We start from the raw sequence: 144,179 nt of genomic DNA on the forward strand, positions 1-144,179 counted from the left end.
AATAAATCTTAAAAACAAAAAATAAACTAAACCAATGACAAAACCTTGACATCTGACTCCAAACCAGAGGAAAAGCAGGGGAGGATGGCTGGGTGGCATCAGGGAGTTGGGGGCGGAGAGGAAAGGAACATGATGAAGGGCTCCTTTGGGAGCCCTTATTTGGGCTTTGGTGGTAGGTAGGGTAGGAAAACACACATTTGTAGAGAAATGCGAAGTGTGTATATAATCAAAGAAACAGGAAATCTCTGAGTAACATGTGGCTTCAATTTCAAGACTAACCTAGAGAAGACAATGAATAAAAATCGACCTATTTTAATGAAACTTTATTTTGAAATCTCAAAATCTCAGGGGAAAAAAGAGAAGGTTTTATTTCCTAAAAGAAAGTGATCTGGAGACCATCAACTTACTTTTTGCTAGTGAACATCCTTGTTCCCACTCCTTCCTGAGTATAAAAGTCTTATTTTGATGGCTCTTAGCACATCCTTTCTATCTGCTAGATGGGATGGTATCCATTTCATAAATCATTGAAGAAAGTAAGTTTTTCAAAATTTATGCAGTGGAATTTTGTTTTGTAATATAATAAACTGGCAACATAGGAAGTAAAATGGTTCTCTGAGTTCTTCGATTCATGCTAGCAAATTAATGGAACCCAAAAAGGTAGTCCTGGGACCCTCCGGTTGAAAGCCAGTTGGTCAGAAGCACAGGCAACAAGCAGGGCAGTAAAGAAGGACTGAACTCTTAACATGCAGAATCTGACACCATGACTGGGTTGGGATGAATTTCAGAATAGCCAGATGGTACCCTGGTAATCACCTGTTTATGTGGGGAACCCTATCCTTCAATGAAATAGGTACCATGATTTATTTTAAAAATATCAAGAAAACTACATTTAATAGGTTAATAAAAACTATTTTTAATTATACATACTAGAAATTAAAAGTGTTTACTAAATTAGATGCTTTTATATTAGAAATAGTTAAATGTAATTTTTATTAAATTTGGATTATTTACTTCAAATAATTTATAGCCTTCTTTCAACCACCTGTAGAATGTAGGCATTTTATATGTCATGAGTTAGTTTTCTAAAGCACATATTTTAATAACTGAATAGTTGTCCATATTTTGCAAAAGTCAGAATTAGTTTAAAATCATCTGTTTACTGGGAGAAATATCTGGAAAATATTATACCTATTTTTCACATAATATAAAATTAAAATCGACATAGCTGAAGGTTCTTAATTTAGTTTTTCTTTACTAAACTGTGTAGTAAATAGCCTTGTGGTAAATTCTTATATACATCTCTAATGATTTTCTTGGTCTAATTGGTAGAATTACAACTTCAGTGTTAAAGACAAAATATATTTTATACTTTAATAATTATTGTTATATTACATATCAGCTCAATAGTTCCCATTTTCAAGATACCCATGATTTAATAGAGTTCCATAATGACTCATTAAAGTTTATATGGAAAGATAAAAGTCTCAGAATAAAGCAATATAATATTGAAGGAAAAAAATTAGAAGATTGACACTACCTGACTTTTAGACTCATTATGAAGCGATAGTAATTAAGTTAATGTGCTCTTGGCAAAAGAACAAATATATTAATAGAATGGATTTGAGAGCCCAGAAATAGACCAGTACAAACATTGTCAATTGGTCTTTGACACAGGAGTAAAAACAACTCAATAGTGAAAGAATCATCTTTTCAACAAATTGTTCTAAAACACTGAATAGTCACGTGTCAAAAAAATTAATCAAATATAGACCATACAAATGACACAAAGTAATCAAAAATGGATCTAAATGTAAAGCATTAAATTATTAAGAAGATCTAGGTAACCTTGAGCTTGGTGATGATGTTTTAGATACCACATCAACAATACAATCCTTGCAATAAAAATTCGTTAAGTGTGACTTCTTTATAATTGAAAATTATAATTGAAAACTACTGCTTGGTGAAAGACACTGTTGAGGGAATGACAGAAAACCAAACCAAACAAAAACAAAACAAAAACAAAGACACAGATTGGGAGACAACGTTTGCCAAACACAATTCTAAGAAAGAAATTGTATTCAAAAATATACAAAAGCTCTTTAAACCCCAAAATAATAATTTCAATTTTAAAAGAAACTCTAAATAGGCAAAAGATACCTCACCTTAGAAAATGAAGATATATATGTGTGTGTGTGTATATATATATCTTCATCTATACATATACATGTGTGTAAATATATACACCTATATACATATATATAGGCATAAATCCAAAATAATGTAACTACTTTAAAAGTTAGTTTGAGAGTTTCTTAATAAGCTAAAAAGTCTTACAATAAAAATCCAACTATCATATGATCCAAATATTTACCTGATGAGTTAAAATCTTATATACACAAAACAAGCCTTCATACTACTGTCTATAGCATAGTGACCAAAATAATGGAAGCAACCAAGATACTCTTGAACAGGTGAGTGGAAAACACAAGGTACAACCGAGTGGTATAAGAGAAATAAGGACGTGTGCTAGCAGGCCATGAAAAGACATAGAGGAATCTTCACCATGTATGGCTGAGTAAGAGTAGCAGTCTGAAAGAGCTACATACTGTGTCGGTGTATTCTGTGAGAGATCACAGGCTGACAGGGATTTGATAGGGATGAATACACATTGCATAGGGATTTTTCAGGTAGTGAGGCTGTTATAGATAACTCTGCCATGCTGGATACATGACATAATGAATTTATCAAAACCCATAGAGCTGTACAATGGAGAGAATGAACACTAAGGCAAACTCTAAATTTTAGCTAATAATGATGGATCAATACTGGCACTTCAATTGTACCAACCACAATAATGCAAGACTTTGGGAACAGGAAAATCTGTGTGTGAGGGAAGTGCTCAATTTTTCTCTAAGCCTAAAACTGCTCTAAATATAAAGTCTATTCTTTTAAGCAGATTCCTTAATTTCCACATAAGTGGGATCCTTTTTATTATAAGGTATTTTGTCAATGTGAAAATACAGAATAAATTGTTTATGGAAAATAAATTATTAAGATTTTAGGAAAGCATTACTTTGCATTTGTTTTCTGTTTAAATGTGCTTATAAATATATTTTTAAATATTTTTCTTCATCTCATTATGCCATTATGGTATTACCAATAAGAGTAAGAAATTGTTGCAATGCTGCCTTGGAAAATTCCTCATGTGTGTATGTGTGTTCTCTAACACTCTTCTACTTTAAATAAACCTGACACTGAAAAGCATCACTTATTTTAAGCAGAAGTGTAAACCTTTCATCCAAAGTAGATGATAGTCTTTCATTTAATTGATGAGTTGAAACAAAATATTACACACTAATGTTAATGATGGCAATCACTCACATATTTTATGATCCTTAAATACATGTGTTAATTGCATAACAGAAACCACAGTTGTTCAAAGGAAAAACTAAATACAGGGTTACCAGCATTGCCAAAGATATTTCTGACCTGTAGCCTCTTTCTATAATCAAATGACACTATTTCAACATAGAAATAGCAAATATCCACTGACCATCTAATTAAGCTTTATTATATAACTGTCATGGTCGTAAAAATCGGTTGCTATTGCCAAAAATTTACAAGCCATCCAAAAATTTACAAGCCATCAGCTAGCCATTTTATTTCCAATTTGAATAACATAATGTTTCAAAAAAAATACCATGTACACTTTTCCTTCCAGTTTATAATATAGTTAATGACATCGTATTTTCAAGAGTTTCTCTTTTTCTGGAAACCATGGAGAAAGTTAACTAAAGTTCAACCTGTTATAATAGGTATAAATACTAGTATGCCAGTCCTCCATTAAACCCTTATCTAAATTGATGTATCATTGGCAACAACAAATTTTTTTTTAAGATTTTTATTTATTTATTTGTTTGTTTGTTTGTTTGTTTATACACGCACTGGGTACAGTCAGAAGTGCAGGAGGGTGAGAGAATTCACCAGAGCCAGAGCAGGGAGCAGAGCAGGCAGAAGGATCGAAGTACACTGCTGAGGGGAGCAGCAGGCGGCAGGAGAGGTCTGCGCGCCATGTGGGACCCTCCTCTGGTGGCCGGGGAGCAGCCGGGGATGGAACTGGTGCTGCAGAGGCCGCGGACAGCTTCGCAACCCAGCGCTCAACCGCTGCACCACCAGGGAGGCCCAACAACAAATTTTTTTTTGTTTGTTTTTTAAGATTTCTTTATTTATTTTATACAAGTACTGGATACAGTCAGAAGCACAGGAGGGTGAGAGAATTCACCAGAGCCAGAGCAGGGAGCAGAACAGGCAGAAGGACTGAAGTACACTGCTGAGGGGAGCAGCGGGCGGCAGGAGAGGTCTGCGTGCCATGCAGTACCCTCCTCCCGTGGCCGGAGAGCAGCCAGGGATCGAACCGGTGCTGCAGAGGCCGCGGGCAGCTTTGCAACCCAGTGCTCAACCGCAGCGCCACCGGGGAGGCCCAACAACAAATGTTTTTAATGCAATTGTATTTTAATTTAATTTTGAAGACAATTCTATTTGTAATAACTAGTCTCTGGAGAGAACATTATATGATTTTTTTTTCATGGCTCTGAACTATACGATGACCTCTTTAAAATATTCTCGGTATGCTCAATAGACTAAGTTCTACAGAAACAGTTTAATTTCAGAAAACACTCATAAAAATGCCAAGTTTAAGTCTGTGTCAATCTGGATGGAGAATTGTGAGACAAGGACGATAAGTATCTTCAATGATTTCTGAGATAATAAGTCATTCTTGAACTCAAGTTTGGAAATTCTTCCCCTATTTCATATACATCTTAAATCAAATATCTGTGCCTCTGATAGAAGCAAGTATGCTTTACTGCCAAATCCTGTCCCTGGATAGATTCAAATGCAGCAAAGCTAAGATCAAAGGCAACATTTTTGATAACATTTGATAGATCTTGTTTTGTGATTCATTAAACTGAACATTCAGAAAACAGCTGTTCAAGAAAAAGAAACTTCCATTTTGGCAAAGACTGCAGTACCCATATTTTTTTGTTGTTGTTGAGCAAGTTGACAGTTTCGAGATTGCTTATCAAATGAGTCAGCAAATCAGGGAATAAGGCATCTGGAGCCAAAGGGTACAAAGTTTCTACCTAGTATTACCTTTTAAACAGTCACTTCAAAACTGATTTTGAAGACAAAAAAACTATCATGAACAAAATTCAAAAAGAGAGGCAACTTTTATAAGACAGCTTGATTTATAATCAATGGTTATTGACCAGTGCGTCCTTCAGATTTTAATGTATATCTACTAGATGTTTTCCAAATTATATCCTTAAAGATAAGTAGTTTGTTTGCACTGGAAATGGAATGTATCATTTGCTTCCTTTCACTCCCATAGAACTTGTGATAAGGTTAATATGTTATTAAATATGAGCAATTTGATACAATTAGTGTCAAACCTAAACTTTTTATAAGAAAACATTCAAGTACATGAAAATGAATAAAGAAAATGTACAGCCCAAATAGAACAACTCTCAATGTGTAGAAAACAAATCAAAGAACATATTAGGGAATCTGGACAGGTAAAAAAGACATAGCTTCTCCAGGAAGTAGTTGATGAAGTTCAAATATTGTGATATATGTTCTTCTATATAAATTTAGTTAGGACTTGCAGACAAATCTCACTATTGCTTAACTATGCTGAAAGCAGTGAGTATAAAGTTGCAGACCTAGTAGAGGACTGGGAAGGATCAATAAGAACATTCCTACATGGGCACATAAGAATTCAGGGCTCTATGCACTGTTGTCTTTGACAGACTTATGTGACAGACACACACACAAAACTCATATTCTAAACTGTTGCTCATATTCTAAACTGCTCATATTCTAAACTGTTGCTCATATTCTAAACTGATGAAGAACTGATCACTTGAAGGGAAGTAAGATCCAGATGAAGTTAAGGAAAAAAAAGGTTGTAGATGACGTGATACTGAGTCAACTAGAAATCTGGCAACTAGAGGTATTAGTGTTGATTTACAGGTTACAATAGAGTAAAAATGGTAAATATTTAAAAATAAAACAAAACCAACATCTAAGTGTACATCCCCCTTATAAAATTAGCCATTTTTATATATTTCCAAGTAAAATGAAAGTGATTTTAGGTATCTGTAATTATAAGAAAATAGGTATCTTATTATATACATCTTTTGTTAATTTTTAATAAAATTGCAATGTAATCCAAGAACTATTTCTAACATAGTAAAGCATATAAAAGAGGAATGATAATTAGAAGAGTATCTTTTAGTAACCAAACATCAGATGATTACATGTATCATAATTCACTTTAACATTTTTCACAGTGCTAAGATTTCCACATTAAAGAATTCTAATATTACACATTACTAAACTGACATTTTTACTTCAAGAGATTAAAAACTCTGCTTTCCAGCAAGCAAGTGGTTAATGGAAGCACTCTCAAAATTTGAAGCCATTTGCAATATTATTAATTTCACAAATAACAAGAATTGATCCTAGCTGGTATCAGTTTGGGAAGCAAAATAACTAATGTAAGGTCAATATAACTCTTTGGTAAACCGTCTGGTCTCAGGAGGGTATCGATTGATGATATGTGGTGCTAAATTCTGAGCTCAGCACTTACAAGATATTTCTTAAATCTTTCTTACTTTTTTTGAGTCAATAGCCAAAAAAAAAAAAAATCTGTCTTTGGAGTAACTGAAAACTGCTTTAGACTGTCACTGAATGATTTACAGCAATACACTCTGATTACAGTAACAGGATTTTTTTTTTACTATCACTCTGAATCATGAAATGACTGTCAACTGTTGACAAGCAGATAATTGGTATAGTTTGTGCAACTAAAATGACGTCTATATTTTTTAGATCTTCTGAAAAGTTAAAAATATTAATGCCATAAGTCATATTTCAATAGACATTTGATAGCCTCACAAGGATTTCTAAAGTCTAGTCAAGTATTTATTTGCTTCACAGATACATATTGTTTATTAAAAGCAAAATCACACATTCTGGTAGTATTGCCAGAGTAACATAAAACTTATTTGACCAGTGGCTTTGGAATCATTTGACAAGAACATTGTGTATTTAATTATTTTGTCTTCAACATTTAGCTAGCAGTTTGAAAGTATAACTTAAATAAAACCCACTGCATTACCTAAATATTCATGCCCTAGAAAGCTTTCACAGTCCCAAGTGAACACCTGCTTGAATTTTTATAAACATCAGTAGAAAGGACAGGGTGAAATCAGTCTCCAGAGCTAATATAATGTTGCTAGCACAAAAACATAAAATGACAACTGTAGTAATGTACAATTCATTTCAAGATTCTGCAAGCTAGTGCAAACTCCTGAATTTCTACAGGGCAATCCAAAGGAATGACAACCCAATACAGCCAGAAGAAAACTGGACATTGGTAATTCTAACTGATGCAAAACCTGACAAGAAATTATAAGTCAGAAATTAACAAATGCAATGTTCTTTGTATTACACATGTACACAGATACATATATGTGTATAGATATTAAACATCCACTATGTACATACACTATAAACAGCCACATATATTCATGCTTTATATTGGATTAAAATATATGAAAAAATATTATTCCCTTTATTTTGTAATTTAAAGACTTTCAAAATCAACACAATCTGTCAAAATGATATGAAGTAAATAATATCATCTTACATACAGCAATTGAGTTTAAATAAAATATACTCTCTATAAACACATTTTTTCATTAGGGACAGTGATTGATGTACCCTATTTTGAGAAACACCACAAAGCTGAGAAAATGAAGGACATAAAAGAATAAAGAAAAGTATTGACTGTCATTATTGATAAGTGATTCCACATTAATGATTAAAACTTATAGCAAGATTATTGATTACTAACATACAGCAGAGATTGCAATTTTCATTCATTTCATTTATCCATAGATGGATGAAGCATAAGTCGACATACCTATATTCACATACATTCTGTGTAGACACAATTAAAGTAGCAACATACTGCTATATATATATAGAAAATAATATGAATATATTTGGAAATTATTACATGACTCATTAGAGAGAAGCAGTATAGGGAAACTAAATGGTTTACTAAAAACAAGATTTTCAATCTAAATTAAATAGATTATTGAATTCAAACAGTCACTAAAAAGTTTTGTCAAATTATTATTTAATTGGCTGTAATTTTTTATTAAATCTATCTTATTGCTGCTGCTTATAAGAAATGTCCCTAAATATGTGTTGGTCATTTGCACATACTACATTTTTGAAAAAAGAAAAATCATACTCTTTTTATTCTGATTATATAATGAATGTTCTAATTAATAAAATAATTAAAATTTTTTGTTGAATTGCAGATTTTCAAGATAGGACCTAATATATTTCTGCCAGGGCCAATGAATTTTAAATTTTTTGCAGACATTTTATTTATTTTGTTTTACATTCCAAGTTTTTTAAGACAGTAATCATCATATCAGAGGATTAATTCATTTATGAGGTTTTATCTATCTGAGATTAAAAAAAATGTTCAACAAAATATTAGCTTTATAAGCTATTATTAATTTATAAACTATAATAATCCTTTATTCAAAATTCTATAATTTGCAATGTATTTCTAGTACTTGTTTTTTTTTTATTTTTTATCACTTAATTGTATTTTTTAAAACTATTTGAAGAGTGTCATCTGTGTGTCACAAAGAAACACCTAGCACCAAACCAAAATTAAACTTCAGCAGGAGAGCAACACCCAGGCTGTGCAAAACACAGTGCAAAATGATCCGAACATTCTCTGGGAACAACACTGACAGTTCCTTGATGCAAATGTTTTGTTGTTGTGAATACACTGGCAACTCTTTAAGTGCAGGTCAAATTATGTAGAGAAGTAAAAACAAACAAACAAACAAAAACAATAGACCTAGCTTAGGACACAGTATTGGAAACACTAAAAACACTCAGATATATAGTGTTATTTTTCATCATTTAAAAAAAAAATCCAGTTAGAACAATTCTGTCCTTTGCCCATCAAATGATTTGTGATCTACAATGGGCATCTTTCTGGCTTTTGATGAATTATAACTCCTTCTACAGTTAGATAAGCCTCTAACATTTCATCCCTTGCACTTTTAATGTCATAAACTATCTCTCAGTGCCTTTAATGGAAAGATTTTACCAGTGTCATTTCCTATGGGACATCATCTTTCTTGTCAATCACTTTCCTCATTTATGTTGGTGAGGTTGCCTAGATTAAGCTTCTCTGACTGCCCATCTGAACACGCTAGAATGGCAACTCCATCAACATCCCTCTGGATGGCTATTTTTATTAAGATAAAATCAGTTTAGGGCCTCCCTGGTGGTGCAAGGGGTTAAGACATAACCTATGAAGCTATCCACAGCCACTGCAGCACAAGTTTGATTCCCCAGCCAGGGAGCTACCCACATGGTGCAGCAGACCTCTCCTGACTCACCCACTGCTTCCCTCAGCAGTGTATTTCAGTCAATCTGCCTGTTCTGTTCCACACTCTGTCTCTAGTGAATCCTCTCACCTCCTGCACCCCTGGCCTATACCCCAGTTCTTCTCTGCATAAATAAATAAATGTTTAAAAAAAAAAAGATAAAATCAGTTTACAACACTGTATATGATCTAGGGTTTACACTGTTCACATACATGTCACCACACCATGCCCACCAACCAAGCACCCATAATCCTTTACCATAGACCACTGGGCCTCCTTCAAGTCTTTCTCTCTATACCCCTCCCCCTCTGGTTGCTTCAGTGTTATGGTTTTGTTTCTAGAGTTTGTTTTGGCTAGTCTTATTTAGTTCTTTGGTTTCTTCTTTATTAGTCCATATATGAATGAAGAAATCCAGTATTTGTCTTTATGCTTCTGACTTATTCACTTAGTATTATCCCCTCCAGTTCCATCCATATTGTTCCAAATGACAAGAGTTCATCTTTTCAATAGTGTAGGTACTGTTCCATTGTGTATATATGCCACATCTACTTAAGCCACTCATCTACCATTGTACTCTTAGGTTGTACTAGCTTGGCTACTGCAGTGAACACAGGAATGCAAATGTCACTTCAAATTTGTGATTTTATATTCTGTGACTAGCTACCTAGAAGTATAATTGCTGGAGTATATGGTGGACCTATTCTAAATATTTTGAGGAACCTTCATACTGTTTTCCTCAGAGGCTGGACCAGTCTACACTCCCACCAATAGTGTACAAGGCCTACTTTCTCCACTCCCTCACCAACACTCATTTCTATTTTCATGTATTTGTGTGTTTGCTTTTTAATAGTGGCTGTTTTCATAGGTAGGAGATGGGATCTCATTTCCTTGTGCAGCCTGTTTTTAAATATAAGTGAAAAGTATGTTTCGAATTTTGGAAAGATGACATGACCACACTCTGGGATGCTCTTCACTTTATTTGGATAAATCAAACAAGATTTACTTACCTAAAGGATAGACAGAAGGAAGTGAGTCAATCCAAGATAAATTGCTGAATGATCAACAGGATTTTCCTGGACAGATGACCTTGCCAGCTTTCAGATTTCAAAAAGCCTTACTTAGAGGAGATGAGCTCCAGATAATGCCTGAGTGAATCAGACTCACACCTGTCTTTCAATCCTCCCAATTCAAGCACAGCCTCACAATATAAGACTGAAAAAATTCTACAAAAGGGCTATTCTACATATGTTTAGTTTGATAATATTCAATGAGAACTTAAGATTTGTTGGGAAGATATTATAAATATTTACCATCTATACAAACTTTCAAAATAGTAAGATTGATATTAACTTCCTTGTGTGACAACACCTTCATGAGGCTGTGCCTTCATTGTCTAATTTAATGAAGAATATATTGTTCTCAGGTAACAATCCCATCCCATTTTTCATCCTTAGACTTCCTGGACCAAGGCAGCCTAAGTGAAATGTTCTCTTGGACCTAAACCAGCAGAATTAGAACAGGGCTATTTATTAGTCATCATGGACTGTCGACCACAGCAACCATCACATTGGCTTAATAGAAAACTGTTTTTACTCATGTTTCTTTTCCTTTATTCTGGTCACAGCACCGTGAGGTCAGAAACCCAGAAGGCTTCCATCTGCAGGTTCTCCCAGCCTCCAGGGCCTTATGATCTGGCCAACGTACAGAAGCCTAGAGGTGAAGATCATGGGGGAAGTTTTATGAGACAAATTATAAAAGTGGCATCCTACACTCCCCACCTTCATGTTGTTGGCTGAATTCAGTCCTGTAGCGCCAGCCAAATTCAGGAGGACTGGAAACTGATTTTTCATAAAGAAAAGAATGGGACAGGTGACTTGATAAACATACAGAAGTTCTCAGGCCAATTCTTCCATTTGATCTATGCTAAGGGCCTTAGGATGCCTTCAGGGCCTATGCTTTAGACCTAATGCATAACATGCACACCCACAAATGAAAAACAAGATGAAGAATAACTTTTAAATTTCCAATATTTTACACTAAATGAAACTTTAAAATTACACAGAAAAACATAAAAACATTAATTGGGAAAATATTCCTACTAAATATAACAGACCAATATCTACTATTTTAAAAAATTCTTAAAACACTAAGATAGGGCTTCTCTGGTGGTGCAAAGGGTTAAGATGCAACCTATGAAGCTATCAGCAGCCACCGCAGCACGAGTTCAATCCCCAGCTCGGGAGCTACCCACATGGCACAGCAGACCTCTCCTGTCTTGCCCACTGCTCCCCTCAGCAGTGTATTTCAGTCAATCTGCCTGTTCTGTTCCCACTCTGTCTCTGGTGAATCCTCTCACCCCCCCAAACCTCTGGCCCGTACCCCAGTTCTTGTATGCATAAATAAATAAATCTTTAAAAAACACTAAGATAAATATTAACCTTTTTAAATGTGTTAGGAACTTTCACAAATGTTATATAGGTATTGTCTTATTTACTTTAAACTAAAATCTTAATGATTATTAAGCACATATTATTGATGAGGATACCCACATTTAAAGAGGCTAAAGTAATTTTCCTAAGATGACAGGGATCATAAGTTGATAAGCATATAATATTATAAGGAAAAAAAATAAATTCAAATATAGCAACAAAAAGTGAAGGAGAAGCAAATGAACCAAAAGACATATTGCCTAGAATTGCATTTAAGCTGTTGCAGAAGGTTAAGTAGCAAGAGAGGAGAATAAAAGCAGGGAAGGTTACGATTACCAATTTATGCGACAAGGTTTTGCTCTTAATAAAGGACCTCAGAAGGTGTTGTGGGAAAAGGACAGAAACAAAAATAAATGCGCATGTGAGTACACACAGGCACACACATACACACATGTGTGTGGTGTTCAGAGTAATGATCTCCGAGAGATGTCAGAAACCTAGAATTCTGGAAACTGCAGACAGGAATTAAGATTGCAGATAAAGCTGAAGTTGCTGCTTATTATGTGTAATTTTGTGTCAATTTGGCTATACCAAGTACCCAGATATTTGGGTAGAGATGAAACAGCATTCTAGATGTGCTTGCTGTGAAGGTATTTTTAAAATGAGATTAACCTTTAATCCAGTAAACTGTGAGTACAGCCGAATACCCCACATCACATACTCCACATCACATACCCTACACCCACATAGGTGGGTTTCAGCCAATCAGTGGAAGGCCTTCAGAAAGGACTCCAGTCACCTCAGAAGGGGAATTCTGCACAAAGACAATTCAGAGAGAGATGTGTGCACACGTCCCATTTATTCTGTTTCTGGAGAAACAGGACTGATGCTTTGATCAGTGCGTTAAAATAATATCATCTTGAACTGCCTGTTATTAGTGGAAGTATTTGAAAAGTGAAAGGAGTAAAGTCAAAAGATGTGAGAACAGAGAACACCACAGTGATATGAAACGGGAAGGACACAACCCACCCTGCTGACTTTGAAAACAGGGTGAATCACGGATGCCTCCCGCTTCTAGAAACTGGACAAGACAAAGACATATGACCCTAAAGGGCCTCCAGAAAAGAACAGAAACACGCAGCACCTTGATTTTTTTAATTCAGAAAGACCTGTAGGACTTCTGACCTACAGAATTGCAAGCTAGTTGTGCTGTTTAAAGATACTAAGTTTGTGGTCACATTATGGCAGCAAATGGAAAACATATGCACTTTTTCTATTGGACAAAATCTAAGATATATTGCCACATTGGAAATATCCTCACTTAGAAAGTGACCTATCATCAGTTCTGAAATAACTTGAGATATAGCTTGAAGGCATTTCAATAATATTATTTGTATTTCCAAAAGTCAGGTATTCCTCTGTATGTACTAGTTACTTCAAAAATAAGAGGTCATAGAGGATGAAAAGAAGATGAAATTAGCAGAAATTCTATTACTGAAACAAAATGAATCAGCCAGATAATCATGAAGTAGTAATAGGTGGAAATTATAAGTTAAATCTTCATATTTAATGCGATTTTGCTTAAAGGGTCAGATTATAGTTCCCATCTTCTTGATAGAAGCTAAAGAGATATGGATTGCCAATTAGAAATACTATCAAATGTGAAATTTCTGCAAGATAATATTTGCATTAGACATGTTAATTTTTTACTATTATAGGGTAGTTAGAAATATGGAATGTCTTCCGTGATTTTATCCATCTCTTTACTACCCAACATTTGATTGTATGTGGTGGGAAAGAATACAATTTATAGGTGCATTATGCCAAGAAGCATCATCTTCTCATGTTTTGGATTAAAGCAGATGCTAGTAATTACATTAGTGATATTAATCCCTGTACATGTAAATTGTTAATCTGATCTATTTATACTGTAATGAGGTAATTATCAAACCCTTATTCAGTGACAATCATCAGGGAGGAAAGACATATAAAGAAGCCATGATCTGTTTTTAAATATCCATAGAAACCATCCCAGAGATATTAATTTCAAGGACTATTTAATTTTTGGAAGCCTCTTAAAGACAATGTGATCAGGAAAAGAGGTGACTATCAACAATTTAAAGCTATATATATCTGCAAAGAGCTGATGAGACTCAGCAACAACAAAGAAAATAATCCAGTCAAAAAATGGGCAGAAGAGCTAAAAAGAAATTTCTCTGAAGAGGAAATGCAAATGGCCAACAGACATATGAAAAAATGTTCAACATCACTTGTAATCAGGGAAATGCAAATCAAAACCACCATGAGATACCATCTCACACCAGTGAGAATGGCACATATTAAAAAAACTAGCAACAACAAATGTTGGCGAGGATGTGGAGAAAAAGGAACTCTTGTGCACTGTTGGTGGGAGTGCAAACTGGTCCAACCACTATGGAGAGCTGTGTGGAGATTTCTGGACCTACTAAACATACAGCTTCCATATGATCCAGCAATTCCACTCCTAGGTATTTACCCAAAGGACACAGAAACATCAATTCCAAAGAACACCTGCACCCCTATGTTTATAGCAGCACTGTTTACAATAGCTAAGCTTTGGAAACAACCCAAATGCCCAAAAATAGATGACTGGATCAAGAAGATGTGGTACATATATACCATGGAATATTACTCAGCATTCAAAAAAGATAAACACATGCAATTTGCAGCAACATGGATGGCGCTGGAAGGGATCATGCTCAGCGAAATAAGCCAAAAAGAAAAAGAAAAATACCGGATGGTCTCACTCATAGCAGGAATCTAGAAAACTTAAATAAGGGACCAGGAAAATGAATATAAGAAAGTGAAAATCAAAATCAACAAAAAACTATGAACCAGACACACTTTTTGGGGGGTGGGGGGCGGGAGGGGAAGGATTGGGGTCAGAATGGGGCGTTTGCAATTGTATGGGGGAATATAAAAATAAAATTTAATATTAAAAAAAAATAAAAAAATAAAAAAAAAGCTATATAGTGACTTCTATAATGCAAAAAATAGAGAGCATGCTGTACAGAAATATTTTTAGATTTTTAATTGGATTTTTTTGTTACATATTCATTGAAACTATCCTTAGCCTTTGCTAGTGTATGCAAAGAAAATAAAAAATAAAGGTGAAAATCCTAGGAATAAATTGTCTTCTGGGATTTTTCTGACCTACATAAAATATATCAAATAACAGTCAAAATGGTAAAAGTTGATACTCAATAAAATATTCATATTTATTAACTTTCACACATTGAGAATTGCTTGACTCGATTATTCCCTTGGAAGTGTCAGTGAAAAAGAAAAAAAAAACTTTTCTTTATCCTTTAGGTTAGGAAGAGAGGTGTTCAAGTTAACCTAATGAAAGGCATATAAAAAAGGAGAGGTTAAGGATACCATTTTATTAATATTTTATGTGCACAGAAGTTCACAGGGGAAAAAATTTAAAAAGGAACCCAGGTAGACTTGGAGTTTACATGCCAATTTTAAAAAGAAAGGGATTTTGGACTTCAAGGAATGACAAATTACAAGAAAGTGACTAGAAAGTGTATGGAGAAATTCATGAAAGTGAAAGGTTATCTTAGTTAGGTCTATTTCTGCAAAGTTATCTTGGTGTAGAGTCCTACTATCCAATAACAAGTGCTCTTCTCTTCCTGAATTAGGGAGGACACATTTATGAAGAGAAATTTATCTCCTGCCTTCAGGCAGATAAGGGAATGGCAGAAAACTTTTCCTGCATCAGCTACTTCTCAGCTATCTTTATTTCAAAGCAATCCTTGCATCAAAATGGCATATTTTGGGGTAGTATATTCTATACCCCTTTACGAGGAACTGCACTTACACCACCTTATGTAACTTAATTTTTTCAGCCATTCTACCAAATAAGTATCATAATTACCCTATGTTTATAGCAGCACTATTTACAATAGCTAAGCTTTGGAAACAGCCCAAATGCCCAAAAATAGATGACTGGATCAAGAAGATGTGGTACATATACACCATGGAATATTACTCAGCATTCAAAAAAGATAAACACATGCAATTTGCAGCAACATGGATGGTGCTGGAAGGGATCATGCTCAGCGAAATAAGCCAAAAAGCAAAAGAAAAATACCGGATGGTCTCACTCATAGCAGGAATCTAGAAAACTTAAATAAGGGACCAGGAAAATGAATAACTATAAGAAAGCGAAAATCAAAATCAACAAAAAACTATGAACCAGAGACATTTTTTTGGGGGGTGGGGGGTGGGAGGGGAGGGATTGGGGTCAGAATGGGGGGGCTGCAATTGTATGGGGAATATAAAAATACAATTTATTATTAAAAAAAAAAGACTGAGTCTCAGAAACATTCCCAATTCATATTGGAATATAAATGATAAAGTTAATATTTGAACTCAGATTTGTCTGGCATGAAATTTTGTGCTCTTTAGTCACACACTTCATTAAGTAGAAATTATGTTTGTGGAAAGAGCTAGAAAATATATTCCAAAAAGAGGAAACACTTGTAAAAAGACTGAGATATAATAGATAACACAGAGAAGAGTAAATCTGGATATAGAGTATAAATCAGAGAAATAAAAAAAAAAAAGATGAAGCTAGAGAAATAACCAGGAGTCAGCTAATGAACTGTTTTAATGAATCTGGACTATATCCAAAGAATTTAAACTGAGAGATGATAAGACAGATTTACACTGATAGCTCACCCTACCGGAATACAGAGAAGAATAGAGTTGGAAAGTTTGGAAGCAGAGAGGCCAGTATAAAGGAGCTGCATATCAAAATTATATGATCCGGTTAAGAGATATTGGTGGTTTAATCTGAGATAATCACATTACAAAAGCAGGAAAAATCCAAATGCAGAAAACTAGCTGGCTCTTGGGAAAGAGGAATATAAGGTATTAACTCAGGAACTTAAAGAAGCATAATGGTAAGTGAGATCATCCATGCAACAAACGTAGAATAAGGAGCAAAGTACATAGAGAGGCATATTAAACATGCATGTATGGTTCATGGAAAAGCTGAGGAGTTAAGAGAAACTTACATAGAAGATTAGCTAGTTATTTAGAAAAACAGGAATTGCTAGAGTGAAAAAAAGTAAGAATTTCTAAAGAACGGCTCAAAAATTATGAAAAGATCAAAATTTACCCAAAGAACTTGCAATATACACTCCAAATACTTAATAACAAATCACAAATAAAAATCAATTAAGGGCCTCCCCGGTGGCGCAGCAGGTCGAATGCTGCACAGTAAAGATGTTTTCTTGGGGCCTCCCCGGTGGCGCAGCGGTTGAGCGCTGGGTTGCGAAGCTGCCCGCGGCCTCTACGGCGCTGGTTCGATCCCCGGCTGCTCCCCGGCTGCTCCCCGGCCACCTGAGGAGGGCCCCACATGGTGTGCAGACCTCTCCTGCCGCCCGCTGCTCCCCTCAGCAGTGTACTTCGGTCCTTCTGCCTGTTCTGCTCCCCGTTCTGGCTCTGGTGAATTCTCTCGCCCTCCCGCGCTTCTGACTGTGCCCAGTGCATGTATAAACAAAAACAAACAAATAAATAAATAAAAACATGCCTCTAAAAAAAAAAAAATAAAGATGTTTTCTTTTGGGCAAGAACATTTTTTTATAATTGCTACTTCTCTCAATTTTTAAGGACACATCAGGGAAGAAAAGTTTAACACTTTCACATACTATCTCCTAGGCTGATGTTAGCTGAATTCTCATGGAAAAATGTCAAGTCAAGAAGACATATTTTGATTTAGGTAATGAGATTTCAAATATATATTTAATACTGTCATATTTAAAACTTATATGGAGGCTATTTTTGTGATTTGTTTGCTACAAGAATTCAGGCGAAGAAAACAAAAATTAAAAGGTTTGGTTATAAAAGTTTTAACATATTTCCTAGTCAAGCCTGCAAAAATATTAGTTGTATTTTGATTTTCTCTAAAAACTGACATATCACCGAGACTACACTGATGTTGACAGGCTAAGTTTATAAATATATTTATGGGAAGAATAAACTAAACAAGGTATTTTACCAGAGACAACCTTGGGGTATTTAGAGTAAATTTCTGCAACGTTTCCAAGAACAGGCCACACTGTGTGGTATGTCCATGAAAAGTGGTAAGTCCCAATGTAACGTCTGCATAAACCTTGCATAGAAAAAGAAAATCCTCTGGAAATAGTAAGAACTTTCTGCAGCATGTTTTCCTATTTGCATTTTACCAAACTATGCTTACCTGACCATACTTTTCAATACATGATGCATCTATTTAAGAGCATACTGATGTTAAGAGAACACAATATCATATCTAAATATTTAGGAAAATAATTCTTGGCTCTGGACTTGACTTCATCTGGTTTTTGCACACTATATTTTGTAGGTAAGGGTGAAGGTTATTCAAAAGAAGTCATTCTAGTTGACCTAGATTTCTTTTCACTTACTTTCAGATAGTAGGTATTAGTATTTCTGATTCTAGGGAGTATGTATTATATTGGATCATAATGTTTCAAACATTCATCAATGATTGGCCATAGTTATTTTCACTCCTTCCTTAAGAGAGCATTCACAAGTACACTTTAGAAAAATGCTAGCTTTAAAAGAAAAAAAAAACAAATTTTCTGAAATTATAGCACAAATTGCTATGTCAAATGATTGTAGATGCAGATGCAGAGTATTCTCTACTCTGAACTTATCCCAACTTTGAAGCAAACTCAGCACCTACACAAATAATTCACCCTCAAAAAAAAAAAAAAATTGCATTAAGAGACATGAAGAAATCTTTTAAAGAATATTATTTGGTAAAAAAAATATTGAAAATGCTCTTTTCTACCCCAAATTATTCATTTCCTAATAGCTACTTCATTTTTCACTTCATTGTAATATAATCTCATGCATTTCCCAATATAACTCCCTGGTTACATTAGTCATATTTTCCTAATTTTATAACACTGAAATTGAGAATAGATAATCATTTAGTTGCTCATGCATGTACACTGTAGTTTGGGTAGAAAACATCTTGGCAAACATCTAACTAGAGAAGCTGAGAAGCACTTCTTAAAGCCATATGTCATTTAAGAGATGGAAACGTGGTTCTAGGAAATGTAGAATGCTTCCCCTCCTCTCTCTATACCTTACCATCCCATAAACAATCTCCTTCATAAAGAAAATTACAACTTAAAAGAAATACAAGGTTCAGATTCTGTTCACAAAGTAGTTGCTAGGGAAATCTACCAACAAAGGAGACAAAGATTAGATCATTAGAGAAAATTTCAGCTCCTTACTGCTGCTACAGGAATAGTACAAATTAACGTAGGCAATGCTTCCTAATCAGGTAAACAAAAAACATAACTGAAGACCTGTTACTTCAGCCCCTTTTACTAAATACATAATGTATGAATTTCACACAAAATTAGGAGGCACATTAAAATATACAACAAACAAAAAAATATAGAGATAGCAAAAGCCTAAGAAGCAGACTCAAATATGCTGAAGATAATGAAATTTTCAGACATGAAGATTTAAACAAGCAAACTAAATGGTAAGATGAGAATTTGTATCCAGAAAAATACAGAGAAATAAAAATATGTAATAAATGGAAAAAAAAGAACTAAAAAAACTAAATGAGAGTACATGTGTAATTATATAAAATCAATTTTAAAATTATCAATGAATAAAATTCTAACAAAATTAACTATTATCTCTGCCAAATGTATAAATTTGAATAATTTACAAACAATATTATAAAGTTAATTAAATACCTATGACTAAACAAGTTAGTTGGACCCATCTTTTTCTATAACTAAGTTAAAAAAAATCAATCTCATACTTCCAAGATTAAACTTTTCTAAATCATGAAACCTGGAATGTACATCCTTTAATTTCTTTTTTTTTCTTTTTTTTAATTATTTATTTATTTATACAAGCACTGGGTACAATCAGAAGCACAGGAGGGTGAGAGAATTCACCAGAGCCAGAGGGGAGAGCAGAGCAGGCAGACTGATGAAGCACACTGCTGAGGGGAGCAGCGGGCAGCAGGAGAGGTCTGCGCGCCATGTGGGACCCTAGCCCTGCGGCCCGGGATCAAACCGGTGCTGCAGAGGCTGCGGACAGCTTTGAAGCCCAGCGCTCAACCGCTGCACCACTAGGGAGGCCCTTCAATTTCTTTCATGTAAGAACTAAGATAATACAAATTGAAAAACAACAAAAATTATATGTGAAATTTAATGCAAAATTTTGATTTCAGCAATGGATAGAAAGAATAGTAGACCATAATCAAATAGATTTTAGTCTTACAATGCAGAAATAACATACATAAAACAACCATCAATATATTCTAATTACAATAAAAATAGACAGCTTTGTCATTAAGAGACAAAAGCACTAGATAGAAATTTTAAATTCATTTTTTAAGCATATATACTAAATAACTGCATAATATGTATTACTAGAGTAGACCTTTTAAAACACCAACACTGATATCACCCAGAATCATGTAATGTCAAAGTAAATTCCCTTAAGATAGGGAAGAAGCCAAGATATAAGCTGTAACTACTATTAATTCTGGACATCTGCCTTCTATAGAAATATCAGAAAGTGAAATAATATTATTTTGATGATGTGTAATTTATTGTCCCTTGAGTCGCACTGTAAAACGATTCATATTCTTTAGGTCTCAATAATTCTCATTATAAAATGAAAAGAAGAAACTCCTTGATAATTTTGTTTGAGGATTAAATTAGCCAACAAATACAACACATTTATAGCAGTATCTGAAAATAGTAAGTAAAATAGAGCACTTTATTTTTATTTTTATTTTTTTATATATTTTTAAAGATTTATTTATTTATTTATTTATACAAGAACTGGGTATAGTCAGAAGCGCGGGAGGGTGAGAGAATTCACCAGAGCCAGAGCAGGGAGCAGAGCAGGCAGAAGTGTTAGGGGGAAGTGATGTCCTGAGTTAATCCCATACAGGATTAACTTTGTGGACCCCACCCCCAATCCAGACTAAAGCCATCAGGACACTGGGAAAGACAAATCCCATCACCACCAAGGGAGGGTGGCTGGGACCTGAGGGTGGAGTTGGGCAGCCAGGTTGGATATAAAAAACCAAACACATGGGCCTTGGGCTCTCTCTGGCTCGCGATCGCTCGCCTCCTGGCTTCACCGCTCCTGGCTGGCGGCCAACTCTGAGAGCGCCATTTTGGGATTCCAGATCGGCGGATCGGGTAGGACGCATTTAAAACTTTGTCTCCCACTTTTCTCCCAGAGCTGTCCATTTCCTCATTTCCCCTTCCCTTTGTAAATAAACCTTTTATTAACCTTTCACGTGTGCCTGCAGTAGAGCATTGATAAGTCCTTTTAAGCGCGCGGGTGAGGACCCACAGTCAGGCACCCCGTTTTGTATAGGGGTTGCTCTACAACAGAAGGACCGAAGTACACTGCTGAGGGGAGCAGCGGGCGGCAGGAGAGGTCTGCGTGCCATGTGGGACCCTCCTCCGGTGGCCGTGGAGCAGCTGGGGATCGAACTGGTGCTGCAGAAGCTGTGGGCAGCTTCGCAACCCAGAGCTCAACCGCTGTGTCACCGGGGAGGCCCAAAATAGAGCACTTTATAGTTATAACTATTATTATATCTAGAAAAACAAGACACTAAGATAAGCCTCCCCCTTTAAAATGGATAAAAAGTTAATAATAACCCAAAATATATTATGATTAAATGTTATATCTTAAATTGCTTTACTCCATGTCAAAAGCAAGAAATGACTGTTATTGAGAGATGATACATGCTCCCTTATAAGAAATGCTTAAAAGTAAATTGCCAGATTTGTTACCAAATAAAAATATCAGTGATAATGACAACGACAAAGGTGATGAAGATAATGATTAATGGCAGCAAAAATAACTGACATGCTGAAAGTGATGAAGATAATGATTAATGGCAGCAAAAATAACTGACATGCTGAAAGCCTATCGGCCATTTTTGTTACACAAGGTTATGCATTCTGATACAAGGTCAGAACAGTCAGGTCAATCAGTTACAGGAGCCCAACCCTACAAGGTGCCTTTCAAATCAATCAAGAGCAGAAAGCTTGATCACCCTGAGAAGGTTATGCATCAGGAGGTATGACCGGGAATGCCTTAGGGGACTTTGACTGTTATATAACAAGGGATCCCAGAAGCTAAGCAGTACCTTGTAGATAAGATTGAAAACATGGCTTGGGGTCTAGGGCTTGATTTCAATCACAATACTGAATCATCAAGCAGATTAAAAGTGCTTGGGGGCAGGGGCAGACTCACAATCCCTGAAACTACAGATGACATAGCACATTTCCTGGTTTCATCCCTCTGTTTTCTTTTTGTCCTCCTTCCCCACACAAATGATGCTATGTGATTATTCTAAGAATTAAAAGGCCAAGATCTTGCACTTTCAGCAGCATCCTGCATTGCACAGCCAGCTCCACAACTCCCATTTCTTTATAAGTGTGATGTTGCTAACACAATAGATGACATAAACCAATATTGACTCAATAAAAAATACAAAAAAAAAAACAAAACCTGAGACCTACTAATGATTTCTTATGTAACTTGCCAATTTTAGTTATTCAATGTTTCCCTTCATGTTCATTTTTATTCAATCCAAGCAAATTTTTTGTCATTTTGTTACAGGGCAGGGAGAGGGGCAGCCCAGTCCCCATAAACCTGCCTGCTCTAAATAGCTTCTGCCATCTGCCACATCAACACAAAACATGAGACTTTAGTGCAAAGGAACTTTAATGCAATTAGTAAACAATACAGGAAAGGCAAAGAATATAGTTTCTAAATCAAGCACCCAAAGTCACCTGTCCCATCATGGGTAAAAGTCCACCCAAACTGGATTGGCCCAGAGCAAGGCCCCAAAGCCTGCCCCAAGTCTAAAGCATCTTCCAGTTTGGACCCACAGAAAAGGATCAGAAACAACCAGACAAGTCCAGAAGGAAAAGAGCAAAATCAAGATCAAGATAAAAGCTGCCACTGTTATTCTCCCCACGGGTCTCTCACCCACATCTGTGTCACCCAGTCCACGACCAAAAAGCAAGCACAGTTTCTTCATGTGTGTCTTGGCTCCATGTGCCTCCTCCAAGTCTCCTTCTGGCTCTCCATCCTGCTTACTTCCTTCCTCCATCCCTTCTCCAGCTTCTTCTCCTCCCTGCTCAGTTCCACCCTCCTTTGGGTGGGGCAGAAAACCTGAAACTTCCCCCTCTCCTGGGGATTACCCTGTTACAATTTTACAATTTTAAACCACCAAGACATGAAGTATAAAAAGAGGAAAAATATAATTATCAGACAATAAATAACCACTTAATTGATATTTGTAGAGAATGAACTGAAAGTATATTATTTCTCAATGTCAAATACTTGGTATGAAGACAGAGCCTTTTATAGAGATGGTCATTAGGACAGATTCATTTGGGACTCACATATTATTTTCTTCATTATAATTACATTTTAAAATAATATTTTCAGTTGCAATGAAAAGAATTACTAGGTCAATTGTAGAGAACATGGTTAAATATTCATGACAGCTACATTCTGATTACTATTTTCAAGATTTCTAAAATATGACTATTTTCCCAATAAATACATACATAAAGAAAGAAAGGAAATGGGTGCTTTATGCAGACCCACTCATAACACAGATGATTCAGTCCCACAAACCACAGTAGCCATATGAACAGTTTCCCACAATTAATTCAAATAAATATTTCTGCAATGTAAAATATTTCTAAGTAGTTAAAATGTCAAATATGATGATGACAACTTTACATACTTCAGACTTTCCGTGAATCATAAAGAAATTTGATTTGATTGCCCAGATTTAAAAAAAAAATTGTTATTTTATGTCTTTTTATCAAAACTAATGCAGAGTACATGTGTTTACAATCTTTATCCAGGTTATAATATTGTAGTGTGTATATATTTACATTTTGTGCTCATGCCTAGATTTAAACTATTATTATTATTTTGCTTTGACGTATATTTATTTTACTTTCATCTGATTTATTGTATGTATTCCTGTAATCACTTTTTGATCATTCAACGAAATATAACATATATATATATATATATATATATATATATATATATATATATAGTCATGGGCCACATCACAAAGTCTGCATCAATGACGGAGCATATCTGAATGTAGTTTTTACACACAGCTGAGGTCTGCAGCCAGCTAAACCATCTAGGTTTGCATAATTACACACTGATTTGCTAATATGATATAACAAAATAAGGATGCATTGTTTCCCATAATTTATCTATGTTTTTAAGTAACACATGATTGTACTGTTATGGATGTGGTGATATGCCAGTGTGAAGAGAACACAGGGTCTTTCGTAGTGCAGTGGTGAGTTAGAAGATCAGAGTGTTTTATGTCCAGTTCTTTTATCCATTTTGAATTCATTTTTGTGCATGGTGAAATGTAGTGGTCTAATTTCATTTTTTTCTATGTGGTGGTCCAGTTTTCCCAGCACCATTTATTGAACAAACTCTGTGTTCCATTGCATAATCTTTGTTCCTTTGTTAAAGATCAATTGTCCATATAAGTATGGTTTTGTTTATGGGCTCTTTGTTCGGTTCCATTGGCCTGTGTGTCTGTTTTTGTTCCAATACCAAACTGTTTTCATTATTATGGCTTTGTAATATAGCTTGAAGTTAGGAAGTGACACCTCCTTTTCCTTTGTTTTCATCAGTAGGGCTTTGGTTAGTCATGGTTTTTTGTGATTCCATATGAATTTCATCAGTATTTGTTCTATTTCTTTGAAGAATGTCATTGAGATTTTTATTGGAATAGCATTGAATCTGTACATTGCTTTTGGTAGGATGGACATTTTAATAATGTTAATTCTTCTGATCCATGAGTGAGCAGGGGATGTCTTTTCATTTCTTTGTGTCTTCTTCTATTTCTTTTAACAGTATTTTATAATTTTCTTTGTATAGGTCTTTCACTTCTTTTGTTAGGTTTATTCCCAAGATTTTGATTTTTTTTTGTTTTAATTATAAAAGGGATGGTTTTCTTGATTTCTTCTTCTTCAGATTGATTGTGTATAGGAAGGCTACTGATTTTGTATCCTGCTATTTTATTGAACTGGTTGATTATTTTGAGTAGTTTTTCTGTGACTTTTGTAGGGTTCTCTATGTATATATTATCGTATTGTCTGCAAATAGTGATAGTTTTACTTCTTTCCCTATCTGGATTCCTTGTATGTCTTTCTCTTTTCCTATTCCCCTGGCTAGGACCTCCAGTTTTATATTGAAGAGCAGTGGTGAGAGAGTACATCCTTGTCTTGTTTGTGATCTTAAAAGTAAGGCCTTCAACTTTTCACCATTGAGAATAATATTGGCAGTGGGTTTGTCGTATATGGCTTTTACTATGTTAAAGTATATTCCTTCTATCCTGAGAATTTCAAGGGCCTTCATCATAAATGGATGTTGGACTTTGTCAAATGTTTTCTGAGCATCTATTGATATGATCATTTTTTTTATTTTTTTCTTTTTGTTGATGTGTTGGATTACACTTACCGATTTTTGTATGTTGAACCATCCTTGTGCCCCTGAGATGAATCCCACTTGATCGTGGTGTATTATCCCTTTGATACATTGTTGGATTCTGTTGGCAAAGCTTTTGTAAAACACTACAAGACAAACATCTCACTAACATCTTTAAAGACTCATCACCCAAAGCAAAGAAAGTCAAGGAAAAGATAAACACTTGGGATTACATCAAACTGAAAAGCTTCTGCACAGCAAAAGAGACATTAACCAAAACAGAGAGACACCCCACTGATTGGGAAAAAATCTTTGCACTTCAGTCAACTGATAAGAGACTGATCACAAAGATATACAAAGAACTCACAAGACTCAACAAAAACAAAATAAATAATACAGTCAAGAAACAGGCAGAAGAACTTAAAAGACATTTCTCCAAAGAGGAAATGAACAAATGGTCAACAGAAATATGAAAAAATGTTCAACATCCCTTATCACCAGGGAAATGCAAATTAAAACCACACTGAGATACCACCATACACCAGTAAGAATGGCACATATCAAAAAAACAAGAAAGAACAAATGTTGGTGAGAATGTGGTGAAAAAGGAACTCTCCTACACTGCTGGTGGGAGTGCAAACTGGTCCAACCACTATGGAAAGCTGTCTGGACATTCTTCAGTCTATTAAAAATGGAGTTACCATATGACCCGGCAATTCTACTCCTAGGGATCTACCCAAAGGACACAAAAACATTGACTCAAAAGAATACCTGTACCCCTGTGTTTACTGCAGCACTATTTACAACAGGTAAAACCTGGAAACAACCCAAATACCCAAAAATAGATGAGTGGATCGAGGAGATGTGGTATATATACACAATATTATTTAGTAATCCAAAAAGATAAACTCATGCCATTCGCAGCAAAGTGGATGGAGATAGAAGAAATAATGCTCAATGAAATAAGCCAGAAAGGAAAAAGAAAAATATCAGATGGTTTCACTTATAGCAGGAATACAGGGGAACCAAATAAGACATCAGTGTAAAAAATAATAACAGTGCAAAACACAACAAAGCAGACAATTATAAATCAGAGACATCCTGTAGGGGAGGAGGAGGGAGAGGGATCAGAGAGAAAGAGGGAGGAGCACAGGGGACTGAGGTGATGGTGAACGGGTGCCTTGGGGAAGGAAACTATGGGGACTACACTTGAGGTGGTGGGAGGAAGCAAATATTGTTTAAAAATAAACAATGATGTGAAAATTTAAAAAAATATATAAAAATAATAAAAAAATAAAAAATGGAGAGACAACATTAAAAAAAAAGATCAGAGTGTTAAGTTAGGGACACAGATTAAAAGCCAATACCTCATATCTAAAGAATTATAATTAATTCACTAAGCAGTGAAGGAGGCTTCCAAAAGCTGAGATTCTTTAATAAGTTTATATAAGCAGACAGGCAGAGTACTGGTATATAGCAGTGCTCAGTAAGTATTAATTGCATACATGAATGATAGGACATTTGAGGCAGTATATAAATTGTTATATAAGCAATGAGAACATAATTTTAGACAACTGATGCTGTAAATACACTTTATTCATCAAGGTCACCATCCATGTTTAGAATTATGAAACTTAATTTCCTGCTGTTAAAAAAATCAGAATTTAATTTCAAGATGTTTATAGAATTTTATGAGATTATTAAAATGCTAAATTTTGCCACTAAGATAAAGGAATTAAAAAGAGTAATGTGTTTACATGCATACCTATTATATTTTATTCTGAAGGCATATTAACAGAAAAGATAATTTATATAAGACAGCATTATTTATACATTGAGTACTGGTTTTCTATATGCAAAAGTAGTTTCAGATATTTAACAAATATTTACTTAGCAACTACTATATTTCATGTACTACAGATACAAAGATATTTTTATTAAACTTCTAAAGAGTAATATTTTAAAAATGCAATACTATGAAAAAAGTTGCTTTCAAAAAAATATGCCCAAAGGGTTAGTTAAGTATCATGGTCAATGTGATTAAATCTGCATGAGTTGGGGAATGTTTTGTTTTGGAGGAGATGAATTAATACCAATTAAAAAGGCATAATATAAATCAATTTTTGTTTGGGCATATTTCAAATGTATTTAGCTATTTAATTTTTTCTGCATTAGTGTATGCTTAAAAGGAAGACCACAGTTTCCCCCAGTAAGTAGTGCACTGAAAATTTACAATATTATGATGTTAATGTTCAATTTAAATTTACATAAAATTAATAAGAACTGGTTCCTAATACACAGATTCTTCAGGAGCACTGTTATTCAATTACTTTAACTTAGAAGGTAATGAGGTATATTTCTATTTGTTCTTAGGTCTGCTTATGTGGAAGAAATCAACAATATAACTGAAAAACTTAAAAAAATTTACACTTAAAAATATTTATGAATAAAATATTTATTAAAAATTATACTACTATTTCATGCACTCTCATTTTAAAATGATAATATCTGTAAAAATTTATAACAAAAATTAACTGACTGACTTTTAAAATCACTTATTCAATCAACAGTAATCATTCATTATGTGAAATACTACCCTGAGAATTATGGGGAAGAGAAGGGTAACAAAGGCATAGTTTTCTCTCAAGAAATGTGCACTAGAAGAAATGTACAACAGTTTTCTATTGTACAACAGAAAACTAGACAGACAATAGATATTGGCAATTCAATACAAACAAACAAAAAAAAAAAAAGAGGGAGGGAATACCTCATTTATTCTACGACATTTCAATACACCGTTTATTCACTGGATCACCTATGACTGACATCCTGCTCCAAAATTTTTGTTTGTGAGATTCTTCCATGTTGTAGCACATTTTATTTCTGATTATTATATAGGATTCACTTATGTCACAATATTACAATATATTAAATCATCAGCTGCCCAAGAAATGATCCGAAATATGGTGATACATTTCAATACTGACAATTTGGTGGACTAGGACTTAGGACTGCAAATCTAATGACTATCTCTGCTCCACAATGGGAGTCTCAGCCCCGACACCAGAAAATGGTGTCACACACGAAACCCTACATGTTCATATCAAATCAAGTGACCTTCATAAAGCTGACCAATAGTCATATATCAATTTTTAAATCTATTGAGATTACTTTGTTTTTTTTATGCCCATAGAATAATAATTTTTGAAGGATTTTTATCCAACCCCAATTTATCCCTCAATAGGGAGTTCTTTTGCCACCCCATTATTGCTGCAATCTCTTATTTTTAGATGTATTTCAGAAGTTTAATTTTTTTGCTTGCATTCATATATTCTTTAGCCTTCTTTTCTTATAACAATGAAAATAAATTTTAAGAAGAGCAGTCTCGGACCTCCCTGGTGGTGCAAAGGGTTAAGACACAACCTATGAAGCTATCCACAGCCACTGCAGCACAAGTTCGATGCCTAGCCAGGGAGCTACCCACATGGTGCAGCAGACCTGCCTGGCTCACCCACTGTTCCCCTCAGCAGTATACTTCAATCTGCCCGTTCTGTGTCCTACTCTGTCTCCAGTGAATCCTCTCACTCCCCACACCTCTGACCTGTAACCCAGTTCTTGGGTTACTGAAATACACTGCTGAGGGGAGCAGCAGGCAAGACAAGAGAGGTCTGCTGCTCCATGTGGGTTATACATATGCATAAATAAATAAATCTTTAAAAAAAAAAGAGCAGTCTCTCCATAATATTTTGAAGTCTCTTGCTCTCTCTCATCGGAAAGGTCACCTGGTGTTCTGTCCAATGCTAGTTTAATGGTGTAACTAGTCTGCTCCTACTGACCTCTTATACTCTCCAGTCTGCTAAATCTTCCTGAACTTATAACAAGCAATTTCATTAGCCCTGAGTCTAAAACGTACTGCTACTAAGACATGATATTTTTACTTTTATAGCTAATCTCATTCTTCAAATTATTTCTCCTCTATTTTTATGCTGATACTCCGAAAGGTGCTCCAATCTTTACCTCTCAATATCAAAAAATAAACTGAATTAAACACAAATTTTGATTGCACAAAATCTTAGTTTCCTAAATAGTATCACTAGGGTATCAGTGGTTTAAAGGCTGAGAAACCAACTTCACTCTTCTAGGGGTACAAAATATGTCACGGGGTTTATATCATGGCAGGATCTCTGAAGGTTGGATGGAGATTGATTTTGAAAAGCATATTTACAGGTAACCTTCTCTAAAAAGGCCTCTCTGGAATTGCTGATTTCCTCACCTCTTCTCAATGGAGAAGGCAGAAAGAATGGCATAACAGCCATACTTACCTTGACTGTAGCCTCCTAAGTGACCTTCCCCCAACCACTCTGTCTTAGCCTGTTATTTAAGAGGGGTTCTGAAGCCCTGTGAGCAAGTTATTTATTTTATGGGTCTCTCCCAGGGTTAAGGAGGTATGCATGGCAGTATTAAATTTCCATTTTTTATCTTATCTTCGAGTCCTGCCAAGAAAAACCCAGAGAAGTACAGAGGCTCTCATTTGTGCACCAACAGTCTCAAACAAAATGTATGGTTTCTGTAAAAGAAACTTCATTTCCTTGAAGTGGTCATTTTTCTATATTGGCAATATAACCTAAGTGACAATTCTGTGATATAATTATTATCTCTCTACTTATGAAAATAATTTACTCATTTCTTCTTGCTAGCTGTTACTAATCTAACACTTGAGAGTAATATACAGCTTTTTCTACTTAGCTTCGTTATATGGAACACTTTAAATAGTTCTTTAATTCTGAATCAACACCTATTTTAGAATTCCTCAACTTTGGGGCCTCCCTGGTGGTGCAAGGGATTAAGTCTCAGCACTATGAAGCTAGTGGCAGCCACTGCAGCATGAGTTCAATCCCCACCCAGGGAGCTGACCCACATGGAGCAGCAGACCTCTCTTGTCTTTCCCGCTGCTCCCCTCCGCAGTGTATTTCAGTAGATCCACCTGTTTTGCTCCCTACTCACTATGTCTCTGGTGAATACTCTCATCCCCCATACCTCTGGCCTACATTCCAGTTCTTGTATACATAAGTAAATAAAAATAAATCTTTAAAAAAAGATTAGTGCAAAGTTAGAAGTCTGGCTTGCAATAGATGTGATCTCAACTGAAATTATACAAATATAGACCATAATGTTGGACTTGAACTTGTAGGTGGTTATCAGAAATATGATTACCAAAAAAATTATTATATAATAATAATATAATAATTATATTATATAATATATAATTATATAATAATTTCTAATTAACTATTATATAGAAAACGTATGATCCCATGTTTTTATTCTTTTTTAAGCTTCTGTTTCCCTTAACAGTAATTACAAACTCTTCTTATTCATAATACTTTTTCCCCATTCAAAATCTATAGTGGTTTCATTTGAACACGACACTTTTAATAGACTCACACAAAGACTAGTATCTTTTCCCAAATTTTCAACTGCCATTGTTTCTCTGAAACTTAAATGAAATATAAGTAATTTTGAGAGTTGAGATTGACAAGACTTAGTATTTTAGATCCTAACTGGGTCCCTCAAATTGAGTAGTTTAGCAAATCTTTGTTGAATTTCATCAAAATATTAAGTTCGGAGCAACATACTTGAAATACAACCACTAATTCACAACTGTCAAATAAAATGGAAATTACTTCCTTTTGGAAAATAAGAAATTATTGTTTGGAGCTAGTGCTTAAAGAGTGGAAAGGACTGAATATATGGGTATAGTAAATGGGTGAGATGTAACAGTATTTGAAGGAAATCGCTCCTTGCTCTTGTAGTACATGCAAAATGTGTAAAGATTTTCTACAGGAAAAGAAAAAAATTAGTTTTAAAAAGCACATATTTACCACATTTGGATCACCTCTAAAATGCTAGACTATTCAATAAGCAATGAGAAACAATTTAAGATTGTGAATAAATGATGATGTAATCCTACGGAATTTTAGGTCAGAGTGGAGAAAGAGTGAAGCTAAGAAAATTGTTAATAGTTACATTAAAACAGTCCACTCAATTATAAGAACTTTTGAAACTAAGTGTTTTCAGTGGCTACTGAATGTAAGGCCCAAGTGCACGATATGAGGTGAACCATTTGGACACAAGGAGAGCATGGCATTAAGAATATAAACTGAAGAGAGAAACTGCCCAGATTAGACTCACCAGGGACCAGGCCCTAAAACATTATTACTTATCTAACAAAACCAAAGTTTACAAGTATTTAAAAAGGGATGACAGCTCCTTGTGAGAGGATTACATCAAGCGATATATGTGATGCTTTAAGCATCGTCCTTGGCACAAAGTTCAGCAAATGTTAGCTATCCTTATTATGACTATGTTCTTTTTAAGATGCTCAAATTCATCTTTGCTTATGCTTTGTTCCATACAAATAGCTCAAATAAATAAATCTTGGAAAGTACTATGTCACTGATGAATTTATTAGGAATCAAGTGACTGTAAAGGTCAGGTGTGAATAAATAGTTGATATGCAAATGATGAATTTGCATACTGAAGTTTAAATGACTGCAAATAATTTTTTTTTTTTAAATGGAAACCTCAGAAAGCTGAATGATTCTGAACAGAAGAGTTTAGGTTACTCAAGCTATTGACTCTATCACTGAGATACAAACAGAAGATAATTTACATCATAAAAAAGCTTTCACTGAAAATAATCATTTTTCTGAACAATTTTTAAATCAATATTATTTGAAAAATCTAAATGTGTTGTTTTTTCTATAGTCATCACACTTCTCTGCTTACTCTCTACATATAAACACTGCACATCTCAAGAGGTGCATGATGATGGATATTTTAGAGAGTGATCACATTTTTAGAATGTTTTTCAACACTGAATAAACAGAAACTTTATTTGTCTCCAGCATTTCTCTCTGAATATATCAGTGAATAGCTTAGTATTCAGGTGAAGCAGTTTCAATTTTGTAGGAAGTATTTACTTGGTTTTGGCACCTTATCTTTATTCTAGATAGTGTCTTTAAAAGTGTCAAAATTAAAGGGAAAGATTATTTCATGGATTATCATTTTTAGAAATAAACATATAAGAAAGTCAATAAGTCCATCTTTCTAATATGTTTCTAATATAGGTTTTGTATATTTCTAAACAATTTTTTTAAATGTGCTGGCTTTTAATTGCTTAAGAAATTGTGTGTCAAATACAGTCCAAAATCAAATACTGAGCAGACATGTAACATGAGAAAATAAATAATTTGCCAGCAACTCATTCTACCTTTTCCTTCGAGTGTACTCTTCACACACTTTAAATTTTGTTTTACATTTTCTTAACTCTATGATGTACTTACTTTTGAGCTTTACTCCCTCAAAGACTGCAACTTTACATGATATATCCAAATTATCTCTTCACAACTGTGTTTTCATTAATAATTATTAACTTTATCCTGTAATGCATTTTTTTCTAGTCATTTCTGAAAGCTGTTATTGTGTTGAAAGGAAATCCTAATTTTTATTTAAAATGAAAATCTCTAGTCAGTCCTATCCTGATATTTATCCCCAATTTAAATTTCAACCCAGCACTTATGCCTTTTAGTAAGTACTACCTTCCCATTTTGCTATATAATTTTTTTTGGCATCATTCTGGATGAGCTAGAAGACAGAAAACTAAAATTTCAGTTGCTGGAAAAGTCAAGACTTCCTTTTTGTTCCATGCATTTGCACACATTTTGGTTCAAGGATCTGATCATGATTTTCTCCCATAGGCTCCAAACTTCTTAAGATTTTCAGTGCAGCACAGGATTTCATGACAGCAGAGACAGAAAAAAGAGAATGTGGAGATTGGTTTTAAAAGCATCTTTCTGTCTGAAAAGTTGCAAACCTATATAGAATCATATACAGTGTTGTAAACCAATGCTACCTCAATTAAATGCATATATAATTAAGAAAAACAAACACTTATTTGCAAATATTTTGCCTGTAACCTCCTAAATGCAAGATCTGAGTTCCAAAGAACCAAAGTCTCGGCCAGATTGTTCGCAGCAGAAGAGATAGGACATACCCATTCCTCTAATGATGATGACACTTCAGGCCAAAAATATTCATATTAAATGTATATTCTTCCCTATACACAAAATATCATTGTCCTCTTTCTCAAGAGAAAAATCTACATTCTCATCTAATAACATCATCACATTCAAAACCCAGATATGGTATTTCTTGATGCAGACAAGTTCTAATTTAAAAGCCACTTTCTTTTGTCATCACCTATTAAATACTTGAAGGGGAGTAACTATAATGAACATCCCTAGAGTAAACAGGAAACAACAGAGTGTCAGCAGCCACTGGTCTGTAACTCTGATTAATTCTCATGGGGCCAACATGGTGGTGGTCCCCACATGAGGTGGGGCACTGTCTTAATTTGGTCCTGATTCTAATCCTTTGGTAAGATCCAAGTTTTGTCCATGTGACACAACTGTGGTCACATAGAACCTGGCTTTCAGTAGTGGCCCAACCCTTGATTAAGTGTTCTGATGTCACCATCTTGACAGTCTTAGTAATTTTACCTTTGAATTTGCACTTGTAAAAAATAAATAATAAAAAAGTGAAGTTTGGGCCTCTCTGGTGGCGCTAGGGGTTAAGTCTCAGCACTATGAAGCTCTCCGCAGTCACTGCAATACGAATTCAATCTCCAGCAAGGGAGCTACCCACATGGTGCAGCAGACCTCTCCTGTCTTGCCTGCTGCTCCCCTCAGCAGTGTCTTTCAGTACATCTGCCTGTTCTGCTCCCCACTCTGTCTCTGGTGAATCCTCTCACTCCCACCTCTGGCCTACACACCAGCTCTTGTGTGCATAAATAAATAAATCTTTAAAAAATATTAAAAAGTGAAGTCTAATTGCACAAAGGAGGATGGATGAAGGGACAGGGGCAGAGGAGAGAGCAAGGGAGCAGGAATCACATGTAAGCCCAGGCTTTGGGCAAGTTAGAGGACAGGAGGGCATTAAGGAGCACTGAGGGGAAATGAGCAATGGTCACCCAGCATATACCTGCCTGCTTGGGTGAGCAGGGCCTCGGGGCTCAGAGGAATGCCCAGGAGGACATGGACTGAGCATTCTGATGATGATGAGGGCACTGGCAGCAAAAGGAACAGCAGTGACAGGAGTGACTATGGCCCTTGGAAAGAGCAGGAGACTCACGTGGGACAGCACCAACCTCGAAGTCAGAGGTGATGGTGCCCAATTTTTTTCCCAGATCATTTGCACAAATATTCTTTGGAACAATACCACTGGCACACACAGTATATGTTGTCAGTACATTATTAAAAAACTAAAACATAGGCTTGAACAAATCAAAACTCAAAACTCAAACTCAGGTGAGGAAAGTTTTGTTTTTTTTTTTTTTTTTTTTTTAAGAAAATGACTGTTGCAATATGGGAAAAACTCTAACCTCAGAACCTGCAAGAAATGTAACATCCAACAGGGAAAACAAAAACAAAAAAAAAGCTTTGTTTTACAGACAGGGTGAGCAGAATGGATTCAATGGATTCAGAGGATTATGACAATTGAACAGAGGGCAATATTGAGATGTTTTACTAAAAAATACACATTTCTGTGATCAAAATGAGCTTTTAATATGTCTGTATGTCTGCATGAATAAGAGCGGGGGTGAATCATGAGTGAGTATCATGTAAAAAGGAGAGAAAAGCAAAAGCGTGACTAAGTTGGGTGGAACACAGCTTGTAAGCAATGGGTAACTATGAGGACTTGGTCTTTGCTATTGATCAAGACAAAATTTGTCTTTAAACACAATTAGGATAAAGAGAGTGAGCCACTCTAAGGTTGAAACCAGCTGATGAAGTTTTCGAGACTGGACTAGACTTCATGTCTCTAGTCTCCATAGATCAGAGTCTGAATATGAACGAGCATATTCTGAATGCGGTGTTATCAAGGGCTGTGGCCAGCAGACTGGGGTGATCTCACAGAAGGCAAAAATGAAGGGAAAATAAACTTAAGAATTCCTGCTATTTTTAATGTTTACATTTACAATTATATTCTATATTACACTCATTATTGTTTTATTTTCATCACTGCTGTGCTACTTCAATAAACTATTTTCTAGTCATTGACTTATTTTTAAGAATCAAACACTGATGTAAGATGATATCAACAGGGTGACAATTTAACAGGCAACAATAATAGCTCATTAATGATGTGATAATGAGGTGGGATGCATGGTGCTAACATGCACTAAAACGAGACGCAATGGCAACATTGTCTTTGTAGCACCTATACAATCTCAAGACCTCTGGTGAGTTCTATAGATCAAATTTAACAAGTAGAAATATTGACTATTCCTGAATTTTGGACATGTTCAAAGCAAAAACAATGCTGTAGTTCGAATTTTCTTTCTACTCTTGACATTACAAGTTACCTCAGGAATAACTTTCAAACCACAAAAACCACATCATAGGCTATGGATTCTGTTTGTTAAACAGTGCTTACAGAAAATTCCTTATAAACCTCTAGTATTCATTGATGTAGAATTAATCAAGGGTTCTGTTTAAATATTTTGGCAGCAAAAAATATCATAAATACTAGTGACTTAACCCTTAATCCAATGTGTTTCAATATTAAAAATGTAAAAGAACAAATGTCTTATGTTTGAAATGGTAGCTGTACCTATAATTAGACTTAACTGGATAATCAAAAAGTCTGTTTCAATCAAGTTTATTTAATTCCTTGGCCTTACTGGTAAACTCTGTGCAGACAGCACAATGACTTCATCTTTCCTGTATGTTTGATTATTTTAAATCATAATTTAGATTCCTATTACAATACCTAATGACTGGAAAATTCAATAGATTTTTTAAATGGATGAAAGGATGATAAAAATATTCCAAAATAAAATAGCTGGATGAACTACTATATCAATAAATTATTTTTATTTCATATTTACTCACCATATGGTTTATTTTCATTAGACATGTATTAATTCCCATGTCAAGAAACATTTCATAAGATATGAGAACTAAACATACAAAAGAAAACAAAATTTAGTGGTGCAAATATTCATTTGCCTATACAAATGTGCTAGAGAGCCTCCCTGTTGGTGCAAAGGATTAAGTCTCAGCACTATGAAGCTATCGGGGACCACTGCAGCACGACTTCAATCCCCAGACAGGGAGCTGACCCACATGGCACAGCAGACCTCTCCTGTCTTGCCTGCTGCTCCCCTCAGCAGTGTATTTCGGTAGATCTGCCTGTTCTACTCCTCACTCTGACTCTGGTGAATCCTCTAACTCCCACCCACCCTGTAACTACACCCCAGCTCTTATATGCATAAAATAAATAAAATAAATCTTTAAAAAAAACTCAAATGTGGTAGAGCAAAAACCCCACCATTTTCAAGTATGAATCTATTGTGGGTCTAACAGATTAATAGTATTGCCTAACAGAAGACCATTGCATTATCAAATGTATTTTAAAATAAGCCATATATTAGGCATATTCATTGTTTCAACTATTATCTTTTAATTAATGAATCCAATCTTTTAATTAATCCAATCTTTTAATGAATCCAATCTTTTATTTTTTATTTAGGTTCATTAACTTGATACAAGTGGCAAATCCTCTGCTTGATACATTTTTCTGCTTTAATATTATTACATATGCATTTTCAAAAGAAACAACTAGTTAAAGCTGTTTGTGTACCTCCCTCCTCTCTTTTAGATATTGGAATATTACATTCAAATAATCAATATCATATTTCATAATCACCTGGTACCTACACTATTTCTGTGATGTTTCATCATCCTATCCCTTCCCATTAGGTTAGCTTTTAAACACAGCCTTAGAAAGTACTTACTTGTTACATTGCAAACAGGAAGAAATAAATCACTTTCACTACTTGTCAAAAAAATTAAGGTAAAATATACAAAAATGGTACAGGCTACCATATTATCAGAATCCTTTTTAAAGACTTATTTTCCACTAGTTCTGGAAATAATAACATTTGAAATAAAAGGAAACAATTTTGACGACTGTAATTCTTACACATATCTGAGGTGGAAAATTAAAAAAAAAAACAAACAAACAAACCAAAACAAAACAAAACAGAAAACCTCAGTGCCAGTACTCAATTGTCTAATTTTAGTGTCTTATGCACTTTATTTAATACTAATAATAACAACAAAAAATGATAACACCCTTCAACCAATCATTGTATTATTTCTCTTCAAAGATAAACACCATTAACGCATAAATGTATGAGTGTTAAAGTAGTGGTCATTTAACCTTTCTGCTAGTCAGTTTATTCCTCTGAAAAATGAGGATTAAATAGAACTTAATCTTAAATTTCTGATAAGCATTAACGTAATCATTTAAAAAGCACAAGATTAGTCAGTATGAATAATAAAAGTGGTTTTTGTCAACATAACTGTGATAGGATTCTGGCTCACCTTCAACTTCATGAATTCATTGCTTCTTTCATAACCCTATATCCAAGAAAGCTTACTACCCTCAACTAATAATATTCACTGTGCATTTGGTGAAATTCTCACTGCTCTCTTTGTCAAAGGCAATAATGAATAACTCACTTATCAAACAATAGTTTATCAACATTCATATCACTTTGTCTAATCCTAATAATGTCACAAATAATATCACAAATCTTATCAGATGCCAAACAATAACTGACTTTGAAAGGCCAACCTCAAACTACCAGAATTCAGATGGCAAAGCCCTCTGCATGTCACAGTGACAACTTTGTCTTTTGGAACAATGCTCACTAAGAATGCATCAGAAAGGCTTTCCTCTTCACTATAGTCAACTCCATTTACTTTAACAACTTCTCTGGTGTTACTTTGGAGAGATCAAAGGCATTGTGAAGTATTAATCAGTTAATCAATCGATTAAAATAAAAATTATCTACATATTTCCACTGAGAAATAATTTCACTAAAGAAAATATTCAGACTTTCAGTACCTTTAAAATTAACTTAAAATAACTTAAAATTTCCTAACTGAATGATTTATGTCACTTTAAATTTTTATTAAAAATCAAGTAAATATTCACTGGGAATATGATCTCCTATTCTTCCTATTTTAGAAATTTTCCTCTACCCTGGATAAAGTTTCAGTATTATATTTCTTTCCTTGTGAAACAGTAACAAATTCCTATCATCCTCTAGATGACAAAATGATAGATAGTGTCCATTTACAGAGTCATAACATAATTGTCTCTGATGTCAAGGATCTTATAATCTCAAATCAGCCTTTCCTTCTTGCTTTAAGTTCTTGTACTTTTAAATATTTTAGAGATTAATTTATCTGCTTCCTGTTCTATCACAATAAATTATCAGATTGAGTCATTTCTCTCTGGATGCACTATGACCTCCACATCTTTAGATGTAAAAAATCAAACTTCAGATGGCAGCAGTCAGAACCTTTACATGGTTTATCATCATTGGAAACCCCCCCTCCAATTTCCCTCAGGACTAATTACAAAAAAATCAAGAGGTTTAGTGACTTTAATTAGTCAGTTATTCAGCATTTTTTCATAATTAAACAGGTCTGTAGCTACTACTCTATCACAAATATAATGAGGAAATAAATTACCTTTAAAAGCTGACCAGATTTAATAAGCAATTTCAATGAAAACTAGATTTATCTTGACTCCAGTAGTCAATGGGAATGACCAGCTCTTCATTTCAGATTTGTGGTATTCAGAGCTTCTCTAAATTGAACATAATCTACTTTAGCTGTAACATAATAATGGATTTTTGACCTGGTGATAAGAGTCTCAGTTGAAGTTTAGCAAAATCTATTGAATTAGTTAATATATTATAAAGAACAATTTTTTATTCAAATAATATATTACCACATTTCAAGAAACTTGATTATCTATATTTGTATGACAAAATATAAATCTAAAAGGAAAAGAGCATTAATAATTAACTACTATTCACAACTTCAGAGAAGAAAATGTTGGTATATAATTAAATTCAGAGATTCACTGACCTCAAATGAAGAGAAAACAATGATTAACTAATTTCTACCTGTCTATACTTTAAAAATGAACACTGACAGCTTTAACCACATGATTTACTCACTATTATTAATGCAAGTAAAATCAATAAAAGTTACCATTCAGGTAAAAACAAAAATTGTGCCCAACTTACATACAGAATTCAATACTTTAACAAGCACTTTCATATGTCTATATTAAAGTTGTGAAGGCTAATTATGAAGAAAATCAACACTGTTATCTTTTTTCTGAAAAAGCATTTTCTCTGACATAAACACTAGTAGTATTGTGAGCTATGTCAGAAGGAAAGATTATTCTTCAGCATGCGATACTAAAATAATTTACTAGTAATACAGGAGCTTAAAACACACTATCACATGTTTGTAGCTTTTGAAACATATTAGAAACCATGTCAGTGCATGGTGGTGCGATCTTACATACTTCAACATACCTGCACTATCTTCTAAGTCTTGGAGAAATGGAATTCACAAAGTTACATCCTAATTCAAGTAGTACTGTTATGAATTAGAGATATGATTTACATTTTAACCACCTCTACTTCACAGAGCAATAAAAGTAATTTAAGAAACATGTGATTTACTCCCTCTCTCAATGCCAAATGAATGTTATTTTTGAATTTCCATCTACTTCCATGTGTAGATATTAAATGTTCCTGCAATTTTCAACTTTTCAAAAGGATTGGAGGCCTGACAAAAATACAGATGTGTGTGTGTGAGAGAGAGAGAGACAGAGACAGAGACAGAGACAGAGAGAGCACATTTATAGGTTTTTTTATTTGTTTCAAGTGTTGTAAACTGAAGTCAGCATGCTGTGGACGGGGGAAGAAGGCAGTTAATTTGTTTTAATTTGTTATTGTACCATTTTTACTGACATACAACATTATACAGGTTTCTGTTATATTGTAATTAGGATTCTAGTTGCAGAGCTGGTTACCAGGGCTTTGAGGATGACCTCGTTTCTCTTTATCTTTCACTCTATCCCTCATGCCCTTTCCTTTTATGTTGTCTTATTTTCAAAAACCGTCACCCATCATGCCAGCTTAAGTCTGACAACTTGTCATGCCCTGATATACTTCAGTAGCTGACTGGTTCCTTTTCATTATTTCTAATCTGTGTGTTCTTAATAGTCAAAGGTTAGGTTTGTTATCCTTAAATGAGGCCTGTTTTTTTTTTAAATTTCGTCCTTAGGTAATAGGTATTGACAGAAAACTTACTTCTTGCCTGAAGTGAAGTGACTGCTGCCTTGGCTATTATCATTTTAGCCACTATCTCACTAAAATAATATTCTTCCTCCCCTTTGCTGCATCCTAATGGCTTACTCTGCTTTCCTAGATTTATTGGGATGTAACTGACATATAACACTGCATTAGTTTTAAATACATAACTATGCATACATCTTGAAATGATTACCAAAATAAGTTTTGTTACCATCCATCAGCTCATAGTTATAAGTTTTTCTTGTGATGAGATCTACTCTCATAGCAAGTTACAAATATACAACTGAGTATCATTAACTGCAGTCACCATGCTGTATATTACATTCCCAGAACTTATTTACCTTATAATAGACATTTGTACCTTTTGACTATTCTGTTCTATTTTGTCAGACAAAGATAAACAAATACTATATGACCTCATGCATATGTAAAATCAAAAAAAATAAAAACTCATAGATACAGAGAACAGATGGATGACTCCCACTTTACAATGGAATTTTGCATTGGCTGAGGAAACACACGAAATGGGTTTCAATCATATTATCCATTGTTTCCAGCTTCCCTGCCTTTTCTCATACAAACCTTTACTTTTTAAACACATTCAGGCCTCCTTGGTGGTACAAGGGGTTAAGTCTCAGCACTATCAAGCTATCAGAAGGCAATGCAACATGAGTTCGATCCCTGGCCAGCGAGCTGACCCACATGCAACAGCAGACCTCTCCTATCTCCCCTCGTACTCCCCTCAGCAGTGTATTTAAGTAAATCTGTCTGTTCTGCACCCCACTCTGTCTCTGGGGAATCCTCTCACCCCCTCTACCTCTGACCTACTTCTGGTCTTATATGCATAAATAAATAAAAATAAATAAATCTTTAAACACTAGAAGGCTTATGATAATCTTTTCCTCATACAACTTGATTCACTATCTCCAGGCACATTTTCTTCATAAAATCTGTCTCTCATTTCAGATGTGCCAAATACAATTATTTCTCTCTCTCTCTCTCTCTCTCTTTACTCTTATTTAATACTCCTGACATTTTGATATTTTCTCTGATATCATCAAAGCCTTTAGCATCAACAAATCTATAACATAAGCAACAAGAAACAATCCAGTTTACAGTAGCTAACTATTTTATTATGGCTCAATTTGGATTTATAATTGTCTAAAAAAATAAAATTCTCTATCTTCTTGTCCATAATACAAGTTACTTTAGGAAGCTACATTAATCATTGCCAACAAATTAGCCAGCATTAGTAATTTATATTTTCATCAAATAATCGACTTACAGGACGAAAACTGTCTTAATGAAATGTGAAGTCATAGATTCACTCACCAAACTGGGAAGTCAAGCAGTTCAGAATGTGGAGCTCAAACAAAATCACCAGGGTGGGTCCTGCCTCCCCAGCCATGCCCTCAGCCCCTTTCCTTGTTGGGAAGATGGGTTTCAGCCACACCATTCTTATTAATGCTTAAGCTCAGGGAAAACCAAACACAACAAAATGCCTCCTTTCTGATTGACTATTACATTAAAAGGCAGACATATGGTTATACTTGGTATTACTTCATGACATGCTTATCTCTAAAAACTTCATGCCCATGAGGCGAGACTTTCAGGATGAGTGCTGGAGAGTTGTGCTTTGCCAATGAAATGGTGTGCTTTTTCCAAAGAAAAGGTGACAATGTTCATGATGATATTGCTTGAAGTATTATGTTCAGAAAAACCTAAGTAGAGAATCCTGTAATAGGGAAGTAGATAAACTCCCTCTGGTAAACAGTGCTACACTCAGTGTATCACCTTTCAGGTGCTAGTAACTATCTATAGCAACTCCACACAGTGGATAACAGTTGAAGAGCAAACTAGTGAAAATAACGCATATCTCTCCAAAATGAGAAAGTTGTCTCCACATGTCTATGAAACTGTTATTAGCAATAGGTGAAGACTTTGTTATGAATCTTTAGTTTCATAGCACCTGACATATCATGTAAATACTCAATAAATCCTTCATAAGTCAATGACATAAATATAAAACATACAGATGGATAGAGATTAAAATTGATGCAAGAAAAACAAGATAATATATATAGAAACCTGGAAACTACCAAAAATAACTATTTTCAAAAGAGAGTTTAAATAATCTTAAAACCTATTGCAAATGAAGTTTTATTTGACTGGAATATATTAATCTGTCATTTTTCTTTGGATTGGTAGTACTCTTCAATATATAAAGTATATACGTGGACTTACTGTGTTGTGTTTCAAATGTCAATAAGAAAAATGAATTCTAAATTTTACTACATTCATTTGATTTAGTGTACTGTAAAAATCTCCACCATCCATTATGCTTTATTCACTAACTGCCTTAATGTAGCAATTAGAAGTCGATTAGAAATGTCCAGGAACAATAATACTTAAAGATCAATTAGGAACCCATGCTGCTAGGAAGATTAAATATTTACTAAAATAACAACAGCCTTGAAACTAATGGTTCAAACTTCATTACTTGAATACATTTTTTGAACTGCTATTTTCTGCCTCACTTCACTGTAATTGCAAAATGTAATAGTAGCAGTAAACGTTTCAGACTAAAGTACATAAAAGGAACAAAGCTTTTAGGTCATAATGACACTTGTTTAGATATTGTACACAGAATCACAAGTCCTTTTTGTACAACTTTATAAAGGTCTGATTGCAAAGAAAACTTGGTAATTATATTATTTAACACTAATTATATATAACGCAATTGTTGGAAAATAAAGCTACTAAGTGTGTTGCTCATTGAGAAAAAAACAAAATTGAAATGTGTTGGACTACACATTTTGCCTTAGTCATTTACATAGTAACAATAAAATGATTATGTGAAAATTAAGTCTCAAGTTTCTAAGGAAGTTGATTCCAAAACAAGTTTTACTTACAAAGTTTGTGCATTATTGCATAGGTTATAAAAAGACATTGAGTAGGATATAGGTAATTTTTAGTTATAACTTCGAGGGTGAGTTTAGTTCACATATATAGCAGAATGTTTCCTGAATATCCCAAGAATAAAACAGCAAAGAAAATCAAGTGAGTAACCAGATTAGACAAAACTGAACTGAAAGGACTTCATGACCAGGAAGGCGGACATCTATATATAAACATATAGCAAAACACACATACTTATGTACATACAATAGACATATGAAGAGATACCATGCTGCATAGATATTTAGGGAGGGATGGATCTTGGAAGGAGACTGTGGTCTTGCTGGGTTTTGGGGGGTGTGTGTGGGTGGGGGTGAAACCTAGTGGAAATATCCAGGAGGAGTCCAAATAAAATGGGTATTATCCTTATTTTCTTCCCTGGTTGCTTCTTTCAGGATGGAGAGGAGAATAAAGGTAATCAGAAGCTGCCCCCATAAAGACCCCACATTTGAAAAGACTGAGTATATTATTAACATAGCAAGATGATATTTTAAATTGAAGTGTTATACATGGTTAGACATTTTCAATAAAAATATTTTATATAAAATGGACAAACATGCTAAGTTGCAATGCCCCAGATTTTTATGTGTGTGTTAATATTCAACTTGATTCACTATTTTATTTTATTTTTTTAAGATTTATTTATTTTATGCATACAAGAGCTGGGGTACAGGCCAGAGATGCGGGGGATGACAGGATTCACCAGAGACAGAGTGGGGAACAGAACAGGAAGAAGGACTGAAGTACACTGCTGAGGGGAGCAGCGTGTGAGACAGAATAGGTCTGCTTCGCCATGTGGGTTTCTCTCTGACTGGCCTGGGATAGAGCTTGTGCTGCAGAGGCTGCAGATTGCGTCACAGTATAGTGCTTAACCCCTTGCACCACCAGGGAGGCCCAGATTCGCTATTTTAAGTATATTTAAAATGCTGTACTTTTCCTTATTAAAATTAATTAATGGTAATTTTGTTTGAGAAAATGACATGCAGTGAGGCTTTATATGTGCAACATGAAGAGGAAAATAATATTTCAGGTCACTGTTTTCTATTAAACAATCAAAAATATGATAAAATAAGACTGCATCAGTAACTGATCCTGAACTTTTTCTAACCTATATTTATGCTGTATATATGTCTATATATATATATATATATATATATATATATAAAACTCTTAAATTTCTTAAAAATATTACTTAACTAGGGGCTCCCTGGTGGCGCAAGGGGTTAAGTCTCAGTGCTCCCAAACTATTGGCAGCCACTGCAGCACAAATTTGATCCCCGACCAGACAGCTGATCCATATGGCGCAGCAGACCTCTCCTGCCTCGCCCACTGCTCCCCTGGGCAGTGTACTTCAGTAGATATCCTTGTTCTGCTCCCTTCTCTGTCCCTGGTTAATCCTCTCACACACACCCCCACACCTCTGGCCTATACCCAAGCTCCTGTATGCATACATTAAAAAAAAAATCTTTAAAAATATTACTAATCGACAATTACATACTAACATGTGTCAGGAATGCCTATCTCTGAAATGAATGCATCTGAGTATTTGTGTGACCAGGTCAACCATTTATAAATTTTATTGGGTTTCATCTTCAGAAAGCCAGCTGGATCATATCTGATAAAACTTGTTGATATCCTAATAGTTACAAAACAATGACCCCCTTAAATCTATGTCATTAATTAATAAACAGTTCTCAGAGAAGTGATAGCCATTTTGAAGACAAAATTAGTATTTCATACTATTATATACCACATAAAATTAGCATAAGAAAATGAGAAGTCAGAAAAGAAATACAAATATTAAAGTAAAAGGGGATATGTATAATATTTTCATAATCTTTCAATAGAGAGATTTTTCTTAGGAAGTCCAAATGCGATGAACAATCTAGACATACATGAACCATGCTCATTTGTAATTGTAAAACATATTCATAGAAATAAATGAAAACAAAAAGAAATAATCCTTGAAAAATATATTTAAAGCCAAATATTTGGGGTTTTTTGCAACTTGTTTTTCAGTATGTCCTGTGAAATATGAAATGCAACCAAATGAGAGATAATATCAATTTTGTGAAGATCCTTTAATGTGTCTATAAAGGCTCCCCCATTCATTCAGTTTCTCGAAGTCCAAAATCAGACAGTCATCCTTTATCCCATCCTGTCTTTACCACCAATACCCAAATGATCCACTCTATTGCCTTTCTATACCTCTGCAAAATCGTCATGGACTTGAACCATTTTCTGATATTTACGTCTCAAACACTTCAGCAGCCTCAAGTGTGATCTAGTGTATTCACTCTCAGAATCCAATCTATTCTCCAGCAGTAACTGCCAGAATGATCTTGTTAAAATGTAAATCAGAGATAGAAAGGAATTAAATTTGGGCAGAAAATATATAACTATGCTAAATACAGTACAGGGAAAGTTTTAATTGAAGAGACATCTGTGTTTAAACACTGTGAATGAGCCTTTATAAGAGAAATAGTTTGAAATGCAAAGAAGAAAATTCGTTACTGCATCTTCAGGTCCCATATATGCTGGAGGATTTTTTCCTTTTCTTCTTCTTCTCAAGCATCTGGATATTAAACCATTCTTGGCAAAGGATGTGAATACGTAGACAAAGAGACAGTATTAAATTCCTTTTTCCCTCTGTTCTTCTCAAGCAGTGAAATGATTTGAATTTCTATAGTAAAAAATATGTTCTAGTCTTGTTACTGTGGTAATAGTGATAGACTATGTAAGAAATAATGATTGAATATATGTACAATTTTGTGATTTTATGCTGAATTTTTAGTCTACAGAACATTTACACACTGTGAAAGATTTTGATTTCAGCTTTTCCCCATCACTTTGATCTAGGCTTCCTCATCTCAATATATATATAACACTACACATCTAGTGGTATCAAAAATTTGTCATTAGCTATTGATAGATCTCTTTCTCATACCATATATCTGAGCCAATTTTAACAGTATAAGCATTTTATTAGTGTGTCAGCTACCACCCAAACCCACACCACTACCACACTCACTTTATTTTGAAATACAATCTCCTACAGGCCTACTGGCATTTATACTCCATACCCCAGACATATTTTCTCATAGCATTTATCATTATGTAGGTAGTATCACGTTATGAAGTCTGGGATAGTATGCTATATGAAAATATACAATAATGAATTACATTACTTATTTTCTTATTTTTTGATCCACCTCTTCCTACTCAATTAAATAGGACTATTCCTGTGGAGAGTGCTCTCACTAAATTCTCCAATAGAGCTGGCACCAAAGTGGGTTTTTAAAATACAATCATGATAGATCATTAGAGAATTATACATTAAAACAATGAGATAACTCTACCTACTTATCAGGATGGTTTAATCTAAAAAACTACTAAAAATATTGTTGTGGAGGATGTGGCTAAACAAAAACTCTCATTCTTGGTTGGTAGTAATGCAAAACAGGATGGCCACCGTTAAAGACAGACTAGCTATTTCTTAGAAAAAAAATATATTTTCACCATATGATCCAGCTATTGTGCCTCTTGGTAGTCACTCAAAAGAGTTGAAAATTATATTTACATTTAAATGCGAGTCTCTGTAAGTATTGTCTATTTTCCCCACAAGAATGGAAGTTCCACAAGGGCAGATATGTGCTGATTTTATCCATTATTGTATCTCTCTCTTACTGTCTCTGGGGCTCTCTCCACAAACATACACACACACAATACACATGTACTCACTGCAAGGCAGGTATTGATTCAGATAGGAAAAGGATTATATAGGGAGTTATAAATATTTTCTATTTAACATGATTTCACAAATTTATGATAGCACACTTCAGGAATTTTCCAAATTTAGTATATTGTCTTTAAAGTTTAATTAAATTATACATAACATTATATAAGTTTCAGCTGCACTATCTAATGATCTGATATTTGAATATACTGTGAGATAATTACCATTATATGTCTAGTTAACATCCAACATCTCACACAGTTACAATTTTTTTTTCTTGTGATCAGAACTTTTAGATCTAGATTTTAGGAATTTTTAAGTATGTCATAGAGTATTATTAATAATCGCACTAGGCTACATATTATATCCCTGAGGCTTATTTATTAACTGGAAGTTTGCTTCCCTTTTAAACATCTTTTGCTGATTTTGCCATTAAGTTTCTATACTTTAAAGAATGTATAGTATCAAAAATAATTATTAGAAAATCTCTAATCAATATATTTATTATTGATCATATTAATATTTTATTGGTAAAATATGTGATAATAAAAGGCAAAAAGCATAGTTTTAAATTTCAGCATCACAACTTTCCCATTAAATATTATGTAGCAAATTTTAGTTTTCTGAATTCCATTTTTTTTTTTTAGATTTATTTATGCATACAAGAACTGGGGAACAGGCCAGAAGTGTGGGGGGTGAAAGTATTCACCAGAGACAGTGGGTTACAAAACAGGTAGACTGACTGAAATATACTGCTGTGGGGAGCAGCGAGCAAGTCAGGAGAGGTCTGCTGTGCCATGTGGGTATCTCCCTGGCTGGGGATCGAACTCATGATGCAGTGGCCGTGGGTAGCTTCACAGATTGCATCTTAACTGCTTGTGCCATCAGGGAGGCCCTGAATCCCCTATTTTTTATTTAAAATAGCTGTGCAGGGCCTCCCTAGTGGCGCAAGGGGTTAAGCACCACACTATGAAGCAATCCGCAGCCTCTGCAGCACAAGTTCAATACCCAGCTGGCCAGGGAGCAACCCACATGGCGCCGCAGACCTCTCCTATCTCACCCGCTGATCCCTTCAGCAATGTATTTCACTCAATCTGCCTGTTCTACTCTCCACTCCATCTCTGGTGAATCCTCTCACCACCCGCATCTCTGGCCTGTACACCAGGTTTTGTATGCATAAATAAATCTTTAAAAAAATTAAAAAATAAAATAAAATAGCTGTGTAAGTTGAGCTTGTTATAAGCTTAAATGGGATAATATTTATTGCTAGTATATATAATATCCAATAATATTAACACAAATCACTATGATCATTATCATACCATTATTGGACATTTAGGTATTACATATTTTTACATATATGAATAATGCAATGGCATCATCATATATACATTTGGACATTTGAATTATGGCTGAAATACAGTTGAAAAGTTTGAAGAAGAGACACTTTTGAAATCTGATTCATGTCTGACAGGTGGTTAGGGGTCAATTCCCATTTGATACTCTGAATTTCCTCTCACATCTCCAAGGCAGGGAGAACCTTTCTGGAAGTCTAGGAGCAACTTTGCCCTCCTGGACCAATTAGGAAGCACTCTCAAGTCCTGTCCTACCTACCTACATCAAGAGAGCCCACCTCCTTAAGGATGGGCAGTGTTTTCATCTGCAAAATGAGAAGAATCGTAGTATATAAGACCACATGGGAATGCTGTGCAAATTCAAGTCAATAGTCTATATAAAGTTTAGCACAGATCCCACTTACAGCAAACATGCAATACAGTTTATCTATTGTCATTTGTTCAATGTTAGATTGAAAACTATCTAACAGGAAATGTAAGCTTGCTACTAATACTGTCCTCCTCTCTACACATATATTTATATATAACAACAATATACAGCCAATATAAATGCATATTAGATAGCATAAGATGAAAATCTATATATAAATCATATATATTTATTATATACATGCAAATATATTAGATATATAATGTATAAAAGGATAAAATATAAAATTTAATATAATTGTTGTATATTACATTTATGTGTATATATAGTGAGAATCTATAAAAGACTAACCAAATCACTTTAACGCTATAGAAACAAAATTAGAATTTTTTTACTATATAACTGAATGAAAATGTAATTGTCTTATAAATTCAGTTTGCATGTGTCAGATCTGAATTATCTAATCTGAATTTGAGTATTTTAATCCGAAATATCTATGAAACTGGATATTCATATTTCTACAGACTGATATTCCAGGCTGAGAATTACTTTAGTTCAAAGCTATTTATGCATAGTTTAAAGATCAGTTAATCCACTATATGCATTTGTTTGATTTTCAGTAGTTTTTTCACTTAAATAGAATATCCCGGAACTCTCAGAAGTTTACTGGATTACTCATAACTCATATTTGTGTGAGAACATGATTTTGACATAGAAGTATAGATTTGAATTAAGTTGCCCAACCAAGGGAAAAAGTTTTTATTCATGGGAGCATATTTATAACAGCTAATTTACACACATTTTGACTGAGGTTCTTTTTGACTATGTGAATTACTCTATATTGTCCTCATGATTTTTACTTAGTGTTAGAGCTGGTAATGGCAAGTTCCTCTGGTTGTAAAACACACTGTTATGTTTTATGGAATAAATTAGGCATTTACATTTAGTAAGGGTCTGAAAAGCTTATATGCATGGAAGGTTACACAATACAGTTTCCATCCTACTAGAAAATATTAAAAAAAATGATAATGTGTAGTGTCTTTTTGATCACCATAAATTAATAGTTTTTAGAGTGAATAGAAAAGACAATGATGATGTTTGCCTAAGACATTACAATATTAATCATGTTAATACAGACATTCTAGAAGTTAAAGAGAAACTAACATTTTATAATTTACAAAGAATCCAAGTTTCTGTGGTTAAACTTATAGTGTATCAAAAGGAAGTAAGGTAGAAAAAGAAAAATGGTATTACAAAATTAAACAAAATATCTCTTTTTAAGTATGGATTCAAAATAGCATATTGTTTAAGGAAAGACTCTCTGGAAGTCATCCCACACACAGCTCCTCTTCTCCCCACCCAATAGGTTCCGAGACATTTATAAGTATATTGGCATATTTTTCCCAAGTCAGAAATAAAACAGAAATAACAATAAAGGCATATTGTAACAATATAAATTATAGTGATTATTAGCATCACTTATTTGTGTTATTTATCAGTACCAGGGACTGTCTAATATCAATTCTCTAATTTAATACTTATGACAATCACAAAATTTTATAATAAACTATTTTACTGTATTGGAAACTTATGCTTGAAGAATTTTAATAATTACTTCAAGTACATTATTAATGTATCTTATACCAGGAATTGAGTGCAGTTGATGAAGGATGAAAACTTTGAGTCATATAAATTTATGCTCTAGAGAAATGGATGATAAATGATGGCTCATGGCCGGCCACCTATACTAGCAGTTTTATGGGCACACAGCCATAACTTTAAAAATCCATATAGAGGAAACTTCATTCTGTGGATGAAAACTTAGTGTGCATTCACAGCCTGAGACTGAAAGGCTTAGCACAAAGAAATCACTTGGCTTCTAGTTGCTCAACAGAGACTCCACAAGTTCCTTGATATGAAAAACACAGAAATCTACAAATCAGACTGGAGAAGCCAGCCTGAGCAGGCTAGACATTCAACAGAAATCCCCAGAAGATGTCTGACAGCAGCAGCTGAGCAGGGAACAACAGTCAATAGAAATAGATACAGGTATTACATGAATCTCATTGGCGGGTAGAACATTGAAACACTAATTAAAAATATACTCACAGATGTGAAACACAAGATCTGGGCCAGCAAATCACGGCTCATGACTAGTTGGTCTACTATTTTATAAATACAGTTCTACTGGAAAATAGCCAAATCTAATCATTTACACATAAATATTAAGTCAGTTTTTTCTCATTTTTAATGTCTTTAAAATATAATCGTTGGGCATCTCCTGGTGGCGCAGCGGTTGAGCACTCAGCTGCAAAGCTGCCCGCATCCTCTGCAGCACCAGTTCAATCCCTGGCTGCCGGCAAGGGTCCCACATGGCACGACAGACCTCTCCTGCTGCACCCACTGCTCCCTTCAGTGGTATATTTCATCAGTCTGCCTGTTCTGTTCCCCACTCTGACTCTGGTGAATTCTCTCACCCTCTTGCACTTCTGACTGTACCCAGTGCTTGTATAAATAAATAAATAAATAAATAAATCATATATATATATATATATATATATATATGTAATTGTCTGCTTAAACAAAAATAAAACTATTAAGAGACAAGTTTTCCATGAAGCTTGTTTTCCAATTTTCAAGTGGACTGAAATATGGTTTTATTTAACTATCATAAATTAATGGTATTCATTAATATCACACTTTGTTTTTGATTTAAAAAATCTATATGATGGAGAGGCCTCCCTGGTGGTGCAGGTGGTTGAGCGCTGCACTGTGAAGCTGTCCACAGCCTCTGCATTGCCGATTTGATCCCCGCCAGCCTCGGAGCAACCCACATGGCAAGCAGACCTCTCCTGTCTTGCCCGCTACTCCCCACAGCAGTGTATTTCATCAGTCTGCCTGTTCTGCTCCCCGCACTGTCTCCGGTGAATCCCCTCACCCTTCCGTGCATCTGGCTTTTGTATACATAAAATAAATCTTCAAAAAAAATCTATATGATGGAATGACAACACATGAAGAAGTAAAATAAAGGTCAATAGCAGTAAAGATAACAGGCCACAGCCAGTGCTGTGTACTCTACTATCTTCAGTAAGGTAAAATGGTATAAAGTTAGTTAATGGACTTCTGTGATAAAGTAAGAATGGATATTTGAAATCCATAATGAAATCTAAATAATACCTTAAAAATTAAAAAGATAATTATAATACAAAATTGGAAATGAATAAAGAAATCACATAGGACAAATATAAAAATAGTAATATGAAAGACTTTGAGACCTACTTAAGCTCAATTCTCAGCATTTTTTTCTATAATAAACTTAGATGTGGCATTCTTTCTGTAACCTACCTAATAAGAAACTTGATTTTCAACACACCATTTTGGAAATTTCTTCCTCATTATTTCTTCAATGATTGGTCTGTCCTATTCAAATTCTTCTTTTGTGCAACAGTAATTACATTTTTGTTAGTCTTTTCATTTCTCTCTCTCTCTCATTGTGTGCATGTGCATGTGTTTGTGCATGTGTGTGTGTGTATGTGTGTGATATTTCCTCTGCATTTTCTATACAGTTGCCTGACTCTATTCTTCATTCTGAATATTTTCGCATTTTATTCTCGGTTATCTGCTATTAAAACTATTGCACTCATAATCTTTAAGTTTTTGTTGTTGTTAGAATCCCTATTTGGTTCTCCTTTATAAATTATGCTGATATTTGTTCTTTTATATCCTTGGATTTATTTATCATAATTATTATATGTTAATGTTCCTGTCTGAAAATTCCTTTTTAAAATAACTCCCATCTCTCTACATTTTGATTTTTATTTTTTTGGTAGACAAGTTTATTTTCTTCTATAATTGTTTGTTTCTTATTGAATTACTGACTTCATTTATACAAAACACAGAATTTGAGGTTCTGGGTGTCATCTTCCTTCAGAGAGGATTTCCTGTGGCAGACAGCTATTCTCTGTATCATAGCAATTCATCTCCCTTTTCCCAGCTGGAGACTAAGATGATGTGAAGCCAAGCTTTAGTCTTTGTTTCTGTGCTATTCATGTTTCCTGCTTCATTCTGACTGGGACCTCTCACAGTGCCAGTTAATAGTGTGGAAAATTTACAAGGTATTCATTTCAAGTGTGTCCTCAAAGTCCCGTGAGCCTATAAAAATCTCTGCTCAGCTTCTCAGCCTACTGTCACTGCTTTTGCTACATGAACCATGAATCACCTCAAAGGGAAAAGTGTCTTCAAACACTCAAGATTTTCACTTGCAATCTGCTCTAATCCAAGATTACAGTGTCCTCACTGCCCCACCATTTTCCCCGCCATAGTAGTGTAATTGGCTTCACAATAAGATATTTACACTTTAAGATTCTTAATAGGCAAAGTTGTTCTGATGCTGAGTAAATATTACCAGAACCAGATCCTTATCAAAGGTCAGACCAATACCAGAATGTGATTTGCTAGTTACCACTCAAATGTTAATGTCTCTCAAAAATCAGAGAAAGTGTCGATTTTCATGGACTGAAGTTTTTAATTTTTAAATGATAAGATAGTTCTAAAAAAAAAAAAAAAAAAAACAGGTCTTCAGAGATCAAGGTAAAAAAAAGTACTCAAGGTCTATTTGTAAAGGGTCTATAGATGAGGATACCCAAAACACAAATATACACTCACAGAATGTAATACCAAAGCCTAACTGGAATTGAAGGACATGTTCTCCAGATATTGAAGAAAAAAATTATGGAAAAATCAATAACTAGAACATTAGCATTCAATAGGCAGTGATTCATAACTAATTCATTTCACCATCTCATCTATATTTCACTGACGTGAACAAATAGAAATGTATGGTTTGTAATAAATAAGTTATGGATATGCCTTATGTTTAATATATGTAACCTTGATTTCATGCAATTTCTTGAAGATCCAATAATGCTGACTTTTATGATTTATAACTTTTTTCTAACTTTTAGTGGTCAAAGGTAATTTAGATAACTTTCAAATGTGTTTTTCTCAATATAACCCAGATACAATAAAGCCATTATTAAATTTTGTGAATTTTCCTTCTAGTTAGGGTCATTGATAAGAAAATTTGTCCACTTAAGACATATTCCTCACGCCTCCCATCACAACAGGATATATCTTATTCCCTTAATGTTTCTGACCTAACACCTAAATAAAGTTATCCACCGCTAAAAAAGTAAGGGTTTATTACAGACTTGCTGTAGAACTGAACCACATGAACAGAGTTTAAGTACACAGCTTATTTTTGTCTTAATATTTCATACAGTGAAGAGGAGGGAGACAATCAGAGCTCAAGGGAGCTCAAGGGAGAGGGAACAAATCAGAGTTAAAGACAGAAACTAAGAGGGCAAGTATTCTAAAAGAAAAGGGAAGACCTAAATCTACCTAAGCTGATAAAAGGTTAAAGTAAACTTGGTTATGTTCTAAAGTTACATAGTTTGACTTTTTAAATTCTATATGGGACTTACTTGTATTCTTTCATTGCTTTTCCTTTAATGGCAGCATGGGTTTATGGTTTGGAACCTTGGGGGAGAAAGAAAGAGTCAATATTCTGTGTTGCTTTTAAGTGAATTATTCAGAAGAATATCTGTCTGGGATGTTATAACAAAACTACTGTACACCCCATGGTTGAAGAAGCAAACACTGATTTCTCACAGTTCTAGATGCCAAGAAGCCCAAGATTAAGGTCCCAGCATATCTAGTGTCTGGTGAGGTCCTGCTTCCTGTTCAGAAGCCATCATCCTCTTTCATGGTGACAGGAGGGGAGGGGAGCTCATTAGGGCCTCTTTGATAAGGGCCAAATCACATTAGTGAAGACTCTGCCTTCATGACCTGATCACCACCCAAAGGCGATATCTTTGAATATCATCATACTGGGGATTAGGTTTCAACATAGGAAATTTGGGGGGAACAAAACCATTCAGTGTCTAGCATTCTGCCCCAGCTCCCCAAAATCCATGTATTTTCCCCATGCAAAATTGCATTCATTCCTCCACAAAGGCCCAAAGTGTTAACTTATCCCAGCACCAGCTCAAAAGTTTAAAACCCAAAGTCTCCCCTAAATCAGATATGGGTGAAACAAAAAGTATGATGCATCCTAAGGCAAACTGCTATGGATCTGTGACTGTGAAACCAAACAAGGTACATGCCTTAAACCATAAAGAGAAACCAGGCATGGAAAGATATTTTGTCCCAAAATAGAGACACAGAGAAGAAAAAAGGAGTGATTAGTTCCCAGGTAAAACTAAAACCTAATGGGGCAAAGGACATTAAGCCTTAAACTCCAGATAATCCTTATGGGCTAGATGCTCTGCCTGGGTCCAACTGGGGAAAGGGTGCTCAGTGACCCATCCTTTGAAATATATAGAGTAGACATCAACCTGGAGTCCCTGCATTCTGTTCATTGATGATTTTGGCACCCTGTGCAACTGCAAAAGCTAGCTACCTGTACAGCTCTGAGGGGAGGCCACCAAGGCCTGGGCCACGCCACACTGGGACCCACTGGAACCACACCTGGGACAGTTGAGGGCTGTGGAGCCAGAGGTGCGACACAGTGTGACAAAAAACATTCAGTCCACAGCAGAGACCATTCTCTTGCTGATAACTTGCTTGAATAAAGGAACAGTCCCCTTTAAATAGACACAGTAAGACCATATGTAATTCATGATTAACTAGGATATCTATAGAAGAATGTCAATCACTTGAAAATGGTATGAACTAGTGTTACAAATTACGTCTCTCTAAGTGAAGTTATGTATTTGTTAGAAAGGATTTATTTGTTTAAAGAATACACACATATATGCAGACACTATGCAGAGCTCCTAATGATCCACTTCATTCTTATTATTTTTAAAGATTTATTTATTTATGCATACAAGGACTGAGATTTAGGCCAGAGGCACGGGGTGGGGGTGAGAGGATTCACCAGAGACAGAATGAGGAGTAGACAGGCAGACTGACTGAAATACACTGCTGAAGGGAGCAGCGGGGAGACAGGAAAGGTCTGCTGTGCCATGTGGGTAGCTCCCTGACCGGGGCTCAAACTTGTGCTGCAGAGGCTGCGGACAGCTTCACAGTGCTGTGCTTAACCCCTTGTGCCACCAGGGAGGTGTGATCTACTTCATTCTTATGAATTTTCAAAATCAATAGTGGTATTTTAGGGACCATGGGAAATAGGCTTTTAGTATAAGTTTTATGCTTATTTGGCTAGGAATTACACTGTATTTACTGTTAGCTCTAGCTACAGGTTTAGGAGGTTAAAATTTGTTCTGCTGGGATTTTTTGTTTTTATTTTGGCTCCACTGTTATCTTGGGCTTGCCTTCAGGTTTGGTCTATATCCTTTACTAAGTCTGTGCCTCTGAGTTGACCCTTTCACCCATTTTTCTTCAGTCTCTCTCTCTCTTTTTATTTTTTTAAATTTTATATATTTGTTACATCATTTTTCATTTTTGCACAATGTATGCATTTTCATCTTGGTTATAGTCCCGACCCTAATCCCACTCCCACTCCCACAGTGTGTCTCTGGTTTATAGTTGCTTGTTGATTTTGATTTTTACTTTATTATAATTAGTCTTTTTCCTGGTCCCTTATTTAGGTTTTCTAAATTCCTGCTATCATGCCCTTGTGGGCATGCCTTTGTGAAGGGGAAGAGAATGCTTTTAGCATTTTTCAAAATGTTTATATTTCCCCTTCCCTGTTGGTAGCAGGAGGGGATTTTTCTCTGATCTTTACTGCGAAAACCTGATGGAATCCCAAGAGGGAAAACTTCAAAAGCTCAGGCAATCCCTGAGACTGGTCTTCCTGAACTTTTATATCTTAAGCTAGTCTATACTAGTCTCTGGAGTTTGCCAATTACCCATTAACTGTTACTACTACCACTGGCTCCAGTGGCTACTTCTGTTTTTGGTAAGGGATAATTCTTTTTTTTTGTTTTTTAGATTTATTTTTATTTATTTATGCATACAAGAGCTGGCGTGTAGGTGAGAAGTGCGGGTGGTGAGGATTCACCAGAGACAGAGTGGGGAGCAGAACAGGAGGATCTACTGTAATACACTGCTGAGGGAACTGGAAGGTCTGCTTTGTCATGTGGGTTAGCTCCCTGGCTGGGGATTGAATTTGAACTCATGTTGCAGTGGCTAGTGATAGCTTGATAATGCTGAGACTTAACCTCTTGTGCCACCAGGGAGGCCCAGTGATAATTCTTTTTTATTGGGCTTTCTTTCCAGGTTTTAGGGCAATAGTTTGCCCTGTGACCTTAATTATCTGATGTATCTAATAGTATTGATGACTACAGTCAGGCAGACAGGAGAGGTCAGTCAGGGAGATGGCAGAGGTCTGCTGTGTCATGTGGGTAGCTTAATGTTTTTTGTTAACAGAAGGAAGGAGAGACAGTTGTTACAATCTTAACATCTGGAAGCTGGAAGCTGAATATTAACTGAGTTGTAGAGCCAATGACACATTAGTGGAAGTGATACAGATTACTCCAAGAAAACATTTTAAGCATCGGCAAACATTTAACAAGTATGTATATTACTCACATTTACCTCATAATTTTTATCAGAAACATGAGTTTAAATCCAAAATTAAATGAAATCAATATAACATCCAAAGATTTGTTTATAAAAATTTTACCTAACTTAGGTAAGTAGATTTTATTCTAACACAAATTTATATGATAGCATTTTACTTAAATATTTAAAATAGGAAAAACTTTTAAATTGCCTTTGTACTTTCAATTTCAGTGGAAAAGGTAGTATATTAAAATTAATGCTATGTTTATAAAATTTCAAAAGAAGTTATATTTATATTCTCTATTATAATCAATTTTAAGAGAAACTTTTTAAAATGCATGAATCATTACGAGAATATATATTTCTAAATATTAAAAATATGATGTCCTTTTTGATGTCCTATATTTTTAGTTTACATATTTAAGAAATGACATATATTCTTTTTTTAAAAGATCTATTCATTTATTTTATACAAGAACTGGGGTACAGGCCAGATGTGTGGGAGGGTGAGAGGATTCACCAGATACAAAGCAGGGAAAAGAACAGGAAGACTGACAAAATATACTGCTGAGGGGAGCAGCGGGTGAGACAGGAGAGGTCTGACACACCATGTGGGACCCTCGCTGGCCGTGATTGAACAGGCACTGCAGAGGCTGTGGACAGCTTCACAGTGTGGCACTCAACTGCCTGCGCCACCAGGGAAGGCCCAAGAAATGACATATATTCATTTTTATCTAGAAGGTTTCTAGTCGTTTTGTTATATTTCTGCCAGTTTTCATAGTATAATTTTATATCAATACTACAGAGCAGATAATCTTAATATTATATGAAAATAAATGGGATTCATAAATTCTGTTATTTTCCCTTTAACACTCAAAACAGACTTATTTCTAGTATCTTTGTAATAAAAATGTTCTACACATAAACCTTTTGGAAATACCTATAAAGCTAATACATATCACAACATCATTCTTTTTCTTTTATTAATCCTTCTACAAATTCTAACAGACTAAAATGAACATCCTGTCTACTCATTAACCCAATGATCTTATGAGAACTTACATCCAGCATAGTGATATGCTTCCTACTGTAGATGATTTTTGCCTGTATATGTTTTCTTAGACATAGAGATGAAAAGTATCCTCTCCCCAAAATATAAGTAAAAATTTCTCAGTTAGCATTTTCTCAGACAATATAACAAAATAAGTGAAACCAGGTTGAAGAACCAATGTTCTACTTATTCTACTTTTTTTTTTATAAAATAGAAACTATACTACCCATTTATATAGTAAATCAACCCATAGGAATTAAGTATGTCTAGGAGATTAAGTTGTCTAGATAGGAGAATTGATTGGACTTGCCATATAAAGTCTTCTTTAGAGTGTTCCCAAACTCAACATTAGGGTATATATTAATATTGTTGATATGATTAGGATACTATGTTAAAGCACATCGAAAATTACAAAGTCATGAAAATAATGGATGCCAACATAATAATCAACTGTTGTGTTGCACTTGCATTTTGTGAATCTGCATTCATTTGATTTTTGAATCGATCTTTAATTAACTACAAAATAATTCACTAGTTCTAGCCATTAATCCTGATGAAATAATGTCTTAACTCCAGGAGCATGGGGATAAATCAATCACCTTCCAATTTAATGACCAGAGGACCAACAACTTTTCAGTTAACAGTGACATTTGCTATACTAGAAATTGTACATGAGATTTATACAACAATTCTTATTCTTAGCACATCCAATGAAAACAGATTATTTTAGAACTAAAATTTTTCCACACTATATACATCAGATTTCAATTTAAATTCATTCTAGACCCATCTATAACTTTTAGATCACTGCTTTTGAGGAGAGGTGATGCAGAAAATCACAGTATTTAAAGAGAAATGTTTTAAGATGACTTTAATTTTAAACTGAAAATCATATATCTTGACAATAGATTCTGGATAGGAAGCTTAGCTCTATAGTGTGGAAATTGTACATTTTTTCTTCTCCTTTTAAGTCAGGATATTTATTTAACTAGCCAATGTAACATGTAGCAAAAATCCTGGCTGCAATTTATTCACAACCATTTGAAGAAGAAGGCTTGATGGATTGATATATTTTGAAATTGTGTACTGAGTTAGAAGAAAACAAATCTGTAAAATATATAAATCTTTTGTCAAGCTTTACAAGTTCAAAACCACTTGAAGCTTTTCTACATCTTGCTGGATGTTTAAATACCTGTGTGATGACATATTGAGGTTAGAGTTCTCGATGAAGCAGTGCTATGTATTTGAAAGCACTTGCATTGATTTTATCACTAGATAGCAGCTATGTGACAATTGATAGATTGTGGGGACCACAGTCCATTAACTCTATATGCTTATACGTTGTCAGCGGACTGTTAAAGTCTCTTTATTTTTTATCTACATGTTTAAAAGTTACTGAAAAAACACACTTTTATTTCACCAATATATGTTATGCTCAATAAATCAATGATATTAATTAACCCAAAGTAGACTTTAATAATATGTATTCAAATTGATTGGTGTGCTTCAGTACTTAATTTTAACCAATAGCATACAACATGTTGATTGCATATAAGAGACAGATGCATTGCTCTTTATTTTCTGTTGAATTTGCAGATCTCAATAAATCATCTTGTTTATTGGCTGTCCTTCTGGACATAGGAGAATTGTTGGTTGATATGCTATTAACAAGTCTCAGAGGCTAAATCCACCTCTTCACCACCCCTTTAAAATGTCAACTAAATCTTTAACACAAAGAAATATTTTTATAATAATATAAAGTTATGAAAGAAATCTAAGGAAACTAAAGGAGCATTCTAAAATTATATTATTAGGAGATTTTGAAAATATTAAGAGTTTTTAAAATGGGACCGCATTTTTTTCTATATCTGAGCCATTAAGTTCTGTGGCCCTTTTGATAATAAATAAACTTGATATAATTAAATCCATGGGATTTAGAGAACAGGTTGTTTAAATTTACATGGTGAAAAGATCTGCACTGAGATTCTAGTACTATTACTTACTAGATGAATTTCTTCATTTTTTCTAATTTTCATGCTATTTGTCAAATAAAAATACTTATAGCTGGGGTCTCCCTGGCGGCTCAAGGGATTAAGTCTCAGCACTATGAAGCTATCCGCAGTCACTGCATCAGGAGTACAATCCCAGGCCAGGGAGCTAACCCAATGGCTCGGCAGACCTCTCCTGTCTCACCCACTGTTCCCTGCAGCAGTGTATTTCAGTCATTCGACCTGTTCTCCTCCCCACTCTGTCTCTGGTGAACCTCCAGCCCCTCTGTCCTGCATAAATAAATAAATCTTTTAAAAATATAAATTTCAGATTTAAAATAAAATCTATTTAAATTATACGTCATGCAATAGTTGAGATATACTTACAGTTTTAAAAAGTACTTTTTAATCTGAAATGCAATTCTAACTGGATGTCCTATATTTTATCTGACAACTTTACTCTAGACCCCATTTTTTTTTCTTCCTCAAAGCTGTCAGGCTTATACATGCCACAAAGTAGTTTTTTTTTTTTTTTTAGAACATTCTTCTCTGTGCCTGAAAAGCTAATTTCTCTGGGTTTTCACATGTAACAAACATTAACATATAAACAATAATTAGGCCTCAAAGTAAACATTTGTGGAAATTCAAAGTACAGTACCAAATAACCATATGCAATTGCTTCAAAAATTAGAAAAGCGGTTTCACTAGTCTGGGACCCCTCCATGGTATCAAACACATAAAAAGGAACACTCGCAAGGAAAAGGAAGTATTGTGTAAGGAAAAAAATCCTTTTGCGACAAGAGTCATTCAATGTAGGCAGAGAATAAGTCAACTGTGGAAGCCTGAATAACAGTCCATCAAATATACCCAGGCCTCGATCTCTGGAAGTAGGGAATGTTACTCTTATGGTAAAAGGGATTTCACAGTTGTGACTGAATTAAAGATATTGAGATGGGGGATTAGCCTGGATTATTCATATAGGTCCATGTAATCACCATGGCCCCAAGAGAGGGGCCAGGAGGGGGCAAAATGACAGAAGAAAGCAATGTGATGAGATGCAGAGATTGGAGAGATGTGATTCAGAGGTGGAGGAAAGGGCAGCAAGTCAAGAACAGGTCATGAGCAATTGATTCTCCCCTCAGAGCCTTCCAAGGAACCAGCCCTACTGACACCTTGATTTTAGCACCATGAACCTTGGCCTCAAGACTGTAAGAGAACAGGTCTGTGTTGATTTAAACGGTTAAATTTGTATCAACCTATTTCAGTGACTACAGGAAATGAAGACACCAGCAAAGTCAAGCACCTGTTTTTTTGTTTTATTTTCCATTACAGCTTTCAAGACAAAGCAGTTCCACAGTTTTTCTGTTGAAAAACAGTATTGTTCAGTCAATTTCAGAGTTTAGAGTTACAAGTTTATCTTATCCAATTAGTAAATTTTCTACTTAAGGTGAATTTGTGTTTATCAGTTTTATCAAAAGGGATCAGGAAGAACAGAAAATTTGCAAGTATTTTCCTACATTCCCAGAGGTGACTTTAATGATGAGGGAATGTCCTTTTGGGAAAAAAAAAAATATGTTTGTCTCATTTGGAGTTCAGTTCACTCCAGTTAAATCTTTTTTTTTTTTTTTAAAGATTTATTTATTTATACAAGCACTGGGTACAGTCAGAAGTGCAGGAGGGTGAGAGAATTTACCAGAGCCAGAGCGGGGAACAGAACAGGCAGATGGACTGAAATACACTGCTGAGGGGAACAGCGGGCAGCAGGAGAGGTCTGCGCGCCATGTGGGACCCTCGCCAGTGGCTGGGGATTGAACTGGCGCTGCAGAGGCTGCGAACAGTATCGCAGCCCAGCGCTCAACCGCTGCACCACCCGGGGAGGCCCTCCAGTTAAGTCTTACTGAATCTACCTTCTGATTACTCTGCGTTCATTTTTTAAATTTTGTGGGACAAGTGGTTTTAACCTTCAACCTGATTTTATGTAACAAGTGTGATTAAATATTTCAAAATCTCTTAAAAAGTAAGCTAAGCCAAAAGCATTAACATTTTTACTTAGCCAATGAAATAGTCATTCATGTTGACTACAGAACATACTTTGAGGAACTCCTTGTAAAATATACAGTTTGTCTATTTCTCTTCAGAAATGAAACACATATAAAAATGCATCTGGTAGCCTCTGTAGTCTGTTGCTAAGAGACAACAAATTATGTAGTTTCTGAATTGGGAAACAAAGAGAATTATTATGTATAAAGCATGTTAGAAAAAGAAGAGTAAAACAAGACAATTGGATTTTTATCAAAGATGAGGACTGCAAACATAACAGCAATGATAAATGCTAGACATAAGAATATGAGCATACTTATGATGACTAATGGGGATAGGGCAGTAACGATAAAACAGGTGATAATCAGAACTGAGAATATTAGAAATCCTTATCTTTTTCAAAATCCAGAGTCATAGGACAGGCTTTGCTTTTTGTTAGGAAGATTATTTACAATGAATCAACGCATTTAAAAAGCACAGTATAACATTGTCAACACACTAATTCTACAGAAATAAATAAAAAATTGGCAACTTTTCCTCCACGTTGGCTCCCAGCACAGCACAGGAAACTCATAAGATAAAAAAATAAAAAATCCCTATTTTGGCTACAAATATTTATATAATTTTAATTTAGTTGTGGGAAGATCATACTAAAACAAAATATAACAAGTACACTACAAATAGGAAGGAAAATAATCATATATGATTTTCCTCTGTAGGTTCCTCTTCCTACAGTTTGGCCCGTAAGTACTGGCTTACCCAAGACTGTCTTATTTCTTCTTTGTATTTTATATACTCTCCAAAGACATCTATTATTAAAAAAAATCAAGAACTGCCATCTCTTTCATCTCACTACATGCTAAACTGTATTTATATATTTAAATACTGGACATCATTTTCCAAATGTTCATGATCACCTCAGACTCAAACTAAAACCATACTTTATCAAGAATTTTTCCTTGTCCTTTATTACTAATTTTGATGAATAAGACTTTTCTTTACTCACCTGTCCAGACTAAGAACTAGAAATCATCCTAGATGCCATCCCTTTTAAATATTTCATCAATTATTAATAATCTATTGTCCCATCTCTATCTCAACTCCATTACTGACAAATTTGTCATCTATATTTAAGGTTATCACAAATCATTCTTGATTAATCTTACTAAGTTATTTTTCTTCACATCATTCTACAGTAATACTGACATTTACTGGCAATGCAAATTCCTTACAAATTCCCCAATGATCACATGATAAAATAGAAATGTTTCAATCAGATATAGGATATAAAAATTCTCATTTAGGAAATACATATGAAATAAAGGAAGGAATCACACAAATAAACAAGGATTAAAAGACTATAAAATGACTTGTGCCATGTGGCAACTATAGGGAGACTATTTTACTTGTACATGTAGGGGAAAAAAAAAAGATCAAAAGTCCTCAAAAAAATTTAGAGCAGTCAGACACACTGGCAGTACATACATCACTGGAAGTTAAGGTCAATGTTGCCCACTGAAAAAGACACACAGAGGGATTTTCAATACAGAAAGTATTTCTGTGAAACAGTCAACCATAAGGCATGGGGGTCAAAATGAGAAGTAACTTGAGCTAATCATAGTCCCTAAAAGAGGAAGGTAAGGACTTGGAAGGGAAACAATATTTAATAGGAGTATATCTAAGAATTCTCTGGAACTGCTGAAACAGTGATCCTGAAATAGGCTGCGGGTCCAGTGGGTGATGTCCAGCCTGCGTGGCCCACTTTCCACTGTTGCTCTAAGAGCTGAACAATTCTGTTTTGCAATTCAGACTTTTCCTTTCTTGCTTTGATAATACAATTCTTGGTAATATAATTCATAAAAATATAACCATGTATTCTGCTTGGTCTGGTTACTTCTATGTACAAGCAACAACAGATCATGCCTACACACAGTTTTTGTGCCTGAGGATTCTGTCACATCTGGAACAATCTCTGTTCTCTGCTCACCCCTCTCTGGCCCTTAACTTGATTGTGCTTATTATAAAAGAGCTTGAGGGAACCTTGTGCCCCTTCACATGTTGACTTCCTCTGTGTTGGCTCCCAGCACAGCACAGGAAACTCAAAAGATATATCTAGAAGATTTTGGGACCAAATATTTGTCTTTTCATAAGAAAGACTTGAGGCCACAACTTCTAACTGTTGTATCCTGTGATAAGGACCCAAAAGGTTCCAAGACTCCACATTCTCCATTATAGGTTATGGGCAAGAGGCAGCAACAGCAGAGCTTTTTCCTCAATCAATTGCAACTTGCAGGCAGCATATGTTTAGCTATTTACATTGCTATTTCAGGATTTTGATTAAAGTGAAAAGAAGCAACAAAAACAAACCTTATAAAATTACCATAATGCTCCCCCTTCATTACAGCCAGCGCATGTGTACTCTGCCTTCTGTGAAGCAGTCAACCAAAGTTAGCCAAATATTTGGCAAGGATAGTTCAATAATGTAAAAATATTAATGTCTCCAAATCAGTCTGTAATCTAGCAAAAATCCCAATATCTTATAGGATTTTTCCAAGAACATGACTGTAAAATTTAAGAGGTCAATATAAAAAAGAAATGAAAAGAATATACTAAAATGGTTAACCTTAAAACATTTTGTTACTTACTATAAAACTATTGTATATAAATTGTGGTGTGATTTATAGATAAAATATAGATCAGAATGGAAACTCCAGAGAGAGAAAACACATAAAATGAGCATTGCTATATAGCATGATAATAATGTAACCCTTTAAAATAATAGTGTAGGAACAATGTCTTAGATATCCAAAGGATATGAAAGTGATAATAAGACCTAAATCAAAATTTAATTCCAGATAAACTAAACAAAATTTCAATTCCAGTAAACTAAAAGCTTAAAACTAAAATCAGGAGAATAAATTATAAAATATCTTCATGATTTCAATTTTATAAATAACAGAACTTCTATAAAAACAAGATAAAAACAACACAAAGCTAAACGTCAATAATTTTGATTGTTCTGAAACTGGTAATTTCCTTTGATAGTGTGAAGATAAAAGCATTATTTGAAAGAAATTTGAAAAGCTTAACAATCAAAGAGTAACATTCAAAATATACAAGAACTGCATATTAGTAAGAGAAAATCAACATTCAGGCAAATGTTATTTGAAGAAAGAAATCGGTGCAGAAAAGGAAGCATGACTGGCAATAGGTTGTCTTATTAGCAATGGGGGAAATGTAAATTTTGAAAACATTAAGATGCAAGTTTTTTTTTTCTTTAGACTTGCAGAAAGTGAGAAATTCATAATTACCAACTGTTGGCATAGATAAGAAGCAAAAAATATATATATGCTTTCTAGTGGGACCATATAATCACAAAAACAATCTGAAAAATATTTTGTATAATCTTATCAAGATGAAAACACACAAGCCCCAAGCACCAGATGCTGATGAAAAAATTTTGCAGAAATTTTTTACAATGCAAGAGGGATGTACAAAAATGTATATAAGCAGTGTTGTTTATAATATCAAATAGCTAGAAATAAATGCTTATTGACCAGAGTATGAATAACTATTAATAGAATATAGTCAAGGGCCTCCCCTGGTGGCACAGTGGTTGAGCGCTGGGCTGCAAAGCTGCCCGCAGCCTCTGCAGTGCCCATTCGATTCCTGGCCGCTGGCAAGGGTCCCATATGGCGAGAGAGACCTCCCCTGCCGCACCCGCTGCTCCCCTCAGCTGTGTATTTCATCAGTCTGTCTGTATTGTTCCCCACTCTGGCTCTGGTGAATTCTCTCACCCTCCCGTGCTTCTGACTATACCCAGTGCTTGTATAAATAAATAAATAAATCTTTGAAAAAATAGAATATAGTCATGCATGGGTGATTATCTATGAGGGACGATGAATACACACCAATTAATGCTGCTAAGCTCAACAAGCAACTATAAACCAGAGACACACTACAGGGGGAGGGGAGGAGGTATTAGGGTCAAAATAAGGGGGTTGGGAATTGTATGGGGACTATAACCAAGATGAAAATGCATACATTGTGCAAAAATGAAAAGTGATGTAAAATATATAAAATGAAATTTAAAAAAGCACAATATAGTGTGAAAAGGTCAATATAAGTGAGTTTTACTTACTACATAAAGATGCCATTTGTAAAACTGAAAAACAGGCACAATCAAAAATATATCATTTAGGAATAAATGCATTAATGATGAAACTATAGAGAAAAGTGCTTTCTGGTGAGCAACTGCATTTAACAAAAGTCAGGAAGAGGAGAAATGTAGGAGTACACAGATTCTTGACTTCTAAATCATAATTTGAGTGGTAACTCAGGATATAAATTTTATAATTTATATTTTACAACACATATATTATGCATATTGCTTTGATGGTTGAAATAATAGAATGTATTTAAATCTTAATACACTTCTATTGTATAATTATTTTTTTAACATTAGAGAATATTAATGTCAGTACTACATAGGATTATCTCAAAAGATTAAAAATCAAGATCATAGGATTATCTCAATAGATACCAGACTAAATTCAATACTCATTTATAATAAAAACAATTAGAAACTCAGGTTTACAGAAACTATAATTCTTGGCCCAGGTATACACACTGATAAATAGATTTGAAAAGTTCTAGAAACTCACTTTCCTTGATCTCCTGTGATAGTATTGCAGTGTTTCATCTTCCCATCCTTTTTACAGTCTTTTCAAAAAAGTTTTTTAAAAAGAGGCCATATGGGTCATTTTTCTTAGGAATATCACTTAGATATTTGATGTAATGGGAAGGTGCATGGATTAAGAGAACACAGAAGAATTTCATTTGTAATGGACAGAGGCGTTATAGTGTCAAAATGGCAAAAAGAGTCAAATTGATCTGAGAAATCTTTTAAGTAAAGAGATTAACTCAGCCCAGAACTTCAAGGTGCTGTACCACAGGAGGACAAGGAGATTTTCACCAGCATTGCCTCAGACTATTTGTTTAAGAAAAGACTAAATGTTTAAGAAAAACTTATTTTGGAATGGGGTCTTTATATGCTCTGAGAGTCCAACAATGAGCTTTGGATTTTCATGCTTAACAACAAATAAACTGATAAAGAGAACTTATACGTTTCTGTAGACAAATACATGACTTTCATGAGACTGTCAAAGGGACTGGCAGTGGGCATTTACCAGGCATATGGCTCCCCAAAATTCCACCATGGATTTCATGTATTGAATTAAGAGAGCAGTTCTTGGCCATCAGTGACAGTACTGAAGGTCATCATCCATACAAACTTTCAAGGTAATGAATTGCTCTTTCAGAGCAATCAAACATTTACTGATATTTCATGATGGTAACACTTTTCAGCTTCAGTGTCTTCATTTTCTTTCCCTTGTCTGTATAACTCTCAACGTAGGAGTTAAGTCATGCAAATAAGACTGATGTAAGATCCACGACAGATTACAAACTGACTTCCTCAACTCCTGTTTCAACATCTTTCTCCATTATTTTATTCTGTAACAGAAGCCAGAAAGCAAAAACCCAAGATGAAGCCTCTCTTTGAAGTTGAGTATATGAGTTCACAGTAGTTTTGGTTAATGAGATGACAAAAAATGCTGGGGATGGCTTTCCCTGAAAAGAGAAAGAGGGAGAGGGTAGGGGAGTTGGGATAGAGAGGGGAGAGGAAGGAGAGACAGGAAGAGGAAGAAAGAAGGAGAGAGAGAGGGAAGCAAATATGAAAAAAAGTAAATAAAGGAAAAGTACCTCACTAGAAAAAAATCATACTGTATTTTATGATTTCAATATCAAAAGATGTAACAGTCACACTGCAATCCTTTCAAGTTTTTTAAAGAAGATACAACTTTTAATATTTTATTATTATTATAATTTTATATATTTTACATCATTTTTCATTTTTGCACAATGTGTGCATTTTCATCTTGGTTATAGTCTCCATGCAATTCCCAACCCCCTTATCTTGACCCTAAACTCTCCTCCCTTCCACCCTCACCCCACATAGTAGTGTGTCTCTGGTTTATAGTTGCTTGTTGATTTTGATTTTTACTTTATTATAATTAGTCTTTTTCCTGGTCCCTTACTTATGTTTTCGAAATTCCTGCTATGAGTGAGACCATCTGGTATTTTTCTTTTTCTTTCTGTCTTATTTCGCTGAGCATGATAAATAGTGGTACAGGAAATTCAAAGGAATTTGTTTAGAGAGCATATACTGGATACAGAAGGTCTCCCAAAAACCATCTTGTCAGGTAAAACAAAATACACCCATTATTTTTTCAGTCACTACTTGTAAATTTTTCTCAGAATTTACTCAGAACTTAACCAACATAGTTCTTGGGACAACAGGAAAATGTCACCATAACTTTTATATTTGCTTTTTTATTTAAATAATAAGTAATCATGTTTATGGCATGGGCACACTACATAAAGAATTATGAAAATTTAAAATTTCCACCAAGTTTAAATAAAATATTAGAATAAACCTTCACAATTAAAAAATAATTTTTACTGAGAATTGTGAATATCATTCACTATTGATGGATATGAGTTAATAATTGTAATTAGAATTATTCTCATATTCTCAATTGAAAGTTCAATGATTACTCATATTTCTGTAGTTGTTTTCCCCTTATTTCCCTGTAGTTGTTTTTACTCAATGCTAACATCAGTAGTTTTTCCTCTTAAAACATCTCATTAACACCTGAGGATACAAAACTGATGTTATAAATATATTTCCTTACCCTCAATTTGCTCTCACAGTAATTTGCCTGCCTATCCCCGGTATTTGCCTGTCTATCCCTGGCATTTCTGGAAATAAGCACGGTCCTACTCTGTGATGCTCAGGAGGAAGCCAGGTCATGTTGTTCTGCGTCACTATCCTTAAGATGGACTTTCGTGTGGCTCCTGGTCTGGGCGAGCACCATTCAGAACAGCGCCTGTGCAGTAGCAGGAGGCTTGGACAGGTCCTCGCAAGGATAGCAGTACTGCCACAGGAGAGGCGGCCTCTGGCACTTAGGCTTGAGGAAATACTGTTCACACTAAGAATCTCAGATGATATTTGCCAGCTACTTCATCCCATGATATCCAAAGACTGTAGAGTGATGTAATCTTGACACAGACCATGGTAAAAATATTTAGACCAGAAAATAAGCATATATATTTCTTTTTGAGGGAGTGTCATTGTTAAATATCTGCCATGATACAATGGATTCAGAGCTCTCTCTCCTCCCACCTCTCTCTCTCTCTCTCTCTCTCTCTCTCTCTCTCTCTCTCTCTCACACACACACACACACACACACACGTTACAATGGCTAAAAGTCAAATGTCAAATTCTTTTAACTTTTCCCACTATCTTTTTGTATTAATAATCCTTATTCTCTTGGGCCTCCCAGGTGGCGCAGCGGTAGAGCGCTGGGTTGCGAAGCTGCCCGCGGCCTCTGTGGCGCCGGTTCAATCCCCGGCTGCTCCCAGGCCACTGGAGGAGGGTCCCACATGGCGCGCAGACCTCTCCTGCCGCCCGCTGCTCCCCTCAGCAGTGTACTTCAGTCCTTCTGCCTGCTCTGCTCCCTGCTCTGGCTCTGGTGAATTCTCTCACCCTCCCGCGCTTCTGACTGTACCCAGTGCATGTATAAACAAAACAAACAAACAAACAAATAAATAAATAAATAAAAACATGCCTCTATTAAAAAAAAAATCTTAAAAAAAAAATAATAATCCTTATTCTCTATAAAACATTCCCTGATATCCCTGACCTCACCAGAGGGTGAAATCATGAAAACACAAGAGCCAAACATTACTTATCTCTCCAGTAAACAATACAATCACTATTCCATTAGGAATATGGAAAGAGTGGTAGCAATAAGATAATGAATTCTTGAGGTCTTATGATAAAATTGAGGCATTTATGCAAATAGAATTGGACTCCCATTTTTGATGTTCGACTGTTCACAGTTGTCAAGTCCATCTCTTCTATTTCTTTCTCTTTCTGTCCCACCTCAGGGCAGGCGGATAAGAATATCTGGATATGCTCTACTTTGATAATGGCAGAAAGCTGAAACCATACAAGTACACCACGTATGTCAGGGGATCATCACTCAGTCTACCTCCTAGGTATTACAATACCCAAAGACAATCTTCTCACTCAAGTTATTGTCTGACTTACCTAGGAAGTTGCCTTGCTCCTGCCAGAGTCTCATTATACAAATGAGAAATGCATAATATTCTCTGAAAAGTGTGTAATACCATCAGTCATGACATCAAAACTGCATTTTAGATGTGTGTGGGGAGGGTCCATCCTGTCTCAATGAGGTGATCAAAAAACCTACAGAGGTCATTTAGCTGAATGACTGTTTTGGTCCAAAAATCAGAAACAGTAGATACCAGAAAATCCCCAGAGAAATACTGACTATACTGGAATTTATTTATTATACTCAGAATTTAACAATCCATGGGAGAAGGATTTGTCTAGTCCGTGGTTTAGTGTCGGTGTATACCTTTCTTTCAATAATGATGTCATTGTTTTAACCTATAACCGAATCCAGTAATTGAAAAAAGATATAATACAAATAACTGGTCCACCATTCACAGCATTGCGAAGCTACAGGTATTCATCAGTCTTCCATTATCTTAAAAAGTGTCTTATCTACAATACACACAAAAATATAAAACTGGGGGCCTCCCTTGTGATGCAAGGGGTTAAGTTACAGCTCTATGAAGCTATCCACAGCCACTGCAGCACGAGTTCGCTCCCTGGCCTGGGAGCTAACCCGCATGGCACAGCAGATCTCTTCTGTCTTGCCCACTGCTCCCCTCAGCAGTATATTTCAGTAGATCCACCTGTTCTTCTCCCCACCCTGTCTATGGTGAATCCTCTCACCCCCAACCTCTGGCCTGTACCCCAGTTCTTTTATGCATAAATAAATAAATCTTTAAAATATATATAAAACCGGGCAGAATAGACTGAGTACAGTATTAGGAACACTGTTGATATTTTAGGCTTATTTAGAATTAGGAAGGACTCTTCTTTGACTGAAAATGGATGAGAAGAAAATGACAAGGACTATATCACAAAAGACACCTTTGAACAAGGACATGAGAAATCTTCAGTAATTCCTAAAGTGAGGTTGGCAGAAAATGGAGGAGTTAGGATTAGCATTTTAAAACTTGTATATATTAAACAAAAATACAATGATGAGAATTCAAACCTGAGAGAAAAAGTATAAGCAACAGTATGTATAGATGTCTAAATATAATGTTGGGCAAGGCAGGCAGACATAAAAATCTGTATGCAATGACTCCAGTGCAGAATTTAAAACAGATTTATAGCCTATGGAACCAGGTCACCCTTGGAGGGCAGCAAAGAGATGTAAAGGTTTAGAAAAGGGGCTCTTCTGGTGTGTTCCAAATGTTTTTTGATCTGTGGGCTGATTAAGGAAATATATTTTCTGATATTCAGATTATGAAAATTTAGTGATCTGCACATTATGCTCTATATAATTTTCTAAATAGATATCAAACTGTTATAAATATTACTTTAAAAATAAAAACACACCTATAGGAAAAGAGTTCTAGCCCATGGTTAAGTTTGGTTAAGGATTGGATATTTATAACAAAGGGATACCCATTTGGAAACTAGAATCATGTGATAAATGACAAAAAAACAATTCTAAGTTGTTTTGGTTGCCAAAATAATACACACACAGGTATACAAGATGAGTATTACCAAAACTAATAGATGAGAAATTGATGAGACATCGAAAGGCTGCAGTGGTGAGTAGATGATGGCTTGGTTAGGCACTATAACAGCTGACAAAATGAACCAAACAGTAATTTATGCAGCAATGCATCTGTGTGAGAACAGGGGATGTCCTCACATCAGATACTTTATGTACTAACTTCTCCTGCAACTTAAAAAAGTTCAGGTAAAAGAGAGTGTGAGATAATTTATAGATAATGATATTGAAAATGCTAATATAAGGAATTAAAGGCTTAATGAGTTGAAATGAAGGATTGTGTGGACACGTTTGAAATCTGATTTTCTCTGTATTTTAGAAGACTGAGAAATTGTAACTGCTCTTTGTTTGGAAAAAAAGTTCAATTAAATCAGTGTCTCCGTGCCCTTTGGGGGAAGTCAGCCATTCACTGTATGGTGCTTGGACTCCATTTCAAAGTGACCCAAAGGTGTTATAAAAGTGGTAATTAGGTTTATCAAACTGATTTGTATAGACTTTTGCCTGAAGCTATTGCCATATTTGTTTCAATAAACTCAGTGATAACAGGCTTAAGTCTTACTTATTTTCTAAGGAAAAGTCTCAACCATAATGCAGCCTGGCATGAAAGAGGCAAATTCTTCAGCTCTTCTCCATCCAAAGTACAGAAATGTGCAATTTTAACTGGTAATACATTGACAGGATACTAGTTGAGCTTCAACGTGGCTCAACTATTTCCCGGACAAAAGCACTCAAGACAAAAAAAGAATGTTGCCTCCTTAGGGGAGGGTGTAGTTAGTAAAATCAGGATGAATCTTGATAGTTCAGTGGCCTAAATGACCATTTCCAGGATCCATGATACTAAATATTAGTAATGCAACTTGAGTGCCTATTCTCAGTTCCCTAAAATATTTCAGTCCTATTTTAAGGTCAATATTGTGTATTTCTGTTGTTGAGGATTCTTTGCATCTCTAACTGAGCATTTTGAAAACAGACTGTGATGTTGTCCCATTGGTGGAGATCCCCACCAATCCTACCCAGCCACCTGCCTTCCATTCCTGGCACAGCAAACACGCCCCCTCCTTCCGGCAGTCACTGGCATGTGATCCAGTTTCTATCTAGGCACTGTGGGGCATCATCATCTTGGTCATGTCCCCTATTCTGCTTTTCCGATCTATGGACTAAAAGATGTATAGCAAACTAATTTACAAATGAGAAGAAAAAAAATGTATGGAAGTGGATATTCAGATCAGATTCAGATTCCAAAGCAAGTTAGTTCAAATATAAAGTAGACAAAAAAGAAATGCCAAAAAATCTTAAAATGTACATAAAAGTGAGGCCTTATTAATTTCTGGTGGGAGTATATTAGTGGCTATTTTTTCATTGAGGTGTAATGGACAAATAACATTAGTTTCAGGTGGACAACAATATTTTTATATATTGCTAAAAGCTCTCTACCATATATGATGCCAACATTTGTTATCATGAATAGTTACAGACCTTTTCCTTGCAATGAGATCTCTGAAGTTTCTACTTATATATATATTTTTAAATTTTGTTATTTAAAGTTGCTAGTCTTGGGCCTCCATGGTGGCACAAGGGTCAAAATCTCAGTGCTATCAAGCTATCACCAGCCACTGAGGCATCAGTTCAATCTCTGGCCAGGAAGGTAACCCACGGGGTGCAGCAGACCTCTCCAGTCTCGCCCACTGCTCCCCTCATAAGTATATTTCAGTAGATCCACCTGTTCTGCTTCCCGCTCTGTCTCTTATAAATTCTTTTACCCACCCCCTGCACCTCTGGTTTACACCCCACTTCTTGTATGCATAAATAAATAAATCTGAAAAATAAAGTTGCTAGTCTCTTAGCAACTTTCAAAGATCCAATATTGCATTATTTAATATAATCACCATAACTAAACTTATTTTATAACTGGAAGTTCATTAATTTTACACCCTCACCCCTGCCTCTGGCAAACACCAATTCATTCTTTGTATCTAAGAACTTATTTTTATTCCACATATTATGAGTTCATATGGCATTTGTCTTTGTCTGACTTATTTGACATAATGCCTTCAAGGTCTATCCATGTTGTCTAACTGGCAAGATAACATTCATTTAAAATAACTGAATAATATCCAATTTTTGTGTTTATGTAATGTGTGTATATATATATATAACATATATGAGAAACACACACATAGATACACATATCACATTATTTTATGCATTCATACACCAATAGTCACTGAGGTTGTTTACATTCATTGGCTATTATAAACAATGCCGCAATGAACATGGGATGGACATGTTTTTGAGTTACAGTTTTAGCTTATTTAGTAAAAAAAGTCTAAGCGTCACAAAGCAGGTATATAAGTCATTGACAAACAATATTGAAAGGGTGCAGGAAAGGTCACTGAACAATGACTTTAGATTATTTTTACACTGAGTTTTCTTCCTGAAGAGTCATAAAAATCTTTTTAACAATTCAGCTTATTTCTTAAAGCTCTATACAATAAATAAACAAAAAATTAGGACATGGAATTTTTTGCAAGAATATAACAGTTCAAATTGCTTTCTGCTTTCAACAAACAACTATGAACCAGAGACACACTATGGGGGGTGGGGGGGGAAAGGAGGAATTGGGGTCAAAATAAGGGGGTTGCAATTGTATGGGGAATATAAAAATAAAATAAAAAAAAAACAAATTGCTTTCTGCTTATATCTTGAACATAAGCTCTTTTCATAACTAGAGTATATGAATATCAAATATTAATTTATTTATTCACCAAAACATCTGACAGCTTTTAGACTAAATGCTAAGATTATTAATATCAGTATAACTTTTTTTTTTTTTTTGTGGGACCCTCGCTGGTGGCCGGGGATTGAACTGGCACTGCAGAGGCTGCGGGCAGCCTAGCAACCCAGCACTCAACCACTGTGCCATCAGGGGAGGCCCTATAGGTATAACTTTTATAACAGTCACACAGATTAATTCTAAGAATATCTCACTTTGTCAAAATAAGGGGGTTGTAATTATATGGGGAATATAAAAACAAAATTAAAAAAATCTCACTTTGTTAACAAATTGCATTCTTTGTTCTTATAACACAATCTGATGTTATTGCTCAATGCAAAACATTTTAAGTGATGTTTTAAGACCCTTGCCTCTTCCACATTTCTGCATCACCAACTCTTAGAACATACTCTCAGATATTGGAGCTATGGCCCACTTAATGGTTCTTTAAATTTAAATTTACTTAAAAGTTTACTTCCTGCAATGCACTAGCTTTACGTCAGGTCCTCCATAGCTGCATGGGGATTATTCCTCAATGGGCAAGTGTACAACTATCTCTCCTTCAGTTTTTCATTCCTAGAAATTGCAAGAAAAATAAGATGGTGAAAATGGATGATCACTCAGGAAATTGTAGAACTCAGGCCTGAAATGTTAACAGTTAGGTGTGAGCCACACATAAAAGAAGATGAATTAGAGTTCTGTATTTTGCGTGTGAGTGTGTTTTATGATAGTGAGGAAAATTAAGACAGTTCAGTGGACAAATAGTATTGCCTCTGTCACAATCATTCCAGAATCACTAAACATTTATTCCACCTTTCTTCAAAGGATAAAATTTACTCATAGACCAGCTCCCAAAGGGAGACATCACAAGAGCTATACAGTCTCTGAGTAAAGCCCAATTAAAGTCCAGTTTAAAGTACACACCTGTTACTTGAACAGTGTCATTAGGAACGTACACAAAAAATTAGAGTGGCTAAAAAAAATCTTAATTTTAAGGTGTTTTTAAATCTATAACTATTATTCAATACCAAGGCTATATATACTATAACAGGAGAGATTACAGAGTAACTTAAAAGGAAATTGATGTTTGTTCTTTTTTTTTTTTTTAAGATTTATTTGTTTATTTATTTATATAAGAACCGGGATACAGGCCACATTTGTGGGAGGGTGAGAGGATTCACCAGAGACAGAGAGGGGAACAGAACAGGCAGACTGACGAAATATACTGCTGAGGGGACCAGCCAGGGAGACAGGAGAAGTCTGCCGCACCATGTGGGACCCTAACCGGCCGGCCGAGATCAAACCAGAGCTGCAGAGGCTGCGGACAGCTTCACAGTGCGGCACTCAACCACCTGCGCCACCAGGGGAGGCCCGATGCTTGTTCTTGATTAAAAATATTAATGAATATTTCTATATAAACATAAACCAAGGCTGACTATTATTTAAAGGGGAAAGGAAGGCCAAATTTATTAATGTGCTCCTTTTCTTCCCATATACTTGTATGCTAGGCTTACAAAAACATTGTTTAAAGATAATACATAAACATAGGGCCTCCCCGGTGGCGCAGCGGTTGAGCGCTGGGTTGCGAAGCTGCCCGAGGCCTCTGCGGCGCCGGTTCGATCCCCGGCTGCTCCCCGGCTACCGGAGGAGGGTCCCACATGGCGCGCAGACCTCTCCTGCCGCCCGCTGCTCCCCTCAGCAGTGTACTTCGGTCCTTCTGCCTGCTCTGCTCCCCGCTCTGGCTCTGGTGAATTCTCTCACCCTCCTGTGCTTCTGACTGTACCCAGTGCATGTATAAACAAAAAACAAACAAACAAACAAATAAATAAAAGCATGCCTCTATAAAAAAAAATAAAAATAAAGATAATACATAAACATAAAGGGAGTGGACCTCCCTGATGGCTCAGGGGTTAAAGACAGTGCTATCAAGCTATCAACAGCCACTTCAGCAGGAGTTTGATCCCTAGCCAGGTAGCTAACCCACATGGTGCAGCAGACCTCTCCTGTCTCACCTACTGCTCCCCTCAGCAGTGTATTTCAATAGATCTGCCTGTTCTGCTCCCCACTCTCTGGTGAATTCTTTCACGCCCCGCACCTCTGGCTTATGCCCTAGTTCTTATATACATAAATAAATAAATCCTTAAAAAATAAAATAAACATAAGGAGAACCTGAGGTGTCTTTTTGCTTAACCAAATTAACTGTTATTTAGTGATAATTTCATCAATCTGTCAGTACTGATGCCTACATTTGTTTCAACTTTTAAAGCCAAAAAATTCAAATTATTTATTAGCATATAATGCCTTTTCCTTGTTAGAATAAATGCATTCTATGATTATGAATGGAAGAAAACAGCACGCCCATAGAAAAATTTAAACTTTTAGAACAGTGATTTTAGGATTAATACAAAAGGTGGAATAAAAACATACATGGAATTGGAATCCTGACAGGAAGGAATACCAAAGGGGAAAAAAACCCACAAAGCCAGGCAACAATGAAAACTGCAAAGATGCCTTCTCTAGATCATAACCCACAGCTGCTCTTGCACATCCTGGAAAATGAACTGTCTTGATTATGGACTTGGCACAAGGAATAATGTTTGTGAGTCACAATTAAGTTATCTTACATGAGCTGATTTCCTCAGCTTCATGACCACTAACACAACATTAAACAGAATACTGTACATTCAATATGTATTTTAAATTTAGAACTGATTAACATTAAATACGAAATACTACTACTATGTTTACTTGATATGGAAATATTCTTCAGGAAATAGGAAAATAAATGAAAAGACAAAGTATGCATTTTAAGGGTATATTTAAATAATTACTAATTTGGTTTTATTTATTCATACTACTTGGTTTTATTTATTCATATTTATGAGAATAAATGCTTTGCATATTACAATGTAAAATGATCATTTGGGAAAAATAATTTTTATGCAAATGTATTTCCTTATTTCTGGCATTATTTTTTTAAATCTTGATGAAAACAATAATTCTTCATTTAAACTATATTTTTTCTACTGGGACAAATTGGAAAATAAAATATATTTGTAAATGGAATTGCTATTTTAAAAAATATTCTTGTCAACTATCAAGACTCAAACTTCCAAAAATAATTTAAACAAATATACCTGTGTATATTCTTTTGGGGAAATATCAACAAAATCATAAGAATATGGGTTCTCATTTAAATAATTATATCTGTTTAAATTTGAAAATACAAGGACCAGAAAATACACTGAACTATATAGTTCTACATTATACTATTTTTTCTTTAAGATTTATTTATTTATACAAGCACTGGGTACAGTCAGAAGCGTGGGAGGGTGAGAGAATTCACCAGAGCCAGAGCAGGGAGCAGAGCAGGCAGAAGGACCGAAGTACACGGCTGAGGGGAGCAGCGGGTGGCAGGAGAGGTCTGTGCGCCATGTGGGACCCTCGCCCGGTGGCCAGGTGGCTGGGGATCCAACCAGTGCTGTAGAGGCTGCAGGCAGCTTCACAACCCAGTGCTCAACTGCTGCGCCACCAGGGAGGCCCTATAGTTCTACATTAATAGAACACTCACAAGCTTGTACCTCTTAAGAAATAATATGGTCTCAAATATAACATGTAATTTAGTACATTACTCTTTTAGATTAAAAAAGGGAGGAAATACCAGTATCAATTTTATACAAAACATGTATTTCTTACTCAAGATATGATTTGGAATGATGAATGTTAGCACATGTTGCTATGTAGTGCTCTATATTTATTGATTATATTTGTTCAGTAATTGGCATATGAAGCATGCATGCTATGTGGTGTGATTTCTAGTTCCTTTTTTCTGTGCTGTCTTGGTTAATATACTGACTCAGGTAACTGATGTTAGCATAAATTTCAGTCTGTGCATATCTATTTTGGCAGCTATTCATGCCCATTTTTCTGGTAGAATGCAAATGAAACAAAAATTAGAAGCCTTTAATTGAAAAATAATTTTTAATATCACATTATCTATTATGAAATTATTTGCACTGAAATATAAAGTACTGAATGAAGACTGTGATATGAAATGCACAGTAAAATATATGAAAACATACTAAACTTTCCCAGATTGTTTCTTCTGGAGACACTAGGAGATTGGGTGGGAATAAAGACAGGCTTCTACATTTTTCTCTAAATAATTTTAGTGGACGTTTGCTGTCTTAGATGGGATGTTATTTAAATACCCAGTTTATAGGTGAACATCAAGTAAAAGGGGAAGTAGGGTTTCACCACAGCTACATAATTCTAACAAAGGCTGGTATCACTTACATAATTCTCTTAACTATTGCCAAGGAGATGTTTCTGATCAAGATGTTATGTCCCACTGAGTGACAGAAAACAGTCAGGGACAATCAAATGTTTATCATATAATGTCAATTGTCTTCTAATACATAGTCTCTCCATTTTTATTTCAGTAATGGAAACTGCCAACTCAAGTTTTAGTGGTACCCATGTTCAGTCAGCAAATTTGAAAGTCAACAGAATCTTGTGACTAAATTTTCTCAAATAAAGTGTGAACAGAAGTGTATAAGCAACTCCTGTGTAATATCTCCAAAATGATGTTACTCACCTCTTACTGTCTTTTTCTGCCAAGCCTACATTGGAAACCAGGTGTGATGGTAGCAAAAGCTCTTGAAAAGATGGGCAAAATCCATACCCCACAAGAACTGTAAAGCAAAAAGCTAAAGAAACCCTATCAAGTCTCCAAAATCATTAAGCAGAGCTCCCAGCCTTGTCACAAGTACACTCTTCCAAACTTAGTACAAATCTACTCCTCTCAGTCTCATTTTCATGCCTCTATGTTTTCTACCTCCTTCCAGGTAGTGGATTCCAGCACTGAAGAAAAATGTAGCAATTATGGCTAACAGAAGAGGTAATATGCTGAAAGAACAAAATCAGAATTGCCCTCTGGAGCAAGGCAGAGGAGAGAAAACTTGTAATTTATAGGAAGATAAATGTTTAGTGGCACCATTATTACAGTTCAAAAGCTAACTGCAAATTTTCAAAGAAAGGCAGTAGACATGACCTCGCTGTTTACTTATAATATGAGGGACTAGAGTTAGTACAACAAAAATACATCATTAAGAAGGAAACAAATTTTTAAATTCACATTTCTTCAGTGATGACTGTATATACTTGAAGTTGTAATAGAAAGATTCATTATAGATGGAACTTCAACTAGCATTCTTTTTTATGAGACACTTTGACAATCTTAAGTAAATCATATTGCTGGTTATATAAAAATCCTAGAATGGTTATAATTCTCTGATCTTCATAACTATACAGTAATTGATAATTTTCAAGATTTAAAATGTGGTTTGAACTACACGAGGAAAAATTAACTTATGTCTTGCCTTTGGCTATACCTGTTACTGAATTCAGTCTCTTTTATCACATAAAGTGAATTTAACTCTCAATTCTTAATTGAAACTTGTACTTAAGTGTTGAGCCTTTTATTTAAAGCTTTTTCATATCATCTACTACAAGTATTGACTTGTAGTAGACTCAAGTCTACTGACTCAAGTCTGTGGCTTCTCTAAAATTCTGCTTCCATGTTTTAGGGACAGAGTATGACTTCAATTTTCTCTTTTGAATTGAGAAATAATTTAGGACAATTTTGAAGAGAAGTCAAGTGCTTGTTTTCTGTGAATCTTGCCATTTTTTTTTTTTTGAGTGTAGCATCATGGATGACATGTTTAATGCTGATGAACAAACTGCATTTAAACCAGAAATGTAAGAAGGGTTTGTAGATTAAAAAAAAAAAAAAAAAAAAAAGAGTAGGTAGAAGCAGGTAAAGCTAATTAATGTGGATCCAGTCCAATATAAAATTGTGGTTTTGACAGTTTTTAAACAAAATGTATGGTTTAGAATTCAAAAACACAAATGACAGAAATGAACGAAGACACTACAACAAACAGCAATCATAATATATGTTTACGAATATCTAATTTTTAAAAATTTTTGAAGTATTTATTTTTCAGATAATATGTAAACCCCCAGAATGAAAGGTATTTCGAACAAAATACAATACCCTTGCTTATAAAAGTTGACTTGATCTTGAGTAGTTTATCATTATCAAAACATTCTATTTATTACAGGCTTCCCTGGTGGTGCAGGGGTTAAAGTCTCAGACCTATCAAGATATCGCCAGCCACTGGTGCATGAGTTCAATCCCTGGCCACAGAGCTGACCCACATGGCACAGCAGACCTCTCCTGTCTCACCCGCTGCTCCCCTCAGCAGTGTATTTCAGGAGATACACCTGATCTGCTCCCCACTCTGTCTTTGGTGAATCCTCTCTCACACACACACCCCCAACTCTGGCCTAAACCACAGTTTTTGTAGGCATAAATAAATCTTAAAATATATGTGTGTGTATTAAGTTTCATAGTGTATTTTATTTTAACATACACATTCCTTATCTTAACATGCCATAATATTACTAAATTACTGTTTCCTCTCCTCAATCTGAAGTGCTGTCCCACTTATCAAACTTCATCAATAAGTAAGGGGATACAAATGGCTGAACTTTACAGTTAACTGGTTGAGTATTTATTTGAATTAAACATTTAAATGTGGCTAATTAAGTCATTAACCTTTACATTAAAAATTCTATTTCATACTGTGTACTACTTCGCAGTCACTTGAGGTTCAGGTGTTACTTAATTAAATCTAAGACAGATATTTTTTCAGAGATTCACTATTAATTCACTTATTAGGAGACCATAACCATTGTAAATAATGCCCACATGTAATTTACTATTATTGTATTATTAAACAATTTCCACTCTCAATAACATACCTGGTTAGTAATTTAACCAAAAAAAAAAAAAATCCTTTTCTACTAATTAGGAGACATAAGACTTTCACACATAAGCAGGATTATAGTCTTTATTACAGTTATACACTTCCATTTATACTTTATGCTCTTTCTCTATGATAAAATATTGATTTTTAAATGAAATTCAAGAAAATTTAATTGAAGTAATGATATTTTATGCAGACAAATATTTATAAATCAGAATTTTTCTTCAATTATAGTAAAATTCTAAATACTACTGTGCTAGCTATAATTATATGGAAATAAAAACTGATCTCTATAAATTTAACAAATAGAAATATAGGAATCATAGCTTTGCTTCTATTAAGTACAAAACGTAAATCTATATCTATCTATTAATTAATTGACTGATCATCTATCTTATCTTTCAAATTTTTAGTTGCTTCTTATAGTAACTTCTCCCATGAGCCTTTATTATGCCCTCAGTCTACCAATCATGAAAGCATTTAGGAGCAGTTTTTGTATGTTTGTTTGTTTTTACCTATATAATTTACACTTTTCCATGTTTCACAAACAATGAAAAATAACTTACATTAAGGAAGAAATTCAGAAGCATTGTCTAAGTTTACCAAATTAATACATTTTGAAAAACATAGTTCCCAGGTAAACTAAGTTGACAATAGAAAAATTCATAACAATAATATTTATTGCTAGAAATATACACAGAAGTCTCCACTCACAAAATATTTTTAATTCTACAACACAATATGCCTAAAATATTTATTTTTAATGAGCACAGTACTTATGAGGCCCAGTTGATGAAGGATATACAAACCATTTCTTTTCGTCATTAATTCTAAGAATTCTGAAAAGGAAAATGCCCAAATATGAAAAGAGCTGTAAAGTTTTTCTGCATCTATTTCTTAAAGCTCACAACCTGATGTAGGAAATGGAAAACTATTCATCACGATATTGGGTTCAAAATGATTTGGATTCCAGATATATAATTATCTATCCCTGATTTGTGCCTTTATTCTTTGAATAATTGCAAAGGTGAGTGTTAAAATCTAGGTTTCACAAACTGAACCTTATGTTAACACAAACTTGGTACTATTAGGAAGATTATTTCTCAGACCCATCATTCACTTCAATGAAAACAAAGTAGAAATTGAACTTCAGGTGACTTGCAAGCATCCTTGGAATGAAATGGTAAAAATCCAAAATAAATTTACTGAATGTTCTGCAATATCTAAATTAGACCAGATAGAAATGGCTAAGGGAAGAGTCAAAAAATTTTGAGCATTCCCATAGAAAACTATTATAATTGGGACATAGAACAATCCAAGAGAAAGTAAATATATTTGTTTTATTTCCATGAATGGGAAATTTTATAGTTTCCTAAACATCTGATCAGATATTATAAGTGAAGACTGTTTCTATGACAAGGAACCACGGCCAATTACCAAAGTATCTCTGAGGTACATAAATGGAATCTGTTCTATTCTATTAAGGTATGGGACTTTATTTATGCATTTATTCATTCACTCATTTATGTTGAGGTGTAACGTAATTTGGTATAATGAGGTGATAGTGTCAGTTTACAACATAATAACTGGATAACTGCATTAATTAAAACTGATCTCAACAAGTCTAGTTACTATCTATCACTGTACAGTTACACTATTTTTATGATGGGAACTTGTAAGATTTACTTTCTTAACTTTCAAATATGCTATATAATATTAAGTATATTCACTGTGCTGTACATTATATTCCTATGATTTATTTATTTTATAAATGGAGGTCTGTACCTTACACCCCTACACTTATTTCACCATCCTTATCATCCCATCCACCTCTGCAACCATCAGTCTGTTCTCTGTGTCTACAAGCATGTTTTTATTTTTCATTTTTTTATCCTTTAAGAAAAACAGCTAGGGCCTCCCCTGGTGGTGCAGTGGTTGAGCGCTGGGCTGAGAAGCTGCCCACAGCCTCTACAGCGCCGATTCGATCCCTGGCCGCAGGTGAGGGTCCCACGTGGCACACAGACCTCTCCTGCCATGCCTGCTGCTCTCCTCAGCAGTGTATTTCATTGGTCTGTCTGTTCTGTTCCCCGCTCTGGCTCTGGTGAATCCTCTCACCCTCCCAGGCTTCTGACTATACCCAGTGCTTGTATAAATAAATAAATAAATAAATAAATCTTTAAAAAAAAAAAAGCTTAATATTTATATATTGACATTATATATAATAAAATGTGTATTTTCTAAAATATATAGCTGCATATATTCTATATACTAGTAATAATTATAAATGTGTATATATATACTTATACATGTGTATACATATATGTATATACACACATACATACACACATATATATTAACCTTCATGGTGATTCTTTTTCTGGCACAGGTTCCATTTCTTAAAATATCTCTTCACATCTAATTTTAAACATGCAGTATGAAATCCTAGGTTTACATATTTCTGAATGAAATAAGAAAATAATGTTCTAAATAAATAATTTGTGTATTTTCATGGCCATGAATCAGGACACTCAACCCCATGTAGTCTACAGAATTTTAACTATTATCATTATTTAGTAAAATTTTGTAATTATCTTCTAAGGCACTTTATATACAGGATCATTAATTTTGACAAAGTAATGTATGTTCTAACAATCTCATTTACATTAATGGTATGGACTCTATTTTTAAATGCTGTAGTTGGCACTTTCAACAATGTATACGTTCTTCATTTTCCATAAATGGAGCTTTATAATATTTGTATAGTCACAGCTCAAGTGATTCGAAACTAATTATTAGAACAAGTATTAGACTCAATAAAGAAAACATTGAGAGTAAAGCCAATTATAATGGAAAGTAATTTGGTCTGTGTAATAAGACTCCCAAATTTTATAATATTTAAGATTGGTATAGGCTATAATATTGATTTATTTCTTGGTCTAATAAGCAAAATAATTTTGTAACAACAATAAAATAGGTGTTGGGAGAAGATTATGCACTGAATGAATTCTACCCACTCATGTGTTATGGATTACACCCCAATTTCCAAAGATGTGCCAAAGAGATCCCAGGCACCAAGGAATACAAATCCCATCATGCCATGCATTTGCCATGGCTCTTGAATTCCTGAAGGGGGATTTCTGGGAACTAAGGATGGAGTTAAGCAGCCATGATTGGTATGAAACCCAAACACATATGGCCCTGCACTCTCTTGGCTTTGCCTGCTTTCAATGTTGCTCTTGGGGGTCCCAGCTCACATACAGTCACTGGTAGGATGCACTGACCAATTAATCTCTTTCTCTCCCTCTTTGGGTTCCCCTTCATTTCCTTTCCTTTTGTGAATAAGGCTTTTATTAATTTTTCTATGTGTGCTTGAAGTTGGATTGTGTTTTAAATTTTTTTCTTTAAAGTGTGCAGGTGAGGACTCACATCCAAGCCACCCCATTTTCTTTCGGGATTCCCCTGTAATACAGACACTAAGCTAAGTCATGGGAATTCCAATATTGAAAAGAAATGGTCAAAAATTTTGACGTTTCTAAAGTACACTTAGGTAAAAAAATATAGCAATACATAAAATATAAGAAGGATCTTGGACATGAAGTTCCCCAGTATTACAGAAGATGAGAAAATAATCTTTTCTGGAACTACTTAGCAAAGTTACCTTTTAACTTAACCTTTAAATGTAAGGTCAATTTCATAACTTAGAGATAAACAAAAAAGGATTATAAAAAAATGTTAAATTGAAGAGCAATGGAACCTAAGATGGTGGAATGTTTTAAAAAAAGGATTTCCATTACTCTGAAGTAGGAATAGGAGAAAATTTTCAAATAAAGGAATGTAAAAGGAAACAAAGCTTCAATGTAAGTGCTTAAAACATGTCAGGTTATCTGAAAGATTAACAGACTATATTAAATAGAAATACATTAAAAGAAATAAGCGAGGGCCTCCTTGGTGGTAGAGGGTTAAAGTCTCAGTACTATCAAATTATCCCCAGCCACTGTAGCATGTGTTCGATCCCTGGCCACGGAGCTTACCCTTATGGCACAGCAGACATCTCCTGTCTCACCCTCTGCTCCCCTCAGCAGTGTATCTCAGTCAGTGCCTGTTTTGCTCCCCACTCTGTCTCTAGGAATCCTCTCACCCCTGTACCTCTGGCCTATAATCTCGTATGCATAAATAAATGAAATAAATATTTAAAAAAGCGATAAACTAATATTGAACATGTATTATTATTTATGATTTTTAATATGCTTAAAATATTTCCTAGAGTTAATGAAACAAAGCGAATCTTTAATGAAAGCTGAAACTAAATGCTACATTGGAAATGAAAACAAGTAAAACACTTGAACATCTGAGAACAATTTAAAGGACCATAGACATGAGCTTAGGCGTATAACCAGTTATGATTAAACTAATAATAGAATAATGGTGGGGTGTATATAAAATCTTTATGTATTTAAAATCTTCATATATAAGTATATGTGTAATCTTACACATATATACAATCTTTATATATAAAATTGTTATATGTTTATATAGAATTGTTGAGGAATTATTTCAAAGCTTGAGGAAATATATAAACCAAAGACTAGACAATTCAGTGTTTCAGATGTATAAACAATCTATGAAGACTATATTGGATCCAATATATAGTAATAAAGTACTACCAGGTCCAAACCAAATCATAGCGAAAACAGGAACCCAGTTAAGGTTTCTGCATGATAAAATGTTCCTTCCTCATCCTTCTAAAAAGAAATCTGCTTCACCCCAAATTGCACTTTATAATAAGCAGACTTAAATGGAATGTAATTTATATTGTACTTTAATATATGTGTTGTATTAGCAGTTGGGATAATCATATCGATTATTCTAGACATTTTAACATTTTAGTTTTCAAAAAATTCTAAATTAAAATGAAATTTAGGGGGCCTCCCCGGTGGCGCAGCGGTTGAGTGCTGGGTTGCGAAGCTGCCCGCTGCCTCTGCGGAGCTGGTGCGATCCCAGGCTGATCTCCAGCCACCAGAGAAAGGTCCCACATGGCCCGCAGACCCCTCCTGCTGCCCGCTGCTCCCCTCAGCAGTGTACTTTGGTCCTTCTACCTGCTCTGCTCCCTGCTCTGGCTCTAGTGAATTCTCTCACTCTCCCGTGCTTCTGACTATACCCAGTGCTTGTATAAATAAATAAAAATAAAAAAATCTTTAAAAAAAATAAAATAAAATATGAGAGACCATATACTTTAAAAAAAAAAAATGAAATTTAGGGCCTCCCTGGTGGCACAAGGGGTTAAGGAGCAACCTATGAAACTGTCCGCAGCCACTGCAGCATGAGTTCAATCCCTGGTTGGCCCAGGGAGCTACCCATATGGTGCAGCAGACCTCTCCTGTCTCACCCACTGCTCCCCTCAGTAGTTATTTTAGTGGATCTTTCTGTTCCGCTTCCCACTCTGTCTCTGGTGAATCCTCTCACCCCCCATACCTCTGGCCTGTACCCCAGTTCTTGTATGCACAAATGAATCTTTTAAAAAAAGGAAATTTAATTTTACTGTAGCATTATAATTAAGCAATATTAAATGTGCATGTTTATAATATTTTGGGAGGTTTCAGAAATTATAATTTGTAAATTATATTACAGACCATTTTCCTACATCAATCAATTTAGATGTAAATTATAACACATTTAAAAACAAAATCAAGGGCCTACCCTGATGGCACAGTGGCTGAGCGCTGGGCTGCAAAGCTGCCCACAGCCTCTGTAACGCCGGTTCGCCAGTTCGATCCCCGGCCACTGGTGAGGGTCCCACATGGCGTGCAGACCTCTCCTGCTGCCTGCTGCTCCCCTCAGCAGTGTATTTCATCAGTCTGTCTGTTCTGCTCCCCGCTCTGACTCTGGTGAATCCTCTCACCCTCCCGCACTTCTGACTGTACCCAGTGCTTGTATAAATAAATAAATAAATAAATATTTAGAAAAATAAATAAAAAATCAAGGGAAATGTATGCAAGACTCACTTTATAATTGAAATAGCTGAAGTTATGGAAAGTTGTATATGGATGTGTATAGGTGTTTATAAAAGAAAGAAGGAAAATAATTACTTGATCAACCAAAATTAGAGAGTAGAAACCTTGAAATTTCCCATTAACACTTGCCCAATTTTAAATACAACGTGTTTTAGGCATGCTGCTTGGAAACCTGTTTGAGATTTTTTTTCTCTATTGGAATAGGTTTTTAATTTTTTCTAACATTTTCTTTATAAAGTTTTCTAATATGATTGTAGAAGATATGAATATATTTCTATCTTCATTTTTTTCTATTCATTCATTGAATGCACTTCAGCCTCTGTTTATAGTCTAAGTACTACTTTACATAGAAAAGATAACATCAAGGAACAAAGTAGAATCTATTGTTTTCTAGGAACAGCATGATGCCCAAATTAACCTTTTTTCACAAATGATGTTGCTCCATATTATGCAATGAAATTGGAAGGAAATTATCTTTGCGCATATTACACATACAAAAAGAGTAAAATGTCTTATTCTATTATTATATTCTTTTTAAGACTGGATCACAAAAGAAAAACATTTTAAGTAATGTTTCTGGATTCACTATTGAAATTGCCAAAATACAATGATTCCATTTGCCTCCTATACATGGTTTATAATGCTGCACCCATATAAAAGTTACCAAAACAAAAATCTAAGATAATTAAAATAAAGAACCTATTTAAGAATTTATATTTTAAGATAATCTCACAAAACATACTAAGCCATGTCAACATAAGCAGAAGAAAATTAGAAAACAGCACAACCTTAAAAATTTTCTAGATTGTGATTATGGGAATAGAATTTAACTCTCGGTTTGTTTATTAAAATAGTATGTGCTGACTGTGCTTAAAGAAGATTCCTGGAAAGCTTATAACACTATTTTGAAGCAGTAAGTTTTCAAGGTTGAATAAGTATAAAAACACCAGAGAAGTCAGTGCTTGGAAGCATTGATTTTTGTGAGAGGAGTTGGTGGATTATGCCATTGAAAATTTAAATTTGGAAACTGATGATGGAAGATCTCAAAGAAATAGCTAAAGGAACAAATATTCAGCATAAGGGAAAAAAAATGATGCTCTTACAATCAAGAAAAAGGAAGGAAAGAAGAACAATTGAAAGTCTGGCAGGAACAGCATGTGATAGATGAGTTCAGGTGTGGCACCCAGGAAAGTTCATTCCTAATATGCATCTTGTTGACTAGTCACTCCCTCAATGAGACTAGGATTTCCCAAATGACCAGTATTGCCCAATGGGAGACTAGAAGTTCTGCAGGGAGAAGAAAAGCAATTAAAGATCAGATATATCAGGAGATCTAAAAACAAAATGCATTAGAAAACTTAGAATAAAATATAAGAAGAGTCCTGGGGTGGGGGATGGGCAAGCACAGTATTAAAAGTAAAAAGAGAGAGAATAACTTTGGCTTGGAGATGAGAAAAACTTTGACATAAGAATAAAAGATTGAATGAGTAAAGATATGCCAAAAATATAGTTAGTTGGAAACAAGGAATTTATGCTCTTTGACATGAATTTTTTGCATACAATGAAAATGATGAGAGGCAGAATTGGCATGGGAACCTAAGGGGAAAGATTTGAAAAGCTTTGAGTGATACAAGTCAACATAGAATTAATTTTAAAATGTTAAATAATAAGGATAAAGATTTGATTAATCCACGGTACATAAAATACCCACATACTTTATATGGCAAAATATAATGATTTTACCATAAGTAGTCTTAGCAATCTAAGAAGGAAAATGTGGTGGGTCAGATCAGGTATGACCATTATTAGCACACGTGATACTCAACAACCTGGGGGACAATTCTGCTACAAATAAACTTTTTCTTCCTATTTTTAGGATGTTGTGTCAGGGGACACCTCAAGTGATGAAACTCATTACTTTGAATTTGTTGAGCTTCTTGAATATATACATCAATACTTTTTTTATTTATAACTTAGGGTGGGGCCTCCCCGGTGGCGCAGTGCAGAGGTTGAGTGCTGGGCTGTGAAGCTGCCCGCAGCCTTTGCAGTGCCGGTTCCATCTCTGGCCGGCCGGCGAGGGTCCCACATGGCATGCAGACCTCTCCTGCCATGCCCGCTGCTCCCCTCAGCAGTGTATTTCATCAGTCTGCCTGTTCTGCTCCCTGCTCTGGCTCTGGTGAATTCTCTCACCCTCCCGCACTTCTGACTGTACCCAGTGCTTGTATAAATAAATAAATAAATAAATAAATAAATAAATATATAACTTGGGGTGACTGTCTTAACTTTCAAACATTTCTTTCCTGCTCCTTTCTCATTTTCCTCTCATTTGGTACTCCCTATTCTGTATTCTGGTGCACTTTAAGGTATCCCTGAGGTTCTGTTCATTTCTCTTTATTTTCTGCTTTCAGACACCATTATTTCTATTAATCTATCGATCTACAAGTTGTCTTCTTGGGAGGGACCATGTTCCCTGCCCAACTTGACCCTGGGAGGGACTGAGCTGCCAAGTGAAGCTATATAACTAGGAAGGGAGGTGGGCTCTGGGGCACACAGGAGGGAGATGTGGAGAGGAAGTGCTTGCTTCTAGTTTGTGGCCTTGCGGAACATGGAGGAGGAGAGCCTGGGAGTAGAAACATGGAGAGACACTTGAAAGAGACTCTTGGGGAGGCTGACAATGGCAGCTGTTATTGTGATGTGTACTTTGATTTTGCTCCTTTTCTCCCAGACTTGCCTGGCTCTTTTGCCCCCATCCTAAGGTTCCCCTGCAGAAGGTGCCTTAGACATGTGGCATCCTTTCAGGCTTCAGAGAACCCACTTTGGGCTAACTGTTTGGCTGGACATTTACCCACAACAGAATGGGCAACTTTGGGTGTTTTACGGGGAAATTATTATCCTATTTTCTCCTTTCTCTTTATGTGAACTAAATTTATTAAAGATCTTTTTCATGAAGTTTCCTTTGTCTTTGGGCATAGAGACTGCCAGACCTCTCTGGAGTATAAGTTTGGGGGCCCTAGGGTACCCCACAGTCTGCCCACTAACACTTAAGTGAATTTGCCACCTTAGTAATTATACATTTCCACTCCAGAGTTTCCATTCATTCTTTACTAAAATATCTAGCTCCATATATTGTCTATTTCATGAGATTTACTATTGTCTATTTCATTATCTTTATGCCATTCTTCATTTCTTCAAGTATGGTTTTCTTTAGTTCTCTGTGCAAAATCACCATCAGTCTTTGTTAAAATTGTTACCAGACCGTTCTCACACAGGCTGTGTTGCCTGCTATTTTTGTGTGTGTATTGATGAAAATTCCCTGCTTCTTTGCATGGCTCATAACTTTTTGTTGAGAACTGAACATTTAATGTATTGTAGATAGTCTAGGTACAAACCTCTCTCAGAGGGTTATTTTTATTGTTGTTTGTGACTTGCTGAAGCTATTTTAGAGAAATCTATTTCCCTTGAACTGTGAAGTCTTTTCGGTCGCTCTTACAGAGGATACAGTTTGGAGTGTGCATAGTTTTCCCAAGATGACAGTGATTTTTATTCTCTCGTGGACTTATTTTCTCCTGATCTCTTAAGCTGCCTGTCTCATCTGGTAGGAGGCTTCACTGATTACTCGTTACTTCCTCTACTGTTTACAATGATGACCTGCGACTTACCTTCCTCTTGAGTCTGATCAAGTTACATTCGGGCAGGGATTTTTTTGAAGTCATTTCTTAGAGGTGTATTGTGAATCCAGGAGATCCCCTGTTCTCTCTAGCAATCTAGGTGGGCCCTGGCTTCCCTTGTTGCTTGTAATTAAGAAAAGCAATCACTTTCAAGTCCATCTATCAAGAGCTTTAACTTCTCCTCATTCTGTTTCAAATAAAGCCAGTGCCTTTGTAAGGCACTTCAGAGCTTTCTTCTGGAGGACACCTCTCCTTGTCAAAGTCTGAGTCTTTCCTCTGGTTGCCAGTGTTACCCCAATGAAAGGGGTAGGAGCATCACAGCACAGGGAACAGGCACCATTTTCCTGCCCTCACTTACAAGCAGCTGCCTTGAGTTACATTTCTCAGCATTCCATGCTGAATGGGGTCAGCTGGGATGGCGTTAGATGGCTATGTATGGGAGGTGGAATGAAGATTTGGAGAGAGATGCGAGGAAGAGACACATATGAAGAAGACACACTTGGAGGATAACTTGGAATAGACACATGGGTGAGAAATACATAGAGAAGTTATTCCTGAGACCATAGTGTTTTGGCAGAGAGGTGGTGGCTGTTATTTTGACCTTGTGGTGGCATATATGGTACATTTTGAAATCTCAGTCTTTCCTTTTCTCCCATCTCTCTGGGCTCTCCCTAAACCTTTTCTAATGGTCCCCCTGCCAGAAGGTGCACTAGGCTTGTGGCAAGCTTTTAGGGCTCAGCTGCCCTCCTTTGGGTTGAGCCTGTTGCTCAGGAGAGGATGGGTCATTTTTGGAGTTTTATTGAGAATATATTATTTGAAATCCTTTCTTCTGTGTCTCTATGCATCCTAATTCTTTTTAAAAAATCTTTCACACCAAGAGTCAGCTTTCTTTGCTTTTGGAAGCATAGATGGCCAAACCCCTTAAGATGAGCACCACTTTATAGTTTATGCATACCCCACAGGCATGCATTTATGCTAAATGTGGTGGTATCTATAGTATTGTGATTTCTTTTCTGAGGGAGCCAAGAAGGGCAAGTGGAGTTTCAGTAGTTTCTATGTGTGTACTTTGGAGAGAAACTCCTCCCGATGGAAAGAGGTAGGGTGAGGGAAAGCTGAAATCCTGCCCCTCCCCGTAAGATGAAGTGAATCGCCATTGAGAACTAATGGAATAGGGGTTCCCATCTTTTGGATCACACCCATTTGCAGTAGAGCTTGTCTGTGTAGCTGAGCTGGGGGAGATGGTCATGGAGGGAGCAGATCATGGATCAAATGTCACATATCTGGCTATCCTTACAGAAATGTCATAGGATTTATTGAATAAATGTTCCTTTATTTGTCTTACACTTTTTGGAAAATTTCCAAAGACTAAATGGTCATTTTTAATACTCTTCACCAGCTTTGCCTGTTTTGTTGGGAAGTGGATCTGTGTGTTATCCAGAAGACTAACAGAGCAGAAGTTGTAGCATCAGGAAAAGCCCTTAAAGCTATTTAGAGCTGTTAAGGGTCAAGTATTCATTCCAGCTCAAATTGGTTAAACCTTAAAGCAACACAGAGAATCCTGGGAGACCTAAAATTATCTTAGTTCATTGACATACACTTGCATAATAAAATCCCTACCAAGGAAGTGCTTAGCTGCCATTTTTCTGAACACAAGATCCACCACTCAGAGGCATGATCTGGTAGTGAAGCTCAATGCACCTGTACAACCAAGATTCCAGACACTCCACCCTCCCCCCACATCCTCCTTCCAAATACCTATAGTCTTATACAAATCCTAACTCCCTCAGGCAGGGAACACAGTGCTTTGGGAGCAATCTCAAATGTTTCCTTATTTGATCAAGTAACATAACACTCCCTGTCATGATCCTCTCAGTTGGCTGGTGGATGGGCTGACACAGACCCAGCAAGGAGTCCTTTATGCTTGGTAACATATGGAGTTTTCAGGCTGCCAGCTGGGAAGGGTACCCCTCACATTTTGGAAATCAAACTAAGCTCTTATTACAATTGAAGAGGTGGAAGATATGTTGTTTTAACAAACAGGATTTCCAGGATCAATGTTGTAAGATTAGAGAAGACTACATACAGTAATGAAGCTTATTTTAGCACCTGTTCAAGTATAACTTTTGTTTCCTATCCCTTTTACACTGAAAAAGACACACACACACACACACACATAGTAGATGAATCAACAGCACTTCCTTTTTAAGTGTACTGAATAAATAAACGTATCTAACTAAAATCTGAGCAGGGTTAATGAACAGTGCTCTAATTTCTAGCATGACTGAACTATAATCCTTTTCTTAAAAAATATGCTGTCCCAAGCAAACTTGTATTTGTATACTCGAACACTGTAGCAGTCTCAACAATTACTAATGACACATAATAGTGTAACTCTGTCATTCATCTCTGCCAATTTCATATTAACAGCAATTGAAGTAGGTCATCTGTCCACTGCTACCAGGGATAAAAACCCATTATACTATGTTACACCTCTAAAAGCCTGCTAGTTTTGAATGGTGACATATTGTTTTATATTTGTAGGTGAATGTGCGAGAGTGTGTTTTGTGTTTTCTACAACTGAAGCATGAAAATGCTCAGTGGTATTTGCATGGTGTTTATTCAAGAACCAACTTTATATATGTGCATCTCGGCTAGTGCTCTGAAACTTACTCAAAAATAATTCCAATTATATTTAGTCTTTTATTCTGAAATCATACCCATGATTGTGCAGCCATCTGCTATGATACATTGACTTCAGTCTATCTACTGAAATGTGATTGAGTTTATTCAGTTGCATACCAGAATGCCTGTTACAGTATATTTACAGTTCATTTATTTCTGTGCTATCACTGGTTGGTGATTGGCAGGTCCATGGCCACATATACAAAAGTAAATCTCAATTCTCTCAAGTTGTCTGCCTCGAGTACATAAAGAATTAGAAAATGCTTGGTATTTGACCTACTTTTTCAATCTAAGTTTGGGGATATTCGTTGTCAAATTCAAAGTTAAACATACAGCCATGTGCACACACTGAAAAAATAATTCTATTCTTACTATATACAAAGTTTCCTTGCCTATTTGAAATAGAAAAAACAAAAACAAACACACACAAGAAATCAACCAGCTTTAGAACATGACAAAATTCCAAAGCTCCATTTAAGAGAAAGGGAGGAATTTGGCTATTCACTCTTTAACACAAACTACCTTAAATTACAACACTCCATATCCAAGCAAATATATTACACTGGAAAAAAATACTAAAATAACTGTATCTAGGTTGATGATATTATCAATAATATTTCCAGTAATAGGTAGATTAGAACAATAAGAAAGTTTAAATGAGTAACATGTTTCCATGCTTGCAATTGTGATGAAAATAATGCTTAACAGATCTCACTTTCCTTACTAATAAGATATAAATAACAATACATATCCTGACTTACAGAATTTTAGTGAAGATGCATATTTAAATAATGCCTATCAACACAATCTGTATACTAATATAGAGATTTTAATGTCTTTTCATTATTATTATAACAATAATCTAGTAATCACACTCTGTGTGATGTGTTATGCCTAGAATTACTCATTTTCAAGGGCATGTTATCACATGGTAGATATTTAAAGAATCATAATCATGTTAATGACTGCTAACACCTTTGAAAGTGACAGCACTGCTTTAAAAGTGGCAAATGAATGAGTATGTTTTCTGACCCAAATTTACAAAGGGAAAAATGGTGTTTCATTTTTATTTACAAGAAAATTTACAGATTCACCTTTGCTTTACAATACCATATAAATTTCAGGGGAACCACCCTATTGACATTGTATATGTCTCACTGCACACATCACCAAAGTTTTGTTATCCTTCACACAATCATGTTCACCCCTGCTACCCATTTCTCCTGCCACCTCTCTTCTTTCCCTTTTCTTCTGGTAACCACCACATTTTTCACTGAATTTAATAATCATTTTTCTTGTATTTTGTTAGTTCTCTTGTTGTGCATATTTATACCCACATATATGTGAAATCATTCAATATTTGTCTTTCTCCTTTTGACTTATTTTCTGTAGCATAATTACTTCAAGGTCCATCCATGTTGTCACAAATGGCAACATTTATTTTGTATATCTGAGTAGTATTCCATTGAGAATATGCCACATTTATCCAGCCATCAAGCAACAAAGATTTAGATTATTTTCTGTCTTTGCTTCTGTGACTAATGCTGCTAGGAACAGAGAAGTGTACATATATATTTTTTTGATTGTTGCTTTCATAGTTTTCAGATAAATACCTAGAAGTGGTATCACATGGTAATTCTATGTTTAGATTTTTAAAACTCTCCACAACACCTTCCACAGAGATTGTACCAATTTATATCCCTACCAACAGTGTAGTTCCTTCAAAATGGAAATTTGAAGTTAGAAGGGACTCCAAGAGAATCCATCCAATCATCTTACTATTAGGTTACTGTGACCAAAGGAAGTAAAGGGGATTTGCTTATGGACATAAACCTGTCAGGAGAAGAAAATAAGTTAGGATGAATCTCCAAATAGTCTTGTCAATTATCTTTTGTATTATGTTATTGTATATTAATGTAGATTATTTTAAGAGCCAAATTAGTTGAACTACTAGTAGTCCTGTTTCTATACTCTATGTTCACAATTTACTTTTCAAGGGAATTTTAGTCCTATTATTTATTCAATCAGATAAAATATCTCCCTCTCAGTAGAAGCTACCATTGTAGAAATGTATAAAGTTTGGTTACTAACATAGTTTAAAAACTTATGACACTTTATACAGATTGAGAGTACAGATATTTAAAGTTGAAAAAAAACTACATAAAATTGATTCTGAACAGGAAATCCATTCTGTTAAGTAGCCTTAGCTAGGTAAATAATTCCCTGATTAGTGGAAACAAGACAACATGTAGGCTTAAGATTGGAAATGGAACTGTTACTTATAGATGGAAGTTATCAGAACAGCCAAACATGACCATTGAACTATATTACTACACCTTGCACTTTGCACTTTGTAGTAGAAAAGACAAGAAAAGGATGATGTGAGATGGAAGGCATCCCCAACAATTTAAGATTAAAAGGATTGAACAAATGTGGTATAGAAATAAAATGGAATACTCTCAGATACAAAAAAAAAATGATGAGCTGTTTTGTCATTTGCTATGTGGATAGAACTGAAGAGGCTTATGCTCAGTGAAGTAAGTCAGAAGGAGAAAGACGAACACCAGATGATTTCCTTCATGAGTAAAACATAGAGAAAGAAAACAAAGGAACAGACAAAACTAAACAAGCTGTAGAAATATGATGATAGAGTTGAGGCTACCAGAGTGGTAGGAGAGGGGTAACAAAAGAGATTATAAATCCAATGACTAAGATGGAGGATTATGGGTAAACTGGGCATAGGTGTGGAGAAGTAACTTACATCTGAAGAGGTATGAACCTGAATCATATCAGTGTTGTAAACTAATATCATCTCAACAGAAGGAATAATAATATAAAAAGGAATGTTACATATTAATTTGCACTGAACTAAAAGACATAAAAGGTTCAAGGTAACTATAGCAATGATGATATTTATAATTTTCACATTTTTCTTAATAATCTAGAAATATACTGATATGACCAATTATTACTAAGTGTATGAGCCTCTACATGGCAAAGATGAAAAGAATAAAGTGTATTCTGTTAGGATTCAAAGCCTAGTGGAGACAGAAACACATAGGTAAATAATCAAAGCTACTAACTAGCATTTAGGCAAGTTCATGAAAAATATGAGTGATGAGTGCTTGTCTCTTGTGGGAGGTAAGGAAATACTAGAGAAAGGATTATTTGTGAGTAGAATTCATTTGAGTTAAGGAAAAGGAGCATTTTTACACAGAATGAATATTATGTATCTAGTGTAAACAGTAAAGTGAGCAATTTGGCTATGACATTCTTTTTTTTTTTGTTTTTTTGTTTTTTTTTCTTTCAGGTAACAGCAATAATGAATTAAGCCAAAATGCTGTCCAACTTTCAGTTCATAATGATTTTTTTAATCAAAAATATATTTCCTGGGCCTCCCCTGGTGGTGCAGCGGTTGAGCACTGGCCTGTGAAGCTGCCTGCAGCCTCTGCAGCGCTGGTTCGATCCCCGGCCACTGGGGAGGGTACCACATGGCACAACAGACCTCTTCTGCCACGCCCGCTACTCCCCTCAGCAGTGTATTCGTCAGTCTGCCTGTTCTGTTCCCCACTCTGGCTCTGGTGAATTCTCTCACCCTCCCGCACTTCTGACTGTACCCAGTGCTTGTATAAATGAATAAATAAATATTTAAAAATATATATATATATATATTTCCTGGTTAAAAAATAAAGTTTTTAACAATAAATGAAAAGCAAAAGCCTTTGTATATATAGACTCAAGTCAAAACTTTTGAAATTATAAGGTTACAAAGATAGATAATATAACTAATAGCACAATGCATAAAAACAACCTCAATTCCTTATAAGACTACTCCCTAAAATTCTATACAAGGTAAATTAATTCCAAAGTGTCTACAGTATGTAGATAATATTTAGGTAAATTTCTGAGTTAATGTATTTTACAGAATTTGGTTCATTAATCCCACTCTTAGAAGTCTAAGTTATTGTTTGTTTAATTTTCATAATTTTCATTGAATTAATTGAAAAATGCTTTATTGATATTCATTTCAGTCTAGTTTATGATTGGCTATGTAGTTTTCTATTGCTAATGAGTGTAGATATCAATCAAGATTTCTAAGAAATGTGTATGCTAAAGCATTTCTTTCCCATTTCCCAATAGTGAAATAAATTCTTAGAGATTTCTACACTAATTCGCTAGCAAAATGTCATATTATTGTAGTGAAGACTTAATATTCAAAACTTAATTATAAAAAAACTGAATATAATAACAATAAATTTTCCTTATGTGTCAAATTTTGTGGTGTGTGAACAGATTCTATGGTAAAGAAACTTTACATTTTGCTTCCTCATTTGCAAAAACTAGATACAATAAAGACCATCCTGAGTACTTGTGCAATCTGCATGCATATACCCATCTATTAATGTAAAATAACTTCCACACAATTTTTCAACTTCTTTAACACATTATATATGTCCTTGTGTTTAAAGGCGCCTTATGGAATCTGGCTTCCTGTTAATCATTGTATTTTTTAGAGTAATGATAGATTTTGTTCTCCTGTTTGAAACTATGCATGACAATTTTTAGTGGTCAAATGTTATTAAATATGCTAGGAATTCAAAATCTCAAACAAATATACTTTCATTAATGCTTAATGTTAGGAATGTCCTTCATTTAAAATTTAAAGTATAAATCAAAGGGTATACTGATAATGCTGAATGTCAGAGCCAAGGTCACATCACCACTATTATTGCTTCATAAATGGAAAATTTAAAATAAAAAAAAAATTTCAACACCATTTATCAGGAAATAAACAATACTAAAAGTTGGTGAAGATGTCAAGTAACAGGACCCTCAACCACAACTTACTCCAAGTGTCATTCATGATGTTCTGTGATACTGATAGCTCTAGTGGTGAGTATCCTTTTAAAATTTCAAAAAAGCCTTCTATCAATTTTCAATTGTTGGCTAATTGGCTAATTTTTATCATTACATGATCATTTCCTGAAGAAAATCCAAACTAAGTCACCACTTATACCTAGTGTACAGATGGCACTTCATTATATATTCTCTGGCACTAAGACTTGCACTTTTATCAGTCTTTGCAGATCAACAATCTTTTGCTAGCTTTATCATTTAAATATCAACTTTATGGCTAATTAATATTTTGAACTTGGTTTAGTCACAATGTCATTTAGTCTTAGCTTCCATCTATAACAGTAACATTGACAACAGGTGGCCATACTTTGAGAATGAACAATAGATCCTTAATAGGAATTTGTCTTTTGAGTAACAAATGCTTCCCAGTGTTTTCTACCTGCTATATGTCACCAAGTACCATGTTTTTCACTTAAATAAAGGAAGCAGTGGGCATATCTGTATTATACAAAATATAATGTCAGATGCATATCTCACATAATTAAATTAACTAATGTGTTCTGTGTACATACATGGCAGGTAGTGGTAGTTGTTGCAAATAAAATAATAATTGTCTCAGATAAATGAGGAACCCTTGCCACCATTTCTACTTTGAACCCGTTATAATGCTAATTTTTTCAGAAAAAAGTGGAGCGGCTTCACATATATTTTTACCAACTCTTTACCCCAAGGAATTTTTATATACCATTCTGCTGGAGCTTGAAAAATATTTCCTTGGGTATATATCTCACTATGTTCAACTAAAGCCAATCTAAAGTTTGCCGGGATAGAAACAGAATCACTGCCCTAAATAAAAGTACAGCTTTAAGTGGAATTTATTTTAAATGCTATTTTAAGTGACATAATGGAAGGGAACACAATCTAGATTACTCTAGGAATTAACTTCTCTTTCATGAAATAATAGAAGCAGATAATAAATAAAATAGAAGAAAAATTAAATAATCATTTCACATAAAAAACATTTACACAGTCACAAACAAGTTAAAGACAACAGTAGAATTTTTACTTTAGATACGTGATTTATAAATTTAACTACAAACAGATCAAAGAAAAATAATATTAATACAGACTAAATCATTCTGACTTTCATGGTAAATCTAAACCTAATGGGATTGGATTAAAATTTAAAGATGATTTATCACAGAGAATAATAACAAAATTGTGATAATTACATCTTTATGACCACCAACTCTATATTTCCAGGACCCCATGTGTCATTACAGTATCTATATAATCCTTTTTTCAAACACAAACTTTAATTTTAAACACATGAACTAGAAGAAGAAAAATATCCAAGACAAGGAAGAATTAATGTCTAAAGAGTTGCCTGGCAAGAAGATAATCAACCTGGATTTTTGATCAACAAAGGAAAGGAAGCCACTGTGTTGACCAAAGGGACTGCAGATCTCTGTAGATGCACAGTCCTGTAAAATTGGTATCATCGTTTTTAGTTTTTAAAAGTCTTTCCAAGGTAAGAAATAAATTGTGGTTCAGATCATTTCTGTCAGAACACTGTTTCAAAAAAATGACTGAATGTTGCATTCTCAGCCCTACCACTGACTCTAAAGTTTGTTACAACAACTGAGTTTGCCCAGTTCTGTCATTTGAATGTTGTCATTATGTTGTGATAGATGGGAAAGAATTTTTTGAAACTGTGTTCCTTTCCCTTTAAGATTTTCCCTCACTCGGAATAGTTTTCTGTTTAGCCTAGATCCAAATATCCAGCGACTTTTGTAAAGATTTGTTGTATTTAGTAATTACAATTTTCTTCTTCTCTCATACTCTTTTAGTATTAGCATCTCAGAGTTTAAATAAAAGTCATTGTTAAAACTAGTAAATACAATGATAGCATAGAGTTCACATTTTGTAGAGTTGACTGCAGAATAAAGTTATCCTTGTGGGTATTATGAGGCACAGTGCAATATAAGCCTATGGCTAAAAAGCATATAATGTAGCCTGGGTAAGCTGCCCTGTGGTTTATGGTACAAACTTTCTAGAGCATTTCTAAACTAGAATTTGATTGCGAAGAATCAAGAATTTATATTGAACATAATCATAAAAAGTAACAGAAAAGAAATACTTTAGCTTCAGAATTTTGGATGTTTTCTTATAATGATATTGTGATGGAAATTTTATAGTATAAAAGCTGAAAATTTATTACCAGTGATATTCAATGTACTTTTTCTGACTTTACTAGTGTCAGTACTAGGAATCAATTACAGTACCCATTTTTGAATCCTAATGCTTCACTATATACTATCTGCAATAGATGCATTTTTGCATAAAATAGTACATGCAAATAAATATACAGATGAAAAAATATCAGAACCTAAGGAGAAACACATTTGATGCAGACTGACTAAGATCTTAAGAAACTTTCCAATAAGATCATTGAAGCTGATAAAAATAATAAAAGCTCAAGGGCAACTACAATGTTGAATTGCTTATAACAAAAGTTTAAAATGAGTATCAGGATTTACCACTTAAAAAGGTGTAAGTAGCTTACAGAAGTGGTATATAAGAAAGAGATGGCACTATCTACTTGTGCAAACAAGTTATGCTATTTGTTAGTGTACAAATAATACAGAGTACAGCACAATCAGCTGTGGCCAAATAAAGACAAAAGGAAAGCTTGGGGGCTGTAGTGGCATTGAGCACAGCATTGAATTTTAACAGGGTTTGTTGAGGTGGGTTGTTTTAGGGCTTTCTATATTTAGTTCCTTTACTTGGGAGTGGGAAACATTTTTTTTTGAAAAACATATAGATATACAGATCAATGTGGCTTTCATTTTTGACAATGTCATTTTCCATTTCCCCAGTCGTCGGTGAGCTAATGAGCTAATAAGAATTATAGAAATATTCATTGCCACAAAAGTGACTATATTAATAAAACAATTAGACTAAATATATATTTAACTTTATATAATTTTGGCATAATCATTGACCTTGTTAGAAATACATCCTATTTTTTCAACATATATGATTTATGCATTTAAGTGGGTAGAACTATGAAAACAAAAAATGCCACTGGATCATTTTAAGGACCTTTTTTATTCGCATCCCTGCCTTTCCAGAATACTGAAAAGGTGATTTCATTTTTTGTCCTTTGCTTGTGTTACAAGTTTGTGTTTTTCTCAGATTTCTGTCTGATAATATGTCCCATGCCCCTAAGTCCAAATTCCACTAATTAAGGACTAGTTCAGGTCCTGCATTATGCTATTCTTTCGGCCTGTATGATTTTTTGTGTGTGTGTGAACTTGCGGTAGAAGTTTCTACAAGTTTTCTTGCTTACATATAGTCTTCTACAGACTTCTAATTTAAGTTCTAGTCAGCACTGTGAACCACCACTGTGAAGAAAGACTGCCTAAGATTTTTAACATGACTTTGACGGTCTTGAAAAGGCCACTCAACCTATTCACTTTTCCTCATGTTCCAATGATTTTTTTAAGGTCTTTGAAAAGTTTACCGTTATCTAGGGAGCAAAGAAATAGCTTTGGTTACCTTTAAAAAGTTATCAGCTAAGATTACAGTGTTCCCACTCATCAATTTGCTTTTCCACGCTGATCTCTGACTTGAAATTTTCAGCTGTCTTGAAGGTCAGGTAACGAAATAGCGCTATTCATTACAGGGCACATCACTCCTGCCCTTTGGTTGGGAGACCCTGCTGTTCCACTGGTATGATGGCAAAGGAAGGGCAAGAGGCTCCATCTGCTCTGACCTTTGTAAGCTTCAGTAGAAGCAAGGATTAATGTAGAGCAGGTCTCTTCTTTTGAAAACAACTTGTTAAAATTTCACAACCTAACAAGGCATCCAGATGTTGTATCTATTTAAAGACTAAATTTTAAAAATATAATATAGAGATTATACAGTCACTATAGCCTTATTGTTACAAACTGAATAACTCCATTCTCCCGGAAATGCCCCTTTATATGCTGCTTTCAAGGTAACTCAAGCATCTGCTTTATGACAGGTCTTCAGTCAGGTGGAAGTCTGAATATTCTCCATTTCTTCTTATACAAAGAATTAATTGTATTTTACATCTTCTGAGTAACAATTATTCTGATGTATTCCTTTCACAACTCCTATCCTCTGGAGGCTCAGCAGGGTGACATGTTCTTCCTACAACATCAAACTCTGAACTATAGAAGGAACCTGACCTGAACCGGTATATAAGCAAGAACTTGAATGGGCATATGAGCAAGAAAGAATATTTCATTTTATATTAATCTTTATATACTTTGACTCTCTTTGTTTCATCACAATAGCCTGCTCTAGATAATATACTCATACTTTGGGTTAACACAATGTTTTAACTCAGAAAATAGAAGCATCTCTCATTCAAACATGAAAGCGAGCTATTTAAAGTGTTTACGATTTTGGAATTAAACACTAACAACTAAACATCCACATTTTCATCTCCAATTTTGACAATTCCATAGTATAAAGTTATAGTCACAAACAGTCCATTAATTTGCAATGACCATTCATTTTGCTAAAAAATGGCTGTAATATCTATCACAAAAATAACAGAATTATCAGTTTCATCTTTAAGCATAATTTATTCTCGTGTACTTCATACCTGTTCATTGTTATCATTTGCCGTATTTTATTTTTTGTGATTTTTCTCTTTAGGTTTAGAAACCTTTAAGTCAGGTCAACCTTTCTAAATAGATTTCTATTTAGCTTCTAAGATGTATGTGCATTTCCCTCTGTTCTCCATTCTATAGTTTACTGATATTTTTAAGTATGTGACAGTATCCTAAGCATAAGTGGCTCAAATGTTTAAATACAATGATTCTTTATATTCTTCTAGAAGAAAACTGAAGGCATTCTTTAGAATTAGAAATCCCAAAGTCATGTCCTTTGCTTTACCCAACCCCTTTTGTCAAATTCCAGGATACAAAATCAGGCATAGTATAAAAACATTATCACAATTGAGATTCAACAGTGAACTTAAAATTCATTAACTGACTCCACTTTTTCTAATAAAAATTATGTGTCAAGAAGTAAAACTAACAAGGCCATATATGAAAGAACTCCAAATCTGTAAATTAAAATAAGTCTGAATGTTTATTTCTTAATACAAAATCACTTGAGCGGCAAAAGTAAGGAAGAAGGTAGCAAACAAAAAAAATTCAACATATTAATCCATATCTTTATATTAGATTCCAATTGTATTTTAGTAGAAACCAGCTTACCTGGTTTAAATAGGGGGAAGGAAAGTAGTAGGTAATGTGTATGCCTAGTAGAATGGTAGTAGATGGAAATAAACAGGAAATCACCTTCACTTGAAGAAACTATGAATTATGTGCATGTAAGTGCAGGATGAAATAAAAAATGACAGAATTATGAACTAATATAGAATAAGAAAATGATGAAACAAAGATAAATTGCATAGCTAATAAAAGTTACAAGAAGAGAAACAGAAGATACAGCTGCATTGTTTTTATAGTGATGAAATCAATGCATGTCACTTCTGGATTTATATGTATATGCAATCTTTAGACAGATAAGGCTATGCCCAAAGAAAATTAAATGGTCAGCTATACCCAGAACCCCCAGGAAACACTTGTCAGAGCTGATAAAGCCTAGGAAGAGCCAAGAAACACCTAGAAGGGAAAGGCAGCCCCCCATCCCAACTTACAGGTAGGCTGGTAAAACCAGAGGCTGGTAAAACAAGAAGCATGCCAAAGGAATTCCTTAACATTGGCCATTTTCTGGATAATATAAAGCAGTTCCCCTAAACAGCAATTCCTCAACAAATACCAAATGTTCTGACCTCCCTCCACCCAAAGGAAGGACTGAGCTGGTTGACACTATGGCAAGTCTGGCCAAATTTTTCCCCCTGCTCCAACCAGCTATCAGCACTGATAAAACTACAACCCCAGACCACAGTAGAAGGGGAAGCAACTTAGAAACTGTTACCTAGACTTATAAACCAACTCCTCAGGAGCCCTGCACAGTATACTCCAGGAAGGAATGGAGCAAGCAGTTCCTATACCCTCATAAAAGCCACAAGTCCCCCAACATTCCCTTCCAATTGTTCTTTCCTAGATTCTGCTCTCCTGGGGCCTCTCCATGGGTGTACTTTTACTCTGTCTCCAAATAAACTTTGCTTTTGCTATTGCTAAAAACATGGACTTTGAATTATTCCATGGATCTGAATTATTCTTATTCCATAGCCAAAACAAAGGACCCAAAAATCTAGGAACTCCAAGACCCAACAACAGTTCTTGTGTTTGATAAGATTTAGAAAGATGACAATTACTAAAAAAAAAAAAAAAAAGAAAACACGTTTCTGCTCCTAAATAGCTGAGAAAACATCCAATTTAAAACTGTATTTGATAAATTTTCTCCTCATGGAAATAAACCAAACTTAAAAAATGAGAAACAAAAATTTAAAATGTCAACTTCAAAGAAATCAAGAGCTATCTAAAACTCTGAATCCCCAAATCGGTAGAGGAACTATTTCCAAAAGCTCTGAAGGTCAAACAAAGTCAGGAAAACCTAGGTCAGTATATTCATGTTTATGCATCTTGAAAGCACTTACAAGCAAAGCACACTTTATCAAGTACCCTGAAGAGTACAGCAACATCTTCAACAGTGGAGATTAACTGCAGACTAAAGTTCATTCACCTCTCCCTTAAGAACTTCCGTTCATGCGTCCCCAACAAAAGGAGAAGCAACAGAGTAATTAGCAACAGAGCAGGTTTCCACCAATGACAAAATACTTCAATCCATTCATAAATCCCTGTAAGTACATTAATATCTTTGAGACAAATGGAGATTTTTGGTATAAAAAAATTGGATTGCCACTCAATTTTTCACTTACCTTACCAGGTGGCAGAAAGTTCTAGGTACCCACTGGATCTCCTGAGCTTCTTTAGAGTATTGAGGCATTTTTGGCTCGACTTTGATGGGGCCTCCAAGACTGTTGATGCTCCTGTAAAAAAACACAAAATTCAGGTGGCCAAACAAAACTGAATGTATTCATCTTATTAATTTGTTACTCTTGGTGATATCTTCAAACTTCCTATTTTCTCATTGGGTTTGAGGTCTACGAAAATGTAGATTAGACACACCATTTAAGCCAAGGGCACAATGGAATTATTTGTGAAAAATTGTTTTGGATCAATGAAAACAGTTAACTAGGGTCTTGAAATAATTATTCATTTGCATTCTGTTTGTTCTGATAATCAAACTATTTGCATAACTTGATTTTAAGAATTTACTAGTACAAATAGTGACATTCTGTTGACACAAGAATTAGTAAATGATGTTTGGCCTCAGTTTTTACCATGTGGCTAGAACAAATAAATTAAGGGTTGAGTTGTACCAAAAAAAAAAAAAAAAGTCTGAATGGTAGAATGGTAAATAGGCTATAATTCATAAAGAGTCTTACAGGATATAATGAGAAGACATAAGGATTTTATTCTAATTGAAATGAGAAGTCATTGGGGATATTTTAATACAATTACTCTTTTTGCTATGAAGAATACATTGGGAAAGCATTAAAGTAAAATCTGGAGACTAACCTGGAATAAATGCATACATATGAGTAATAAGTATGGGTTTGCTCAGTTTGGATGCTCTTTGTACAGCTGCTTTCACACTTATGACAGCCTCGGGCCCCTTGTTAGCAAGGTGTTTTACAACGTATCAGATACTTAACTGATGCACTTAGGATAATTCTCTCTCAGTGCTGAAGTACCTGATTCTGTTTTTATAACACTTAAGCTTCTTCCCTCTGTGGACATTTCAAATATATGCAACTGTTAAACTGCATTTTAATCAGACACTAAACTTTAGTTTCTTCAAAATGTCTGGTTTCTATGCTTAACCTATTAACAAACTGAGAAAATTAAGTAAAATGGAAGAGCAACTTTATTTTCAGATTACAAGAGAAAAACACAATGTGTCACACTATCAGTCTATACAAAAAACTGCAATGATTTTTGTGAAAAAAGCATTTTTAGAAATAATTTGTTTGAAGATAAAGATATATAAAATAATTCCCAACTCTTCCTTCATTAGCTAGGTTAATTTTGTAAAAAATATTTATTTATTTATGCATACAAGAAATGAGGTATAGGCTAGAGGTGTGTGGGCTGAGAAGATTCACCAGAGATAGAGTGGGAAGCAGAACAGGCAGATCTGCTGAAATACACTGCAGAGGGGAGCAGTGGGTGAAACAGGAAAGGTCTGCTGCACCATGTGGGTCAGCTCCCTGGCTGGGGTTCAAACTCACGCAGCATTGGCTGGTGGTAGCTTGATAGTACCCTTGCACCACCAGGGAGACTCTAGATAGGTTAATTTATTCAAGAGGATAAAACCAGAGTGAAATTGTGCCATAATTATTATGCAAATTAAAATTTCCATCCCTCCAACTTTGATCGAGTGGTCAGTAAAAAATTGTCAATATTGATACGAAAAATTATTTATCATAAACAATGAAAATGGCTAAAATTCTAAATCAATTTACTTATAAACATTTCTTAGTTTTTGGATTACAGTGCCAGTTGAAGGATATAATGTAATAAGTATTTACAAAGTTCCTACTCAGTATAACCTTTAAGAAAGAAAATCAATTACTTGAGAAAGTTTAACTGTAGCGACAACACAGAATGAAGATCCTAGTTACTAATTTTAAAATTGTTAGAGAATCTTAAGATTGCATTTTGAGCAATGTGATGTTATACATTGTATAACAAAAGAAAAAAAAATTGCATAATAGTCCTAGAAAATGTTCTTGCTTTACTCTATTTTCAACTCTTGCTACAAATCTGAACTGAAAACCTCAGTAAAAAGTAGGAACTGACATGTATAGCACTAAAAGTGATACAATTCAAATTCTGTGATTAATAAAATAAGGAATCTAATTTCTAGAGATATATAAAGGCAATAATGACATTTGTAAAAACATGGGAAATAGATTTTGTCTTTCAGTCACTGTTCATGTACATTCACTGTCTTAGGTTCTGCTTGTATGCATGAGTGGGAAATGTAAAGGCAGATTTAAATTGTCCTCTGAATAAAATGTACTTAACTATCCTGCCTTATTTTGTACAAAAAAAAAGTTTTTATATAAAAATAACACTAACTGATTACAATCCTTCACAAATATTATGTTGAAATAATTTTAGAGGAATACACAGTAATCCTGTGATTCTCAAAAAACCTGTAAAGTTAAAAATATAATGATCTTAAGTTTTTTACCATACATTTCATAATGGAAAGTCCAGACATTTGATAAGGTGTATAATCTTAGGTTTGAACGAATAAAAACAACATATTTTTGAAAGAGAGGATTATTTTTGTGATAAAGTGCACATCTGAATAAAAATGATCATTTTCCCACATCTTCCCAAATTTGTATATGAACATCTATATTTTATAGGAAATGATTTTGATACAGTAGATTTTTAGGCTATTTATCAAAATATATTAAATTGTATCAGAAAATATTTTTACAGTTGTACACAGAGGTGTTTTATTACTCAATTTTAACCATAGATTTGAAAGCTCAGTTCACCTAAAGAAATAATTTTCTAAAATCAATAATGATAATTTAAGACCTTATATAATTAAAACATCATTTATTTAGGCACTTGTATTAAAGTCTTTAAAATTTTTCTCTAGGGCCTCCCCTGGTGGCACAGGCCATTGAGCGCCATGCTGTGAAGCTGTCCGCAGCCTCTGCAGCGAGGGTTCCATCCCAGGTAGCCAAGGAGGGTCCTACGTGGCGCCTCAGACCTCTCCTGTCGCACCCACTGCTCCCCTCAGCAGTGTATTTCAGTCAGTCTGCCTGTTCTGTTCCCCACTCTGTCTCTGGTGAATCCTTTCACTCTCCCGCACATCTGACCTATACCCCGGTTCTTGTATAAAAATAAATAAACCTTTCACTCTCCCGCATATCTGGCCTATACCCTGGTTCTTGTATAAAAATAAATAAATAAACCTTTTATTTTTTTTTCTCTAAATGCTAATATGACACTGACCAATATGGTCAAAATATTCATGGAGAGCTAAACTAATGGTGGAGTAAGTGGGTGCCCTGGCTGTGAGTGAGGTGTTGTAACCTGAATGATGTGATTATATAACTCTAAATCATAGACGGTGTTGTAAACCAATGTTACCTCAATTAAAAAAGAAACAACTATTGGCTATATTCAAAAACTATCATTAATATGAAGTAAACTTAAATAAAAAATGTTAGGAAATATTCAGATAAACTTTAAAAATAACCTTGTTTTTTTTTCCATTTTATATTATTCCCAAATATTTGTGTGACTTATGAACCTCACTAATTTTATTTTCTTATATAAAATTATGGTATATCAATCAGGATATGAGGAGGCATAAACAGGCAGAATATAGAATATTGTATGAAATGTTCGTCAGCTATTTGAGAGGCAAAAAGACCAAACAGGAATAGTGGGGGATTGTGGAATTATTAATTGTGGGGCAGTGTTACCATGCACACACTGAAGAATAAAGACTTGAAATTATTAAAAGTACACAACTTGAAAGAAGGTCCCTACTGAGCTAAGATTCAGACCACTGAGGAGGTAAAGTTATGGTCAGCACAGATATCTCTGGGGGTATGATGGGATGGATTCTGATGGGTGAACAAACCACATTGACCGACACCGATGGGAGTAGGATGTAAAGGGAAAGGAATGTGTTTCTTCTGTACACTGTCCTTTTACAACCCTCTAATGATGTAACCTAACATGAAACTATCATCACAAAGAAAACGGTTAAGACAGGTGGTATGAAGTTGAAAAACAGGTTAATGTGGAGCAGAAATGGGAAGTAACTGCTAATTTCTAAGATACTTTGGATTCTAGGAGTGTATTAAATTACAGCCTATGAAGTAAAATGAACAATGAAAAATTAAATCTCAGTATCAGTGCTGTGGATTAGGTTTTCTAGAAAGTTAAATTAGACATGGACTACAACGTTCAGAATGATAAGGTGCACTCTTCAAATCAAAACTAGTGCAAGCAAGGAAAAGAAAGTAGAAGGTAGAGAGAAAGTGAGGTGGGATACATCCTCAGTCAACTCCATAGGGGTAAGGGGGTTGGAAGTAGCACGGTCCTTTAGCATTGTCCCAAGTAGGGTTATGATGATAAGACTTTTTTTTTTTTTTTATAGAGGCATGCTTTATTTATTTGTTTGTTTGTTTGGTTATACATGCACTGGGTACAGTCAGAAGTGCGGGAGGGTGAGAGAATTCACCAGAGCCAGAGCGGGGAGCAGAGCAGGCAGAAGGACAGAAGTACACTGCTGAGGGGAGCAGTGGGCGGCAGGAGGGGTCTGCACGCCATGCGGGACCCTCCTCCAGTGGCCGGGGAGCAGCCGGGGATCGAACCGGCGCTGCAGAAGCCGCAGGCAGTTTCGCAACCCAGCGCTCAACCACTGTGCCACCGGGGAGGCCCGATGATAAGACTTTTATTTACAATACCAAGAGCTGAAAAACCACCTCAGTGCCCAATGAGAGATGACTGGAGTGAGATACAGTGTATATATACTAAATGGAAGACAACTCAGCTTAAAAAAAAAAAATGACATCCTGCCATTTGTAATGACATGGATGGACCTACAGGGAATTGTGCTTAGTGAAACACATCAGAGAAAGACAAACACTATATGATTTCACTTATGTGTGGTATAGAAAGAAATTAAAGAAAAGTAAAACAAAAACCTCTAGACTGTCAGATCAATTCCATAAGGAAAGGAGTAACAGAGATGTGCAGATCAGGTTTAAGGGATAAGTTATACATTGAAGGATAGAAGTGGTACTGATTCAATAATGATGCAAATCTGAAACCTGTATAATGTTATAATGAAATGTTAATCTAAATTTACAGCTTGACCATCAACACCATTCATTAGTCATTTCTAAAGTCCTTCTCTTTTAGCAAATATATTAAATTGGTCTAGAATCTCTTCTTGATATTACTTCAAACTGTTTCTTTATCTCAATTCTACTATCATGATTGTATTCCCAGTTCTCATTATCTCTCACCTAAGCTAACCCAATCTTCTTCAGACTGGTATCCCTGTTGGTAAGTGCCTCATTTCAAGTCTATCTGTTGTACTCCAACAGAATTAGTTTTTTGACACACAGATCTGACCAAGGTATACTACTATTCAGAGAAGTTCAATAGCATTTCTTCTCATGAAAGCATTCAAATTTTTGACGGATGTCGCCTCAATCACTCTTTCTAGTATTTATACATTGCCGGAGTCTACCCCGGTGAACAGGGTTGAAAGAGGAATCTGATTGAGCTTTGGAAATTACCAAGAAATGACAGACACAAAATAGAGTTTAAGCAGGAGCCAGAGGACACAAGGCCTCTCATCATGCACACGCATCCCGAGTGCGTGGTGCAACTCATTTTTATTGATGCAAGCAGCATCCTTGCCTCTACCTCAGGTTAGTTAATAGACAATAAAGTATTCTCTTAGCATTTGGCCTTGTCTGGACACATATTCACCACCAAGGTTCTACACCATCAGGTCATTCTGTTTCTGTTTCTTATCTAGTTTGTCCCCTAGACATAACTTCGCAGACACACACACACACACACACACACACACAAATTCCCATCTGTACATGAGCCAGTCCTGCGAACTGAGCTGATCAGTTTTTTGGCCATGACCTTGCTGTTTTCCTTGTCTCACCACTGCATACCTTAGGGGTCTCCACATGTTACATGCCTCTTGTTCAGCATTAACATGCTCCCTCCAAAAAATATGCCTTCACTTTATGAACATTTTCAGTCTTAAGTCCTATTACCCACAAGCCTTGTGTTCTTCAGAGTCAACCCAGAATAAACTTTGACTACCTTCCTGTCAAAATGCATTTTCTTTCTAAAACCCTTCTATATAACACTAGTATAATTTAACTCTTATTAAACGCTTCCTCCTACACGTGATCTTTTAGATCCTTGAGAGTAGACACATTGTTTATCTGCAAGAGGGTCTAGCTTTCACTGAATTGAGCTGTTTAGAATTCATTTTTTCAATAATTATTTATGGAGCATGTATAATTACTAATCATGTGTTCACAAATCAGAGAGTAGAAAAGGAATAAAACATAAGTCACTGTGGGCCTCCCTGGTGGCGCAAGGGGTTAAGACACAACCTATGAAGCTGTCCGCAGCCTCTGCAGCATGAGTTCAATCTCCCAGCTGGCCAGGGAGCAACCCAGGGGAGGAGGTGGATTTCTCCTATCTCGCCCGCTGCTCTGCTCAGCAGTGTGTTTCAGTCAGTCTGCCTGCTCTGTTTCCCCACTATGTCTCTGGTGAATCGTCTCACCCCCCATATTTCTGGCCTGTACCCCAGCTCTTGTATGCATAAATAAATAAATCTTTAAAAAAACACATCTTAAAGGTAAAACAAATATTTTGTATTCTTAGAACATTTAAGTGATGCTAGAATGAACAACACAAATACTAATTTTATTTTATATTTTTTAAAGATTTATTTATACAAGAACTGGGGTACAGGCCAGAGATGTGGGGGGATAAGAGGATTCACCAGAGACAGCAGAACAAGCAGACGACCAAAATATACTGCTGAGAGGAGCAGCAGGTGAGATAGGAGAGGTCTGCCGCGCCATGTGGGTATCTCCCTGGCCGGCTGGGAATCAAACCCACACTGCAGAGGCTACGGACAGTTTCACAGTTTCACAGCTCAACCCGCTGCGCCACGAGGGAGGCCCAATATTAATTTTAAATGCATCACTGTTATATAATACCACAATATATTGTGTAACAAAATCAATATAGGGGCTTAAAACAATAACCATTTATCATTTAACTAGATTGTTCGGTTGACCTTGGCTCAGCTTGGCTGGTAGAGTTTTCTGAATTCTGAGACTCAGTCACACCTGTAGGATGGTCTTTTCTGAACAAGATTTGGCTTCTTCCACTAATATCTCCTATTCCAGAAGGATAAAGTAAATTTTTTCACATAAGGAAGCAGAAGTCTACAAGAAAATTTGCAAGTCTGTTAAGAAACACCACTAGATCTATAACATTCTATTTGGGCAAAACAAAAATCAAAGGCCACCCAAATTCAAAAGGGAAGCACAAAGTCTTCATCTCTCAATAGAAGATGCAAACTCATTTGTCAAAAGCATGGCGACAAACACGTGGAAAAAAATTTAGTTTTTTCATACCAGTTTAAAACAGTTACTTTAGAAAATAGACCATTCTAACAACTATCTGGTCATCTCCTCAGAACCAAAACATAAAATAATTTGGCAATATGATTTCCTACTTTATGAAGAACAAACTGAGTAAACTATTTTTTAAACATACACTTAAGTGGGTAGCCCCATATATAATGAATTAAACCATCCATTTAGAGATTTTATCTATCAACATATTAATAACATGAAAACAGAGATACCAATAAAATATCTATATGTAAAAATATATCCCATATATATTTTCCTAAGAAAAGAAAACTTAATTAGATAAAACTTAAAACTAAATATAGCTGCAACAGGAGAGAGTTCATTGAATCCCAATTCAGTAGTCTGTTGTTTCCCAATAACATTAGTGCATGATGATGCTATTTACAGAGATTTGTAGAATATAATGACTGTGATTAAATATCTATATGCATAATTTATGAGGACAAGTTGCAAACATTTGTGGTGTATAAAGCAAATCTATTTTTCATTTGCATTATTTCAATGACTATCCAAAGGATTTTTTCATTTTGTCTGATGTTTAAAAAGAATCAAAGTTAGGATTTGCATATCATTAACCATATGTAATACTTATTGAACTAATTTACTCCATCAAATATAAGACCAATGATCTACTTATAATTATCAGTTATCTCAACAGTGTATGAAATGCATAAAGTGGCAAGTGTTAAGGATATTAAAATAGATCATTTTCCTGTTGACCCACATATGTCAATTTTAAGTGGCTTACACTAATTTTATAAGAAGATTCAATATGAGGAATAGCTTACCAAAGTCAGTCCAACTGCGATATACCAGGTTCTGACCACTTTCCTAAAAAGCACATTAAGCACAGGAGATGAAATTTCTATTGCCTTCAAATGTTAAATGTCCACTGGTTATAATACTATGGATTTTTAATAACTATAGTTAAAATGAATGTACTTGAATAATGTCACCATAGTCTTACTTTTTTAAACATACTAATGGAAGTTTCACATAGAAAGAACACTTGCTACAGACTGAAAGTGTTTTTAGTGTGGTGATAAGGAGTGCATGGCAATGAGTTCTCATATGTTGATGGTGTGGAAGACAGACTGGAAGCACATGTATTATATGTGCTTCAAGAAATAAATCTTTGATACATTAATACAGAATAGGGGTAGGCAAACTTTAAGTTGACTCACAATTCTGATTACAGATAGGTCAAATTAAGAACGGAGAGCTTATTGGGCCAGACCATCCATCAGAACCATCAAAACTGCCTCCCTGTTCGATTCACATTTTTTCTAAACCACCTAGTAAAAATAGGCCACACTTCTCTGATTCAAGTTTGATAAACAATTTTGGTATTAACTTGCGAATCCACAGATGTGAAATTTTACCTGAATGTCAGAGAAAGAAATCATCCTTTTAAATGTATTTGTGCTTAAGTTATCCAAAATGTAAACAGGGAGTATATCTTTGAAAATCAGACCTTGCAACTATTTGAATTAAATAATGTATCTTAAATACTTAACAGTTTAATTTTTAATCTCATTTTCAAATATGTGACAATAGAGCATGTAAGAAAGTTGAAAGGAATATAAATGATATTTGTCTTGAACTCATTTCTTTTTTTATTTTAATTTTTTTTTTTAATAGAGGCATGTTTTATTTATTTATTTATTTGTTTGTTTGTTTTGTTTTGTTTATACATACACTGGGTACAGTCAGAAGTGCGGGAGGGTGAGAGAATTCACCAGAGCCAGAGCGGGGAGCAGAACAGACAGAAGGACCGAAGTACACTGCTGAGGGGAGCAGCGGGCAGCAGAAGAGGTCTGCGCGCCATGTGGGACCCTCCTCCAGTGGCCGGGGAGCAGCCGGGGATCGAACCGGCGCTGCAGAGGCCGCGGGCAGCTTCGCAACCCAGCGCTCAACTGCTGCGCCACCAGGGGAGGCCCCTGTCTTGAACTCATTTCTAATGTTCAGAAGTCAATCTTTCACATTACAGATTTTTAGATTCTGGAGGTTTAATTTTTCTTGCTTCCACACACAGGAATCAGTATACAAAGTATTGGTTATTTAAAATGGAGAATGTCAAGTAAGAAGCTTTGATGAGGCTGTCAATAATCAAAACCTTTTCTAATATTTCAAAATAAGTATTTGCATATTGTCCTGTGCTTTCTATGGTTCTGACACTTTGTTCTGAATACCAAAATTATAGTTTACCCAGTATCAAACTATCAAGTGTTGAATGATGAAATTTCTACTTTAGTTTTAGCCATCATCAATATTGGAATTCAAGGGTTCCAAAATCAAAGTTATTTTTCAGAATCAAGTTTGTTCATATTAAATGTCATTTTCATTCCTACACCACATCTTTCAAATATACTAATCGTGACCAATGTTGATTGCTTTGAAAGGCTAACATGAAAATCCAACACCGACCTTATTTGCATATCTAGTGATATGTCTTTATTATTAAAGGGGAGAAAGTGATATTTGCAGATATTATTAACGGATACTTCACTTTAGTTGGCATGTTTTGCTCATGAATAAAAGAGATGGGAGTGGAACACCATACCACAGTTTTTAACAAATTCTAAGTATATGCCGGGGTCATGCCATGTACTTTTCTAAATATGCTCAAAATCAAGGAACAACAGAATAATTTCTCCCAAAAAGTGGATGCTGCAGCAGCTATTCATAATGAGCACAGAAATGTTCAGGAATATTAAGGGAAATTACTTATCCAGTTGATCAAATACTATATAGCACAAATGAGGGTAGCTTACAAAATGAAAGGTAATTCCATAGGAGACCAAAATAAGATTTTGTCCAGAAAGATTTCCTTGTCTTTAAAAGAATAACATTGTTTTGAAGCAACACAACATTTTTAGAGCTTTAAACAGGGTAATTTCATGAGAATAAAAATGACACATGAATCCAAAATTTTAGAAAGGTTACAGTGGAAATTTTCCAGCATCTATAGAAAATCATAACGGAAAGGAGCATGTGAAATAAAAAGAGAGAATACAGCCTCGGTAGCCATGAAAGGAGAAAATTATGGAAAATGAAATAGTTTCCTATGGGGACTGACAAATGCACAATTTTGAATCCATGCTGTTTCCAAGATATTAAAACTAAATATAGTACATCTGCTCTACTGCATCAGAGATAATATATCACAGTGTGAAGTTTCATGATGATTATGTGTATTCAGCTGTTTTTTCTGAATATTGCTATTCCTTTCCTTTTTTCATTATCTGAGAGCAGGAAAGGCAGCTTTTAAGGAACTAGTTAAAAAAATAGTAAAGCAATCCAGGTGACACAATAATGAAATGTGCAGCAAAGTAAAAATCCCATATTGATAAGTCAGTTGGTTTTCATACCCGGGACTGATGATGTTGTTGGATGACTAAATGCTCCAGGGTCGAACACTCCAGAGGCTGACGTGTAATCCAAATTGCTCATGCTCTAGCCCAACCATGTGATATGATTTCTGCTTGATTTAAGAGAACCTTCTAACCCAGACCCTTATTCTGAGCTAAAGTAACACAGATACAGTAGATGGGGCAGGGAACCGCATATTACCGGCACATATATCTTTTTTAAAAAGTGAATTGCAGGGCCTCCCCTGTGGTGCAGCGGTTGAGTGCTGGGTTGTGAGCTGCCCACAGCCTCTGCAGAGCCAGTTCGATCCCCGGCCGCTGGCAAGGGACCCACATGGCATGCAGACCTCTCCTGCTGCCCGCTGCTCCCCTCAGCAGTGTACTTCGCCAGTCTGCCTTTTCTGCTCCCCGCTCTGGCTCTGGTGAATCCTCTCATCCTCCAGCGCTTCTGACTGTACCCAGTGCTTGTATAAATAAATGAATGAATGATGAATGAATGAATGAATGAATCTTAAAAAAATGAATTGCAAAGAATTACTTATTTTACAAAAATAGGTTACTCTGCTGAATCATGGTACTATCAACTAGCCTGTACAACATTATGAAAACATTTTAAAGCTAAATGTTGTTTCCTCTATGAATTATAAAAATAACACAACACAATTTCTCCATGCCAACTTAACCAGGGGAGATGAAAAAATAAAGTCTAAGTACTTAGTCATCATAACCAATTTATTTTTAAACAAAATGAATGTCTAAGAAGTAACTTAGTAAAGGAAATATGATACCAATTAATTTCAAAAAACAATAGCAAGTGTGGTTTTCCTATGCAAGCATACATATCCAAGCCAGGAAATGCAGACTTCTGTGATCATGGACAGAAGCTTATTATTGATGTGTTTTTCTTTTGCTTCGTCGCTGCCCTGAAATAGAATTCAAGGCTCATGCTGCGACTCTGTAATATTGTTCCCTGCAAGAAACGATTTTGTTCTGTCTCAGAGGCAATATGTTTTTATGCTTAATTTTGCCCTGGGTAACCACAATGCTTGTTTATGTCCTTAAAATGCCTTTTAAAGAAATTGATTTCCATGAATCATCAATAAATCCTGTTTCTATGATCTAATTCTCAGTAATGAGTTGAAGAAAAAATTTACATTTCTTGCTCTATCATATGTTTATTAATTGTGATTAAGCAGCAGCATTTAATCACATGTGTGGAGATATACAAATAGATCTTTTTCATATTTTCAGCATTACTTTAATTACAGGCCTTTATTTAAAGTTTTTGTCACTAGATTCAGATTATGGTTACGTATAAAGAATTTGCATTTAGAGAATAACAAATGTATTCAATTTAATTTTATCTTCTAAACAAATATGGAATAAAATAAAGCTACATTCAAAAGAGAGGAATAGTCAACACCAATGGCTGAGGATAGGATGAAAAAGAAAAAAAAATCCAGGTCCAACATAAATGGTTGACATCACAGTTCATAAAACAAATCTATATTTCAGAGCTAGTGATCTAATTAAGGTGTCAAAATTCGCATCTTGATGATAAAAATTAAATTAGAGGTTTCTTGAGTAAAGTAGAAAGTATCATTGGAACATTTAGTAAATATTATCAGTGGTTGAGTGATTAGAAAGTTCTATGTTTTCCTTCAACAAAAGAGAGAAAAGAAAGCTGAACTAATTTCATAAATGTATAGCCATTTGTTATTTTCACAACTGTTCAGTGTCATCAAAATGTTATGTTTTCAAAGATATTTTATCCTTTTGTCAAAAATATATATGCTTGTAAAAATTAAGGATACATTGGGTTTCAAACAATAAATTTTAAAGTCACAAAAGTCCAACTATTAACCACTAATGTCATTGGACATGGTGCCACGCATTGCTCTTCTTCATATATCCAAATAAATCAATAAATACAACTAAATATATGTGACTGACCTGCCAAAAAATGATTTTTCAATGATCTTTGGTACTCATCAAATTCGTCATGTTAACTTCCCTTATCAATAGATATTTGCCTATAGAATATGTTAACAGTGTTTTCCTAAATAATCTCCTATTGATGAATGATACATCTCCCCCAATTTTGTTACAATAAATGTCTGAAAATAAAACAAATATGCAATATTTATTGAGGACCTTGACTTTTTCTTATACAAATTGTTTATTTCTAACCCTATTCTTTTTTATTAGATATCATAATTTATGGCAGCATTTATTTATTTTATTGAGGTAACAAGCTCTCAACCTTGTCATAACAAATAAAAACAAGCTCTGCAAAATTGCAATTTCAAATATCATATTCTGACCACTGTATTAAAAGTTTCTCCCAAATGTTCTCCAGTGCTCTGGCTGTAATAATACATTAATATGACTGAGATTTAAAATCCACTTATCTCCTAGTTTTCATGGGGTTTTACCCAGGTATGCCCATTACCTTGTTTTAAATCCATGACCAATTAGTATGGAAACAGTAGCTTACATTTGACTCTGCTCTCTTACATTCTCTCTTTCTTATATTTTTTCAATTAATCTATTATTCCGGTTAAATCCAGTTCTCTTGCTACTCCAAGCTGAAAATGGAAGAAAACGCAATCCAGTTCTCACTGGTTTCACTTCATAATGCTGATCAGAAACTAACTGATAATCATTCACTTTCTATTCTCCAGACAACTTTCATATTTTCCACCTCCTTAAACTTTTAGAACATCCTCTTCATTTTCTCTCTTAGCCCCAAAACCCAATTATTCCTTCATTTTGAAAACTGAATCAATCACAAAAGATGGTCCATGGGCTGATGCCGCATGTGGGTCATGTGCCCACTAATTCCAGTTACTATGAATGTTCTGTTTACTCTCCCTTTACCTGAGGTTCCTTCCACTTCATTTATTGTTCAAGAATCTTATAGCTATAATTTATTTTCTTCTTCCTTCCTCTTTACATCACCTCCTTTTCTGGTCTACTGGATTATTCACGACAATATACACTTTTTTGTTTGTTTGTTTTTAAAGCAAAACAAAGCACATAACAACAACAAAATCAAACCAACAACAATAAACATACTGCTCACTTTCTCTTCCCGGAAATACAGGAATTTACAAAGTAAATTTACAAAGCAAACAGTCTGGTCAAAAAATGGGCAGAAGAGCTAAACAGACACTTCTCCAAAGAGGAAATGCAATAGGTATATGAAAAAATGTTCAACATCACTTCTAATCAGGGAAATGCAAATCAAAACCACAATGAGATACCACCACATACCAGTGAAAATGGCACATATTAAAAAAAAATAAAAAAATAAAAAAAAAACCTAGCAACAACAAATGTTGGTGAGGATGCAGAAAAAAGAAATTCTCCTCCACAGCTGGCAAGAATGCAAAATAGTCCAATGTAAAATAGATTTCCACTATGGAAAGTTGTGCAAAGGTTCCTCAAACTACTATAAATGGAGCTACCATATGACCCAGCAATTCCACTCCTAGGAATTTACCCAAAGACTACAAAAACATTAATTCAAAAGGATACCTGCACCTCTATGCTTATTGTGGCACTATTTACAGTAGGTAAGATATGATATAGAAACAACCCAAATGCCCCAAAATAGATGACTGGATCAAGAAGATGTGATATATATAACCACAATGGAACACTATTCAGCAATCAAAAAACAAACCCATGCCATTCGCAGCAACTTGGATGAAGCTAGAAGGGATTATGCTCAGTGAAGTAAGTCAGAATAGAAAAGAAAAATATCAGATGGTTTCATTTATAGGAGGGAATATAAGGGAACCAAATAAGGGATCAGGGAAAAAATAATAATAAATAAATAAAATTAGCAGGCAATCATAAATCAGAGCCATTCTGCAGGGGAGGGGGAGGGAGAGAGATCAAAAAAGGGGAGGGAAGAGGGTCTATGGTGATGGTGCCCAGGTGAATTGGTGTGGGAATTTTACAGGGACTACACCTGAGAGAAAAAAGCAAACATTCTACAAAAATGAACAATGATGAAAATATATATCTTTAAATAAATTTAAAATGTATATATAAATAAAAATGTATCTCCTGGTACACAGAATTTTTTCACAATCAATTAAATGCAGCATTTCATTAAGGATAAGAGCCAAAGATACATGCAAAAGGGAAGTTTTAAATATTTTAGGAGACATGTTCCATGTGTGCAGGAGAAAAACAAAGACATGTTATAAGGGCTGTTCTCTACATCTAAAAAGAGAACAAAATTTACTTCCTGTTCCTTCCTTAGCACACATGTTGATAATGAGAGAGAATAATAAAGTTATTTTCTATTTAAAGTAGAATTCATATTGGAAAACAGAATATTATTTAGTATGTATTACAAATTGTGGGATGGCAGGACTCTCAGGTAGGACTGACTCTAAAACAATAGTGTACATTTGGTTTATTGGACAATAGAACACCATGGATAAAGGGATATTATGAAGATTGATTTTATAAGAATTATCCCTAAAACAAAAACAGGAAAAAGCAGAAAACATGGTGATCAAGATATGAAATTTAGTGAAATGAATTTTAACTATAGTGTGAACTATAGAAGATTGATGGAGGGGACAGGAAGAAGGAGAAATAAATTTGATTTAGTCATTAATTCATTATGGGACAAGAAGAGCTAGATGCTACATATAACCTTAATTCTAAGTGAATTATAAAAATACATTGTTAAAGACTATTAATTTAAAAAAGATGTTAAATAAAAAATATTAAAAATGAAAATGTACACAACCTCCCTCACATAAATACCATTACATTTTGATCTCAAAATTCTTTCTTGACTTAGTTCCATATTCCAATGCATTTTTGTAGCTTCTTAGAGAATTAATATAGTCCCTCATGATCATTTTTCAAATTTATTATTTTCATATATTTGATCAAGTTATAGAAAAACATTTAAAAACAATTATATTTTAAAGAAAAAGTTTAAGTAAAAGTTTAGCATATTTACTGCTTTCTAGTAAAGAGGAAATAATGCGTAGGGTTCACTGCTTTCTTTCACTTTTCTCCGCAGTAATATTTCTTCTCAATTAATGTTAATTAAAAACTGTCTTACAGGGCAGCCATCATGGTCTGTACTACCACATAACTTTCTATCCTTTTCAGGATATTTGTTGTCTGTTAAATAAATGACAGACTGATACATTAAATATACCATTTGCTTTTTCAATCCTCTGGGTATATTTTATTTAGAACATAAAATTAGCCAATGCAAACAATTCCCAGTCAATAGATAAAATGACCAGAATGCATTCCCTATAAATGTTGATGGCATTATAAATATGCCTGACAGTTTCTGAGAATCCATCTTTAATAAAAATAAGAATATCTACCATTTTTGAGATATGTACACTCAGATCCTGTGCAACATAGGTGAAAGACATTCTCTAAATAGTATGCACTAAACTGCTCAATATCCTTGCATCAGGGCAGAAAAATCATATTTTTCTTGTAGAAGAGCTTTAGTGCTTAATGATGTCTCCACCTAAAACTATTTCAGGAATTCTGCATGATCAGTTTCTTTTAGTGTTTCAGATTTGGGACTAAATGACACATCCCTAGAGAGGTCATACTCATTTATAAGCTTTAAACTTCCCCAGTCTGTATGTATTATTTAGCAGGTCACACATTCAATTTTTTGTAAAATAAATTATAATACGTATTATATATGTTTATATTTTTATTGTCTTTCTTCATTAGTAAAATATTTGTCCCCTGAGGACACACACAGAAATGCTCAATCCATTATCTTAGGCTCTACTTCAAAGGAATATTGGAATTTTGTTATGGAAAGATAAAAATGTACCAGATATCCACAAGCAAAACTGTGAAGCTGACCCTTTATCATACACCACACATGGAAATGCTCCCCCATATATTTTTAATGATTTAAGCATCTGAAACTTTAAATCTCCCAGAAGAAAACATAGGTGAAATGATTCACAACAGTGGTTTTGACAATAATATCCTGGATAGGATACCAAAAGCAAAAGCAAAAGCAAAAGCAAAAAAGTAAAAACTTTGTTTGACTCTGCCAAATAAAAATGCTCCTGCAGATCAAAGGAAAAGATCAAGAGGGGAAGAGGTGAGCAGTGGACAGCAAAATATAAGGAACTTCGACATCTCAAAAGAAGAACAAATTAATGATAAAAAAGGAACAAATAATTACACCTCTGAATTCCAGGAATTTCAAAATATGTATGGCCATTTTACATTTGTCTCACATATTATAAACATAGTCACGTGCTGTACAATAAGACTAAATTTTCTTAGATTGCAGTATTTCATTTTATGGCTTCTGGCTATAGTAATATTTATTTCTGAATATTTGATCCTAAGGCATGAAAAAAGATGGAGAGAATACAGATTGTCCATTGCAAGTATACAACATAAAAACTCATTCTATTATTAAAAAAAAATCTTGAATTAGGGATACTCTTAGTAAAGCAAGATCTTCTATTCAAAATGATAGAAAAATATGTTGACACAGAATGTCATCTCCCTAAAAATTAATATTTTTGTTACTCTCATTCATATTATAGTTTCATTTTCTTACGTGAAAAATACACTTACATATGCCTTTGCTCAGGATTTTATGTTTATACATGTTGTTTTCTCTTAAAAAGCAATTTTAATAAAAGGAACTAGAAACATCTATGCATTCTTTAGCTTTACTTTAAGTGTCTTCACTATTCTGTAACATTATTCTGTCTCAGGAGATAGGAGAGGGTGAAATAAACCAGACAGAGAAAGACAAATATTGTATGATCTCACTCATATGTGTTATAATGAGAAAACAAACACACAAACTAAATAAATACATTTTGGAATATAAGACCAATTAAAGGGCACCAGAAGAGGAGGAGGAAGAAGAGTCCATAAACTGGGGAAAAAGGGATAGTGATTTGGTGAGAGAGAGAAGTGGACTTTGACCGTGCACTTGAGCACATAAGCTTTCTGATTCTCAATGAGCATACCTGACACTTAAATAATGTTACAACACAATGCTACTTCAATAAAAAATAAATACACAAATAAAAAATGGACTAACCCAACATGAAAACTGTTTTGAATATTTTTAAATATTTTATTTTATATAATTCTTTTTTTATAAATTTTATTTTTATATTCCTCATACAATTGCAACCCCCCATTCTGACCCCAATCCCTCCCCTCCCACCCCCCACCCCCAAAAAGTGTCTCTGGTTCATAGGTTTTTGTTGATTTTGATTTTCACTTTCTTATATTCATTTTCCTGGTCCCTTATTTAAGTTTTCTAGATTCCTGCTATGAGTGAGACCATCCGGTATTTTTCTTTTTCTTTTTGGCTTATTTCGCTGAGCATGATCCCTTCCAGCGCCATCCATGTTGCTGCAAATTGCATGTGTTTATCTTTTTTGAATGCTGAGTAATATTCCATGGTATATATGTACCACATCTTCTTGATCCAGTCATCTATTTTTGGGCATTTGGGCTGTTTCCAAAGCTTAGCTATTGTAAACAGTGCTGCTATAAACATAGGGGTGCAGGTGCTCTTTGGAATTGATGTTTCTGTGTCCTTTGTGTAAATACCTAGGAGTGGAATTGCTGGATCATATGGAAACTCTATGTTTAGTAGGTCTAGAAATCTCCACACAGCTCTCCATAGTGGTTGGACCAGTTTGCACTCCCACCAACAGTGCAGAAGAGTTCCTTTTTCTCCACACACTCGCCAACATTTGTTGTTGCTAGTTTTTTTAATATGTGCCATTCTCACTGGTGTAAGATGGTATCTCATGGTAGTTTTGATTTGCATTTCCCTGATTACAAGTGATGTTGAACATTTTTTTCATATGCCTGTTGGCCATTTGCATTTCCTCTTCAGAGAAGTTTCTTTTTAGCTCTTCTGCCCATTTTTTGACTAGATTATTTTCTTTGTTGTTATTGAGTCTCATCAGCTCTTTGCAGATTTTTGTGATCAGTCCTTTATCATTAGTGTTGTGTGCAAAAATGTTCTCCCAGTCAGTGGGGTTTCTCTTTGTTTTTGTTATTGTCTCTTTTGCTGTGCAGAAGCTCTTTAATTTGATGTAGTCCCAGCTGTTTATCTTTGCTTTCACTATCACTACTTTGGGTGATGTGTCTGTAAAGATGTCTTTGATGTGAATATCACGTAGTGTTTCGCCTATAATTACATCATTTTTCATTTTTGCACAGTGTATGCATTTTCACTTTGGTTATATTCCCTGTACAATTCCCACCCCCCTTATTTCGGTCCTGATCCCTCCTCTTCTCCCCGCCCCCTCCTGAGTGTTAGAAAAGAAGTGAACACAACAAAGAATCAAGTTTCAAAGAAACTTCCCAGACACATTTTACTGGATATGTGCTTTCAGAGTCGAAAATACGCTATCTGAGGAGCACAAGAAGTTTTCACGATATCATCAAGGCTTTGACGCTCCATGTCTACTACATAAAGGGATTAATGTCTGAATCCTTCTCGTGTCAGCTCTGCTGGAAGTGGCTCTGCTGACAGGAGGTGAGTGTGCTCTCCAGACAGGAGCAGGGAAATCTGCTCTGCTCAGTTTACGGCGACTTCCTCATCTCAACTGTCACATTAAGATGCTCTTTGGTTTTGAAACCCATCCTCAGCCTTTCCCTTGGAAATGTAATTTTTGTACTAAACATTCAGGGAATATTTATATACATTCTGCTCCTATCATAATATATTTTATTACTCCAAGAAAGGTGCCTATATTGAGAAGACACTTTTTCTAAGCTACTGTGTTCACAAAACCTAATTATTGAGAATGGGATACGACAGACTAAAGGACATGGTTGAAGGCTTTTCTCTATCTATGTATTCTTTAGCTTTAATTTAAGTGTCTCAATATTCTGTAACATTATTCTGTCTCAGGAGATAGCATTTTTAACTGAATTTCACTGTCTTCTTTAAGTTATTTTCTTCTTGAACATAATTTGTCAAAATACTATAATACATTTCAGTAATATCATGGAGAAAACACCTTTTAATTTATAATTTTAAAATTGAAAGCCAGAAAGTCACATCAATTTAATTTAAATACATACTCAATATATACTCAAGACAGTATCACCAGATTCAATAGTGAATCCAATTTGGCTACTTTAGTTTACCTTAACTTTTTAACTTGTTCTTTCCACAATGTCCATGATTTCCTTTTTACTAAGAATCACTCTTCAAAAATAAAAGAAAATGATATAAACACTTGCCATACTGATGTGGATTCTGAAGGCCCAAGGTTAAAAAAAAAAAAAAAAAAACCTGCAGCAGCTTCAATGTCCCCCAAACAATTTTCTACTTCTGAATTAGGTGCATGATTCTATTTCATGTTACTAGCACCATCATCATCTCATCTAATAGAAAAAACATGTATACTTATTTTTGTCCCTCTGAAAAATTAACAATGACTGACTTGGTAATTAGCAAAGTCATTACCACATCTTATAAGCGATGTCATAACTTTTTTTTTTTTTCATTAGAAACTTGAAATGAATCATATACTGAAAATCAAATAAAATAATTCCTTGCACTTTCTCCAACAAGAGCTCAAACTCTTATGGTAGAAAGATGATACAGCAAAAGATTTCAACCAATAATAGAACATTGTTTTGAATCTACTTGAGTACATGAATTACTCTGCATGGTGAACAACAAAGAATTGCATTTTGTTGCACTACTTTCCCAACATTTTAAATGTTAACTAGTCTCAGACTCTCTGTGAAGGTAATGAAATGCATACACACATACACACACATACACTATATCAAGTATACACACACACACATATTCCTTCTCTAATAAACCAAATTTGTGGGTCACTATATTTTTTATATTTTGAAAAACTGAAAATATATCTCAGAAAATCAGTTTAAAAATTACAATATTTTTCCTCATTAAATGTATGAATAAATAATAAGCCAATATGAACTTAGGCACATTTCTTTCCCTGGAAATAAGAACCACTTATTTGGGGGATGCTGGGCATTCTAATACAAATTTCACTTCACACAATTACATTGGGTATTTATATGACTCTTATAAATTATTTTGAATTATCTGTTAACACAATAAATTAATCACTGATAGTGCCATCTTTTCAGAGATGAAACTCATATTTAGTTGGGTACATAATACGATTGTGGATTATGAGAGCCACCTTTAAGCTAAGGGCAACTCTTCAGAGAAGGGCTGAGGCGTGAACCATCAGCCAACATGTACGGCAGCTGGGGATGGGGACTGTGACAGGTTGCAGTCTCTGGGAGGGGATCCAGAGATAAAGCAAAGATTCAGTTGGCCATCCCTCCTATAATCGTGCAGTCAATTCACTCATTCAAGATTTATTGTGAAATAAACTATGTGTCAGCTACTATACTAGAAACTGTGGATGTACAAACTAAGAAATATGGTTTCTGCCCTGGAGGATTCTTCAATGTAGTTGAGAAGATGAGGGCACACAAATAATTACAACAATGAAATGAAGTCCTGAAGTAGAGGAATCCACAGATTTCTCTGGGGGCTGAGAAAATGTGGTGTTTCCTCTTTCAACAAGACTTTTCCCTCAGATCCTAATCCTTTAGTTCTCCATCTTCCTCCATTAGCCCATAACTCTTTTCTTTATATGTCTTATGTGTCTAAACAGTGTCCATCTCTGAGTCTGCACACTGATTGTTCTGACCTCTCCCTTAAGTAAAGAACCACGGAACACAATGCAGTGCACACACAAATAGTTTTCCTCATTCCACACAGTTTTGCTTTGTTTTTTTTTCTCATAAGACAATGTGAAAATCCAGACATCACTCAAGTGTTTTGTTTTGTTTTTTTTTTTTTTGGTTTTTCTACTAATTCTACTTCATTTAATACAGAAATAGTTCTAAAAAAGAAACCTGTGGTAAACAGTTTTCATTTATACATCAAATACTGAACTACAATCATTGTTGTCCCCACACATAACTATGGGGGTGTTTGTTGTTTTGTTCATCTACAACCAAAGCAAAATTTCTGGATCTAAAGATATGAGACTACTTAATTTGAACAAGTTTTAACAGATTCCTCTTCAGTATGATCTTTAACTCCTGTACCAGCTACCCTTGGGAAGTCCCACATTCTTACACACATAAACCAACACACAGCTTATCCCATTTATTTATTTTGCCACTTTAATGATTTAATGTAATATTACTTATATACCCATTTCTTTGCTTACTACTTATTTATGGTTTGCAATTTCTTTTCTGAAGATTTCTCTTAATTTTTAAAAATTATTTTGATATCAAAATTCCCTTTTTATTCTTTTCAATTTACAGGAATATCCTGATATCCTAGATATTAGCTACTGGTTTAGAAATTATAAATACCTGCTCCTAAACTATAACCTATTCATTTAAAGTTATGTATGGAGTACTACTCTGTCAGAGAAACTTAGCTTTATATAATCAGCCATCAACATTTCCCCTTAAATAGATAATTTGAGAATTTTACAAATTCCTTTCTCATCTTTAGACCACAATTTTTTTTTTCTTTTCTATATGTATTTGCCAGTATTTTCCAGGAAAACAATACAATTACAAATATTATAGTGTAATATAATTGGTTACTCAGTTACTATAAACAATGAGCATTATAAGAAAATAAATTTAGGAAAAAAATATGATATTTTCCATTATTTGTCAATTCTCTGATATCAGCGTGGTGTTCTAACAATCCAACTTATTTCTGACACTACCTACTAGGAGATTGATCAGATTCCACAGGTTAAAGGCTCCATCCTACAAGTGATCCTCCCACCCAACCTAAGATGCCAATTGCAATTTCAGAGCTTTACCTGTGCTCCTTGCTATAGACAAGGAATCAATGACCCCTCTCCTCACGTTGATTAATTTGCTGGAACAGCTCACAGAACTGAGAAAAACACTTTACATACTAGATGACTAATTCATTTTAAGAGGTTGTAACTCTGGAACAAACAAGTGGAAAATATGCACAGGGTAAGATACATCTGCAAAGGATGGAGCTTCCCTGCCCACTCCCCAAGTGTATGGCCCAACCACAAGTAATAGTTAGCAAAATATTTGTACATTCTTTGATCTAATCAAGTTGACATCTAACATTAGTAATCTCTAGATACTTCAACTGAATAGTTTTATCCTTTATATTTACTCCTTATCATGAATATAAACCAAACATAAGCAGAGTTTCAGGAATAAAACAACTTGATACTTTCTCCATATAAATCCTTTCTTCTTGAGCACATCTTCAAAAGAATTCACCCTGTGCCACCCACTGTATTGACATTAAATTTTAAGTTCCTACACGGAGGAGAAACACATCCAGAATGGTGGGGTAAGGACCACTCTGAAATTATGTCCTTCCACAACAGCATTACAATGAAAAATTCAGTATTTTTTCAGCACTCTGGAAATTAACCAAAAGTTTCCAAATATTTTGGTAATCATTAATGCAACAAAAATGACTGAATTTCAGTAATAATGTCAAGCTTTGAAGCACGTTACCTTGCCTTGTTCCCATTTTTCTCTCCTAGCTTTGCCATAACCTTGAAAGCCAACAGCCTAACAACTATGGCAAGAGCAAGACAAGCTTAGAACCTTTAAAAGCACACACTGAGATACTGTGCAGGGCTGGCCTGCCAGCTCCCTGAAGAAATCCATCTTAGTGCTTGTCTTTACTTGATCTGAGTGAGAATTCACTCTGTTCAAACACTATCTTTTGTTGCACATCACAGCTCCTGAGGTGGCAATAGCAGCTAGGCTAAAAGGCTGACCAAAAATATCAAAAAGAAGAAGTTAGGTATAAACTGTCCATTGGGGGCTTTGAAAATCTCAACAAATTCCTGAGAATGTGGAAGTTCGTGTAAAGTGCAGTTCTCTGTACATGACAAGAAGAACCCCAAAGGCCCTAATATCTTGTATCTGGCTGACTGAAAGCTATACCCATACAAGAAGTGAAGGCTAGCCCCTAAATTGTTAAAGCTGTGGAATGTCTGCCTGCAGGGGAGGCTGAAACATAGCCCATACCCAGAGCCCACTGACAAAGGCAGGAAGGCTCATTAGTTTAAAGCATTTGGGAAAATGTGACCAATCATTACTAGATATAAAGGAAAACTAAGCAGAAATCTCATTTATTGCAAATAATATAGCCTTTTTAGTATGAGTCCAAGAAAGTCACTACATAAAAAACAGAAGCTAACAACAAAAATCCCAGGGAGGGGAAGTAATCTGATTTCTATCACTGGCACATTTTTTTTTTATTTAAACTGTTCAAATTCCAGGGGCCTCCCTGGTGGCCTAGGGGTTAAGTCGCAGCGCTAACACCTCTAAGTACTGAGTTCAATCCCAGCTAGAGAGGTAACCCACATGGTGCAGCAGACCTCTCCTGATTCGCCTGCTGCTCCCCTCAGCAGTGTATTTCAATCAATCACCTGTTCTGCTCCACACTCTGTCTCTGCTGAATCCTCACCCCCGGACCACTTATACCTCTGGCCTGTGCCCTAGTTCTATGCAAAAAAAATAAATCTTTAAAAAAATAAACTCTTCAATTTCCAACAAAAAATTATGAGAGACACAAAGATCAGACAAGCACAGTTCTCATACATGGGGGAAAAAAAGTCAAAAATTGGTTTGAGGAAGGCCAAACTTACTACAATAAATAAGGGTTTGATTTCCTGCATTAAGTCTTTAAATCATTTGTTATGAATATTACAAAGTGCTAAAAAGAAACTATTTCTAAAAAAATAAAGGAAATATAAAAATGACTCAGAAAATATAGAATATTAAGAAGATGGAATTTACATTTAAACAAAACAAACTAATATTTTCAGTTAAAAAATACAAAAGCTGAAAAATAATGGGGATAAAAGGCAACAAACCTAACAGATTTGAACTGATAAAAGAAAAACCAGTAATCTCGAATATAGGCCAATTAAAATTATCAAGTCTGCAGAACAGAAAGAAAAAAGAATTAAAAAATAAAACAAACATATCCTCAGAGATCTATAGGTCAACATGAAGTGTGTTGATATATGTCCAAAAAGTAGTAGAGAAATAAGGGCGGAAAAAAATATTTCAAAAGACGATGGCCAAATCTTCTCAAATTGATGAAAAACATTCAGCTACAAGTAAGAAAGATAAACTCAAAGCTAAACACCTAACACATAATAGTCAAATTTTTGACACACAGAGTCAGAGAATCCTGAAAGCAGAAAAAGAGAAATCACTCATCAGAAAAGAGAATCCTCAGTAAGATTAACAACTGATTGACTCATCAGAAACCTATGCGGCCACAGTGCTGTGATGACATCTTCCAAATGCTGGGAAAAAATAAGATTATCAGTAAAAAAAAAAAAAAAAAAAGCTATATCCAGAAAAGCAATCTTTAAATGTGCAGAAAAAAATAAATGCCCAAGGTAAACGTACACAGATCAGGTATAGAGAAGGTTGTATCCTAACAAACTGATTGGTTATGGTATCTTTGGCAAAGGTATCAACTCCTTCTTTCTGTCAAATATTCCACTAGACATTAAGGAGAACACAGAATATTAACAATTTTCACCAATCAGAAAGGAAAGAACACACCACTGGAAACTAGAAAACCCAGATTCTAAGTGCAGATTTGAAAAGCAGCTATAAGATCTGGGGCTGTTCTCTGAGCTTCAGTTTTACATTGGGTGCTGAGGAAATTACACTAACTCAGTGTTCTCAACTTGTTTTGTTTTTTTTTTTTTCCCCTTCCTACTAGCAAATCTGATGATGATGACATATTCCATTAAGTAGTTTTTTTTTTTTTTTTTCCCAGTGGAAAAAAGTTTTCAGAATTAGAGCAAATGCCTGGACTGGTGGGTGGTGCTATTTTTTAAATAAGTGACTTTCTGAATGTTTCAATTATATAATTTGACCAAATAAGATTCTGTTTGGAGATGAGTGGAAAGTTTATTTTATAGAAATTCCAACTAATAAAGAGGAATGCTAGATTTAGAGAATCACTAGCACAAAACCCCTACTAATTTCCATTATGGGAACATGAGCTTTTTAGTCTATTTTTCCTACCATTGACTCTTTAAAATCCATTGACTCTTTAAAATGTTCCATAAAATGTTTCAAACCTTACAAAAACTGAACTTGCCTCTGGGATCTCTGCCGAGTAACTGGCATTTTTTCTGGTCCTCTGTTATTTTGGTTTTAACCATGCGGTAGGGGTGGCAGGTGTTTCCAATATGTCTAACTTGACTTGAATCATAGCCTCTCCAGGAATAGGCACAGGTGATTGGACCTGTCTGCCCCAACTGGTTCAGGCTCCAGCAGTTATTGAACGAGTCTCAGGTTTAACTCATAATAATCAAACACAGTAATCCTCGCTCTGCACCCTGTCCCTGCACCTCCCTAATACACACCCACTGTCCTGGCGGCCAACTCTATGCCCCTCAATCAACACAGTGCAAGGTCTTAAGAGTCTGTATGCTGGCATGTGCCCTGCCAGCAACTACAGGGCTTCTGCACTGCCCTGGTAGCATTGACATAAACACAGCACTTTCTGCTGGACAGCTGTGCTTAGTGTGTGCTGGGCTGGTCTGTGTTTCCTTCAGGCTGTTTGGCTTTGTTATGCTACCGTGTATTTGAGAATCTGTGGTGGAAGCAAGCCTGCCCTCTTCACTCTGCTGCAGTCTCCCAAAGCAGTAATGTTTGTTTTTAATATATACATGACCACTAAAAAAGCAAGCCTTAGAAATTTGCTAGCTAACCAAGCAATAGATAAAAAAAAGTTGCTTTTTCAACTACTAGAAATTCTAATACTCTTTCTAATTTATATCCCAATGTACTGCTGCTGAACACTTAGAATATTTTAAAGGTAGCTATCTATGCTTTGATGTAAATATTAAGAATTTGTACATTTTATTTTCCAATAAAAAGGTGATGATATAAAAATCTACTCCCTGAAAGCCAAGTGGAGATTAAAATTTCTTCATTGTTGAGATAAGAATATAATGAATATTTTTCTCCTCAGTGAAATCATGTTTTCATATGTATATAATTTTAGAAATAATACTTTTGTACATTATTGACTGTTTCTTTTCTGTATTTCAAATGAATTTTATAAATGAAGTGACATAGGCAGTCCCATTCATAGGCATCTTCCTGGCTGTCTTTTCAATATGAAAGTCTGGGAAAATAAAAGTTCAGTAGTAAAATAAATATTAGAATATTTTAGGGTCGCCCAGGCCTCTCTTAGATATTATAATGAATAATTGTGTGGCATTTCTTTTCTTCTAGAAAAGAATCTTGTTATTCTTTGCATATTATATTACAAAATAAGTGAAACAGCATATAGTTTAATAGAGTTAAATTTTCATATTTCATGTGTCATGAAATACAATACAACCAGGCATCTCTAAACTAAAAGTTACTGACCAATTTGAATTGAGCCACAAAGAGAAACTGGTGAGTAAATGAAAAAAAAAAAAAAACATTAAAAAGGAAATGCCAGAAAGAATGCCAGAGGAACAAATTTCTCCTAATATTTACAATTATTGACAGAAAAGACCATTCTAAGAACAAGGATTATAGAAAGTCTATTTTGCTTCTAAGTTTTACCCCCAATCTAGGTATCCTGAAAAATATTACTACACAGTAGTCTCAACCATGATAATTTTAAAATACTTATTTTTTTTTTAAGATTTGCTATAAGGTAATAATCTATCTAGGGATAATTTTATTTGTGTAATATATTTCTTTTGCTGGGAATTTCATGATCTTTGAAGGTATATTCTAGACTTTGTGAGAAACAAAATTAGGTGCAGCTGTAGATCTAAAGGTGAGCAAGACAGTTAATGCCTCTAAGAAAGTCACCATAAAATTAAGAATAAAACAATATATAACATCATTATGGAAAAAATTCCTAAATGTTAAATAATACGTTTCTGCCATGGTACCACTATCAAAATTCTCCACATAATCATTATCAAATTCTACACTGTAAGATACCTTTAAAGTTACTATCATTAAACACTAGTATAATTCATTTAAATTTCTTGCAAGATTCTTCAAAATCCCTTTGCTTTGTCCCTAGGTTAGGGACAAAGTTACCTTGTTCACTGATGTAGTCTGTGCTTATTAAACAGTTGTTTAACATAAAAGAAAGAGCTCTCTGTCCAAGAGTAAAATTTATCTCTGAGACACTTAGTCATCTCCATGCAAAAGTTTATATCCTGTTTCTCACTTCATAACTTCAATTGCAAATTCCCATATCCTTTTTTGCAAATATAATGTCCTTAAATTGAATACCTCCATTTATAATCTCACATCCTTTTAGGATTAATGTCTCATCTTTTACCTCCCCGTATGTTATAAATCCATCAGTGCACTGAACATAGCATTTTTTTTTTTTGGCATTTATAGTTACTATTAAGAAGTCAGCAGTGATTCTTTGCATTGTTCAACTGCACTGAATGTTTTTTCTACTAGTTGTTTTCAAGATCTCCTTATTTTTACTTTTTTTTTTTTTTTTTTTTACAATCTGACTAATATTCCCTGATATGCCTGGTGTTATATTAATGCTATTTGTAGCTTTCTGAGCTACTGATCTGAATATAATTTTAGTTCTTAACCTTTTACTTTTCAAAACGATTTATTGTTTTGCTATTGTCCTACTCTGGTCTCTGAACCTGCTACTTTTCTTCAATATCTGTCCCTCTGTCCTGTATAATGATAAATTTCTAGATTTGCCCTCAATTTATCAATTTTTTCTGCCACCTTTAACTTGCTGTTAAGACCATCTTTTTTTTTAAGTTAGCTTAATATTTTCCCTACATTATTACAGTTTCCATTTATCTGATAATGTTAACATTTATGATTAATTCAGACCACTTTAATTAGCCAAAGTTATTTTTAACATACTTCAGATTTACATTTACTTGGTTTAAACTGCAATATGAGGTTTGATTTCTATCAGCTGTTTTTACATGACTATGGACTATATACATGTCTGTATATAAATATGCATATGTACAGAGCTGTCCCTTCCATTTTTCTTTTAGCAACAGCTTTCTTGTGATAAACAACATCCCATAAAACAACCATTTATTTAAAGTAAGCAATATAATGGTTTCAATGCACTCACACACTTGAACTATCACCGCAATCAAAGAACACTTAAATTGATTACCCCCAAATTACCCTTTAAGCATCACCCCAAAAGTACCCTTTAGCAGTCATTCTCCCTTTTTCTCTCCATTAACCCATATTTATTCTGTACAGGTGTGCTGATTTCTGGCAATTCATATAAATGTAGTTACAGCTGTGGTGTCTGGTGACTGGCTTTCTTCACTTAGCCTAACATTTCCCAGGCTGGTTCACATCACAACGTGTATCAGTACCTAATTCCTCCCTTTCTAAGAGCTTAAAAGAGAATACACTATCATTTATTTTGCTAAAGTTAATAAAAATGATCCAAACCTCTACTCACATACATCTTAACTTTACAAAGACATGTTGACACACACACACAAGCATAATGCCTAATACAAGTTCTTATTTATTAAATTTAGCTTCAAGATAATCAGCATTTCTTTCATACTGTAGGTCACTGAAAATGTCTGATGACTTTTGTTTAGGACCTTCAGCAAAAAAGAACATGGTCCTACAAGGACAATTTTTGGTTCCCTTTGTAAGAACTTATATGACATGCGGAAACTGGTAACTATTCATACCTTGGTGTCCACCACCCCCCATTTGTAAAAGATCAAATTGGATTTGATTATTCATATGCATAAACATATATAAAATCAGATAGTGTTGTGGCATTTAAAAAAGGTATCTCTGTGCGACGGGGATGGCGTTTAAGCGGATGGCATCCGTTTAAGCGCCTGGGCAAGCGTCAGCAAGGTCAAATGGGAATGCAGGTGGCCGCCTGGAGGTCAAAGGCGCAGGAAGGGGGTTTTACCTGAGTCGAGCAGCACTGAGTGAGGCCCAGCAAGCCAAGCCCAGGGAAGCGGTTCCAGAAAAAGCCTGGGGTGACACAGACGGCACTCTGGGCAGGCTGGCAGGACGGTACTGGGGCAGTTGTAAGGCAGGAATACTTGCAATGGGCACTTTCTGCTCACCAGACTCCATGGAAGATCTGAGCTCTTTTCCACCGAGCTGCACCCACCTCTTCTAGGGTGGTCACCCCGTCCCTGCTCCCCTCTCGCGAGACGAAAGAGATGCTGTGAAGTGCGCAGGTGCGCTGGCGCCTGCCTTAATTCATGGTTTTGGGGGCGTGTTTTTGTTGTTGTTTTTCTTGAGGGACTACTAGGCCGCTTTGCAGGTAGGCCTTGTTTCCTTTATTCATCAATTGATGGACTTTTGTGTCATTTCCACTTCTTCACTGGTGCCGATGACCCTAAACCTTCATGTTTCTGCAAGTACATGTTTCTGTTACCCTTAGGTAGGTACCTAGGGATGCTTTTGCTGGATTGTGCTTTTTGGAACTGCCAGGCTGTTTTCCAAGTAGCGTGCATTGTTTTACATGCCAGCAACAATGCAAGAGAGCTCCCATTTCTGCATCTAACATACCTTCCTCTTTTTGATCATCAGTCTGGTAGGTGTGAAGTTGTGGCCTCTGGGTTTGGTCTGTGTTTCTCTGACGGCTAGTGATGTCCAGTACATTACCATGCATTTGTTGTATTTATTGCTTTTTTTTTTTTTTTTGAGAAATACCTGTTCAGGTCCTTTGTTGTTTTTTTTTGTTTTTGTTTTTGTTTTTTTTAGTATTTTGTCTTTTTAATATTTAGTTATGAGTGCTCCTTAATTATTCTGGGTACAAACTCCTTATCAAAAATATGGATTATACATATTTCTTCCTATTCAGTAGAGTGTCTTTACTTTCTTGATGGGGCTTTTTGAAGCACAGAAGTGTTTAGTTTGATAATTTTAAATAGCTACATTTCATTTTCTTTTGCTAGTGTGATTTTGGTTTCATATCTATGAAATCATTTATCTAACTCAACAACATGAATATTTACACCTTGTTTCTTAACAGATATATTTTTAATTTACATGTAAGTCTTCGATTCACTTTGAATTATTTTTATATTGGCTGTGAGGCAGGAGTCTAATAGCCTTCTTTTGCAGGTAGCTGTAGTTGTCCCAGCATTATTTGTTGGAAAGACTTTTTTCCCCTTGAGTCATCAGAACCTCTCTGTTGATGACATTTGCTTAAATACTGGACATTGTGAATACTGTCTTTAGAGATATAGAATGCTGCTGTTCTTCTCCAAAGATTGCCCTTTTAGCTGGCAGTTTAGTTGAGTGAATCCTCTTGACTTTATTTAGACACTTTGCTACTTTGTTAATGGAGACCAAGGGAAGCCCAAGATGTTGCCCACGACCACTAAGTTGGCAACGCCAAAAGTCCACACTGTCTTCCCATGAGATTTTGTCAGGACATGAGTTTCAGCATTTTTAGCAGTGATTTTTTTTTTTTTGCTCTTTTATTTTTTATTTTATACATTTTTACATCATTTTTCATTTTTGTACAATGTATGCATTTTCATCTTGGTTATAGTCCTCATACAATTCCCACCCCGCATGTTTTGATCCTACTCCCTCCTCCCCTCCCCACTACCATAGTGTCTCTCTGGTTTATAGGGATCATGCTCAGCAAAATAAGCCAGAAAGAAAAAGAAAAATACTAGATTGTCTCACTCATAGCAGGAATTTAGAAAACCTAAATAAGGGACCAGGAAAAAATCTAATTATAATAAAGTAAAAAGCAAAATCAACAAGCAGTGATTCTTATTCCACAATATTTCTGGCATCTCAGCTACAAGTTAAGGTGCTCCCTCCAAGTCTATGTCAGAAGTCCCCAAGCACTGCTCTTCCCACGTTCACCCGGATGACCAGTGCTCTGTTGCTCCACCACGTGCACAGACTGGCATCTTGTCAGACGTAAGTGGCCTCACATTGTGCAGATCTGTCTATCCCTGCTCTTGTGCTCTGGCCAGAGTTTCATATTTGGAGCTCCTGATTGCACAGACATCCTTTCTGTTGCTTAACCCTGCACAGTACAGCTACTTGAGCTGCCCTAAGTGCTGATGACTTACTCTTCAGTGTTGCGAGTCTGTGTGCTCTTTTGGGATCCTAGTTCTAAGCTGTGGTTGATTGGGAAATTGACCATCGATATGAAACTAGGAGTAAATTAGGTTATACATTTTGTGTTTCTCGTTATATGGGCCTTCGATGGCCCACTGCCTGAAATCAGTTGTCGTCTCTTTATGTCCTTAAGTCTAGTTCTTTATAGTAGGAGGGTCAGCTAGAGCACCAGCTATTCCATTATAGCTATTTAATGTTGATATTTTTAAACTTTTTTTGCAATGGGAATACATTTGATTCATTAAGCTAAATACTGAGAATCACAAAATTGTATTACTTATTCAGTCCACTCTATGAGTCATTTATGATAAATGATAAAATCTTTCACCATATGTTTAATGTCCAGGAATTTTTTTTATAATTCTGCATTGAAAGAGACCTGACTACATTTTATAACATTCTAAAAGAAACCGATAATTTTGAAATAGTAGTAAAATTGCAGCATACTTATTTTGATAGAATAATGTAAGGAAAGCTGTAAAATGACTGCTACAAATAAACTGAATTATTTGAATGCAATTCAAATTACTAGAAATCACCTACTAAAGAGTACAAATAATAATGATACAACATTTATAACAAGGGAAAATTATTCCAAAGAAGTAAAGTGCTCAGCTGGAGGAGATAATTAAGTAATGAATGGTTAATTGGAAGAGTGGGAGGTTGGTATGTAGGTATATTAGAGTAGATTAAAAAGTCTCAAGAGAGACAAAGCAAGGGAGAAGGCAATTTAGCGTATTAGCCAGTATCCATCCTCCACAATTCTTAGACATATGTAACAGCATAATCTTTCAGGGGGAAAACTGATATCTTTCATTTATTCACTAAATGGTGAAAACTTTGAAAAAAAATACTTGAAGAGCATTAACTTATGAAAATCTTGGCATTGAAAAATTAATTAAATAGCTATTTTACTTAACTTGACTCAGCTCATTAATTGCATAATACTAAAACTTTTAAAGAAGACCCGGCATATTGAGCTAATAAATTGGCATTAAATAGAACAGACCCACAGAACACAGGCAATTAGGAGATCCCCATAGAGTAGGGTCAGCAACTCCTTCTGTTAGTGTTCCTTGCACTGTGCTCCAAAGACACATCAACTGCTAGTACATAGAAAATACGCCTCCCTACCCCTCCTAAGTCCTTTCTGCAGTATTTTCTAATTCCTGAGTCAACATAATTGGTCAAGCCACCTGAAATTTTCTTTGCTGAGCAATGATCCCTGACCCCCCACAGATTTCAGTTTCTCTGAACCCTTTTTCAAGAATAAAGATTCATGATCAGATCTCCAGGTCTCACTGCAAAGCAAGATAACCTATCATCACATTGTCAGAAAAGATACAAAGTATCTTTTGTATTTCAATAAAACAAATTGTATTTCAGTAAAACAACTTATTGGGGGGCAGTGGGGAAATAAGTTTGCCCTAATTGTACGTAAGATATACTATACATCATTATTTATTTGAATTTCAAATTTTACTGCATGTCCTATATTTTTGTTAAATCTGACACTTTTATAGGCATACTTCAGATAATCAATAACTGTTGTGTGAGTAAATGAATCCGTAAATAATACCCATTAGGAAATTCAAAAACATGTTAGACTTTGTTCATGTGACAAATGAGTCTTCAGAATCATAATACTCAATACAACCTAGAAAAAGTTGAAAACCATAATGTGACTTAATTTTTTATTGATATTTATAGCATCCAGTTTTCTTTTTAATCCTCCTTGCTTTGTCACTATTATTGAAATGCTAAATCATTCAGGATGAAATTCAATATAAAAGTGGGGGTGTAAGTACGTATGTCTATGCTCATTCTCTGATAGAAAAAGTGCTAAGGTGGACGCATAGGCCCATCGATACACTAAGGAGAATCTAAAATGAATCCCTGGTCTGCATCCCAATGATCCACATCTGTGTGTCATCCCTTCCCCTTGAGGTGAGCCAAGCTATGACCTGTTTCCAGCCAATACAATATGGCAAAAACAGAATTTTGTAGCTGTAATAAAGTTCCTATTCATTTTTTTCAGGCACTGGGAAGGGATACATTTCTGGGCAGGGTGCAGGCATCCTATCAAAGAGGAGTGCCAAGCTGGAGCACTGGAGCGAGGATCTCCTGCTGGCCATCAAGAAGCAAACACTAGCCACCACCTACCCCATGGCTGCTCCCGAGCTGCAGAATATATATAGCAGAATATATATATATAATCTGCTTATATATATATATAAATATATATATATAAATATATATATATGGCTTCCACTAAAGAATTTTCATTTAAAGTCATTTCTTTATAACACTGATGGGAAAGGGGGGCGGGGTAGAAACAAGACTGATTCCAGGCTGGGGCCTCTCTGTGGAGTTCGTGAGATCTACACCTTGTCCATGTGGGTTTTTCTGGGGACTCTGGTATTGTCCCACTTCCCAGAGATGTACCTGGGAGGTTCATGGTGTGTCTCGGTCACCCCAGTCTGTGTGTGGGTGTGATGTGCCCTGCATGAAAGGGTGACCTGTCTAGGAAGGGGACCCATAAGCTGTCACACATGACCCTGAACTGGAAGAACCCTGTTGGAAAATGAATCAACATATAAATGAAAACAAGTGATCATTTAATATTAGAAGTGTTTGCAATTTTTATTTAGAAGTTTAGTGATTTGAGGAGTGGGGGGCCAAAAATATGTTGGAGGAATTTAACTCTTATTTATGTCAATTAGCTTATAGTTCTGTTGGTTGTGTTATGTGTCCTTTTGCTTAAAGTTGCAATTTCTAAAAAGCTGTGGACAATGTTAAATGTGTTACTATACTTATAGCTTTTTTCCAAACTAAATTATGAACATCCAGGATCACTTAGCACTTGACTAAGTTACAGTGGTATTATATTATGTATGTGCGTGTATTTGTTAATTATATTTAGAAAGAAAAGGGAAAAAAAGCCAAAACTCAGGTGATTTTACATTTCATACTTAAATAAATAATAATGCTGATCTAAGCAAAACAAGATAAAATAGTTAATATGCTAGCTGCAATGGTAATTAATGTAAATAAGATAAAGTCATATCTACCCTTTCCTGAAATGTTGTCTTTCTGCTTTCTGTTAGATATTTGATTCTATTTTAGATATTTCTAAAAAAAAAAGTTCAGGGCCTCCCCGGTGGTGCAGAGGGTTGAGCGCCGTGCTGTGAAGCTGTCCGCAGCCTCTGCAGCACCATTTCGATTCCCGGATGGCCAGAGAGAATCCCACATGGTGCAGCAGACCTCTACTGTCTCGCTCTCTGCTCCCCTCAGCAGTGCCTTTCGTATGTCTGCCCGTTCTGCTCCCCGCTCTGTCTCTGGTGAATCCTCTCACCCTCCCACAACTCTAGCCTGTATCCCAGCTCTTGTATAAATAAAAATAAATCTTTAAAAAAAAAAAAGTTCAGAAGGAAAAAGAAAAATATCAGGTGGCTTCACTTATAGGAAGAATATAGGGGAACCATACAAGAGATCAAGGAAAAAACACAACAATAAAAAACACAAGAAAACAAAACAAAAATAAACAGACAACTATAAATCAGAGACATCCTGTAGAAAAGGGGGAGGGAGAGAGATCAAAAGGAGGGAGGGAAGAGCACAAGGGACTATGGTGATGGTGCATGGGTGAAATGGTGATGGGAATTCTATGGGGACTACACCTGAGAAAAGAAAGCCAACATTGTAAAAAAAAAAAAAATGAACAATGATGTAAAATATATATATATAATTAATTAAATTAAAAAATGTAGTCTTAATATATTTCCTTATATAGTTATACTGAGTTTATTTTGCCCCATTTTATTCACTTTGTATTTCAATAATTAGTTTCCTATTTTGTTTTTAAAATGTTGTTCAGAAACTCATGAAATATAATATTAATGTGGGTATATTTTGTGTAGCAATATTTTTAGCTACATGGAATCACTATGAATTTTCGGAAATCTTGACCATGTACTGCAAATTGCATATCAATGCAGTATTTTGGAATGTAATTAGGTTTGTTCTTGTTTTGAGTATAATTGATATTCTTGGCTGAATATAAAATTTGTGTGTAAAAAAATTAAGTATTAAGATTTTAATACTTAAGGATTTCAGAATTTGCATTTTATGCTTAAGAAAAATAATATGTCACTGGAATTATTATTTTGCTTAAGGCACTAACTTGAAATATCTATTTCAAATAAACAAAATGCATTAATACTGATAACTCATGGAGCTGATTTAAATTCCAAATATGTTATTAGAGCCAGAGGAAAACATTTATGTGAACTTTCAGGAATTCTAGGTGGGGGAGAAAAGGTTAAAAGAAACTATTGAAATAAGTGTTTCATTTTATACACATATATTTTGTAAAACTGTCCTTAGGCATAAATGTAGCATGGAGAAAAATGAATGTTAACATTAAGCTACTTAGATAGAATTCAATCATCCACCCAGTACTGACATCCTATAGCTAATTTAAACTAACACACTTACACATTTCTGACTTCAGACTTCAAAGTTGAAGTGTGTAGGCTCTAATTGCATTCTAGCAATTACTTGCTAGAAATTTAAGCAAAAAGAGCTTTGAAATCTTGCTGGAATGCTGTTTATATATTAACCAGCTCAACTCAACATGTAATGTGATTAAACAAGTGAGTCTACAAATCAGTCTCAAGAGAAGAATATTCTTTGAACATCTGTGAAATTATTTTTCAATCATCTTAAATTTTAGTTAAAATTAAATAGGGGTACCTTGAGAGTCCCCATTTATTCTCCTGTTACTTATTCCTGTTGCTAACTTAGTCTACATTTAAGGCCACAGTTCTCTTCTGGTTGTTAATCAAATTCATCTTGAGATGGCAGGATCAGACCAAACTTAGTGTGTCTAAAGCCAGACCCCCCCTTCCTCTGACATGGGGCATCGGTCCTGAATGTCTGATTCAGGACCATTACCCAGGACACGCATAATTTTTGTCGCATACTTCTCCTTTGCTGCCTACCATCAGTTGATATGTCTTGCCAGTTCTTTCCTCACACCATCTATTGTATCTGTTCACTCAATTTGCTCACAATACACATAAAGACACACATGTGCTCACATGTATGCACACACACACTTACACAAATTCTGTTCCGTTCTTCACTACTGGTCTGGTTTATCTACTTTTTAACTGTCTCTAGCTCTCCCCTTTAATGTATCCTGCATGTACATGTCCTGCATGTACATTTATCTGCTGAGGAAAGATATTTTTCATTCCATTTTCTTAAACAAACCCAAGCAATAACAACCATTTAATTTAACATTGACCATTTTATGGAAGGACCCAGTATCCTTTCTTTTTTTTTTTAAGATTTATTTATTTATTGATACAAGCACTGGGTACAATCAGAAGTGCGGGAGGGTGAGAGAATTCACCAGAGACACAGCGGGGAACAGAACAGGCAGACTGACTGAAATACACTGCTGAGGGGAGCAGTGGTCGTCCCAGGGGAGGTCTGCACACCATGTGGGACCCTTGCCTGTAGCCAGGGATCGAACCGGCGCTGCAGAGGCTGTGGGCAGCTTCCTAGCCCAGCGCTCAACTGCTGCGCCAACGGGAGGCCCTCCAGTATCCTTTCTAATCAACATTTTCAACTCTATCATTTTATTAATCATCTGACTTTGGCCCTTTCATTTCATATTGTAAAGTTGGAGTTTTTACATTGTTTTGCTACCCACAGTTGTCATGAATGGATTGAATGTCATTGGAAACTATAAATTCTGCCCATCATTACTGAAATATAAACAAGGTGTAGAAGTGAACATAGCTACTTCTCTATACAGCTCAGGAAAGCAACTACTACCCCATTAAAAGAGTCCTTGTCAAATGTAATTTTTTTTTGAAAGAACAAGCCTGTAAAACACATGGTCCTTAGGCACTGCTGCTAAGTACAACCAATAGAATGTATATGTATGTTCAGCACAAGACATATTTATTTGTTTAGTTAGTTATTTTAAAGATTTATTTATGCATACAAGAAATGGG

At 35.0% G+C, this 144,179-nt stretch overlaps 1 long non-coding RNA gene across 2 annotated transcripts; it reads left to right on the top strand.

Annotated features, from left to right (window-relative positions):
• The first annotated feature begins 5,914 nt into the window (after nucleotides 1-5,914).
• On the top strand, nucleotides 5,915-79,811 carry LOC129145032 (uncharacterized). Of its 2 annotated transcripts, none has more exons than XR_008550021.1 (3): nucleotides 5,915-6,010; nucleotides 42,006-42,103; nucleotides 79,704-79,811. It is a non-coding gene; the product is annotated as an uncharacterized LOC129145032 (long non-coding RNA). The 2 variants fall into 2 exon arrangements; XR_008550020.1 differs by lacking the exon at nucleotides 79,704-79,811 and adding an exon at nucleotides 44,072-44,091.
• Nucleotides 79,812-144,179: the final 64,368 nt, after the last annotated feature.

The sequence above is a fragment of the Talpa occidentalis genome, unplaced genomic scaffold, assembly GCF_014898055.3.
Source record: "Talpa occidentalis isolate TD23 unplaced genomic scaffold, MPIMG_talOcc4v2.1 talOcc4.8, whole genome shotgun sequence".
NCBI classification, from domain to species: domain Eukaryota; kingdom Metazoa; phylum Chordata; class Mammalia; order Eulipotyphla; family Talpidae; genus Talpa; species Talpa occidentalis.